Below are 144,179 nucleotides of genomic sequence, written 5' to 3'. Positions count from 1 at the left end.
TTTCTGGCCAAAACTGAATTAATGCTACTTATATTCACTCAGAGACAATCAGGGCCAAAACAAATATCAAGTGGAGTTCTCCTGGAACCTATTGTTAGTTAACCAATAGAGATGGGAGCCACAGTGTTCAAGAGGAGAGTAATGTCCAATGAGCCTGGAAAGATTGGATGCAGTCAACTTTTAAAATTAAATAAGGAGTTTATATTTGATCCTAAAGACAACAGGAGAACACTGGGATTGGTTGAGTTATTAATGAGTCCCATAGTTAGAGTTGCATTTAAGGACAATTATTTTGACAACAGTGTGGAGGCTGTACTGGAAAGGTGAGAGGCTTGAATTAGGGAGACCAGTTTGACTGTTGCAGTGATCTAGGCAAGAGTGATTAATTAGGGTATAGAATGGGACGACAGCCAAAGAACGAAGAGGAATCAGATAAAAGAGATATTTTAAATTTAAGATTTGACAACTGATTGAATATGTTAGTTGAGATGGAGGAGTGAAGGATAATGCTGATTTTGTAAACCTGGGTGATCCTCAACAGAAATAGGGAGTTTAGGAAGAGGGAAGAATTTATAGGGAAAGATTTATAATTAGTTTTGGATATACTAATTTTCATGTGCCTAGAATGTCCAATTTGAAATTCCTGAAGGGCACCTGATGAAGTGGTCTGAAGATTAGGATGGAAAATAGGATTGATATCATCCTGTCAAAGTCTGGCCTTTTTCTGCCCCATCTGATTTCTCCCTTCTCAAATAAAGCAAAGACTATTGGAGGAGCCAGAAGGATCTGAAATTAGAAAGTGACAGAGAATCCTAGGCATTGAGATACACCTAGGACACTGCTATAAAGAATATTTGCTCATTTTGCAGATGAAAAAACTGAGGCCATGAGAATGAAAGTGTTTTTGCCATAAGCCACAAAACCAGTTAAACATCAAAACCTGGGATTTGCACCCAGTTCTACTCAAGCCAAACATGTATCAGGCATTGGCTAATAATGTCCTCTACAAGTTTACATTATGTTCCTGGAAGTGCTGTTTTTAATATTACATAGAATTCTTTGGAATGAGAACTGGAAAGAACCTGAGAAATCCTTCAGTTTAATCTACTAAATTAATGTGATAGAGTACCAGCCCTGTGATCAAGACATGAGTTCAAATCTGACATCAGATACTGAATATCTGTGTTACTTTAGTTGTCACTTCACCCTATTTGCCTCAGTTTCCTCATCTGTAAAAATGATCTGGGAAAGGAAATGTCAAACCATTGCTAAGAATATCCCAAATGAGATCAGGAAGAGTCAGACATGATTAATCTACAAAAAACAAAAATTTAAAAATATTTGTATCACAGATGAGAAAACAGGTCCTACCTAAGAAAGACAACCTGCCCGAGATATTATGGTTAGTAAGTGGCAAAAACAGAATTTAAATGCAGATCTTCTAATAACAATGTAATCAGTGCTCTCTCTACTATGCCACACTATTTCAAGATGCAGTATGGGGAAATGAAAAGAAGACGTGTCTCCATGATGTCCTCATGATGAACTCAAGCAGCCACATCAGATGTATGTTGCAACTTCACACAGTGTGAAGTCCTTCTCTTTTCTTTCTTACATAGGGCAGTAGAATGGAGAGATAGGAGAGACTCGGAGGCCATCCAGTACCCAGTACAGCAATTGCCATAGAGTAAGCGCTTAAAAAATGCTTGTTGATGGGAGTGGATGCTTGAGGATATGGTACAATCCACTCAATTCTGTGTCAAGAGAAACCAAAATGGCCCAAGAAAGCTGATTCCAAACCCTGGCTCTTATGCAAGTCATCAGGTGCAACATGTACGTCACCAGGAATCTTCTACATTTCTTACAAATATCCATCCAAGCTCTTCTTGAAGACTTCCAGAGTGGAGAAGCAAATGACATATGGATGATTCTAATTGTCAGAACAATTTCCCTTGTATCAAAGTGAAATCTCTCTCTCTCTCTCTCTCTCTCTCTCTCTCTCTCTCTCTCTCTCTCTCTCTCTTTCTGTCTTTGTCTGTGTGTGTGTCTTTTTCAATGTATCTCTTTGTCTCTCTCTCTCTGTCACTGCCTCTCTGTCTCTGTTTCTGTCTCTCTCTGTTTCTGTCCCTGTCTGTCTCTGTGTCTTTGTCTCTCTATCTCTTTCTGTCTTTCTCTCTCTCTCTCTGACTTTGTCTCCCTCTCTTTTCTCATTTTCTTTCTTTCTCTCTCTCTCTCTCTCTCTCTCTCTCTCTCTCTCTCTCTCTGTCTTTCTCTCTCCCTTCCCCTCCCCTCTTTAATTTTGAATTTTTATTCTGATCTTAACAACCCCACCCTCCAAAGAAAGAACATTTCCACATACACAACAAAACACAGAGAAGATTGTATATGGAATCATGAATCTTCATTCCATATTAATTGCTTTTGAAGGTTTTTTGTACATAATGAATTCAGAATTATTATGAAATTATCCTCCTTTTCTGTGCTTCTTTCTAAACTAACTTCTATTCATGTGTGTTAGAGATATCCTCTTGACACTGAAAATCAGATTATCAAGGAAAATTTATTAAAGAAGAATCTTAAGGAATTGTCTTAAGGATTCTGGCCAGAAGAGAGGCTCCACTCCTTTTCAGGAAGAGAGAGCGCTGAGCACAGAAATGGGAAAAGCTTTATAGTTGTTGTTTGCTATAGCTCCTCCCTTCAGAGAACAGATTAATCTGTTCCTTTCTGGTTACAATCTTTCTGATACACCCACTACATGTTTTCCGTCTAAATATGTATAAACATGCCTCCCCTCCCTCATTATACATCCCATGTTCAAAAATGGCAGAAAAGTCCTCCTATGGGGTGTGCTGTTTAATATTCAATTAGCCTATTAAGCAGGCACAATAGTAATTTGGTCAAGTCAGGTCACTGACCCCAACTACTTTGGGCTGGATCAATTATTATCTTAAGTTTGTGGTTTTCTCAAAACCACAAGACTCCTGATTGGCTGATGGACCTGTGTCTTCCTAGCTCCCCAATTCCTTGTTTGCTTCAAGACTTCTATTGATCACTTAGTTGTTGTGTGAAATCTTAACCTTCCTTAACTTCACACATTCTGAAAACTTCTTGGTCAGTGGTACCCACTATCCCACATTATCTCAAAACTTGCAGCACTTCAGAAACCCAACTTTTCAGTATTTCTCATAATGTATTAAATACTTCAATGGCCTTTTTTCTTTTCTTCTTTTTATATCATTACTATTACACATTCTTCATCATTTAAATGCCCCTCTCAATTAAAATCAGAAGAAAAAAAATTTAATAAATAAGAATAGTTAAGCAAAATTAATCTGACCATTGACCATGTCCAAAAATATAGTTCTCTTTCTGCACCTTGAGTTCATCATTTTTCTGTGACAAAGAATACAAGATTATCTATGGTTCCTCATAAGAGAGAAAATAGCAGATCTAGAAATATAAATGATAGGTCCTCTAGAGATAGGTCATTGCTTTGATCACAATTCTTACTTTTTTTCATAGTGTTGTCATTTTATAAACTGTTATCCAAATTCCACTCACTTCACTTTATATGTTTATAATATCCTAGATTTCCTCAAATAATTTCTTACATCATTTATGGTTATATATTTCAATATTTCACTATAGTTAAATAACAATTATATTAGACTAAGTGAAAGGGATTCTTTGCCTCAATTACTACCTAGCCTTAATCACTGAATGAGTGTGGTCTCAGTCAAATTCCTTAGCTTAAAAAGGCCAAGGTCTCCCATTTCATCCAGCGCCGCCTCCAGTCATCTTGATCTATATCTTGCCACTAGACCCTGGATAGCTCTGGAGGGGAAAGTGAGGCAGGTGATGTTTGCACAGCCATCCCTCACTTAAATACAATTTACATGCCTATTATGACATCACCTCCCTGACATCTTCATCCTCTTCTAGAAAAAAGGAAAAAAACAACATTTATATATACTCAATTTATTTTTTAATTGATGGTCCCCCTTTTAATTTCAAGTTTTTTGTTTTATTTTTTCCACCTTCATTATTAAGAAGTTTGTTTTGCATGTATAAGACTGCTTGCCATCTAAGGGAGGGGGTGGAGAGAGGGAAGGAAAAAGTCGGAACAGAAGTGAGTGCAGGGGATAATGTTGTAAAAAAATTACCCAGGCATATGTTCTGTCAATAAAAAGTTATAATAAAAAAAAAAGAAGTTTGTTTTGCTTCTCTTCTCCCAATCTCCATTTAGTTTCCTGTTAATTTTGATACAATTATACCAAATTCTATAAAAAGGTGTATAAGTACCTCTGCAAGTGCAAACACCTCCCTTCTCTTTATTTGGATCAAATAATATTGAAGTTCATCTGATGCTTTTTATCTTAATGTCTTCTTCCTCTATGTTTGTATACTCTTAAAACTGGACTTGGACAGCTGGAAGACTCCTTTCTTTTTTCCTTACTTCCTACTTTCACTCACAAATTATGAAAAAGAATAGCTTCTATTCCCTTCTTGGAAATACCAGGCTTGGTCAGGATGACTCCTCTTCATGGGTTCAAATCCAGTCTCAGCTGGATCTGAACTAGCCATGTGACTCTGGACAGCTCAATTAAACCTGTTTGTCTCAGTTTCCTTCTCTATAAAATGAGCTAGAAAAGGAAATGACAAGCTGTTCCAGTATCTTTGCCAAGAATACACTAAATGCGGTCACTAAGAGTTAGATATAACTGAAAATTACTAAACAATAATTCCCTTTTTCCTCTTTTCTATACTAGTATATTTCTCTCTTCCCTCTTCAAACCTTCAGAACAGAACCAATATACTTCTCAGGTCTTCTGTGTCTCTTAATTCCTTAAATACTCTTTGAAAACATTAAGATTCTGAAAGAACCCTTATGGATTTTTTCCCCTCTTTTAGAATATTAGCATTTCATCACTATACAGCTCCTTCCAGATCAAATAAATTTACCTTTCTAGGTTTGTCTTGATGCTTGTGTTTGTATTTCAAAGTTCCTCTTGAGTTCTGGTCTTTTCATAAGAAATACTTGAAAGTACCCTCTCCCAATGGTATCAAATTCAAACAGAAGTAGAGACCATATCCATACATAAGGAGCTGCATATTGACTTAGTTTTTATAATGTGATGTTATCTGAGTCATTTTCTTATTTTGTTAAATATTTCCAGTTATATTTTAATCTGGTTCAGCTTGCACTCAAGTGTGTTGTGGGTTGCATGTGGCTCACAGGCTGCACATTTGACAGCTTTTTTCAATACCATTTTTCTCCTATAGGATTACACTAAGTTTTGAAAAGTAAGCTATTTTTGGATGTAAGCCAATATCTTTTGCCTTTGGGAATATTATACTACAAATCTCCCATATAAAAGCTTGTGTAGTTAATTGTAGTTCCTTTGAACTTTAACATTTCTTTCTGATTACTTCCACCATTTTTTCTTTGACATGAAAGGTCTAAGTTCTGGCTATGACATTTCTGAATCTATTCATTTGAGGTTTGGCTTGGTTTGGTTTTCAGGAGGTGATTAATGCATTTATTCTATTTTCACTTTGTTCTCTGACTTTAATAGATCTGGATAGTTATCATTTTTTAATTTTAAAAACATAGTTTCCAGGCCTTTTTTAAAAAAATCATGTTTTTTAAGAAGGCCAATGATTCTTAAATTCTCTCTCCTTAACTGTTCTCTGGGTCCTTTGGGCTTAAAAGCAGATGGCTTTAACATTTACTTTTTTTTTTAATCTTTTTATTTTGTTTTAATATTTCTGTCTCATGAAGTCATTGGTTTATCTTTAGTCTCTTTTTGTTTTGAAGGAGTTGTTTTCTTTGATAAGGTTTACCAAGTGGGCTTTCTGTTCTAAACTACATATTCTAATTTTTCCTCCATAATTTTTATTTTATGTTTCATTTATTGCTTCATATTTTCTAAGTATTTCTGTAGTGTTTGTGGAAAATCTTTTTTTTCTTTGATCACAGATGTAAAGTAATTACTTATTCTTTTTTTTAGGGGGAGAGGAATCTCTAGATTTACAATGATTTTTTATATTAGTTGCTGTCTTTTGTCTTTTTTTAATCATTTATCTCTCCAGCTCTAGTTACTGATTTTGTGTTTTATGCCACCACCAGGTTCTGCCTGTTGCTGTGCTTTTGGGTGGTATCCTTGGCTCTGTTTTCACTTTGATCTGTTGGGCTCCCTCACTGGCCTTTACTTCTCAATGTCAGGTTCCTATGAATTTTTAAGATTCAGGACATTGCACAGGTCTTTATATTATCTCATTGTAAAATGTTGGGACTGCAAACCTCTTGGGCAAATAGGCTGCTGCTCTCATTACTACCTTTCCCTAAGGCTTTCAAGGATCCCACCCTGGAACTTTCTAATCACTTTAGGACTTTCTAATCTTCCTCCAGAGTCCTTCAGATCTTTTCTGCCTCTAGACAACAAGCCTTGCCTACTATATAAGTCTCTGGTCTATTGCTGGTCACTAGGAGATGGAAGTTGTTTACCAATTCTGGCACTGACTTTGCTGGTGGCTCCCTTTCCTATTGTATGTAAGCTTCTGGTTGATTTTTCTTGCACTTCTGGGGTGGTATAAATCACTTACTAAGGTTTTTCATTGGATTTATTGATTATTTTAGGTTTTTGCTGAAATATGTATGTGGGAGCTAAACCGTTTGCACAGTAGAGTTTTAAGATGAGTGCATCTTAGCTAGACATCTCCATTTCTAATTTTTTCCCATAGACTTTTACATTGTCCTCATTTCTGTTTACCTGTCTTTCTAAAGTACCTTGAGTCTGTTTAAATTATTAGTTTATCTATCCATCCATTTATATATGTATATATATATATATATACTTTTTATTCCCACTTCTTTTGACATTTTGCTCTCCTTATTCATGTCAGTGTGGTTCAAAATCTCTTTTCCCCTTTTCCCAACTCCCAACTCAATCTTTTAATTTAAGTAACATTAAGTTGTGGTATCCTTTCACAAGAAATACTCATTTGCTTTTCTTCCTCTTATTTTTTTTTGTCCCATTCAGTAGCTATGTTATAAGCTCCCTTTTCTCTATTCTCTCTTGGTTTTTATGAAAGAAAAGGCTTATAAAAGTCAAAAGTTGAGTTTCCTTCTCTATAGTATTTCTATGTTCTCACATTTCTAGATTTTATTTCTTTTCCATTATTTTTCTTTATTTCTAAGTGTCACTGTGAGTAAGAGAACCAGAAACACCTTAAGTCCCAAAGTTAAATCCTTCCTCAATCATAAATTGCTTCATTTCACAGCCTCATTTGCCTTAACTTTAAAATGAGGATAATAATAATAATATCTACTTCCCAGAATTTTTGTGAGGATCCAATGAAATCCTGTGGATTCAGCTCTTTACAAACTTTATAATTCATTTAAATGCTGGCTATATTCTGTGCCTCATTGCTACAAATCAGATGAAGGACTCTCAAATCAAATGAATCCCATGTGTCAAATGAAATCCCATCTTCCCAATTCAAACCTGGCTTCAGATACTTGCTAGTTTGTGATCCTACACAAGTCACTTGACCTTATTTGCCTGTTTTCTCCTCTATAAAATGAACTGGAGAAGAAAATGGTAACCACTCCAGTATCTTTACCAAGAAAACCCCAAATGGGGTCATGAAAAGTTGGATGTGATTAAAAACAACACCACCACTACTTAAAAAAGAAAATAATAGAGATAATTATGTGATACATTAAGTTCTTTCCCTTTCAAAGGTCAAGAAATCCTTGAATGGCTCATATACATCACTGTCAACTATCCTAAATACAAAACTGGGAATGGCCCTTTTTATCCTTATAAAGGGTTCTCTCCTTTCAGGCAAATGTAAAGAATATTTTAACACTTTACTCCTATAGGAGGTAAGAAGAAATTCCTCAAATAATTTGAAGGAATTACATAATTACAAAGCATTTGCATAAATCACAAGATCCTCATCTCAGTCATGTAGAAAGTGCAACATTCTTTTGGGTGCAAGATTGTTATTTTAAAAAGCATTCTGGTAGAATCTCTATCAAGCAAGAAAAACTAACCCCTTATATGATTTCCTAAAGGAAAGTGAAGGTGAAGGTCTACCCCTACAGATTTTCAAGCTAGGAAAATTTGGTTTGATTTTTGTTTTTTAGTTTTAGACTACACAATGTAACTTTTGTTACAAGTAACATTGTATAGTCTAAAACTTAAAAAAAAAGGGGGTAGAACTACAAACCAAAAGAGATATTTGATGTTGATGAAACTGTCCTATATTGAGAAAAAACGTTTCAGAGGAAGTGCATCAACCAGGAAGAGAAGTGAACCCCAGATTTTAAAGCAAAAAGGAATAATCTTGTCCTTTTGAGGTAGTGTTGTAATGCTCTTAATAAAAATACTCCTGATCTATAAAGCCACTAAATTTCTAGCTTTGAAAGGACAAGTATCAGCTACCTATTTCCTGTATGTTCAATAGAAACATGGATGACCAAAGTGTTTTTACTTGACTGTTTCCATCAGTGTTTTGTGTAAAAGATTAGTAAATACCTTGTCAGTAAGGAATTACTCCTTAAGGTGTTATCATTTCTAGAGAATGCTCTCAGCCACCAAGAACCCCATGAATTCCACAGTGAAGACACTGAAGTCATATATTATTTTCCTCAAATTTGTTCCATTTCTTAAAAAATTTTTCGTATCTATTTTGCATTTTTGTTTCTTTTTCACATAGTACTTTTATTTAACATTAATCTACAAGTAACCTATGACCAAATACTTAACCCAAATTTTACAATAAGTAAGAAAAAGAAAAAAATTCAGATTTCTTCTCTGGCATAAAGAGAAGGCCAAAAGATTTTATATGGATTTTCAAGATGACCTGGGTGCCACACCACTAATCCCTGAGATATGGAAGAGAGAACTACACATGGTAACTAGCAATTTTCTGAGTTTGAAAAAAAAAGGAGGAAGAGATGACTGACATTCAAAAAAAGAACTTGCTATAGAAGTAAAACTGAGCCCTTGAAAGGGACTCTCTCATAAATTTTTCTTTTGCTTCTTCTAGTCTGTGGCAAGAAAGGGTGCAGGGAAGTAGAGGAGGGAATGCCACACACACAGTAGTTAGTAGGCCCGGTGGGTGCATTTAGAGTAGAGTTGAACTGAAGAGGAAATCCCAAAGTAATAGCCTGCCCAGCAAAGATACTGTGCTGCTTTAGTAGCAAGCAATATGAGAATACCAGAAGGAGAGAAAAGACATTGAGGCTGAAGATACAAGTTGTCTTGGCCATTTGTGTAACTCTCTACAAGTATACTCTGTGTAACTCTCTACAAGTATACTCTGTGTGTACCCACTCTTTACACTGTTGCTATGTGTATTTATGAGACAATATGCCCCAGATTTAAGGAGAAATATTTTGTAGCCATTATTGTTTCTATTCCATTTCAGTAAATGCCTTAGCTGTGAGCTAATTATGTCCCCTGACACCTAAAGGCAAATTCATCTGTGGGGACTAATGAAATATTGTTTTAGTAGTGGAAATCCACAGAGCTTGGTATGGTCTTATAAGTATGAAGAAGGTAACCCAGATAGGAAGAGTTACACATCGTGCAGGATAGAAGGAAAGTGAGAAGGAAATAAGTACTTATATAGCCAAAATGCTATACCAGACACTTTTCACAAATATTACCTCATTTAATCTTCACAAAAAACTCTGCCAAGATAGGTGCTATTATCATCTTCATAGATGAGGAAATTGAAACTAAAAAGAAAAGAAAAGAAAAGAAAAAGAAAAAGCTAAAGGATTAGCCCAAGGCCACATGACTAATAAGTGTCTGAGACTCCATTTGAATTCAGGTCTCCCTGACTCCAGGTCCAGTGATCTGGTCACTGTACTACCTAAATAACTGCCTAGTCTTTTCATTCCATAAAATACAAGAGAATTATTTTCCCTACTTAGTAATTTCCTGATAATTATTTTAATTTCTTGTATTTCTCTTAAGTTTTAAAATATTTTTCCAATTACATGTAAAAACAATCAATCTTCAACATTTTTAAAAATTTTGAATACCAAATTGTCTCCTTCCTTCCCTCTCCATCCTCCTCCATGAAAAAGCAAGCAATTTAATATAGGTTATACATGTGCAGTCTTGCAAAACATTTCCATATTAGTCATGTTGTGAAAGAAAATACAGGCCAAAAAAATCCCCCCCAAAAAATGAAGTTTAAAAAAGTATGCTTCAATCTACATTCAAACTCTATCAGTTCTTTCTCTGGAGGTGGATGGCATTTTCATCATAAATCTTTTGGAATTGTCTTAGATCATTGTATTGCTGAGAATAACTAAGTCATTCACTGTAATATTCTTCTCTAAAATATAATGTTCTCTGGAAGCAGGTTTCTTGGGGGGCTTCTGAGAGCAGCCTTCGTTTCAATTCAGTGTAATCAATCACTCCAAATGCAGCCAGGAGTTAAAGTCCAAATCCTTTATTTTTTCTTTCCAAGTCTTGTCTTCTTCCTTGGGCCTAGGTAGCTTTCTTAGGGGCCTATCTCTCTCCTTTGTTCCGAGAGCTTAAGCTGCCTTCTCTGGCTTGTGAATCTCCTTGATTGAATCCTGGCTGAGGCTCAGAGCTTCTAGTGGGCTTCTGTGTCTGAGCCTGAGAGCTTCTTGCTTATATGCTGTACACTGAGTATACATCGATCATTATATCACTAGGAAACCATTATTTATTGTAGGATTAAATCAATGCTAAACTAGATTTAACTACTGTCTCCTTAATTCCACTTACTTAGCACCTTCTAAGAATCCTAACAATTCACAGTTGATCATTATATAATATTGCTGTTACCATGTATATTGTTCTCCTGGTCTTGCTCATTTCACTTTGTTTCACTTCATGTAAGAATTTCCAGGTTTTACTTACATGAACTGACGCCGAATGGAGTGAGCAGAACTAAGAGAACATTGTGCATAATAACATCAAAATTATGTGATAATCACCTCTGATGGACTTGGCTCTTTTTAAATATGAGGTAATTAAAGACAATTCCTTGATGGGATGGAAAGTCCATCCACATCCAGAGAGAGAACTATTGAGACTGAATGTGGATTAAAGCATGGTATTTTCACCTTTTTTGGTTGTTGTTTGCTTGCATTTTTTTTTCTGAGGTTTCTTCCCTTTTGATCTGATTCTTCTTGCCTAACATAATGAATTGTTTAGAAGAATTGCATATGTTTAACATATGTCAAATTGCTTTCTATGCTGGGAAAATGGGGGATAAGGAAGAAACGGAGAAAAATTTGGAACACAAGGTTCTGCAAAGGTGAATATTGAAAACTACCCTTGCATGTATTTGGTAAAATAAAATACTATTGGGAGGGGAAAACTTTACAGGTTTTTCTGCAATCTTTCTGCTGGCCATTCTTATACTGCATAGTATATTCCATCACAATCACATACCACAACTTGTTCCTTGATGGCCATCTCCTCATTTTCCAATTCTTTGCCACCACAAAAAAAGTTGCTATAAATTTTTTTGCATAAATAAGTCCTTTTCTTTTTATATTTTTAAAATCTCTTTGGGATACAGACCTAATAATAGCAGCATGCTGGGTCAAAAGATATACATGGTTTTATAGCTCTTTGAGCATAATTTTAAATTATTCTCCAGAATGCTAAGACCAGTTCTCAACTCCACCAACAGAGCATTAGGACTTCAATTTTTCCACTTTCCCTCCAACATTTTTCATTTTATTTTTCTATCATATTGGTCAATCTGACAGGTGTGAGATGGTTTCTCAGAGTTGCTTTAATTTGCATTTTCTAATCAATAATTTGAAGCATTTTTTTCATGTAACTATAGATAGCTTTGATTTCTTCATCTGAAAACTGCCTGTTCATATTTGACATTTATCCAATTAAGGAATGATTTGTATTCTTATAAATTTGAATCAGCTCTTTATATTTTTGAAAAATAAGGCCTTTATCAGAGAAACCTGCTGTAAAATAATTGTACTTATGATTACTAATCACATTTCCCTTCAGCCTATTTCTCCCTATTTATCCTTCTCTGTGTCTCTCTCTGACTCTGTCTCTCTGTATCTCTGTTTTTCTGTCTATCTGTCTATCTCTCTCCCCTTTCACCTTCTCCTTCCTTAAAAGTGTTTTGCTTCAGGCCCTTCCACCCTCAATCTGCCCTCCTTTTTCTCAGTCCCCTCTCCCTCCTACTTTTCTGTTGAGTAAGATAAATTTCTATACTCAACTAAGTGTATTTGTTATTCCTTCTTTGAACCAATTCCAATGAGAATAAGGTTCAAATATTGTCTGCTATCAATACTCCTTATGACACCTTTCACTGTAAAAAACTGTTTCATATCTTTTTATATAAGTTAATTTACTCCATTCTACTCTTCTTTTCACCTTCTCCAAATGCATCTCTCTTTCTCACCCCTTAATTTTATTTTTTAGCTCATAATAGTCAACTCATACCCATGTCTTTCATCTATCCAAATGCCCTCCAACTGCCATAATAATGAGAAAGTTCTTATGAGTTACAAGTATAATCTTCCCATGTAGGAATGTAAACAGTTTAACCTTATTGAATCTCTCATGATTTCCCTTTTCTATTTACTTTTTTATGCTTCTCATGAGTCATATTTGAAAGTCAGATTTTCTATTCAGCTCTGATTTTTTCATCAGGAATGCTTAAAAGCCCTTTATATCATTAAATATTCATTTTTTCCTGAAGAATTATACTGTTTTGTTGGGTAGGTAATTATTTACCTCCTTTGTCCTCCAGAATATAATATTCCAAACCCTCCACTTTTTTAGGGTGACAGCTGCCAAGTCTTGTGTTATCTTGACTGTGGCTCCACAATATTTGAATTATTTCTTTTTGGCTGCTTGCAGTATTTTCTCCTTGCCTGGAAGATCTGGAATTTGGATATAATATTCCTGGGTGTTTTCATTTGGGGATCTCTTTTAGAAGGGAATTAGGGTATTTTTTTCAATTTTTATTTTACCCTCTGGTTTTAGGATATCAGGCAGTCTTTCTTGATAATTTCTTGAAATGTCATGCCTAGACTTTTTTAATCATGGTTTTCAGGCAGTCCAATAAATTTTAAATTATCTCTCCTGGTTCTATTTTCCAGATCAGTTGTTTTCCTATTTTTTCCATATTAGTCATGTTGTGAAAGAAAATATAGGCCAAAAAAAATCCCCCAAGAAAATTGAAGTTTAAAAAAGTATGCTTCAATCTACATTCAAACTCTATCAGTTCACATTTTCCCTATTTTTTTTTATTCTTTTTATTTTGTTTTGTTTCATGGAGTCATTAGTTTCCACTTGAGCAATTTTAATTTTTAAGGAGTTATTTCTTTAGTGAGTTTTTATGCCTCCTTTTCCATTTGACCAATTCTTCTTTTTAAGAAGTTCTCTTCAGTGGAATTTTATGTCTCTTTTACCATTTGGCCTATTCTGGTTCTTAAGGTATCATTTTCTTCAATATTTTTTGTACCTCCTTTACCAACTGTTGACTATTTTTTTCATGACTTTCTTGCAACATTCTCATGTTTTCCTCTGCCTCTCATTTCATTTTTAAAATCATTTTTGAGCTCTTTCAGGAATTCTTTTTTGGAACTGAGGCCAATTCACATTTTTTTGGAAGCTCTGAATGTAGCAACTTTAACTTTTCTGTCTTCTTCTGAATTTGCATTTTCATCTTCCTTGTCACTATAGTAACTTTCTAAGGTTCATATTTTTGTTGTTGTTGTTTGCTAATTTTCCCAACATATTCTTAACTTTTAGCTTTATGTTAAAGTTGGACACTGCTCTTGGCAGAGAGAGGGCATTGTCCCAAGCTTCAAATTTTTCCTGCTGCCATTTGCAGAGATTGCTCTGGAGATCTGCAAGTTTTCAGTTTTCTAAGTCAATATTATCTAAAAAGAAAAGTGGTCACTGTTCTTCTGGCCTGTACTCTGGTCTATGAACCATAAGTACTTGTTTCCATCCTGGAACTGTAACCATGGTCCCTGCTTCCCTGCAGCTGTAGGCTCTAGTGCTCTTCCTTGCTCTAAGACTGCAACCTGGAACTTCATATATATAATGGAGCAGAATCCTGCACCCAATGCCAACAAAAGGTTCCTTATAATCTCCTTCTGACTAGTTGTCTAATTCCCTTATCATCTGTGGACTGAGAGTCATTGTTACCAATTCAATTTCTCCCAGGGCTGCTTTCAGAGACATAACCTATTCTGGATTGCATTCTACTCTCACTCTAGTGTGACAAACCTTTCCTGCCAAACTTCTAATTTGTTTTGTAATGGAAAATTATATCATCCCATTATTTTGTTCATTCTGCTGCTCCAAAATTCATTTTTAGATGTTACTTTAAAGTTGTTCAGAGGAGAATTTGAAAGAGCTCAAGTGAGTCCTTGTCTTTACTGCACTATCCTGGTTGTTTGAAATATTTGGAAGTCATATGTTCACCCCTGATTTCTTTTAGAGAAATAAGTCAAGTAAAAATATATCTCTTCAGTTCATCTTTATAGGCTATGTTTTTTTTGTCATTTTTTTAAATAGGATATTTTAATGTCCTAAAAAGTTTACCACATCCCAATCTCTTCTATAATTTTTCAAGGATGCAGATTTCCCATATTATTTAAGTTGACTGTTGTAGCTAAAATCCTTTCTACAAGCCCTTTGCAAGATTTGTGTCTGCAATTGAAATTCTGAAATTTCACTACTACATGATTTGGAGTTTGAAGCAGTTTTTCTTTGGCAGGAATATGCCATCTATTGATCAATACTTTTCCATTTTTTTAAAAAACTTTTGGACAATTTGTGTTATTTACAGCAATATGGTATTTGGGTTTTTAATTTGTAATCTTTTTCTAGGGGATTTGAAATCCTCAAATTATATCTATACATCCTATATTCAAGGAAAGTTCCTTTGTCTTGCATAAAAGCTGTGTCCTATCAAAATTGTTATTTATTTCTTTTCTGCCAAATTTTCTTCCAGTTCAGTTTTTAGATTCTTCATCTCTCTCTCTCTCTCTCTCTCTCTCTCTCTCTCTCTCTCTCTCTCTCTCTCTCTCTCTTTCTCTCTCTCTCTCTCTCTCTCTCTCTCTTTCTCTCTCTCTCTTTCCCCCTCTTTCCCTCTCTCTCATATTATCTTAGATTATAAAATATCATTTTGTATCTTTTTTTCATTTCAGAGCCCTGCTTAAAGAGTTTTTCCCCTCTATTTAGCCTTTCTGGAATTTCCTACTGTTGCTTTATTATTTCAGAGGAGTTCAAAAGAATACAGATTTCTCATTCTCTTTTTCATTGGGAGCCGATTCATTTTTCTTTCAAACGTAATACATATCACTATATTGGGTAGTGTTTGCTCATTTTTCTTTCATTAGGAATCTTCTTTTCATTTTATCTACTTGGAAACTAGACTTTCCCTTTTGACCTTTTGGGTTTTAACCTTTTTCTTCTATTTGCAGAATTTTTATCAGAGTTCTACCACTCTTCACTGCTTGGCTCTTCCAGTGTTGTGACTCATTATCTCCTATGCTAACGCTTAAATTTGGAAAGTCTCAACCTCCTTGAATTTGGGATGATGAGGATTCGGTTGGGTCACTGACATGTTTAAACTCTACCAGAAGAGGACTAACTGCTATTAGATATATAGGCCTATATCTCAGGGACACTGCAGTTCCTTCACTTTTAACAGGTATATACTATCAGATATTTGCCTCCTCACAGTTGTACCCACTTGCCTTTGCATGATTTAATGGCATCATGCTATGGGATATAAGGGGTTCAAATTGATTCATTACCATAAGACAAGTTGGGAGCAACTTCAATTTCAAAGCTAGCTACACATGGGTATTGAGGACCAAGGTTAAAAAGCGAGAGGGAACATAAAATAGTAAATTATATCACAGTTCTTTCAGAAGGTTTTATCTTATGTGGTGGTACTTCTGGCTTCTCTTATTTATGCAACTTTAATTGTTATTAATTTGGCTCATTTCTAATTGTTTTAAAATTGTTGGGGTAAAGAAATTTACTGAAAACAACTACTCCATCATCTTGCCAGTAATGTTCTTTTCATTCATTTTAATTCCATCTTTTATTATTATTATAGTTTTTCATTGACAAAACAGATGCATGGGTAATTTTTCAACATTGACCCTTGCAAAAACTTCTGTTCCAACTTTTCTCCTCCTTCCCCCCACCCCCTCCCCAAGATGGCAGGTAGTCCCAAACATGTTAAATATGTTAAAGTATATGTTAAATACAATATATGTATACATATTTCTATAGTTATCTTGCTGCATAAGAAAAATCGTATTTAGAAAGAAAATAAAAACAACCTGAGAAGAAAAAGAAAAATTCAGACAAACAATAACAGAAAGAATGGAAATGCTATATTATGGTCCACACTCATCTCCAGTATTCTTTCACTGGGTGTGGCTGGTTCTGTTCATTATTGATCAATTGGAACTGATTTGGATCCTCTCGTTGTTGAAGAGAGCCACTTCCATCAGAATTGATCCTCATATAGTATTGTTGTTGAAGTGTATAATGATCTCCTGGTTCTGCTCATTTCACTTAACACCAGTTCATGTAAGTCTCTGCAAGCCTCTCTCATTTCATCTGTTGGTCATTTCTTACAGAACAATAATATTCCATGACATTCATATATCACAATTTATTCAGCCATTCTCTAGTTGATGAGCATCCATTCAATTTCCTTTTTCTAGCCACTACGAAAAGGGCTGCCACAAACATTTTTGCACATATGGGTCGTTTTCCATTCTTTAATATATCTTTGGGATATAAGCCCTAGTAACACTGCTGGATCAAAGGGTATTTTGAGTATAGTGTGAAATTGCTCTCCAGAATGGTTGGATCCATTCACAGTTTTACCAACAATGCATCAGTGTCCCAGTTTTCCCACATCCCCTCCAACATTCAACCTTTTTTTTTCCTGTCATCTTAGCCAATCTGACAGGTGTGTAGCAGTATCTCAGAGTTGTATTAATTTGCATTTCTCTGATCAATAGTGATTTGGAACATTCTTTCATATGAGTGGAAATAATTTCAATTTCATCATCTGAAAATTGTCTCTTCATATCCTTTCACCATTTATCAATTGGAGAATGGCTTGATTTCTTATAGATTAGAGTCAATTCTCTATATATTTTGGAAATGAGGCCTTTATCAGAACGTTTAATTTTTTCCCCAGTTTATTGCTTCCCTTCTAATCTTGTCTGCATTAGTTTTCTTTGTACAAAAGCTTTTTAACTTGATATAATCAATATTTTCTATTTTGTGATCAATAATGATCTCTAGTTCTTCTTTGGTCACAAATTCTTTCCTCCTCCACAGGTCTGAGAGGTAAACTATCCTATGTTCTTCTAATTTATTTATAATCTCATTCTTTATGCCTAGATCATGAACCCATTTTGATCTTATTTTGGTATATGGTATTAAGTGTGGGTCGATGCCTAGTTTCTGCCATCCTAATTTGCCATTTTCCCAGCAGTTTTTTGTCAACTAGTGAATTCTCATCCCAAAAGTTGGGGTCTTTGGGTTTGTCAAACAGTAAATTGCTATACTTATTGACTATTTTGTCCTGTGAACTTAACCTATTCCACTGATCACCTAGTCTATTTATTAGCCAATTCCAAATGGTTTTGGTGACCGCTACTTTATAATATAGTTTTAGATCTGGTACAACTAGGCCACCTTCATTTAATTTTTTTTTTCATTAGTTTCCTTGAAATTCTTGACCTTTTGTTCTTCCAGATGAATTTTGTTATTATTTTTTCTAGGTCATTAAAACAGTTTCTTGGGAGTCTGATTGGTATAGTACTAAATAAATAGATTAGGTAGTATTGTAATCTTTATTATATTCACTCAGCCTATACAAGAGCACTTAATATTTTTCCAATTGATTAGATCTGACTTTATTTGTGTGGAAAGTGTTTTGTAGTTTTGTTCATGTAGTTTCTGACTTTCCTTTGGCAGATAGATTCCCAAATATTTTATACTATGACAATTATTTTAAATGGAATTTCTCTTTGTATTTCTTGTTGGATTTTGTTAGTGATGTATAAAAATGCTGATGATTTCTGTGGATTTATTTTGTATCCTGCAACTTCACTAAAGTTGTGGATTATTTCTAATAGCTTTTTAGTGGAATCTCTGGGATTCTCTAAGTATACCATCATATCATCTGCAAAAAGTGACAATTTCGTTTCCTCATTACCTACTCTAATTCCTTTAATTTCTTTTTCATCTCTTATTGTCGAAGCTAGCATTTCTAATACAATATTGAATAGTAATGGTGATAGTGGGCAACCTTGTTTCACTCCTGATTTTATTGGGAATGGTTCCAGTTTATCACCATTATATTTGATGCTTACTGATGGTTTTAAATAGATGCTACTGACTATTTTAAGGAAAAGTCCATTTATTTCTATACTCTCTAGTGTTTTTAATAGGAATGGATGTTGGATTTTATCAAATGCTTTTCCTGCATCTATTAAGATGATCATGTAGTTTTTGTTAATTTGGTTATTGATATAGTCAATTATGTTAATAGTTTTCCTAATATTGAACTAGCCCTGTATTCCGGGTATAAATGCTACTTGGTCATAGTGTATTATTCTGGGGATGATTTTCTGTAATCTTTTTGCTAATATTTTATTTAAGATTTTTGCATCAATGTTCAATAGGGAGATTGGTCTATAATTTTCTTCCTCTGCTTTTGTCCTACCTGATTTAGGTATTAGTACCATGTCTGTGTCATAAAAGGAATTTGGGAGGACTCCTTCATTCCCTATCTTTTCAAATAGTTTACTATTTGAAACTATATAGTTTCAAATTATTGTATTGTATATTGTACTATATAGTTACAAACTCAAATGTACCATTGGAGTTAATTGTTCTTTAAATGTTTGGTAGAATTTACATGTAAGTCCATCTGGTTCTGGGGATTTTTTTCTTAGGGAGTTGATCAATACCTTGTTGTATTTCTTTTTCTACAATGGAACTATTTAAGTAATTTATTTCCTCTTCTGTTAATCTGGGCAATCTATATTTTTGAAGGTATTCATCTATTTTATTTAAGTTATCAAATTTATTTGCATAAAGTTGGGCAAAGTAATTCCTAATTATTGCTCTAATTTCCTCTTCATTTGTGGCAAGTTCTCCCTTTTCATTTTTATGACTAACAATTTGATTTTCCTCTTTCCTTTTCTAATCAAATTTACCAAGAGTTTATCTATTTTGTTGTTTTTTCATAAAACCAACTCTTAGTTTTATTTATTAATTCAATAGTTGTTTTACTTTCAATTTTATTAATCTCTCCTTTTATTTTTAGAGTTTCAAGTTTAGTGTTTGATTGGGGTTTTTTAATTTGTTCTTTTTCTAACTTTTTTAGTTGCAAGCCTAATTCATTGATTTTCTCTTTCTCTATTTTATGCAAGTAAGCCTCTAGAGATATAAAATTTCCCCTTATTATTGCTTTGGCTGTATCCCACACATTTTGGTATGTCATCTCATTATTGTTATTCTCTTGGGTGAAATTATTAATTGTATCTATGGTTTGCTGTTTCACCCATTCATTCTTTAGGATGAGAGTAGTTTCCAATTACTTTTTGGTTTATTTTCCCCTGGCTTTTTATTGAATATAATTTTTATTGCATTGTGATCTGAAAAGGATGCATTTCCTCGTTCTGTCTTTTTGCATTTGAATTTGAGGTCTTTATGTCCTAATATATGGTCAATTTTTGTATAGGTTCCATAAACTGCCAAGAAGAAAGTGTACTCCTTTCTGTATCTATTTAGTTTTCTCCAAAGATCTATCATACCTAACTTTGCTAGTGTTCTATTTACCTCTTTCACTTCTTATTTTGGTTTGATTTATCTAGTTCTGAGAGTGCAAGGTTGAGATCTGCCACTATTATAGTTTTGCTTCAATTTCTTCTTGCATCTCTCTTAACTTCTCCTTTAGGGATTTAGATGTTATACCACTTGGTACATATATGTTTAGTATTGATATTGCTTCATTATCTATGCTGCCCTTTAGCAAGATATAGTGCCCTTCCTTCTCTCTTTTAATTAGATCAATTTTTGCTTTTGCTTGATCTGAGATCAGGATGTCTACCCCTGCATTTTTTACTTCACTTGAAGCATTGTAGATTCTGCTCCAGCCTTTAGCCTTTACCCTGCTTCAAGTATGTTTCCTATAAACAATGTGTTGTAGGATTCTGGCTTTTAATGCAGTCTGCTATCTGCCTATGCTTTATGGAGGAGTTTACTGCATTCACATTTATGGTTAAAATTGCTAATTCTGTATTTCCTGCCATCTTGTTATTTTTAGATTATGTTTTTCTCTTTCCTTTCCCTCTTACCCCCTCTCCAGTATTAAACTTATGAGCACCCCTTGCTTCACACAGCCCTCCCTCTTTAGAATCCCTACCTCCCCCTTAGAATCCTTCCCCTTTTCTTAAACCTTTCCCTTACTATTTCTGTATTCCCTTCTATTTATCCTACCCATTCCCTTTTCGCTTTTTCCCTCCCACTTTTCAATGAGGTGGGAGAAGTTTCTCTGTAAACCAAATATGTCTAATATTTTCTCTTTAAGCCAATTCTACTGAGAGTAAGATTCACACTATGTTTATCCCCCTCCAATTTTCCCCTCACATATAATAATAGGTTTCCTTTACCTCTTTGTGAGATGTAGTACCTCCATTTTTCCCTTTTTCTAGTACAATTTTTTCCCAACTCTAGTTTTTTTTTAATATTATAACAGTAAAACCAAATTATCCGTGTACTTTTTATATATGCCCATAACCGAAATACGGTTCTCAAGAGTTCTTTTTTCCTTTTTATGCTTTTCTTGAGTCCCATATTTAGAGGTCAAACTTTTTGTTTAGCTCTGGTTTTTTCATCAGAAATAAATGGAATTCACCTATTTCACTGAATGTCCATCTTCTTCCCTGGAAAAAAATGCTCACTTTGGCTGGGTAAGTTATTCTTAGCTGCATACCAAGTTCCTTTGCCTTTAGGAATATCAGATTCCAGGCCCTTCAATCCTTTAATGTGAACCCTGCTAGATCCTGCATAATCTTTATTGTGGCTCCTTGGTATTTGAATTTTTTTTTGTTGTTTTGTTTTTTTTCTGGCTGCTTGTAGTATTTTTTTCCTTGCCCTGATAGTTCCGGAATTAATCCACAATATTTCTTGAAGTTTTAATTTTGGGATCTCTTTCAGTAAGTGACCAATGAATTCTTTCAATGGCTATTTTACCTTCTGATTCTATGACCTCTGGGCAGTTCTTTTTGATGATTTCCTGAAAAATAATGCTTTGGCTCTTTTTTCATCATGATTTTCAGAGAGTCCAACAATCCCTACATTATCTCTCCTAGATATATTTTCCAAATCTGTTGTTTCCCCAAGTAAGTATTTAACATTTTTTCTATTTTTTTCTTTTTTTATTTTATTTATTTATTTATTTATTTATTTATTTATTTATTTATTTTTATTTTGCTTGATTGATTTCTTGGTGTCTCCTCAAGTCATTCATTTCTATTTGTTCAATTCTGATTTTTAATAAATTGTTTTCTTCATTTACTTTTTTATTTGTTTTTGTATTTGTCCAATTGAGTTTTTAAATGAGTTGTTCTATGGAATTTTTTGCCATTTTGTCCATTTTATTTTTTAAGGAGTTATTTTCTTTTTCCAATTCACAAATTCTGTTTTTCAGGGACTTGTTTTGTTTTTCCACTCTATCTTTTAATGAGTTATATGCCTTATCCAGACCCTTTTGTAAAGCTTTCCTTTCCTTTTCCCATTTTTCTTCTAGCTCACTTTTAAGATTCTTTTTAATTTCTTCTATGAGAGTCTTATATGGTAGGGAGCAGATCATATCCACTTCTGGGTTTTCATCTAGAGACAAACTGTTTACAGAGTTTGAAATTTGCTCTCTTTCAATATAGAAGCTATCTATAGTTAGAGCCCACTTTGCCTTTTTAAGTCATTTAAAACAAACAAACAAACAAACAAACATTGCAATATGCTTATGGAGCAATGAGGTATTTCCAAGCTGCCTCTACAGACAACAGGAAGTAACAGTGAAGCGACAGTGGGACAGCAGTGGCTGCACTGGGATTAGTGGTTGTGCACTTAGATTGTGCTGCGTCCCTCCCAGTGCTGGGTGGGTGTGGCCAGGTCTAGAGAGACTCAAGCATCTTGGGGGTTATAGTCTTTACCCCTTGTGTTTATAGCTTCTCTGCTGATCTACTGGCTTGCTGCCAGGGCAGAGTAGCCAACACTGTGGTAGAGTTCTCCCTGCAGATTTTCTGCCTGAGGAGACCACCCCCTAATCCCCCTCAGGTCTGCTCAGCGTGAGGTGTTTTCCATGCTCTCACTACCTATCTGCCTGAGTCTATGCCTCGCCTAGCCCTGTTTGGTCCTCATGCAGTAGCAAAAACAGATCTTTTCTGGTGAATTTCAAGTTTGTCTTCTGTTGGCAATGTGTTATACTCCCAATATTCGTGGGTTCTGACAGCCATGCACTAATTCAGAGGCTGAGTTTCATAAAATAGTTTGAGGGTAGAGGAGAGCTCAGAAAGATGAGTGTGTCCTCTCTGCCATCTTGGCTCTGCCCCCTTTAATTCCATCTTTACAGATGCCAGATCCTTAATTTCTCATATTGAGTTTATGAGCCATTTTGAATAGTCCTGATTTCAATATACTTTTCCTTAGGGGTCTTTAAAAAAATTCAGTTATCCCATCTTCAGTTTTGGGGGGGGGGCGTCCATTGTATTTGAACCTTTTGCTTTTGCTTAATTATTTCTTCATTTGATTTTTCTCCCTTCCTTGTGTTGCAATTTCCTTTGTGAAACTTTTTTGCTTTTCTTATTTTTGTCCTTTATTTGAAGGAGAACTGGGCTCAAACATGGCTGGTCATTCTACCCTCTTTCCCATTCAAACACATTTTAAGCCATGATCCAGAAATCCAAATGCTATTATCTTCTTAGTCAGGTCTTCACTTTACCCAAATTGCCTTTTTGTTCTGAATGCTTAGATCATAAGTAATAACAAAAAGACCACTAAGACCTTTAATTTTTTGGCCAGGATTTTTGGTCAATTTATTCTAGGTTACTTGTAGTATATCATTTGCTTGCATATGCATCAACATAAATAGGTAGTTGTAAAATTTATCAAGTTTCAGGAGGTTCTCTATCATATGACAGATAGATGCCTTGGAAAGACACACTATGCCTTTGTTTTTATGTCAATACAAATAATAGTTGTCACAGTAACTCCTCAGCAGGGAATGACCAACATCCAATGCTTGTCTCTTTCCTCATTTACCCATCACTGAATGACCTTTCACTTGACAGCATCTATGGAAATCTGCCATCATTCTTTGGAACACAAGTTGCTACCTCCAGAGATGATCCTAGTCTCCATTCTATAACAAAAGTCTCATAACCATTTCTTAGCTCCAAATGTTCAATGGCCCTTCTTTCTTCTGTTCCCATATCACCTTCATCCAATACTGGTTATTACCTTCAGCTTCCTCACTTTTTCTGTTTTGTTTCCACCTTAAGGTGTTTATTCCATTACACCAAGGAATATTTCACTTTCCTTGATTTCTTCAAGTGCAGAGATATGTTTTTCCAAATGGAAAAGCTGTTCCACTTTTTGTAGGATGGAAACTAATTTGCATCAAAGAAATACAAACATAATACACTCTTTCTACAAAATTCTCTTGTTCTTTCCAACATACATGAAAGCAAAATCTACAATCCTTTGTCTCCTTTCATTTGTCTTTATCCTTTTTAATTATTTATTTAATATGTTATTTTCCCCCAATTACATGCAAAAACAATTTTCAACATTCATTCTTAAAATTTTAAGTTCCTCTTTTGTCTTCTTTCCCATTAAAACCCAACCCTCCTTCACTCTTTCTTCTTACTCATCACCAATATCTAATTACTTGCCAAGTGTCAGATGTAACTCCACACCATCTCTTGAATCTTTCTCCACATTTACACAGACTCCATCCTAGTTCAGGTGTTTAAATTTGACATCATTGCACTACACAATACTGTTCTTCCCATATCTTGTGCATACTTAATAAATGCTTATTGAGTTCAGTTGAATTTAACATCTTAATGTATACAAATGATTTTCCTCTGGTCAATTATAGCTGGAAACCAAGAGAGGATATGTGTAAAACTTCCCACTTGGTCACAAGGAAGCACAATTGAGCATATGCCAGAAAAGGAAAGAATTGGGGGACAGAAGAAAATGGAATCTGGCAGAAATATAGAGGACTCCCAGAAAGAATTGTCTATTTTTTGTCTTAGGAAGCCTCAGTTTATGGCTTCTCTATTTTTTTCCTTCCTGGAAAAAGTTAAAACAATAGCTCCATTCCTGTCTTCCCTGCATCAAACAGAAACAGAAACTATCTTTTTGTGTCCACCTTTTTTGTTCCCTGATTATAGGTTACTTTTCTTCTAGTTAGTCATATCTTTTGCACTATGGTCATATGGGAATAAACAGATCTAATTCCATAATAGATAGCATGCTTCTCAAGGGCAGGGATACTGCTTCTTTTTTTTTTTATTTTTGCCAGCACTTAAGACAGTGCCTTTGTTCACAATATGGCATAATTAGAAGGGATTATAGAAGTTCTTTAATCCAACCCCTTCATTTTACAATAATGAAACCAGGGCCAAGGTCACAGATGGGGTACATAACTAATATAAGTTGAATTAACATGAATTAAATAATTTCCTGTAATTAATTTATTCATTCAACAAACATTAACTATCTACTTGACTCAGGACTCCAATACAAAAAGGACAGAGTCTCTGCCCTCAGGGAATTTATAGTCCAAATGAGAAATTGAAAGTGCACTTAGGGTAAATATTACATAATTATAATGCTAAAATAAAGAATAAATGGTGGACCCAGGGCTCAAACCTATGTATCCAGCCCCCAAAAATAAAATATAGTGTAGAATAAAAATACTACAAGCAGCCAGAACTCTCCCATCTCTAAGTCGCGTTTCTCCCTTCATTGTGTTCATGGTCTAAAAGAAGAAATAAGGCAGAAATCAGATACTATAATACAATACAAATAAGAAAGTATTATATGCATTCTAACTCATAATCTCACTCGTATGAATGCACATGTTTCATTAGAGTATGCAATCCAAAAAAAATTAATTTTAAAAGCAATCATTTATTAAAGAATCATAAAGGACATTACTTGCATTTATCAAAGTAAAGTATTGAATTTATTAAGCTTAAAAATAGTAGTCAGTCATAATATAGCATTCTATATTTTCAAATTAAAAGAACTAAAGATGAGCTAAAAATTAAAATGCAAAGCTATCTTTGTTTGGAAACACTAGAGTATGTCATGGCATATCCTTACACTTTGTACACATGAAGAGGTTGCTGAGCATATGGAAAGGTACTCAGTTCCCAAACAACTCTTCCCTAACTGCTTCTCTGTAGGCTGAAATTCCAATAACTCAGAGACAAATCTTTCACTCCACAGAGAGTAGGGTACTCTGTAATTGACCTTTGGGAAAGGAATGAGGGTGGAGATATAGTAGAATGAATCCAGGACTGAAAACCAGGAAAGTTGGGTCTAGTGACTTCTTCAGGGGTTTGTGTTTCCTTCTCCATAAAATGAAGTGAGTCCTGCTTCCCTTGAGGGGTTGATATCAGGAATAAAGGGTATAATGGATGGGAAAGTACTTTGGAAGCTATTAAAACCTATATGCCTCTAAGGTAGTGTTGTTAGCTGGCAGACAGTATTGATCTAATGCAAGTCCCCTTGAAGTATTTGGATTCTTTTCTTTCTATAAAATCCAAAGACAAAAGACACATCCAAATGCAGATTCTATATGAAGAATGAAGTTTTGTCACCAAAGGTTTCAGAATTCTGCCCCATGTGAGTTGCCTATGAGATTTCTTCCATTCACTCCCCATGGATGTTGTGAGGAGAATGGAGTGTGGTACACACTGAATATTGCACCAACAATCAAGTGACTTGGATTCAAATCTTAGCTCCTGCAGTTACCTAGAACAAAACCTTCTCCCTTAGAGGGAATGAGGGCTGTTACCCTTTTGGAAATACTGACAAACTACCCATTGAGATTTAGGATAAAGAGCATTCCAAGTCAATCATTTGGCTGAGGATTTGATTACTTGACATATATAAAGGACCAGATCTATGATTTCATCTGTGTGGATAACTACCACATCTATGATTTCATCTGTGTGAATAACTATCAGCCATTCACCAGTAACTTGTAATCTTATAGTATTAACTGAGACATTGAAAGTTTAATGTTTCCAGGTCATAAGCTAAGATAAGATTTAAACTTATGTCTTCCTGACTCCCAAGTAGAGTTTTGTTTATCTTTGATATATGTTTGTTTATCTATGATATATGTTTTGATGATAGAACAGCAACATATCATTCTGCAGTTATAATTTACTAAATATTTTGTAGGCATTACCTTATTTGATCCTAGGAATAAATGCTTGCTTTTTGCAAGCAAGCCTGTGAAAACAGATAGTGCAGCTATTATTAGGCGTGTTTTACAAATGAGGAAACTAAGATTCTCTCCTAGTTTTCTTCTGACTTGTGTAGCCATTCCTCAGGCTTCTTTGCTATATGTTGCTCCAGGTACAACTGTGAGTATCCCATTGATTTCTTTTTACTTTATTTCAATTAGTGATTGTATCAGTTCCCATGCATCTAATTATTATCTCTCTGCAAATTATTTTCAGATCTACTTCTCCAGCCCTAACCTCTTTTCGAGGTTCCCCAATTTGCCGATTAGACAACTTAAATAATATATCTCATAGAAATATTAAATTAGAAATGTCCAAAACTGAACTCACTGCCTTTCTACCCCAAATCCTCTTCTCTTTCAAATTTTCCTTTTACTATTATGGGTATCACCATCTTCCCAGTAAATCATCAAAATCTAGGTATCATCCTTGACTACTCACACTTTATCACCCCTATATCCAAACCCATTGAATCTTTCTTTGTAATGTCTCTCATTTCTGCCTCCCTGTCTCCTAGAGCACTGTGACTACTCTAATGCATGCTGGGACTATTGCAATAACCTGAAGAATCATCTCCTGCCTCAAATCTCCCCTACTCCACTCCGTCTCAATTAGCTGCCTAAATGACTTCCTTATAGCACAAATCTGACCATGTCACCTCTCTATTCAATAAATCCTGGTTCTATGTCATCTCCAGGATCAAATATAAAGTGTTTTTTTTTTAGTCTTCATAATATGGTCCCTCTATGCTTTTCAGTCTTCTTGCACTTTCTTCCTCCTTACATGATTTAAGATCCAATAACACTAACCTTCTTGCTGTTATGCAGCTTCTCCATCTCTTTTTCAGGTATTTTCACTAACTGGTTCCCATGCCTAAAATTATGATATTCAGGTTCTCCCTCCTTATTTCCACCTTCCAATTTCCCTGATTTCCTTTTAAAATTCAAGCTAAATTCCTGCAAGAATTCTTTTCCAATCCTCCTTAATCTTCCCTCTTAGATTATCAGCAATTTATACTGTTTTTATATAATGTTTATATGTTGTCTTCATTAGACTTTGAGCTCCTTGAGAGCAGGAACTGTTTTTTTGTCTTTCTTTAGATCTCCAGCAGTTACATAGTGCCTGGCATAGTGGACACTTAATTAATGCTTTTTGGCTTGACTTGATTTGACCAAATCAGAAAGGTAGAATTTGAATCCAATTCCTCTGGTTAAAGAACTAGTGTTCTTTCCATTGTGCAATATTGCTTCCTTATCTGAGATCATATTAAAGGATTGAATCCTAGACTTTGAACATAAATTACTAGTAAATAGAAAAGCAGAGACCAGAACCTAGATTTCCAGACTTAGAATCACAGAATTTTAGAGTTGGAAGAGAGCAATTACCCAGTTCAGCCCCCTTATTTTATAGAAGAAAAAAATGCAACTCAGAGAGTGATTTGACAAGTTCAACAAGGTAAAAATGGTGGATCCAGGGCTCAAACGCATCTATCCAGACCCCAAATCCATTTCTTGAATTTATTTCTCTTCTTTCTTATGGACACTGCTTTTTGAGCATAAACATTTGCCTTGGTAAATGTTGCATCAGTGGGTTTCAAATGTGTCTCACTTACAGAAATGCCTTCTTCCAATTTACATACCAGCACGGAAAGGAGGAAATTGTCTCTGTCCCTTTGGGGAGGGTGACTTCTGCAGAAACATTCATTAGTGGTGGAAATGTTTATACTCCATGGTTCTCCAAAATAGTCCAAGTATCCGCCCAGCACACAAAGAACCCTGAAGTTTAATTTACACCTCGGTGAGTCACTGGAAGCAAACACGGGCTCCTTGGCATCTAATCACTGCCTTTTGAACCTGAACAATACTAGCCTATTATTTCATACACCATATTTAATAACAGGGGGATGGAACTTTGTGCCTGAAGAAATGCATTCTTGTCTGAGACTTCGCTCTAAGCCATGTGAATAGACAGCATAGTGCTCTAAAAGGGACTATAGGGTCATAGATTTAGAGCAGGAAAGGATATTTGAGGTCATCTAGATCAACTGCCTCATTTTACAGATGAGAAAACTGATACACAGAACAGCAAACTGACTTGCTCAATGTTACCCATGTAATAAGTGGCAGAACTAAGATCCAAATCCTGGATTGTCTGATACAAAATACAGTGATCTTTTCACTCTGCTACACCAAGTGGTACAATAAATAGAGAATTGGTATAAGGAAGACCTGAGTTCAAGTCTAGCCTCAGATATTTTACCATTTGACTTTCAGCAAGTCACTTAACCTCTATTTGCCTCAGTTTCCTCAACTGTAAAATGAGAATAATAATAGAACCAACTTCCCAGGGTTGTTATGAGGATCAAATGAGATAATAATTGTAAAGCATTTAGCATTGTTCCTGGCACATAGCAAGTACTATATAAAAATTATAGTTTTACTATACATACAACACACTCTTAAGTTTAATCTGAATTATTAATATTTATTCATTTTTCTCCATCAATTTTTAAAGTCTAAACAAGCAACAAAACAATAAATTGTACCCTGATTTACAGCATTTACTGCTTTATGAGGTGTAAGTGTTGATCCTGAGTATTTAACAATTGGCTCTTGCAAACTGGTTTGAGTTCATCCCATCATACACTTCTTCCTTCAAGCCTTCTTCCTCAAACAGACTCATAATTTCTTCTTCACTCAAACCTTTTGTCTCATATTTGAAGACTTCAATAGATATAGATATAGATATAGATATAGATATAGATATAGATATAGATATAGATGATGTTCCCTCAAGTAGTCCTCCGAGTCCAGCAACCTCCTCAGCTCCATTGATCTGTCCCCCGTTCTATATTTGTATTCTTGATCTTATAATCACCTTTAACTTTTTGTCTGTGATCCAAAACTCTGAAATACCTCTCTAAAATCATAACCTCTTATTCTTCTATCTTTTCTTCTACTTTGTGTGTCTTAAAGCAATTTCTTTTCTTCTTCATTATCTCCAGTCACCCTTCTTTAAACCTGAATCCTTTATCCCTTATCCAATCTTCAGTCATACTTTTCTAAATCTCAGCACTGAGTTATCCCCATCATCCACCTTTCTCTACTTCTGCTTATATGCAATTGAATACCTCTAGAAGAAATCACATAATCATGATAAGTGGGATTTATTTAGCTTTATATTTACCTGTATTTATTGAGCTTTTTATTTATGTCATTTTAAGGTTTGCAAAATACTTCACAAATATTTCTTTTTATCTAATTTTTATCATTACAAGAACATTTTAAAATAGGTGTTCTCCCCATCTTATAGTCAAGGAAAATACAGAGGTCAAATAAGTGATTTATCCAGATTATAGAGCTAAGAAGTGTCTGACTTAGGATTTGAACCTAGGACTTTCTGACCCCAGCCTTAGTAGTCAAATTCTTCTTACAGATTAGAATCTTATCCAGAAGAGCAAATCTTCTTGTTGGTTCTTCCACTTTTTGAAAGATTAAGTTACCATTAAAGTATATCATCAACCTACCTTGTGCCCCTGCTTTGAACAGAGACAGATAGAGAGATAGACATGGTTCTAGCACATTATCTGGCTAATTGAAGTCCTCCCACTTGCTATTATACTATGTTACATGCCAATCATGAGTATACTTTGAGGATGGTCCAGATGTATTTGAAAGTACTTGATTTCAATGAGTATCTATGATACTATGTTTGGGATCTTTTATTTTTGCCTCCTTCCTTGAATTTTGATCTCCTTTGCATTTCTGAGCATCTCTATTAATCTCAACCACTTTGGGGGATACTTAATGTCAATATCATAAATTCATTTAATAGATAAGTAAACTAAGACTTAGGGTTATAAAGTGCCTTTCCTAAGATCAAAAACTTTAGTTTATCATTTATTAAACTATATTTCCCGCTGCGCCTATACAGAATCCAACATATACTAGATCGTATGAAACATTTTTTGTTTGAATGAATGAATGAATTTGAATGAATGAAATAAACATGTCTTTCTACTAAGTTTTAGCCATGAAATCTGTGCTTCTTTCTGAGATAATAAATTTCTTGAAGGCAGAGATTGTTTCTTTTTTATCTTTATATTTGTAGCACCTAGAACCACTGAATATCACATAGTAAACACTTAAGAAATGTTGAATTGAACTGAAATTGAATTCTCTGACATTTTCATTCCATGTCCACCCTACCCTACTCTCTAAAGGGCCTCACAACCCAATGCATTCTGTCCATATCTCTGCCTATGTTGTCCCTCTTTTAAGTTCTTGCTCAGGTACTGCCTCCTTCACTAAAACTTCTCTAATCTCCATCCCATTCCTCCCAGAAAGGGGGGGGTGGGAAATTTGATGTCTTTATCCTCAAATTTCTTTATTTTAAAAATGTTTTATTGATGCTTTTTTGAGGCAATTAGAGTTAAGTCAATCTTAAACCATATTTAAACTCAGGTCCTCCTAACTTTAGGTCCAATGCTTTATCCACTATGCCATGTAACTACCTTTTAATTATATGTTTAAAAGCATTATCACTTCCCAATAACCCTCCCAGCATCATAATCAGAAGAGTCCTTCCTTGTAACAAAGAACAATTAAAACAAATAAGCACATTGGTTATAAATACACAATACCACACTGTACCAGCACTATACCAAGAATCAGAAAGCATGTTCATATCAATCCATAGAAGTCACTCCTCTACTGAATTCTTTTTGTCTTGTTTAAATCAATAGTTTGTAAACTTTTTGATCCCAAGACCCCTTTGTTACATTAAAAAATTATTGAAAACTTCCTCCACAAAGGCTTTTGTTTACATAGGTTATATCTATAAATGATTAGTGTATTAAAAATGAAAACATTTTACTATTATGAAAATAGTTTTTACCTTGAAGACCATCTGAAAAGATTTGAAAGATCTTTAGAAGTTCTTAGACATACTTTGAAAAAGAAGTGTTTTAAATTATTTTGGTCACCATGTAAGTTTTTCTCCTAGTGCTTTTGACTTTACTTCACATCTATTCATATTGGGCTTCCCAACTTTCTTGGAATGCTTTATATAGATCTTTATCATACAGTAATATTTCATTACACTCCTATAACATTATTTGTTCAATCTACTAGGTCCTCAGGTTTATTAATACAATTTGTCTTGACTTCTCCTTTGTCCCATCATATTCTATATTATATTCATTATACTCGTTTCCTCCTTCATTGGACTGCAAACTTCATGGAAATATAAAATGTCATTTCTCATCTTTGTATAATGAGTATTAAGCACAGAATCTGATACTTAATAGGTTCCTAATGAATTCTTAACTTAAATTATATTTTATTGAATTATATAAAACATCTTCTTCAAATCTTTCCCCAGCCAAAGAAACCCCTAGGATTATCAGCCACAATTATTGTCAAACCTCCATGAAGACAGTTTGGTTTTTCCAAATATGAGATTGAAAGAGAGAAAATAAGGCAAAGATTCAGAGGGTGTCAGAGTTGGACTCATCTCTTCCATAAACTCAGCTCATAGATTTAGAGAGCTGGAAGTGGAGGAGAAGAGACATGGAACAGAATTAAGATCATAAAATATGGAAATTAAAAGACTTTTAGAGATCATCTAGTCCCTCTCCATTCATGGGAACTAAGGCTTAAGGAAACTAATTTGCTTAAGATCATACAAGTAAAAAGTAGCAAGGTGAGAATTTGAACTGAGTGTGGTTCTTAGAATTAAAAGCTCCTATTCTCTCCACTGTACAATTCTACATGACATTACATGTCACTTAAATTCTCCAAACCTCCCCATCCTACATCTATAAAATTTCATGACTAATGGGTACCTCCTTGCCTGTGACTTCAGGGATAGGAAACTAATCCTCCTACCTAAAAAGGCCACTCCTTACTCCATAAATCTTCAGGGGTAGGAAACCAATCCAACTTACCTAAAAAGGTCCCTCCAATCCCTATAAGACATCTGCGTTGCCCTGAGCTTGGAGTTCCATAAAGTGAAAACTCCCAAGAGTCCCAAAGAGAGAGTTTGCTCCCAAATCCTGAGAGCATCTTTTCACAAGATTATCATAAATTCTTTCTTCCTGCCATGACCTCAAGACTCCTTCACAAAGCTTTCTGGTAACATCTCAGTTCTTTTTTTTTCCTTATTTGGAAATGCTAACTCCTGTCCTAGTTTTAGAGGTGCCAAATGTTGCCCTAGTCTAGGAAGTAGATGATGTCCTGGTTCTTGTCCATTGTTGCTCCTGCCTAAGCCTCCATGTTTGTCTTGATATTTCCACTTAAACCACATAGCCTCACCCTGAAACAAACCTAATAAAAGGGCATATTGCTTTCTTCAGTGACAAGGTCAGTCTGATTTTTCTGAGAATACCTCAAAGTGCCAATATAACTTAGAAGTTCTAAAGTATAATGGCAGTTATTATCATCACTGATCCATCTGAAAATACAATTGCAAACCAACACAGCATTCCTGTTTACCATTTTCCTCTCCACCCCCATCAGTTGGCCTTCTTTTTGTAAGAGATGATGAGGCATTTAGTAGGATGTGGTTATTCCTCAAATCTCAAGTGGGACGAGAAATAAGGAGAAGAAATGAGTGATCATTCTCCATCCTCAAGAAGGATAAGAGAGACCCAGGAAAAAATCAGGAAAGAGAGGCAAGAACAGTTATAAATGAAGCCACATGGTGATGTTCTCCCAGCTCAAGCCACCCATCTTCTTTTGTGGGTGCACTACTGCTGCCAACACTCAAGTAGTTATACATGCAACTAATTTTGCTGGCACTAGGCCCCTTGCCCTCTCTTTCATGGGTACACAGGGACAGTTGTGCACATCAAATAGCCCCCAGTGGGGTGGGTTTTTGGAGTCAGATTCAGATTGCCTCAGGGGAGGGTAAGTCCTGAGTGTAAAATGGACTCCTGGACACACAGGATGGGACAGTACAGTATGTTTCTATTATTTCAAATTTCCTGTTCCACATAGTGATGATTTTATATCCTTGTTTATGAAAAGGGTTAGAACAGGAGGTGGGGCTGGTAAAAAACAAAAAACCCAACAACAAAAAACCAACTGTATGTCCTCCCTCTTCCCTGGTATTATCTGGAAAACATCCTGACAGAAACATTGCTTACATGGACCAGTGCCTCCATATTCCCCTCCCTCCTTTCTTGTTAGTATCAAAGATGCAACACTGGATATCTAGGTGAATCATAAAGCCATACAAGGTCAAATCTATAAGAGCCTTTAGAATCTTAGAACATAGAAGGAGCTTGAGCAATCCTTGCCAGTTCAACTCTGTCATTTTTCAGAGAAAGAAACCAAAGCCAAAAATGAGGAAGATCTTTACCTTATCGCGCATCATTCTGAGAATCAAGGAGAAAACCAGGAATCAACTTAAATTCTACAAACTTCTCTTCTTTCTACTATGCCATGAATCCATCAGTCTTGCCATGAACATATAAGAACTGGATTTAGATGGAAGATATGAAGTAGGAAACTACTGAGAGGGAGATGAACAATCAGAGGTATGAGTATTTGTACAATGTATCTCAAAAACTGATTATAAAAAAGTACTTTATATGACCTGACATTCATAGAAATGAGAATTATTGATATTATAATGTGAGAGTCAAAATGTTTTAGGTATGAAAAGAGCACTGGGTTTGGAGTCAGAGGACTTGTGCAAGGCTGGGAAAGTCATTACTCATCTCTGGGCTCTTCTTGTATGAATTCAAATTATATTCCTAATTGATTCCCTATCACATTCATCTCAGCAGCCATTCCAAACTTTCTCCTCTCCTCACTCTTCTTCCCTTTCCCCATCCATCAAGCTTTTCTGCTAAGAAGCTCACCCTATACTTCCCCAAAATAACTGATAACAATAATTGATAGTAAGAGCTCCCTTTTTTCTTTTCCTCATCTCACATGCCTGTGTCATTACCATACACACCTTGTCTCTAAAGATGAGATCCCTCTTCTACATTTTTTTATATTCATCTTTGGTCCTATTCCTTCTCATCTTCTTCACTAATTACTCTATCATTCTTCTCTCTCTTCTCTCTTTCATCTTCAATCTTTGCTATATACTCATTCCTTTCCTGACACCTAAAAATACCTTCAGGTTTTCCCCATCTTAAAAAAAATTCCCTTACTATGACCATCATCTATTATCCTACATATTTCCTCCTCTTCTTAGATAAACTTTGAAAAAGCCATCTTCAGTTGGTGTCACTATTATCCCCCCTTTCATTCTCTTCTAAGCTCTCTGTAGTCAGTCTTCTAATCTCATCATTCAGATGAAAATGCTCTCTCCAACATTACCAATAATGTCTTAATCGCCAGATCTAATGGCTTTTCCATCCTCATTCTCCTTGTCCTCTATACTATTTGATACCTCATCCTAGATCCTGCTCTCCATTCTCCTTTTACCTGTATGACTTTTTGAGTCTTGCTGTGAACATTTTCAATCTCTCTTGCTAGCTCTTCATCCATATCACTCCTGTTAATCATTGGTTCTTTCAACACTGGTCCCTCTTCTATTTTCTCTTTATAGTCTTTCACTAATTGATCTCATCAGTTAACATGGTTTCAATTATTATCTCTATAGAAATGACTCCTTAGTCTATATAATCTTCCCCAGAACCAACTTTCTTTTGGACATCTCAAACTAGATGTCCTGTAAGATCCTCAAATTCAATACCTACAAAATAGAACTCATTATCTTTCCTCAAAACTCCTCTTCTGAATTTTTCTATTACTGTTTAGGGAATCTTTCTAGTCAACCAGGTTTGTAACTTCAGTGTTATCCTCAATTCCTCTGCCTTGTAATTCCTTTTTCTATAACACTCCCCCCTTTCTTTCATTCATCCAGTTGCACCACCCTAATTCATCCCAGTACTGTTTCACTGGCATTCCCCATGGTTAAAAAACTCCCCACTCTCCTAAATCTCCCACTTTTATAATCTCTGGCTTCCTTTTAAGACTTTGCTCAAGTATTACTTCTTTTCTTAGTTCTCTTTCCTACTCCCTGCCAGCTGCTAATTCCACCATCTTCTCTAAGATTACCTTCCAACCACTCTGTATTTTTATTATATGTTCTGATTTATATATGTTGCCCACCACATTATAACATAATTTCCATGAAGGCAAGGTTCATTTTTTGCTTTTTCTTTGCATCCCCAACACTGAACCTAGTATCTGACGGAGAGTGAGTATTTTATAAATGCTTTTTTTAAAAATTTGGTTGGCTAGATTGTTTGAACTTTACAATTAAATTCCTTTGGATCTTAGTTTCTTCATCTGGAGAATGAAGGGATTAGACAAGATGATGTCTGAGGCCCCTTTCATTTTCAAATTCTATACATAAGTTTTACTTGAATCTTTTAATAGCTACCCCTCCCCAATTGCCATTAAATGTACCTTAGTCTTATCCTATAAGATCTGCTCATGGAAAGGGGAAACTACCTACAAAAAACAATATGGGGGAGATTGGGTACTCCAGGAATTCAGTTTAACAAATATTCATCCAGAATATCTGCCATGTACTGGGCTTTGTGTTAAGTGCTGGACATAAATCCAAAAATGAAAAACAGCATTGTCTCTATCTTCAAAGGCAGAAAAGAGAGATAAGAACTCTCTTTTAGTTCTCCTCAAGATTACAGTCCAAGAAGATAACTATGAAACAAGTTAGAAGATGCTTAGGAAAGATCCAATAGAGTGGCCACAGAACTGAGCAAAGAAGGATTGTTTCTATCTAAAGCCACATGGAGGGATTCACAAGCTGGACTTTGAAGGATGAGAAAGATTTCAATAGGAAGAAGCATAAGAAGCATTATTCCTGTCTGGGAGTCAATATATACAAAGACATGGAGCTGGAAGAAGTTGAACATGAAGGAGAGTTTTGAAAGATAAGGCTAATATAAGAGGACCTCCATCATTTACCCTACCTTAAAAGTAATTGCCTTTTAGGTAAGAATACTTTTTGATTGAGCCAGTGAATCTGAACCAAGTGAAAACTGGGGCTGTATAACTCCTTAAATCAATCAAAACTTTTCTGTGAAAGAGTGAATTTGTGTAAATAAGAAAACACTGAGAAAACTATCTCAGAAGGAAATTAGTTGGGGGAAGATTCTAATGATTGAGTCTATAAGTAGAGGTTAGAACAAATCTGGCATTTCGGGTTTACCTCTGAGGAGCAAAGGGAAGACTGAGTTGTGGCAGATAAGGGAAATAGCGAAGAGAGCAACTGATTCTATAGGAATCTCCAAGCAGAAAGCCCATACTCAGGAAAATCTCAAGTAAAACTTAGCCTTTTCCCTAAATTCCCTTTCCATAGGTCTCTATCCACAGATACTAAGCCATAATCTGTTGGAGTGTTTTGTTTGTTTGTTTTTTACCTAAATGCATCCGATAAACTGAATTTTGTTTCAACAACAAGGAAGCTAGGAATTAACTAAAGATAAATATAAATATCAAGTGAGGGAGAAAACCTGATCTTTACTGTGGTATTTTTTTTCCTAACTGGGGTCTCAAAGTGATGGTGCCTAAACTCATAAATTGTCATCTAAAATAAACTCCTTAAATATGAAAAGGAAGGAAAACCAAAACATCATATTGCACCTTAGAGTTGTTATTCAGTTGTTTTTCAGTCATGTCCAATTCTTCATGATCCTATTTGGGATTTTCTGGAAAGATACTCAAATGGTTTGCCATTTCCTTCTCCAGCTCATTTTAAAAAAGAGGACACTGAAGCAAATTAGGTTAAGTGACTTGCCCAGGATCACACAATTATTAAATGTCTGAGGCCAGATTTGAATTCAAACTTCAGGTCTAGTTCTCTGTCCACTTTGCTACCTAGCTGTTCTGACTCTAGACTTAAAACAAGCTAGTTATTGTAGTTGTTTTTTACCTAGAAGGGTAGGGTAGAGTAATACCAGATTCTTGAATGACAAAATAAATTTAGGCTTTATTTAATAGGGAGAAAGGAAACTTCTATTGTTTTTGGTTTTGTTTTTAGTATTGCAATCAATTCCCAAGAAGGTTGGTCTTACAACTGCAATTATGTGAAGAATTGGTAGGGGGATGCGGGGGGGAGGGGGGGCGGGGGGAGGGAAATATTTTGGGCAGAGGACCATTCAGGAAGATACATTAAAAGTTTAAGTGAAATGACCTAGAAAAAATAACAACAAAATTCATATGGAAAAGCAAAAGGTCAAGAATTTCAAGGGAATTAATGAAAAAAAAATCAAATGAAGGTGGCTTAGCTGTACCAGATCTAAAATTATATTATAGAGCAGCAGTTACCAAAACTATTTGGTATTGGCTAAGGAATAGATTAGTTGATCAGTGGAATAGATTAGGTTCAAGGGACAAAACAGTCAACAAATATAGCAACCTAGTCTTTGACAAACCCAAAGACCCCAGATTTTGGGATAAGAACTTACTGTTTGATAAAAATTGTTGGGAAAATTGGAAACTAATATGGTAGAAACTAGGCATTGATCCATACTTAACGCCGTACACCAAGATAAGGTCAAAATGGGTTCATGACCTAGGCATAAAGAATGAAATTATTAATAAATTAGAGGAACACAGGATAGTTTACCTCTCAGACCTGTGGAAGGGGAAGGTCTTTATGACCAAAGCAGAACTAGAGATCATTACTGATCACAAAATAGAAAATTTCGATTATACCAAACTGAAAAGTTTTTGTACAAACAAAACTAATGCAGACAAGATTAGAAGGGAAGCAATAAACTGGGAAAATATTTTTACAGTCAAAGGTTCTGATAAAGGCCTCATTTCCAAAATATATAGAGAATTAACTCTAATTTATAAAAAATCAAGCCATTCTCCAATTGAAAAATGGTCAAAGGATATGAACAGACAATTCTCAGATGAAGAAATTGAAACTATTTCTAGTCATATGAAAAGATGCTCCAAGTCATTATTAATCAGAGAAATGCAAATTAAGACAACTCTAAGATACCACTACACACCTGTCAGATTGGCTAAGATGACAGGAAAAAATAATGATGATTGTTGGAGGGGATGTGGGAAAACTGGGACATTGATTCATTGTTGGTGGAGTTGTGAACGAATCCAACCATTTTGGAGAGTAGTTTGGAACTATGCTCAAAAAGTTATCAAACTGTGCATACCCTTTGATCCAGCAGTGTTACTACTGGGATTATATCCCAAAGAGATTATAAAGAAGGGAAAGGGACCTGTATGTGCACGAATGTTTGTGGCAGCCCTTTTTGTAGTGGCTAGAAACTGGAAACTGAATGGATGTCCATCAGTTGGAGAATGGCTGAATAAATTGTGGTATATGAAAATTATGGAATATTACTGTTCTGTAAGAAATGACCAACAGGATGATTTCAGAAAGGCCTGGAGAGACTTACACGAACTGATGCTGAGTGAAATGAGCAGGACCAGGAGATCATTATATACTTCAACAACAATACTATATGATGACCAGTTCTGATGGACCTGGCCATCCTCAGCAACGAGATCAACCAAATCATTTCTAATGGAGCAGTAATGAACTGAACTAGCTATACCCAGAAAAAGAACTCTGGGAGATGACTAAAAACCATTACATTGAATTCCCAATCCCTATATTTATGCACACCTGCATTTTTGATTTCCTTCACAAGCTAATTGTACAATATTTCAGAGTCTGATTCTTTTTGTACAGCAAAATAACGTTTTGGTCATGTATACTTAGTGTGTATCTAATTTATATTTTAATATATTTAACATCTACTGGTCATCCTGCCATCTGGGGGAGGGGGTGGGGGGTAAGAGGTGAAAAATTGGAACAAGAGGTTTGACAATTGTTAATGCTGTAAAGTTACCCATGCATATAACCTGTAAATAAAAGGCTATTAAATTTAAAAAAAAAAAAGTTTAAGTGAAAAGAGAAAAGTGCCTGAGAAAAGATGGTGTGGGTAGAAACAGAAGGGATAGAATAATTGTGAGAAAGGTTGTAGAGGCAGAATCAATAGATTTGGCAACTGATTGTGGAAGGAGAGGACATGACAAGTTGCTTATAGCTGCATCTCCACCTCAATACAAAGAAGTTAGTAAAATGGTAATGAGGAACTAGAAAGACTAGTCCTAAGGATGTGTACATTCCATTGAATACCTGGATCTTTTTTTTTTTTTTTGTCTGTTGGGGGCTGGAGAAAGATCAAATAAGGAACGACAGCTGCATTCTAGGGAATTCTAGGGAAAGGGAGAACTCCTCAACTTTTGTCTTGCTTCTGTTCCTCTTAGATTGGGAAAGCTTAGAAAACAAAAGTAGTTAAGAAAATTGAAACTTTAAATATTAGTTATTTTTTTGCCACTTTTATATTTTTACATACTAATTATTCATCTATTCATATTACTTTCTCAGGTTTGTTGATATAATTTTATGTAATATTCCCTAATAATTTTTTTATCTCTTTACTACTCATTATGATTTCTTTCCCTTTTTGATTTTGGGGATTTGTTTCTCAGGTTTGTTGATATAATTTTATGTAATATTCCCTAATAATTTTTTTATCTCTTTACTACTCATTATGATTTCTTTCCCTTTTTGATTTTGGGGATTTGGTTTTCCAAATTTTGTACTTTATTTTGAAATTTGGTCTCATCTCAATGTTTAAAAATATTTTTCAAAAAATAACAGTCTACTCAGTTATTTCAATGAGACAAATTTAGTCCATACTCTAAATCAAGGAATGATAAGCAGAGATAGACCAATGCTATTAATAAGTATATTAAGGATTTATCATTTCTTCAGTATGTGGAAACTCTATACCATTTACAAGTAGTAGATAAGACTTGCTTATTGCTTAAGGTGACAAGAAGTTAAATGATTTAGCCAAGATCATAACGTTAATAAGGTGATATTCTAACCCATTTCCTTGACTCTTACTCCAATTTTTCATCTTCTCAGATATGTTTTTCATTCTTAATTGAATATCAGTGCAAAAGTACAGCAACATATAAGTATTTTGATCAAAAAAGTATGATCAAATAGATTTACACAAGGAAGGCAAATAAAGTTTAATATTCATAATATAATTAACATAACATAATAAAAAATATTTATCAATAGATGCTTTGGACGCCTTGTTAAAAACAATACTGATTTGTATTAAAAAAAAAACTTAAGATAGTGTAGAAAAGTATTTTTTCTCTGCATATCATTTATTTAGACTACAACAGTAAAGTGACATCTATTTTAATAAGTGATCATCTTCACATAGTTGTAAGGATCATATGAGATGAAATAAAGTGTGTAACACAATGCCTAGCACACAGTTGATACTTAATAAATGCCTATTTCCTCTCTTCCTTCTCATCCACTCTCTACTTAAAGATTTCCAGTGAGGGAGAAACCACTAACTAATGAGGTAAACACATACACGCACAAATCTTTCTGATTTCACCCCTAATTCCTAGGACTACTTTTCTGTAGGCTAAAGCATTATTACTTTCTTCAACCCTGTGCATTTCTTCAAGTGGTTCTTCACCGTCCTGGTCTCCTTTTTTGTAGTCCTTCAGTTTATCCCTGTCTTACTAAATGGTGGTGTCCAGAACTAAAGGTAGTACTCTAGATCACAGCTTCTTAAATTTTTTTACTCATGATCCCTTTTCATCTAAGAAATATTTATATGACTCCCAAGGATAAAGGTATATAAAATAGGTATACAAATCAAACATTTACTGATAATAAATCACAAAGAAATTGTTTTAAAAACAATTCTTGGGTGTATATATATATATATTATATATATATAATTTTACCATTTACTAAAAATGAAAGCAAATCTGCATACTAATGAGATAGATTCTTTATTTTTACAAAAAGAATTTAAATCTTGGTAGAATATTTGATACCTTTTACTGTTAACAAATTTTTCACGCTCCTACATTCAGCTATGTGACCCCATACCAGGTCACAAACCAGTTTAAAAAACTTTGTTCCAGATGCAACCTAGACCTGATGCCTCTCTCTACACAGTCTGAGACTGCTTTTGGTTTTTTCCTTGAGTCACCCTATGCTGTAGATATAGGCAGCCTAATCAACTTGATTAGGATCATAAGAAGATAGATTTAGGATTTGAAGGGACAGCTACTTTATTTTGCATTACAAAGAGTGCTGAGGTCTAGAGAGGTTAAGGAACAAGTCACAAAGGTAGTTAAGTAGTAATTATATAAAAAGATTATATAGAGTGACTGGGACACTCTGTATAAAATTACCACAAGTTTTGGGTTCACTGTCCCCATCTGCATTGGATTGGTACTCCCCGCTCCCCGCCAGAGGAGAGCTGACTCCTACTCCTCTCAGGGTTCTAGGAGTAGCTCTGAGGGCATAGGGGTTTCCTAAAATAAGCTCCCACTGAGTGAGCCCCTATGAGTATTCAGTGAATATCAATTAGCCAATCACACTTAATTAGTATTTAGAAATGACTCTTTCCTAAGGAAAAATAGTAAGAACAATGAGTACAAAGCTTTTCCCTTGTCCTATTAAATTTCCAGTTTTGCTATAATGGATCGCCCCGAGATTTAGGGAACAGATAAACAATCCCTTTAATGAAAACATCCAATAACCCTCAGGGAAAAGGCAATTCACAAGATGGCTAAAAGCAGGTCAGGGAAGTAAAAACAGTCAGCAAGGAGATTCCCTGGGGCCTCTGGAGCTTTCCCATCAAAGTCTTAAGACTATTTTTATATTCTCCTTATCCAAGAGTTTAAAGCTAAATCCCAAATCAATCTCCATTACAGCAAAATTATTTCAAATTGCTCTAGGTCTGCTATACTGATTCTTCGATCCCAACAACCTTAGGGAATATGGGGGAGGAATCCTAGAGAGGAGGTTGTAGCTCAACCTTCCCTATCCTACCAATATCCTAGCCCATAACACATTCCAATAAGAGGTACTCTAGACCATAAGTCCAAAAAGAGTCCAAGGGAAAATGGGCTTAAACCAAAGGGGAAACTGGGGATTTATGCCTTGGGTTTTTGGTCATCTAGCACTGAGAAAGTGATGGAAAAAATGTTGATAATGAAGATTACACTTAAACTGTATTCTGCATATATATGTGTGTGTGTATGTATGTACACATGTGGCAAAGAAATCATTCATAATGGCTAAGACTTCTTTCCTCCTCTACATGGGGTTCTCATGAGTTACTCTTAAGCAGGTAAAGTTTTTTTTGCCCAAAGTACCTAATTTAACCACTGCTATTCTGGGGACACAGCCAGGACACACATGGGAAGTCCAAAATCTTCCAACCTTTGGAAATCCACAAGGTCATCCTATGGTCAAGTGACAGGGAAGAGAAACAAAGGTTCTTTTCTTCACCCCCACTGCACCCACCAAGCAATTCCTTCTCAAGGATTTAGCTTGGACTAATTCAACTATTATGTTGATGTCCAGTTCTGAACTGGCTTGCTAGTTTATTCAAGCACTGGAGGAATAAGTGAGTCTTTTTAACCAGTCCCAATATACTTCCTGTGTAGCATCATTTCACTTTATTCAAGGGTTTTCACTTCTTCAAAATCAGTTTAGAACTTGCTGTGCCCAATTTAATGCTTTTGATTGGTTGGTTGACTCAGTAGAGTTGTTCTCTCTTAAAGGAGTCAGTATGGAAGTATCTTCTTGATTATTTTTAGTGTGGGGTGATTGATTGAGTCATTTCACTGACTCTACCCATATATAAAAATGAAAAAAATTTTTGTTTGGTGAAAAGAAATCCAATAAATCCAATAAAAATGAGGCAAAACAAAAATTGAAAACAGATTTGCATCAAATATTTCTGCTATATCCTTGATATCAAAAATATATAAGAAATTGACTCATTTTGGTAAGAATAGAAGCATTCTGTAATAAATAAATATTCATAGGTTAGAACAGTCAGTTTTTGAAAGAAGGAGCAAAAATTATTAATAACCAACTGCAAAAAAATTCAAACTTCCTGATGATCTAAGAAATTAAATTAAGTTTAAAATAATATAAAATTAAAATGCCCAGAATATCTATCATATTGGCAATAAAAGACAACAAAATTCACTGTTTGCACAGCTGTGCATAAGACAAGCATGCTGTTATAGTACTGGTAGAGTTGCAAATTAGTCCAGTCTACAGGGAAAATAATAAGAGAGACATAATGTCAAGCTAGCATAGTGAAGAGGTAACTCAAATTGAAGTCAGTCAGAATGGCCTGAGTTTATAATCCTCTGCTTTTTCTGTATCTCTTTTTTTTCCCTTGCTCAATGCTCTAACCACTTGATTGAATGCTTCTGATTTCAAAAATGAATCGTCACAATCTTATACCTCACCATTTGTCCTTTTACTTTTCACCTCTAGGAGTCTCCTTTGGAGGCTTGGGTTTGATTTAGAAAAATATGAATATTATTGCCCCTGGCCATCACAGTTATGCTGCTGCTCCTTGTAATAGGGGAAGGCATCACCTAACCATTCTTCATTCTTTTATTCTCTGCTATTCCCTTTTTACTTTATTTTTTTTTCTCTTTCCTCCTCCCATCTCCCACAAGTAGACTACAATTAAGCATGGGTATATTTATATGTACATATACTCACATAAACATATATACATACATATATATACTTATACATACATGCACACTTATGCCTACATTTTTATATATTTGCCTTTGCACATACTTACATACCTCTAAAATAATATTAATATAGCTGATATGTAATATAGATGTTGCTCTTTTGATTGAATCATTTTTAGCCTTGACTTTGTCTGAGATCAATGATTTCTACTATTTTTTCTAATAAATTCTACTCCTGATCATTGTTATTGTGTTTGCATATACTTCTTATTTCCTACCACTGCTAACTCTTCTATTTTATTTCTTACTGCTAGCTTGTCTTACTATTACTTAGACACATATCTCAAAAGGATCTCTCTCTTATCCTTACTCTTCATCCTTTCCCTCTTTCTTTATCCCATTCTCATTAATCTAGACATTTTATTCCATCCTTTTGTATCTCTCCTTGTCCTATTCCATCCCCCCTTATATAAATTTTGGAGAGTTTTATACCCTTCTGGGATGTATATGTATCATTCTCTCTTTAACCATTCCTAATGTCAATAGAATTTCAGAACTACCAGTCCTCCTCACCTGTCTAATTCTTCTGTGTCAATTCTCGCTCTTACATCTCAATGGCATGATATAATTACTGTTTCTATCTTTTCCTACATGGTTTTACTTTTTAGAATCACATCATATTCAGCTCTACCACAATCTTTCCTTTGAACTACCCAATTGCTAATGACAATCTTAGACATGTGTTTTATATTTCCACATATAAAGCATAAACAGTTTGTCCTTTTTGAGTCCCTTGAAATTAGTCTTTAACATTGACTCTTATTTGTCATATTTTCTATGAAATTCAGAAATATTTGCGACAAAATCCTAAAAATCTGGCAATTTGTTGGATGTCCATTTTTTCAATTTAGTGTTATGCTTAATTTTGCTGGATATGATATTTTTGCCCACAATCCTAGTTCTTTTTAAATCTTCAATATATAGTATTCTAAGACCTAAGGTCATTTATTATAGCCTTGTGTGATCTTATGTGATTTTGATGGTAGCTCCAACATATTTGAATTGTCTTGTCGTTGTTGTTGCTTATAAAATTTTCTCTTTGATCTGGGGATTTCAGAATTTAGAAATAATGTTCCTGTAGATTGTCCTTGTAGGATTTCTTTCAAGTAATGGTCAGTGGATTTTTTCTATTTCTACTTTCCCCTCTTGTACTAATACTTAGAGACAATTTTCTTTGGATTATTGTATCCAGATTCTTTTTCATCATAGCTTTCAAGTAGTCCAATTATTCTTATGTTTTCTCTTCTTTATTTGTTTTCCAGACATGTTATTTTTCTTATGTCTTACATTCTCTTCTATTTTTTTCATCCTTTATATTTTGTTGTATTATTTCTTGGTCTCTTATAACTTCACTGGCTTCCCTTTACCCAGTTCTAATTTTCAAAGAGTCATTTTCTTAAGTCTCTGGAAATCCTTTTCTAGTTGGTGGACTTATTTTTATTATCTTGTTTTTCTTTGTTGTTTTTTTTCCTCGATCTCTCTCATTTAATTTGTCAAGTCCTTTTTTAGTTCTTCTATGAATTCTTTTTTGGGCAGGTAATCATTTAACATAAAGATATTTCTAAGAGCACTATATGTAATAGAAAAAAGTTATCAAATGATATTCAATGATTGGATATTGATTAAATAAATCATTATATATTAATATAAAGATAGGAGAACTATCTATATCAAAGTTTATGTGCACATCTTTGGTACTGGCATTAGCAATCACTAAATAATAGCAATTTGTAGGATCATTTATAATCCCTTGGTTTTCATTTCATCTTGTGAACTTGCTTTTCTCACTGGCTTTCCTTTCAAACTTGTTTGTCATTCACTATAATGACTTCAGAATGGTGATGTGTTCTACCATAGCAACTCTCAAAGAACATTTACTAGATCTGGATAGTACACAGGAAAAGTGTTAGTGACTTTGAAATCAGAGGAGTTGACTTCAAATTCTGTGCAATTTGGAGCAAGTCACTTAATCTCACTTAGATCTCAGTTTCCTCAATTAATTAAGTGAAGAGGTTGAATTAGATGGCTTCTAAGGTCCCTTCCATTACTCAATCTATGATCTTTGAAACAGGTAGTTGTTTAAGAGAGATGTGAAACACAATAGAAAGAAAACTAGCTTTAGATTCAGGGAACCTGGGGAAAGTGAGTAGCCCTCTGACAAATATTAATTTTCTGACCTTGGGCAAGACACTTTATCTTGATTTCTTCAGTTCTAAAATGAAAAAGTTATTCCTTCCAGCACAGATCCAGGTTCCTCCTCCAGAAACTCCTTATTTTCATGAAATCAGTGATTCAGAAGAAAAAGCCATAAAGAACTTGTGATCTATATTACTATGAATTTGTTTATGTATTTGAATACCTATACTTGTCAATGAAAGTTAAAGTTTATATATATATATATATATATAATATATATATGTGTGTGTAAATGTGTAAGTTTATAAATATATGTACATACATGTATGTGTGTATATATGTATGTGAATATATGCCTATGTGACTATATATGTATGCCTACCTATACATATACATCCATATAAATGTTTATACATGTTCTTGGAGCTTATAAGGGTCCAAGGCAAGATCAAAAATCAAGTTTTTTTTCACTCTTAAATCCACTGCTCTATCCACTGCGTCATGGAGTTTCCTACTAACTACGTGACCATTGTAAATAGGTCATTTCATCTCACTGAGGTTCACTTGCCCATATGGAGATGACTACCTTGTATGCTTGTTCCCTCTTAAGGTTATTGTAAGGAAAATGCTTTTCTAGACCTTGAACTTATGTGTAGGTGTGAGATATGATTCTGAAAGTATTAGATAGTTCAACTGTCAAATTTACAGATGACATGAAGTTGGGAGGGATTCATAAATCCACAAAATAACAACAGAGTAAGAATCCAAAAATATTTCAACTAGATGAAACAAAGAGTCAAGAAAATGGCCTCTAATAAATTAAAATTGAATTGAAATTAAGATAAACCTCAAGTGCAGGAAGGAGAAGGAGTAGATAGACAACAGTTCACATGGTTGGGGGGGGGGGGGAATAACATGGAGATTTTAAGATAACAGGAATTCAAATCTGACATGGAAGTTAAATTTTTTTTAAACTAATTTGGTCTTATTTTTCAGTACTTCATTGAATTCATGACAGAAAGTGTGGTAGAAAGAGTTCTGAACCTGGAGTCTAGGGAGACAAAAGGAACTTGTTTTTTGAATCCTTTCTTGAATACTTATTAACTATATGATCCTAGATAAGTCATTTTAAAAAATAATTCAACAAATATTAAGGAACTCTTAAGACAAAATTGAAAAACAGACCCTGCCCTCTAGGAGTTTCTATTCTCCTGGAGTATAAAGCAGGTAAGATAGAAAAACAAATGTAAGACCATTTGAGGAAAGAGAGAGAATACTAACAGCTAGAGCTCCACTGAAAAGGGAACACCTAATCTGAATTTTAAAAGAAGAAAAGGATTCTCAAAGGGAGAAATAAAGAGGGAATGTATTCCAGAAATGAAGGACAAAACCCATTCAAAGACAGGGAGACCAAGATGAAATGCTGAGTCCAGAACACAAAAAAGAATTCTTTTGGCTGGGACAGTGGTGTGTGAAATGGAATAAAGTGAAATAATTCTGAATTACTTGAAGGCTGAAGCAAGATTGTGAAGGACTTTAAATGCCAGATTTAGGAGTTTATCTTTTATCTTAGATACAGGTAAGAGGAAGATATTTTTGTAAAGGGTCATAGGATCACAGATCTACAATTGGAAAGGACCTTATCCAACCTCCTTCATTTTGCTGATGATGAAACTGAAGTTCAGAAAGGTTTAGTAATTTGCCGAATATCACTCAGCAAGTATCTGAAGTGAGATTTAATGTAGCTGTTCTTTTTCTCTCTACTACACCATATTGCTTCTGACCAGAGACCCACCAGTCAAATATGCCAGTGCTTTAGGAAAACTATTTGGTGGCTATATATAGGTAGAGTTGGAGGGAGAAAGCACTAGAAACAAGGCAATTAATTAAGAGACTAGTATAATAGTACAGGACAAGTTGGTGAGGGCCTGAAGTAGGGCAATGCTGTGTAAATCAAAAAAAAAAAAAAAGAAAATAGCTATGAGAAATGTTACAGAGTCAGAGTCAATAAGTTTTGGCAATCAATTTATAAACATATTTTAACCCCTTTCTATGATCTGTTAAACATGAAGATACAAAAGGCAAAAACCAAGATTCCAATCTCATGGAACTTGCAGTCTAATAGAGGAGAAAAAATGCAAACAAATATACACAAAACAGGATAAATAGGAAATAATTGATGGGGGAAGGAACTAGAAATGAGAAGAATTGGGGAACTCTTCCAATAAAAGATGGATTTTTTGTTGAAACATAAAGGAAACTAGAGAGATTTATAGATGGATAAAAGAAACAAAGCATTTCAGGCATAGAATACAGCCAGAGAATGCCCAGAGCAGAGACATGGAGTGTCTTCTTTGAAGAAGAAACAGGTGACAGTAGATTGATAGTAATTGATGAGGGAGAAAAAAGAATCAAGAAATACTCCAAGATTATGACTCCGGGTCACATTAAACATTAATATGAAACATCAGTATGACCAGACTTGCTTAACTATTATTTATATTTATATAAATGAATTGCAATGTTTAAAATGTAATACATTTTCAGTCTTTCTCAGTTGCCAAAAGGTTTCTTTGTCAAATCATTCTAATTTATTGTTATTTTTCTTTTTTTTTTTTATTTATTTAATAGCCTTTTATTTACAGGATATATACATGGGTAACTTTACAGCATTAACAATTGCCAAATCTCTTGTTCCAATTTTTCACCTCTTACCCCCCCACCCCCTCCCCTAGATGGCAGGATGACCAGTAGATGTTAAATATGTTAAAATATAACTTAGATACACAATAAGTATACATGACCAAAACATTATTTTGCTGTACAAAAAGAATCAGGCTCTGAATTATTGTACAATTAGCTTGTGAAGGAGATCAAAAATGCATGTGTGCATAAATATAGGGATTGGGAATTTAATGTAATGGTTTTTAGTCATCTCCCAGAGTTATTTTTCTGGGCATAGCTAGTTCAGTTCATTACTGCTCCATTAGAAATGATTTGGTTGATCTCGTTGCTGAGGATGGCCTGATCCATCAGAACTGGTCATCATCTAGTATTGTTGTTGAAGTATATAATGATCTCCGGGTCCTGCTCATTTCACTCAGCATCAGTTCGTGTAAGTCTCTCCAGGCCTTTCTGAAATCATCCTGTTGGTCATTTCTTACAGAACAGTAATATTCCATAATTTTCATATACCACAATTTATTCAGCCATTCTCCAACTGATGGACATCCATTCAGTTTCCAGTTTCTAGCCACTACAAAAAGGGCTGCCACAAACATTCGTGCACATACAGGTCCCTTTCCCTTCTTTATAATCTCTTTGGGATATAATCCCAGTAGTAACACTGCTGGATCAAAGGGTATGCACAGTTTGATAACTTTTTGAGCATAGATCCAAACTACTCTCCAAAATGGTTGGATTCGTTCACAACTCCACCAACAATGCATCAATGTCCCATTTTTCCCGCATCCCCTCCAACAATCGTCATTATTTTTTCCTGTCATCTTAGCCATTTATTGTTATTTTTCAAGTGATCATAGTATATATTGTCTCCTTCTGGTCTTTTAATTTGGTATTATTTCATAAAGTACTTCTTAAATTTTTTATGCCCTTCATATTTGCATATCTTAATTGCCTTAAAGTATTCTATAGTATTTCATGCACCATAATTTATTTAACTATTCTGCTATTTAATCTATATCCAATTTTTTTGCATTAACAAGCAATATTGATACAAATACATATTTATGTATATATAACACATAGTTCTTTTTTTGAGAATCTGCACAGAATTTTTCAGTCCCCCTTATTAATAAGTATACCTGTTTCTTCATAATATCAACTATCTGGCATTCCACTATATTTAATTATTTTGATAATTTTTGACTGTGAGGTAGTGCTTAGAGTTGTTTCAGTTTTCATATATTCTATTCTAATGAGGTTAGATATTTTTTAAAATAATTATTTGAATTATTTTTGTGTTTCCTCTTTTGTATACTATGCATGATTCCATAATCATTAATTATTTATATCTTAGAGTCTGGGAGTTGCCTTTAAAAAAATTTTAATGATAGTTTATATATTTTAGGTTTTAGTTTTGATCTGTTGCATATTTGATCATGGTATTCCATAAACTTAATGTAGAAGATCCATTCAATTACCTGGAGAAGTAGCTCCAGTTTATTTAATATTTCATGGATGCCTATGCAACATTAGTCTGATCTCTTATCCCTTTTATCTGATCAGTTCACTTCCTTTCCCAGTTATACATCTCCCTAATGATGACCTTGTGATTCTTTTTGTGAATAACATATTACTGGCCGCATGCTGCAACCTGCTTACAGTCATTCCTGGAGTGCCCTTTACTTATCTGCGATTCTGATCTTTTGAAATCATGATGTCTTGTGATTTATAGTGAAATAGCATCAATAGGATGATATTAGTCTTTTTTTTTCCCCGTGAGGCAACCCCAATTGCCCAGTGATTTGCCCAGGGTCACACAGCTAGGAAGTGTTAAGTGTCTGAGAACAGATTTGAACTCAGATCCTCCTGACTTCAGGGCTGGTGCTCTATCCCCTGCACCACCTAGCTGCCGCTTCAGTCTTTTTTAATAGAAGTTTTTGTAACACTTAGTATTTTGATCTCATTGAAAGAAATGTGTGCTTCTCCAAACATGTCCCACTCAAATACCATTTGCTGTTCAAATCTGAGCCTAGCCCATTGGTCCAATATTATGCTACATCAACGGCAACATGAAATCCAGATTAAAGTAGGTGACAGTCTTACTGACCTTTCTCCCCTAGTAGACCGTGAGCTCCTCAAGAACAGTCATTATTTGTTTATTCTTGATTTGATGTATTTGGGGAGTTTGTTTTTTGTTTTGCCTTTCTTTATATCCCTCAGTATTTATTTAGCATAGTACCTGGCACATAGCAGGTGCTTAATGAATGCTTGATAACTTGACGATTTGGCACATTGTATTCATTTTCTGGGTGCCACATTTTAGAAAAGAGAAGGGATTTATTTCTCTGTTATAGTTGTGCTAGGTGACATCTGACATCAACAAATAAGCATTTATTAAGTCCTTACTATGTGCTAAGCACTGAGTGTATATATACAAAGAATGAAAATATAGCATGTCTAGAGGACATGGGGAAAAGAGATGACAGTTGAAAGAACTGGAGGTGTTCAATTCACTTCAAGAAAGGAAAGACAGGAAGGACACACCCTCTCTTTTTAAATATTTGCAAAGCCATAAAATAATGTAGAAACATTTTCTCTGCATGACTGCAAGGGACAGACTTAGAACAATGGATAGAAGTTGTATAAATTAGTATATTTTAGTTGAATAAATGGAAAAACTTCCTAACAATTAGTTCCTAACAATTTCAGTTGAATAAATGGAAAAACTTCCTAAAAATTAGTCCAAAAGTGTGGAGGAGGAGTTGTAGGGGGCAAAGGGGAATGAGTTGCCTGTTACTGGAAGTATTCAGACTGGAGCGTTTTTTTGGCGATATGGGGGAGAAGATTCCTGCCTCATTACAGATTGGACTAAGTATTCTTTGAGGTTCCTCAATTCTCTTTTGGGGTTCCCTGATTCTTTTATGCCATATTCTAAGACTTTTAAGATGTTTTGTAACTTGGTAGCTTTTTTCTAGTTTATTTTACTCTCTGTTGTAACAAGCAGCAAAAAGTCTAAGAAAACCTCAGAAAGGGTTTATACTGTCTATAAGAGACCAGAGACACTGGTAGGTGAACTGTTTTTTCAGGAGGCCTGGGAAGGGAGAACCCCAGGAAATGATCAGTTGGTGATAGTGACCTGGGTTGAAGGGGACCCTCTCCCAAATGAAAACTTTGGCCCAGCAGAAGAAAAGCCCTGCTCCCAAGCAGAGCCCAGGAGGACCTAAAATCAATAATAACATATGCTACTACTTGGGCTTGTACTGACTTCACTTAGAACCAAAGAACATGGAATTCCCTGAAGAGACTTTAGAATAATGGAGAGGAAAGTATTAAAGTCAGGAGGGCTTAGAGATTGTATCGGATCTTCGAGATATACGATTATCTCATTACATAGATAAAGAAATTGACAAGATCCAGAAAAGAATAAATTTGCTGAAAGTCACCAGGCAAATGCTGGCAGATTCCAAGCTAGAACCCAGTGCCCCTGACACCTAACTAGACTCTTCCCACAGCATTATTTATGGGGGTAATCCTCAAGCTTAGAGGCATGAATTATATGATGCCTCAAGAACCCTCTCAACTTTGGGACTCTATGAAATAAACCCAAGTTCCTGGGCTCGGAAATTTTCCATTGGAGATGTCCTTTTTTGAGCTCTTTGATTTTGCAATCATTCTTGGCCACTAACCTTCATTTTTCTGGCAATCACAAGCTTTGCTCTTACATTGTTTAGTCAATAATATCCCCCACTTCTTAACAATTGGTCTGGAAGGACTTCTAATTTCTCAGTGGCTTCAATTGTTCTTATTTATTTTCCCACCCCCATGCCCAAAGTCAAATACTTCTAAACCAGACAGCCAGAGGATATTTCAGGCCCAAAAGAGAGAGAAACTTGCCATCCAGGAGAATGGGCTCCAGGTGATATATCTGCTAGTCTTCTCCATACTTTCAAGCTAATTCCCTCCAAATGATCAAATTTCTAGGACTAATCATTTTTTGGCTAGTTCTGAATGATCAGGGTTTACATGAGGACAGAGACAAATGAACCCCAGATAAGATACAGTGTTCAGAAAATTGGACTTAGGGTCAGGACACCTGGCTTCTGTCTAGTCCAGTACCTGTCAAGAACGCAAGGTATTACTTTCAGTTTCTTTCTACAATGATATAGATGGGATAAATGGCTTCTAAAGTTCCTCTGAACTCTAACATTCCCTTTTCTGTGGTTCTAAGACCCCTTCCATCTCTAGCATTTCATGTTCTACAGTTTTAAGTTCCCTTCTTACTTTGACATACTAATGGAAGATCTAAATTGCTCAAGATGGATGACTCTGTTTTCATGGTCCTCCAAAGACAGAGCCTCCATACCTTCTAAAGAGTAGTTGTATTCTGAGTCAGAATTAAGATGCCCTGATTGCCAAAAAGTTGTCATATGTCTTACATGTTACTTCTGTAGTGATGATACAGAAATGTTATTGAATATCATTTCAATAAACATGAAAAACTGGACATCAGAGAGATCACTTCCAGCCTCTGGGAAAGGGAGGCAAAGCAAGGGAGTAGAGACCCAAGAAGAGTTCATGAGGAAAAACAACAACTGAGCTCAGCCTTAAAGGAAGGAGAACATTTTAACAGGTGGAACTGGAGGCTCTGGGTTGCCATCTATTCTGGGCATACAAGACAACGTGAGAGCAAAGGAGCAGTGATGGAAATGGGCAGGATGAGAATGGAAGATGGAATAAAGTCTAGTTTGGGGGTTTTTTTGGTCAGTCAGTCAGTAATCACCTATCAAGTGCCTACTACTACAGGCTGAGCACTGAGAATACAAAAATAAACAGAGGAAGAGTCCCTACTCATGAGTAGTTCATAGGCTAATGGAAAAGATAATATGCAAGCAATTATGTTCAAACAAGATAATTACAAGATTGGACATGATCACATAGGGAAAGCAAAATCTTGAAGGAAATCTAGGAAGCTGAACTGATCAATAAGAACAATCCAGGCAGGAGGCACAGCCTGTAAAGATAGAAAAGTAGTGGAAAAGACAGGAAAAAGACCTTCAGAATGCTCCAGAACTTAGTAGGTACTTAATGAATATTTATTGACTAACTTATTCATCAATCTTACAGAAGCCCAGATAAGAGAACACAGAACATAATGGAAAACTGTTAAATCCAAAATTAGAAAACTGGAATATTAGCTATGTCTGCTAAGTGACAATGAGCAAGTAACATGTCTTCTCCAGGCTGTATCTCTGTCTCTCTGTCTTTCTTTCTCTGTCATTGTCTCTGTTATTTTGTATCTCTATGTCTCTGTTTCTGTCTTTCTATTTTTCTCTCTGTCTCTCTGTTTGTCATCTCTCTTTCTGTCTATCTCTCCCTGTTTCTGTCTCTATCTGTCTCTGTCTATCTCTCTCTGTTTCTCTGCCTCTCATCTCTTCCTCCCTGTCTCTGTCTCTCCCTGTTTCTGTCTCTTTCTTTCTATCTCTGTCTGTCTTTTTCTATCTTTGTGTCTATCCCTCTTTCTCTGTCTCTCTGTTTGTTTCTTTGTATCTCATCTCTTCCTCCCTGTCTCTGTCTTTCTCTCCTTCTGTCTCTGTCTCTCCCTGTTTCTGACTCTTTTTCTCTGTCTTTCTGTCTCTGTGTGTCTCTTTTCCTATCTTTGTGTCTGTCCCTCTTTCTCTGTCTCTGTCTCTGTGTTTGTCTCTCTGTGTGTCTCTATCTCTGTGTCTCTGCCTCTGCCTCTGTCTCTGTCTCTCATCTCTACCTTTCTCTATGTATCTCTGTCTCTGTCTCTTTGTCTCTGTCTCTGTGTCTCTCTGATTCTGTCTCTCTGTCTCTGTGTGTGTCTCACTGTTTTTCTGTCTTTGTGTGTGTCTTTTTCTTTCTCTCTCTGTCTCTGTCTCTGTATGCATCTCTGTGTCTCTGTCTCTGTCTCTCTCTCTCTCTCTCTCTCTCTCTCTCTTTCTCTCTCTCTCTATCTCTGTTTCTGCCTCTGTCTCTGTCTCCCTTTCTCTCTGTTTCTCTCACTTGTTCCCTCTCTCCATCTCTCCCTCTTGTCTTCCCAAACTAACTTAACTAGACAGTCTCAATTCCACTAAAGACCACTTCATACGACCTATTTCCCACAGCTTTCCTCAATCTGCCTGCACTTCTCTGGCCCCACTCCAGCTTTTCCACGTTTTTTTTAAAGCCTGGACCTTAGATGGACACAGGCCCCCAGTAGTACCCTGATCCAGCTAAGCTTGGCCAGAAGGCCTCCTTCTGGATCCTACCTGTTTCATTGCTGCTAAGCATGCCCCAAGCATCACGTCTCCTTTTTGTAATAAGAGTAGAGAGGGCCCTAACTCACTGGCAGCTGGTGACTCAGCATGACTCGTGGATTCCTCAGCAATGGCTTTTTCCAAGCCTGCATCCCTCAGGTTCCCCATTGGTCACCGGGGAGATAGGTAAGTCTTGGGGCTGCAGAAAAGGAACTGAGTAAGAAATATTGAGACTGGGATTGTAACACCAGCTAAGCCACTCATAGGATATGTGGCTTAGAGGGAATGGGCATGGTATAATGGGATCATGGATTTTGAAAAAAAAAAAAACTCTGAAGTTTTAATTTATTCTATTATGAAATGAGATGATTGGGGAGAAACAAAAAAAATCAAACTGTTACTAGGTAATTATAATGAACAAACTCTATTCTAGAGAAAAACTGAGAAAACATACCTTTCCTTCTTTCTTTGCATATAAGGAGATGCATGGGTGTTTAACAATATATACTCATTCAGATTTAGTTAGTGTTTTCTGGTTTTGCTGAATTCTTTTTTTTTAATTCTTTGTTACAATAAATGGTCATTGGAATAAGAGAGGTAAGAGAAACAATATTCAGAAGTGAAATTATAAGAAAAAATAAAAGATTTTTTAAATGTCTAAAAATAGCATGATTGAACTAAATGATTTATAAGGTCTCTTTCAGCTCTACAGCTGTCATTATTATTATTGTTATCTATGAATTTATATACAAGTCACTGTCTTTTGGTAAACATGAGGAGATAGGATTGGATCAGATGACTTAGTTCTGTTACTAAGGTAAAATGTGATGTGTCTGGGAGTGCACAGTGCCCTTGGGGTCAGAAGACATGAGACTTCAAATCTTTGCTCCAACCTAAAGTAGCTTCACCTGACTGTACCTTGGTTTCTTCATAATAGAAATTCAACTTCCAGCCTAAAGATTTTTTTTCATTAAATGGGTTCATTAAATGTCAGACACTTACACAGGTATATGGAAGGTAAAAAAAAATAATAATAATAATCTCTACGCTCAAGGAGCTTAAGTACAACATACTAGCAGGTAGAATTGAGAAAAGGTTCCTGTAGAAAAAAAGGAAGAAAACAAGCATATATTAAGCACTTACTCTGTACTAGGCACTTTGCTAAGTCCCTTACAAATATTATTTCATTGATCATCAAAAATGACCCTAGGAAGTAAGTGCTATTTTTGTTCTTACATCCTTGGGAAACTGAGGCAGACAGAGATTTAAGCAACTTGCTTAGAGTCACACAGATAGTAAGTGTTTGAGGCTGAATTTGAACTTGGGTCTTTCTGAATTCAAGTCTTTTGCTTTATTCTTTCCCTATTACCTCTGTGGAGCATGAAGCAGCCTCCACATAGAACATGACAATGGGGTTGAGCTTTGAAAGAACTTGTAACATTCTATGATCTATAATTACTATGATAATAAAAACTAAATTTCTATGAGACCTCCCATGTGCTAGGCATGTTATAGATCCTATCTGATACTCACTACTCTGGTCAATCAGTCAGTAATCACCTATCAAGTGCCTACTACAGGCTGAGCATTGAGAATATATCTGTGGAAACTGAGACAAGGAGAGAGTAAGTGATTTGTCTATGATCAAACAGCTAATATCTGAGGTCAAATTTAAACTCAAATCTTCCTGACTTTGGACGAATCACTCTATCTACTACACCATCAGCTGCCTCCAGGAGCCCATTCCAGGTCAATCTTTGGTTTATGATTTCATTTTACTTCATTTACTTCATTCACTCTTACTGAATACATGGGACCTAACTATGTTAGGTTGTGTTTTGCTTCTGTTGATAATCAATTTGTCATAATAATTTGTCCTGTTTATACCTTGTTTTAACAAAGCTGCTTGCATTTTGTCTTCCCTATTAGACTGGGAGCTTCTTGAGATCAAGCTCTTTTGCCTTTCTTTGTATCCCCAGCACTTAGTTCAATATCAGGTACATAGCAGATGTTTAATAAATGTCTATTGATTGATCGACTAGTTAGCAACTCATCTAATCAATCTGACCACATCAAATATTTTCCCCAATTTACAGAAAAGCAAAAAGAAACCTAGGAGAGGGTAGGGAAAACTGACAATGATTCCATAGCCAGTAAAAGGCAATTGGGAGGGAGAGGTGTGTGGGGACCCAGGAGAGAAATACAAACAGCAATCTTCTCAGACCAAGCTGGAGACCTTTGCATGGGCCCGCCCTCCCAGGGGCCTATACTACATTTGAGGAGATAAGCCTGCATTGGCAAAGCAACCACTCCATGTACCCGAAAAGACTTGTTCTTAGAGAATCAGAAACTGTACAATTTTACAGCTGGAGGAGAACATAGAATCCACTATAGAATGTCTGGACTGGAGATGGGGGAGGGTCTTAGAGAATCAGAAACCGTACAATTTTATAGCTGGAGGAGAACATAGACTCCACTATAGAATGTCAGGACTGGGATGGGATCTTAGAGAATCAGAAAAGAATATCTGAGTGGGGAGAAAGCAGAGAATCATGGAATATGGAATATTAGAGCAGGTAGAGGTTTTTGAATCCCAGACAGAATACAGGATTTCAGAGTTTTGGAATATAGATGATCATAGATCTCAGAAACCATCTAGTCCAATGGCCTCATTTTATAGATGCTCAGTGTCATAGGAGTTAGTGGACAATTGGTCCCTTGGATCCAGATTTCCAAGCTTTGTCACATCCCCTTCCTAGCTCATGAACCAAACGCTGTCTCCTTACATCAGTTTCCTCCTCCTCCCCTCTTAGGACAGGTTCTATCTCACTCCCACACCACACCCCTAACACACACACACACACACACACACACACACACACACACCAGGATTTAGACAGTTTATCTTTGTGAAAACCAAATAGCCCCAGTGACCCTCCCTCCCCGTTCAGCGTAGGCAGCAGGGACATGAAAGTGGAATTTTAAAATACCATCAGGGAGGGAGGGGGAGAACTGCTAAGCATTCCCTCAATTCGCCTCTGAACGAAAGAGCTATTGGGAGGGGGGGGGAGAATGTTTCTTTCCTCAAGCTAAAAAGCATGTTTTTTGGACTTCGAATTAGCAGGTGACTTACATGGGGGAGCATTGGGGTGGGAGTCTGGGCCTCCCCCTTTGTTTTGTTCCAGGTTATGCTTTCATAGTCAGTCAAACCCTCATCCGGGCCCACTGGATTCAAGTCATTGCAGGGAGCCCGGAGCTCAGAGCCCGAAGCAGACGCTGTCAGGAATTTTGCCTCAGATAACCCGACCCACCATAGTTCTGTTTGGGAATGAAAAGGAATCCGAGTTTTCTTGGCTTCAGAACTTGTCTTGTTTGTCATGTTCTCCAATGTGAATCGTGGCCACCGTTTAGCATTATAATTAAGTACAATTTAGAAAAGGGGGGTGGGGTGGGGGGGAAAGCTGTCAGATCTGTTCAAGGCTCTTGCCAGAAACAGCTAAATGAACTTCAGCAGCACAGACAGGGAAAACAGGGATTTGTTTGAAACTTTCCAGCCGAATGTTCTTGTACTGGTGGGAGGGAGGCTGGAGGTTCCTAGTTCTAGAGGGAGGGACTTGGCAGGGGAGTGAAGGAGTTTAAATGGCAACTCTTTAGTGACCTTAGACAAGTCATTTCTCCTAATTTCAACCTCAGTTTTCTGTTTTTAGTTGAATTAAAATAATTTCTATGGTTCTTCCCCTCTGTAGGAATAGTGTCACTTGTCTGATAAACAGGCCAGACGTCCAAGCATAAATCTCTGCCCCATTCCCTGTCAGCTGGAATACCCTCCAAATATAACCTGTGATTCAAAGCCTTTTTCTTTTTTTTTTTTTCTTTTTTCTTTTTTTTTTTTATTTTAATAGCCTTTTATTTACAGGTTATATGTATGGGTAACTTTACAGCATTGACAATTGCCAAACCTCTTGTTCCAATTTTTCCTCTCCTTCCCCCCACCCCCTCCTCCAGATGGCAGGATGACCAGTAGATGTTAAATATATTAAAATATAAATTAGATACACAATAAGTATACATGACCAAACCGTTATTTTGCTGTACAAAAAGAATCAGACTCTGAAATATTGTACAATTAGCCTGTGAAGGAAATCCAAAATGCAGGTGGGCAAAAATATAGGGATTCAAAGCCTTTTTCTAAGAAACATTCTTTAACCACCTTAGAACCAAAGTGATCCCTCCTCCCAAGGATCTCCAACAGTATTTATTAGGAGTCAGCAGGATAGGTTAGAAAGAGCCTCTACTAGTCTGAAAGGGACCTGATTTATGGTCTCCAATCACGAGTTAAGAGTTGTATGATCACAGGCAAGTCATTTCTCTCTAATTCTGGATCTTAGTTTATCCATCTGTAAAATAAACAGACCAGAAAGTTCAAGCATAAAAAATGCCATCCTACTACCACCCTTTCCACCTGGAATACTGAAAGAGAGAAACTTTAGGAGGGAGGTGACAATTATATCTTAATGTCATCAATTATCTTGCTAGCTGGTCCTTTCCCTTCTGTAGGGTAAAGTATTTCCTGTCTGATAAACAGGACACAAATACCAAGCATAAAAAATACTCACTCCCACCTGAAATGCTGAAGAAAGGAAAATTTAGGGGGAGGGGATGACAATGGTTTTTAAGAATTTGAAGGGCTAACAGATAGCAAAAGAGAGATTTTATTCTTCTCAGCCCCAGAGAGTAGAAATAAGAGCAACTAGTAAAAGTTTCAGAAAAATAGATTTTCATTTCATATAAAGAAAATTGTTTTGGTGATTCCAATTATTCAGAAGCAAAATGTGATATCTTAGGCAGTAGTCGATTCCCTTTGATAGAGGTCACTTGTTTGTCAGTTAGGGGATTCTTGTTCTATAGGAATAAGTCTAGGTGACTTGTGAGCTCCCTTCCAAATCTGAAATTCTATGTTTTTGTGATTTTAATTCTCATTTGGTTTGTGACAGTTGGGCTGGTACTTGGGCACTGGGGATAGTTCAGAGGATTGAGGGATTGATGTTTTCTCAGATGGTAACACAGTGAGGACGACTCCAAACCTGGCCCCAAAAAGGAGATATGGCTAAGTGGAACAATGATGGATGATGGCAAAGGGTAGGGGTAGGTTCAAGACCAAAGAGCCTTGATGTTGACTGCAGGCATACCTATCTGTGCCCTTGATAATAAGGAGAGCAAAGGTGGTATTATGTCCTCAGGAAGTCAGCAGCAATTGGTGAACCATAACAGAGGAGCTTCCTCTTCTACATGGAACAGCCTAATGCTACCTTCCTGGACCCCATTCACCTGGGTTCTCTGTAGTAAAAGAAGGCAGAGATATTATTTTCTCAGATCAGAGAGATCCTGCTTTGACCCAAAGCAATAGAAGACTCCAATCCCATTATCTCAAATGAGACAATATTTGTAAAACACTTAGCACAGTTCCTGGCACAAATAGGTACAAATATATGCTTGTTCCTTCACCATCACCATCACAATTCCTTTAAAAGCCAACTTGACCACCTGAGTGGATCAAGGAAACTAAAGGGGTCAAAAAGACTTTCAAGGCTTTTGCTGAGCAAGTGAATATTCCCGCAGTCCTGCTCAATGCCACAGCCAGAACAAAAGCACGAAAAACGAAAACATGGCTGCTTTATTTTTTCAGATCCTTCATGGTTAGTCCATTTACAAACGGTTTTCTTTCCTATTTTTACAGGCTCAAGATCACAGCCTATGAACAGACATACTGAGCAGGAGTTTAACTAGAAGAGGAAGGGTCAGGTAAGAGGGGTCCGTCAAAACAGACCCCACTGTGCAACATTTCCCTACCTGCCCTCTGACAAAAGACAGCCAATGGGAAGCCAGACCCATGAGGGCAGTATTGTCCAAAGGCTGTGGCTGGGGTCTTGGGGATGGGAAAAGGGAGATTGAGGCAGTTCTAAAAATAGGTACAGGGCTTGTTAACCCAGAGCAATTTCAAACATTCCCAGACAAGGGGGAGATCTATAATGTAGCAATCACAAAGCAGCCAGTGTAAAGCTGGAGGTGGCCCAGGAAACCATTTAATCCAACCTTTTCCTGTTGCCTATGAGGAAATTGGTGCAGCTCAAAGGGGAAGGCATTTGGCCAAGGTCACAAGGCAAGTTAGTGTCAGAGAGGCTTCTAAAGCCCAGTCTCCTGACTCCCAGAGAAAGATCAAAGTTCTTTTCACAGTAGAATTTAAATACTTTTCCTCAGGTGCCCGAGTCAGTCTGAGTTCAGTTTCAGATCTTAGAATTTCTCAAGTCCTCATCTACTACCTGGAATGAATTCACTTCTCATCTCTACCCCTCCAGATCTTTCTTCCTTCAAAGTTTAACTCAAGTGCCACCTCTTCCAAGATATCTCCCTGATTACCCCCCACTCCAGTAATCAGTATTCTCTCTCTCTAAGAATGCTGGATTTGGACTCAGAGGATCTGTCCTGCTACTCACCACCCATGAGATCTTGGACAAATCCCTTAACCTCATCAAGATTTAGTTTTCTCATTGGTAAAATGAAACAATTGAACGCAGTAGCTCCTAAAGTTCTTCCTAGTTATAGATCTATGATCTCTCCACAAATTATTCTGTTTTTACTTCTCTGTATCCACGAGAGCCAGAGCAGAATCCAAGGACCTGAATTCAAATCCTGTCTCCTCTCACTTTACTTTTGTGACCTTAAACAAGTCACTTCTGTAAACCTCAGTTTAGAGAGATTATTGGCTCCAACCCCCTCATTTTGTGTATTAGAGGAGAAGAGGGAAACAGAAATCTTTACAGATTTTCCTAATCTGTAAAATGAGTTTGAAACTCTATAATCTCTGGGTTTCCTCTCAGTGCTAAATTTATGATCCCATGTTATATTCTTCCCTTTGATGGGGATACTACTTCATTTCTGTCATTGTGTCATTTTGTCATATAAAATTCTATGGTTTTTTAAGTCTAGGACTATAAGATTCTAATTCTAAAGTTTCAAAATTCTTATTCTGTGGGAACAATTATGGAGTTTCTGCTTCGATTCTCAAGCACTCATAAAAGTTACACAAGAAGTTTGTAAACGACTTTTGAATTGCATCATTTTCACTAACTCTGAGATCAGAATATGGCATCCTTCACTGAATGGAAATTTCTTAAGCAGGCTCCATTCCTCTCCCCCACTTTCCCCTCCTCCCCCCTCAGTGCTATCATCACCTAGGTGTGGTATTTTTAAAAGATTGAAAGCTCAGCCTGTTTCTGTTTAAAGCGGTGATCATTTCTGGTTGAGACCTTACAGGAGAGAGTAGAGAGTATCTTTTTTAATGGGGGAAAACTGAAAGGTGGGGCACAAACACATGGTTAATCCCTTGCCTTGATTTGATTGTAATAAGTGAATTTTCTGTCATAAATGGGGTATAATCACATTCAGTCCTATAACCTCATTTCCAGTCATCTTTATTCATTGTCGTTTTTATTCCAAGAATTCCTTGGCATGTTTGAGAAGCTACTGAAGTGTTTAATAGCTGTTCAAAGTAACAACATGCGCTGTTTAGAGCTAAACTGAGGGGAAAATAGACTTAACCAATTGGGTCATTATCTCTGTAAAAAATGTGTTTTCTTGGGACAGGGCATGAAACAAATGTGTCATATGGAAACAACCAATATTCAGTACATTTATGTCCAAAAGGCATCATAGAGAAAGAAACTTAAATTGAGGAATCAGGGAGCCAGACTTTTTACCCCTAATTCAGCTATTCATTTGATGGATAACCGTCAGAAAGCTCCTTTAGTTTTCAATTTCCTCATCTGCCAAAAAGAGACAGTAAACACTGCCCTGGCTCCCACAAGGAGCTGATTTGAGAATCTAATGATTATGATTTGAAAGTGCTTTTATGAACCATAAAATATTCTGTAAACTGTAAAATCCAATTCAATTTAGCAAACACTTAATAGATACCTATTGTATGCAAAGCTAGAGAAGAAGTTTACCCTAGCACAATGGATAGAGTGCCAGCAGTCATGAAAACTCAGGATCAAAATTCACCTCTGATACTTATTAGCTACAGGAATAAGACTATGGACTGGATTATAGATGTGATGAGAGCTACTCCTGCCTCCCTATCTGCCTGATACAGTGTTCATCACTGGGGTTACAAAGACAGAAATGAAATAGTTCTGCATTCTGGAAGTCTCATAGGTAAATAAAATACAAAATCATTTGTAAAAGAAGAGTAGGGATCCTTAAAAACTGCAATGGTCAGGGGATACTTCACTGATGAGAAAATGAAACCTGATGTGATATTAGAGGAGGGAAGGGGAAAATAAATTTTTACAAATTTTCCTAATATAAGATAAGGCTTCTAAATGGCAGAAATAAGGAAGAAGTATATTCTAAGCATAAGACATTGTTTGGGCAAATGCTCACAGACAAGAGATGTGATACTTTTGGGTCCTGAGTCTAGCCAGAACTTAAGGATGCCAAAAGACGAATATTATGAAATGAGTTAAAAAAGACAAGGTAGAGACAAATTTTGGAAGGCATCAGGTTGATAAATTTATATTTTACTCTAGTGGTAATAAGGCACCAGTAGAGACTTTGGGGCAGGAAAGGGATCTAATCAAACCTGTGCATTAGGAAGATTATTTTGTCAATTTGGGAAGAGTGGATTAGAAAGGAGAAACTGGAATTAGGAAGAATATTTTGCATACTATTAAAATATTGTGGGCCATAGGTGATAAGGGTCTGAACTAGAGCAGACCATGTGAGTTGAGAGAAAGGGTCAAAATCTGAAATCTTGTGCAGAAAATATCAACAGGACTTGGCAGTTGACTGAAATATTAGGAATGAAGGTGAGGAAGGGTATTTGCTCTAAGGTTATAATTTTCTGGGTTCTCAGCTATAACATTATCCTTAATTCCTTACTATCCATCAATACTGAGGAAAGAATGCTGGGTCTGACATTGAAGGACATTGGTTTAAGACCTAGTTCCGCTCTACACTTCCTGTGTAACTATGAGCCTTGATTTCCCATGTATAAAATGAGAGTGTTAAACCATGTGGCCTGTAAGGTCCTTCCATAAGGACCTAGGATCCATTCAGTTCCCACATCTTCTTGTTCCACTTCCATAATAATTTTGCATCTGATTCTTATCTACTCATATGGATCCTAGATTAGATCCTCATAACCTTATCTGGATTATTGCAGTTAGTTTCTTGTTGGTCTCCCCATCTCAAGTATATCCATTCTCCCATCTCATCCTCCAGAGATTTTCTGAGAGCATCCATTTGACCATGTCACTCCCTTACTCAATAAACTCTGCTTCCTTATTGCCTCTAAGATGAAAAATAAACCCTTCTGTCATGTAAAACCCTTCACAACCTGCTCCTAACTAATCAGCTTTACAATCTATTAACCTTTTGTATACTCCATAATCCAGCTAAACTACTTTTTCTCTTTTTCACACAGGGTGCTCCATCTTTCATTTCTATATCTTTTTGCTTGGAATGCACTTCCTCCTCTTAAAATTCCTTATTTCCTTCTCAGCTCTTCCTTCTGGTCTCAGCTTAAACACTACCTTCTTCATGAAGATTTTCCTCATCTCCTCAACTTTTATTGCCTTCCCTTCCCAAATTACTTTGCATTTATTTTGTATCTGTATCATATATTATTATTTATGCATATGCTGTCTCCCATGATATATTGTACGTTGTCTGAGGGCAAGTACTATTTCATTTTTGTCATACCAAAATGCATCTAGCATATTGACTGCTATATCACAGGTAACTTAGTAAATGTTTATTGATTGATTGATTAATAATCTAAATTTTCTCAGTAAAGTGGGAAGTGGAATGGTTCATCTGCTGAAAGAAAAGAAGAAACATATATTTATTAAACACCTGGTATCATACAGGTACTGTGCTAAGCACTTTACAAATATCATCTCATTTGATCTTCAGATCAACCCTGGGAAGGTAGTGATATCATTATTCCCTTTTATAACTAAAAAACAGACTGTTATTATGCATTGCTGTCAGTGAGGAGAGTTCAGTGACCCTGAAACAAATCATTTTTATTATTCTTTAATATTTATTTAATCATTTAATAAAACATATTTACTATTTAATAAATATTCTAATTTAATATTTCATGTTCTGTTGACTATTTCACAAGTGGATAAAATAACTGCTTTTATAACTGAATAAAAAATATCGAGATCTAAATTGATCTTGGGTAGGTTCACTGAAAGCATCCTCAGAACTATTCCACTAGCAGATAGAATAATGTATCTCATCTTGCTCTCAATGGACTTTGACTTCATCTGCTAATATTCTATATTTGGAAATCATTTTTGTTCCACATACGTTTGAGATTATGAGTATTTAGTAGAGCTGTGTCTAAAAATATTGTCTTTAAAGTTTTATGGATCAATGGTATGACCAGGTGATTGTGGGTAACAGCTCTGTCTATGATAATGGTGTAGGTCTAGTGTAGTTTATTAGTTGAATCCTCAAGGATATTTCGAGACCCATACTTGTAGTATGGGGATTTGTTATGTTAGTTGATGAAAGATAGTGAGCTTCTGATCTGTAATTTTAGCTATCACATGGTATCTTACTAGGTATTTGGTAGGTGAGTGCTAAATTTTTGTGATCTGCATGAAATGCTGTATAGTTTCTATTATCTCCTTCCATAATTCTACTTTGATCAATAAATCAAGACTCTTTAAGGATAACTCTTCTGTAGTTTATAGTGACAATGCTCCTCAATTGCCCTCAAAAATCCCACCATTTCTATAAATAAGTCCATGTGACTCAGGCATTTGTTTGACTTTTCTTTGTTGACATACTGTTGGATTAATTCATGTGGATGTTGCCCACAGGGGGCCTTTTGATTCCACTCTTGGATCTTAGCCATTTCATAAGTTTTATCCAGAGATAAACCATTTTCAATTATGATCAACAAATCCAAAAGCATGAACTTAAGAGCTTACTGATGAATAAGAAGTGAGTTCTGCTTGCTTTAAAAATATTTCTGTTTTTAACCTACTACTCTTTAGCTGATTTGGGTAATAATGGACCCTGTGTTTCATAACATTGAGTGGGCTTTTGTTAGGATATCTCCCATCTCTTACGAACAAGCTTGTATTTCCAAAAGTATATGTTAATACTGGTATCACATTGGTGATATTACATAGGTGTTAATTGCTTAAAACATGTTGATTTTTGTTTCTTTTTTTTTTTAACCATTGAGCTTTGACTTCAGGATGTTGGTAAGTTTTTTGATATACACAGACACAGATTTCTCATTGATGGGTTTATGTTCTATTTGTCTTGTCTGAAGGCATTCAAGGTATTTATAAGTATTGCCTACATCTATTGGCTCAAAATGGCACTTGGATTCAAGCTCATATTCTTCGACCTTTATAGTTTCTATATATACATCAAAAATTTTATAAGTAATGAGCCCACATGACATTTTGATGGCACTGCAAAAGATTCCACAAGATGGAGTTTTAAAGTCTGTTTTTCAGTGGACCCATACAATTTAATATCATCCATGTATGTCAACTGATTCATCAAATGTTATGTTATGACTCCCTCTTTAATTTGGAAAGCAAACTCAGTTCCATTTAGAAAAGATGGCAGTGTTGGTTTAAGGCTAGGTAGAACCATAACATGAAATATGCATGAAATATATCACATTTTATATTAGTTGTTCTTGGCATTATTGTTTTGATGGCATGTTGTAAGTAGAGAATGGTTTTCTACATAGACACCAAATGCTCTAGTATTCTCACAGGACTTGGATATATTTGATATATAATTTGCAGTACATGAGTAAGCCACGGGTGTGGAACCAATCTAAAAACTCTGATTAATAAGACAATAAAAGAGCATGATATTTGCCTTTTGTACCTCTGGGACTTTGGGGCACTTGTTCTTCAAGCAATTATATTGTTTTATTATGTTCATAGATTTTTAAACATTTTAAGTTATGAATGCTTTCTATTTGTGAATACATACAAAACATATAAATACATAAATTGCCTGTATTTGGAGATGCCGTTGGTGTTTTCATATTGTAGTAATAGATTATGATGCTTTTTTTTAAGAAAGGGGGAATCTACTCTGTATTTGAGAGGAGGCTTCTAAAGTATTTTCTAATTGCAGCAGTTAAGGGGTGTAAGTAGATAGAGCAGCAGCTCTGGAGTCAGGTAGACCTGAGTTCAAATTCAACCTCAGACATTTACTAGCTATTTGTGACCCTATTCAAGTCACTTCACTCCTATTGCCTTCCAAAATATTAATTAATTAAAAATTATGTTGCCAGTAGTTAATGTACCACTGTGAAGCATTTGAACTAATAATTGTGGATTTTGACCAATCCCTCCACTTTCCAGTTTTACAGAAAGGCTAGAGTTCCAGTGACAGTCACTTCCTTTGATATAATTCTCCTGTTATTCATTATGTAGACTGTGCTCAAACTTTGTGTTTCACAATTGAACTAACTTGTGTTATTGTTGTGTTAGACTTCTTGTGACCCTGTAGATAGCCTGAGGTTTTCCACATCCTTTTTCTTTAATAGAAGCAAAGGAAGAATCTGAATGTAGTGGGTATTCTTTAAGAGAGGGGGTAATTCTTTTCTCTTCTATGATTTATTTGCATCTCTAGTCACCATAGTAAAGTTATTTTTAAAAATTAACATTGAATTGCATATTTTTGTTTCTATTTCTTGACTATATGTTCCCTTTAAATTTTGACTTTTACTTTCAGTTGCTGATTAAAGGAATCTAAAAATTTTAATATACCTTTGTTTTCTTTTTATCTTTCCACATGTCCTTTTTTATTACCTTTAATGGGTGACAATGTAGTTGTCGTACATATTGGCCAAGTATTGAGAATATATTATTGCTTTTATTTCATTCTTCTCATTCTTTTCTATGATATTAAGCCAGAAATAGTCCTGGGATAAGATGCTGCCCTACTATTATTCTTTTTTTAATTAAAAAAAATTTTTGGCTACATTTTAAGTTCTGAACTATATTCTCCCTCCCCAACCCACACTAGAGGAGGCCAACATTTGTTGCAGATGTGGATTTATGGTTATATAAATGTAAAGCCATACCATGTATACTTTTATTTATCAGTTTTTATCCTGGAAGGGGATAACATCTTATTTTGTAGTTGATTTGAATATTTATAATATTCAGAATAGCTTAGTTGTTCACAGTTATTCTTCAAACAATATTAGTGTTACTGTGTACAGCACTGTCTTAGTTCTACTCATTTAACTCTTCATTATTTCATGCAAATCTTTCCTGTTTTTCTAAAATCAAACTGCTTATCATTTCTTATAGCACAGTAATATTTCATCATAATCATCTGTTGTCGTTTGTTCAACTATTCCTCAGTTAATAGGTAGCCCCTCAATTTCCAGCATTTTACTACCACAAAAAGAGCTGCTATAAATATTTTAGAACATATAGGTTCTTTTCCTTTTTCCCTAATCACCTTGGGAAACAAAGGTATGGTTATTCCAGCTTGTTCTCCAAAAACGTTGGATCAGTTCACCGTTCCAGTATATTAGCATTCCAGTTTTTCCACATCATCCCCCACAGTTTTTCATTTTCCCTTTCTATCATTTAGTCAATCTGATAGGTATGAAATGATATCTCAAAATTGTTTTAGTATTCTCTAATCAATAATAATTTGAGCATTCTTACATGACTATATATATCTTTGATTTCTTCATCTAAAAATTGCATTGCATACCATTTGATCACTTATGAATTGAGGAATGACTCATATGCTTATAAATTTGACAAAGTTCTCTATATATTTGAGATAAGAGATCTTTCTTTATCCAAGGAGTGGTCTATAAAATTTTTCCCATTTTTTTGCCATCCTTACAATCTTGGCTATATTAGTTTTATCTATACAAAAGCTTTTTAATTTAATGTCATCAAAATTATCTATTCTACATATCATGATGCTCTCTATTTCTTGTTTATTCAGAAATTCCTCTCCTAATCTGCACTCACATGGACCACACCAGACCCAGAGGACTGCATCAAATGTTTCTAGAGGAAGGGAGACATCTCCTTTTTTCCTTTGCATTTTTATCCAGAAAGTGTCTGCTTATCAAAAGAAACTGCCCTTTTTGATTTTGTCAATGTTATCAAAAGGATTTTTGCCCATTGATTTTTCCATTTTTCCTTTTACATTGTCTCCTCTCATAAGTCCCAAGAAACCCGGAATGCTGTGTTTGTCTTTGGACTAATTACCTTTGGTCTAAAAAAGATGGCCAAATGACCATCCTTTTTAATTTAATAACCCATTGGTCTTGTTAATAAAACGATTAAATTGCTTCCCCAAAAAACAATTAAATAAATTCTTCTCCTATCTAGAAGTCTGTAAAATAGTATGTTCCATGTTCTTCTAATTTATTCATGGTATCTCCTTTTATATCTAAGTCATATATCCTGCTGTTATTCTTTCATATTTAATAGTCTAAAACTATTACACTGCTGGATTTTGTAGTTGAATATAAATGTCAGGATAGAAGGTCTTTCTCACAGAATCAACCTCAGCATCACTTCATCAGCAGGCAGGAGAAGGGAGTTGACAATGCATGTCATCCTGTACCTGCATCCTTCTGATCTTCTCTACTCAGTATATTTTGACAGCTTTTCACTCCATATAACTTAGAGATTATGAGTATTTGAGAATATATGGAAATAGCTATCCAAAATGTTGCTCTTATTATTTTTATTAATTGGTGTTACATCTTGGTGATTGTTAGCAATAGTTCAATCTGTGATGGTAGTTTCAGTACAGTTTATTGGTTGAGTTCTGTGAGGTAATTTGAAGGTTGTAGTTGTAATGTGGAGATTTGTTGCCATATGTCCATAAAAGACAGTGACTTTCTGATGTATAATTTGAGCCACCAGATTACATCTTTTCTGGGTATTTAATATGTTCTCAGTTTCTACAGCTTGTAACAATGTGTTGCACAGTTTCTACTATTTCTTCTTATTATCTCTATTGATTCTATTATTATGAATGTTATTAGGAAAAAGAAAAGGAAGGGAAGACTGACATTAATCAAAAAGTAGAAGCAGATGTTAATAGAGGTTTGGTCTACCATGATCTGACCTTCAATCTCTCTGTTGCCTATTGGTTTGAAAGGTTGGGAAATGGTGCCCTCTATGTGTTATATTATATCATGGATAGATAGATTAATAGATAAATGGGATGGATGGAATGCATGGATAGGTTGGATGGATAGACTGATAGAGGGATGGATGGATGAATGATGGACAGTGCTTCTATGATATGAGGATTCTATGAAGAATATCCTATGATTCTAACTTCCCTTCCAGTTCTGGCATTCTATGTTCTAACATTTAGCATTTCTTTCAGCCCTGAAATATTGTGTTTTATCATCCTAAAATTCATTGTATCTTGGACATTCTATATTTTATGTTCTGAGATCCCTTGTGTGTTCTATGTGTCTTATAATTTGAATGTTCTTTTAAATTGAAAAAAAAATAAATTATAAACTAAATTGATTCTTAAATAGGGATTTCAAATCCCAAGGAAGATAGTTGAGGTGTTAGTGGAAGGTCCCTGTCTCCATTTATCTCACATTGCTCCACATAAATAATCATCACTGTCTCTCCATGTTGACCTAGTTCTGGGTTAAAATGAGAGCCAAATATAGGAGACATACTACAGTAGTAAAAAGAGGCACAGAATAAGGGAGTAATGCTAGAGGAGATATTTGAAGTCAACTGTAGAAAATAAGAGAATTCAGAATTGGAAGAGACTTTAGAAATGTAGAAGATGAAATGTTAGGGGTGAAAAGAACCTGAAAGATAGTAACAGAGATCAGAGTCTTTAAAAATGGATTGGATTTGGAGGGGCAAGAACTGTGGGAAGCAAGGCATTTGAGGGAGAAAAGCATATGTCAGAAGGTTTTTTTTAAAATATTAATCAAGTTAGAATCGCATTTATGAAGGGGAATAATAAGAGATAAGATTAAAAAGACAGGTGGAATTAGATTTTAGCCACAATGCCAGGATTAGGAGTTTGGATTTTATCCTAAGGACCGAGGGGACCTCTGAAGGTTTTTGAGCAGTGAGTAGCTTTAAGAAGATTATTTTGGCAACTCTATGAAGGATAACTAGGTCAGAGGAAAGACCAAAGTCAGGGAGACATATTAGAAGCCTTAGTAGTGTTGAGGGCTTCAACTAGGGTCCTAGACAAGTGAGTAGAGAAAAGGGAATGAATAAGAAAGAAATTATGGATGGTTTAACAAAAGGCTATATCCACTTAGAATAATGGAGAAGGAAGAATCAAGGGCAATATTTTTTAAAGGTAGGTAATTTGGAGGATGCTAATGCTCTCAATAGAAATAAGAAAGTTGAGAAAATGACTGAATTTCATTTTATTTTGGACATAATGAATTCAAGATGCCAGTAGTGTATCCAAGTCAAGATGTCCAGCAGGTCAGTGGAACTGAGAATCCAGAGATTAGAGAAATGATTACAAATGCAGATAAAGACCCGAGTGTTCTTTCATGGAAGTCTAAATTGCTAAAAATCAAAAGGAGCCTTAGAGATCAGATCTAGATCTGATTTTCTAGAAACAAAACTGAGGCCCTGAAAAGTAAAAAAGTGACTTGACCCCATATCCTAAGTGATTATTGTGGGACTCAAACCATAGCAGCATTAAGTGGTGAAAAGTAGATTAATTTGGGAGTCAAATGAACTAGGTTCAAAACCTAGCTTTGTCATGATTTATCTTTGTGCTCATGGGTAAATGAATCAACTTCTCTGGGCCTCTGTTTCCTCCTCTTTTTCTAAATAAAGAAGTAGAAATAGATAACCTCTTAGACCATTTCTAGCTCTCAGCCTCTGATCCTATTCTTCTAATTCCGTATCCATTTTCAGGACACCAGGGTGTTTATTCATGGATGGATGCATGGATGGAATCTTTAGCTTATACAAACCACTCATCTGTCAAACAATTTAGGCTAAAAGAGACCTAACCTGGTCATTGTTAGGGGAGGGAAAGGGGTCTGATTTGCATACAATTTTTGGTTCATTTGTATTCACATAATTCCTAATCCTATTGTCCAGAACCTTTTTTCTTTAATTTTTAAGCCCATGTGTATTTTAAAGGAAATTTAATCTGTATGTTTCTGATTCATGTACACTTTAATCATTACACTGCTATTTTGTAAGAGCCATTTGAAGTTCCGGAAGTCTTTTGATGCTGTTTAAAAGGCTTTTAATAAGCATTTTAATCCTTTTTCTCTTTAAAAACAGGAAGTAATAGTTTGCCAGCAGTTAAGAGAAAAAAAAAAAAAACCTTTAGCACCAGAAGGTCCAAGTTTGGTTCTAAACTTCAAGCCTAAGAGTTCTCAGTGACTCCTAATCTCACACAGATGGGAAGTTCTATGCCCAGTTCCAGCTCCAAAATCCCTACTCTTCAGAGAGTAGTGCTGCCTCCTCATGCCCAGGCCCCATGAACACATATGTATTTGCTGTTTTACTGGACTAGCTTCACAAGGGAGTGCAAGTAGCCTGAAACATGTACTCGTGTTTTGAGGAGGCTAGGATTCCATTTCCCCCAAAATCTCCCCACTATATATCACAGTCTCTGAAAATTTACCATTAAATATTATGAATCTGTTCTCTGGGTTTTCCATGTTTTGGGAGGCTTGATTTTGGTTTGGGTTTTTGGTTTTTGGTTTTTTTAATCTCCAGAGAACATCTTCTATTCCTTGTCATCCTACAAATAAAGAAATTGACTCCCAGAGAGATCAAGTGACCTTCCTTTCCCCACTTTGTTGTTTTTCCTCCTTTCAGGGAGAGGATGCCATGCAAGTGAATTGTATTTAAGAGAGGGAGGGCTATGCAAGGTCACCAGCCTCACATTCCCCTGCAGAACCATCTGGGTTCAATGGCCAGATACAGATCAGGACAACTGGAAATGGCCGTGGATGCAATGGGAAAACTTGTTCTTTTTAAGATAAAGTCTTCAATAAGTCACAGTTTAAGTAGCACTTCCTCCTTCCCACTTTGTAATAAGTAGCAGAGACAAATCTTCTAAGGGCCCAAGATTCACAGAACCATATGGTCACAGGATTTTAGATCTAAAAAGGACTTCTGTTTCCCTTTTTCTTCCATCCATCTTTCATTCTTCCCTTACTTTGTTCCTTTTTTTCCTTCCTTCCTTTCTTTTTTCTTTCTTTCTTCTTTTTCTCTCTTTTGATTTCACTGCATTACAAGATTTCTGTGAGAAATTTTTTCTCACACAGATCACCACTTTTTCTTCAATTACTAGTCTTTTCATAATGCCTGGGGGCACTAAAAGGTTAAATGACTCCCCCAGGATCACACAGCCTGTCTGGTTTCAGAGGTTACACTTGAACCTAGATCTTTCTGACTCTGAGGTTCGATCTCTATCTCCTAATCCTTGAAGCCTTTTAGCACAATCCTCTTATTTTACAGGGTAGGAAAAGGAAGACCAGAGGAGAATGAGTTGCCTAATGAAGATCACATATCAAGTCAGTGGCAAAGTAAAGGCCAGTGAGAGAGATTTCAGGTTTTGGGGAATCACCACTCCTCTTTCTCCCTAATTTAGAAAGCGTTATCTTCCTCCCTGTTCCACCTTTCCATCCCCAATTTCCCACCACTATTGGGTCTCTAGAAATTACTCTCTGACAAAATCTTACTCTGGAAGATAGCGTGGAGATGTGGGAAATTCACCACACATGTACTTAATCTTAAAAGACAGACTTGGAGAGAAGAGGATTTATTAGGTGATAAATTATAATAATATGATTATATATGACATGAATATAATAACAATTTACATTTAGATAGTACTTTCAGATTTACGCAGTACTTTGTTTTCAATATTCCTGTGAGGTCACCAATACAAGTAATTTATTATCCTCATTTACCATTGACAAACAAGAGACTTAGAAACATTGAGTGATTTATTTATTCCTGGCCCATACTTTTAAATGTTTTATCAATAATTTGAATGAAGGTATAGATGCCATGCTTATCCAATCCACAGATCATGTGACTCCGAAAGGAATAACTAACATTTTGGATGTAGCAAAAAATGTTATTGCCATTTACAAAACACTTTACAATTTAAAAAGGCATTTACAGTTACAGAGTTTTCATATCTATCTATACTAGCTCCAAGAGAGAAGCAATGAATTGTTATTCCCATTTAATTGATGGGGGAAATGAGGCCCAAGAAAAAAGAAGATGCTAATATAGACTAAGTCCAGGTAAAGTCAGGACTGGAGTACCGGAAGAATACTTGACTCTGTGGGCATTCCTCGTTCCCTGATACCAGATAAACTTTCCCCCTGTGTTTTCTCTCCAACCTGGAATCAATCTCTTTTCTGTAGAAAAGAGATGTGTCAACCTGTGTTTTCTTTTTCTTTTCATCAGTGACCTTTCTGTTTGCCTGGCAGGGATAAGGATTCCATTCTAAACGGAGGGGGAAGGGTCACATTTCCCAATGGCAGCTATGGGGCGGGAGAGGACTTTGGCCCTGGCCTTGGTTCCTGTACCCTCACCTTCTTTCATTCAAAATTATGATCTTCTGATTGTGTCAACATCTGGCTGAATTGACTTTAGCATATTTTTTTTAATATAATGAGTTTAAATTTTTAGTAGCAAAGGATGAAAAACCATGTTTAATTTACTCAAACCTTTGCTTCATCAATATTATTGATGAAGCAATTCAGTTTTAGTCTTTGTCCTGAGCACTCCCTTGGAGTGCATGCATTCCTGCCCTGCCCACAATGTGGGAAAAGGGGAGGAGAAACCTAGAAAGAAAAGGTACAGGCCCTACAATCCCTCTGTAGGGGAAGGTCAAGCATGGAAATAAATAAGCAAGAGACACCAAACCAAAACAGAAGTTAAAACAAGGAAAAATTTAGCAAAAGGGGCAACTAGGTGACTCCATGGATTGAGCACCAGGTCTAGAATCAGGAAGACTTATCTTCCTGAGCTCAAACCCAGTCACAGATACTTACTGGCTATGTGACCCTAAGCAAGTCGCTTAACTGATGAAACCTCAATTTCATCCAATCTAAAATGAGCTGGAAAAGGAAATGGAAGACCACTCCAATATTTTTGCCAAGAAAATTCCCAATCAGGTAACAAAGAGTCAGACATCATTGGAACAACTGAATCGAAAATTTAGGATGACCACATCACAAGCCTCCCCTACTACACCAATGAAATCACCAGTTCTATAAAAACAAAACAAAACAAAACAAAATCCTCAATAATTATCAATAAGGAGGTAGAAGAGAACTTAGGCAATGTAGAAATAAAAAACATCAATAAAAATGATACCCTCCCACTAAGTATTTTTCAATGCCTTTGTAGATTTTTCTCATTAAAAATTGTATAGCTGTGTAAGTTAGCCATGTGAGTTTATACTTATTACTGTTCTTTTCATAGCTGATTTTGTTTTTGGATTTGGTTTGGTTTGTAATGATAAGGTTGAAGTTTTTCCCTCATGTCTTTGGTATTCTCCTCTCTGTCATTAATCAGAAGAATCATTCCCTCAATACCATCAAAATTATGTCATCTCTAACACAGTCTTCCTCTACATATACTCATTCTATCCCTACTTCTTTTCCATCTTTGTTTTCCTTGGTATCATGTTCACTTCCTCAGGCAACCAACATTATTATATAGTTTATCCTTTCTTCTGCCAATCACTGTATCCTTAGGCAAAGCTCATACTGGCAAAGGTCCTCAGCCCAATCTTGATGAAACATTCTATTCATAAAGATTTGTAAAGCTCTGGCTATGATCATGATAGTATGCAAAGTACTAAGGTCACAAACACAAAAATTTTCTAGCTCTGGAGGAGATTAAGTTTAGCTGGTGAAGAAAATTTTGCTTCAGAGATTTACCTAGCTCATATAAACTGAGACTTCTCTTTTCTACAGAGACATTTCCAGTCCATTGGTTTCATTACTTTGTCAAAGATTTCTAATCTATTTGACCAATGTCCTTCTCCAAGTTTACCATCAATTACTAATACTTCCCTAAGGACCACAGGGCAAAGCACTTAGACGTCCAACAATAAGCTCTTTCTGTTTTCTTTTGTTATATTTTGTTTTAGGAACAAGTAAACAAATCTTTCCCAAAGACTCAGTTTCAGATATCAGTCTCAGAGCTGGAAAAAACCTAAGTGAGGATCTAATCTAATGACCTACCCTAGAGAGAAATTCTCTTTTTTTCATTCTTGATTAGTATTCTACTTCTGCTTGAATTTCTTCTGTGATGGAAAGTTCATTACCTCTATTTAAGAATGGTATAACATCTAAAGCATTGGATTTAGGACCTAGGTTCAGATACTATTTTGCTACTTGTGACATCTATGACCACAATTGTGCCCAAGTCATTTAAATTATCTTAGCATCAGTTTTCTCAAATCTACTATGAAGGAGCTGGATTACATGAACTCTAATGCTCCTTCCTGAACTAAATCTCCAGTGCCATAATCCTAAAGCAGCTCATCCCAACTGTTGAACAGCTATAATTGTTAATTCTTTAACTGACCTAAAATCTGCCCCCTTCTTTTCTAGTTTCCCCTTCTGAAGACACAAAGAATTAGTCTATATACAATAATCCTATGTTAGCACAGGAAGGGACCTCAGAGAAGATCTAGTCCAGCCCCATCATCTTACATAGATGAAGAAGCAAAAGCTCGGAAAGGGAAAAGGGACAGGACTTTCCTGAAGTGATCTAGATAGAAAGTATAAAAGTTAAGTTTTAAAACTGTCTCCTGACTTCATATTTGGTTATTTTCCATTAGACCATGAGCTCCTTAAGAGCCAACCATCTTTTACCTTTCTTTGCATCCCCAGCACTTGGCATAGTACCTTGCACATAATAGGAATTTAATAAATGTTTATTGACTGACTGACTTTCTCTTACATCACACTGGCCCTGACTTAACAATTTAGTCTTAACAGAATATTAAGTCTGAGTCCAGATCTGAATTCAGGTCTTTCTGACTCAGGCCTAGCACTCTATCCAACCAGAGACACAACTAGTATTTAATAATACTTTAAGGTTTACAAAGTGCTTTTTAAATATCTCATTGTATTCTTCCAACAACTCTGGGAGGCAGGTACTATCATTACCCTCATTTTACAGATGAAGAAGCCTTGGCAAAGAGACATTAAGTAACTTAACCTAAATTTATACAGCTAATAAGTGTCTGAGGACAAGTTTCAACTCAGGGCCTCCTGACTATAGGTCCAAGGCTCCATCCACTGTACCACCTAGCTGCCTCCACTATTTGAGAAGGCATCAGAGAATCAAAGATTCTTAACTGGAAGGAACCTTAACAGTCATCCAGTTCAACTCCCTTATTCCACAGATTAGGAAATAGAGGCCCAGCACAACTAAAATCTGAACACAAATCTTGTAATGGCAAAATCTGTGCCCTTTCCATGGTACTATGTTGCCTGAAATTTTCTGCTACAAATAGTTTGTGGAGTAGGACATGAATTATTACTGACATTCTACTATAGAACAAGTGATTCCCATCCAGAGTCACATAGAATTTCCTTTTCATCATCAGGGTCTCCACCTGCTTCATCCCTCTGATTCTTGTATTTCTTCATATGAGCTTATTTTCTTAATATGTGATATCATTCTGCCCCACCCCTCTTAACCTAGTACCAGGAAGTAGAATTCAGTGTTCTTTCTAATAACTCCATGCTGCCTATTAACATTTGATGTATAAAATGAGATCTAACATTGCAAATGGGAAACATAGAACCATTGGAGATGGAAAAAAAAAAAAAAAAAAATCAGGTCTTCCAGGACCATCTTCAACAATGATGGAACTGGCTCTATTATAGGCAAAAAAGCTGGGGGGTGGGAAATTCTCTTGGCAGCTCAGCTGAAGAGGAAGTGGGGTGTGGTAGAAAGGCGGTGACCTTAAAGACAGAAGACTTTAGTTCTAGACAAGCCCTCTTCCAACTTTCACATTGCCTCATGCTCAGCTTTACCTTCCCTCCCTGCACTCCCATGTTGCTCAACTTCCCTCTTCTGACAATAGACATTCTCCAGTCTTTCTAATGAGTTAATAAATCTTTACATTTCCCCAACAACTCATTGTGTTTGTCTGAAAGAGGCCTGGTCCACAGTCTTCCTAGAAGGGTTATGGTATGAATGACTCTGAGAATTAAGCTCTTGTGACAGTCCCATGAGGCTTAGCTTCAGTTTCAGCTCCTGCCCCAGGCCCATGGGCTAAGGGTTGACTGATCACTAAGAGGTTGTGGAAAAACTGGTGAAAGCCCATTTCCAGGAATATTTCAAAGTAATTTTTTCACTCCCAAGTGAACTTGCTTGAATCCTCCTCCATTGACTTAAATATGGGCATAAAGACAGGGATGAGATCTGGGGCAAAAGGCCCCATGAGCTCTTCTTTCCACCCTCATAAGTATTCCTTTCCCTCCCCTCCCTCCTCCTGAATTCAGCAACTCAGTGGTCCTAGGAAACCACAAAAAAGAGCCAGATGTAGATTCAAAAGGGCTCATGCCCATCCCTACCCTCCTTGAAGGAAAGTGCACATAATTAGGACAGCAGCAGCAACAACAGCACAGTGATAATTCACATTTTATAGGACTGTCTATTTATTTATTTGTTTGTTTTGCAAAAGTCTTTTATTTTTCCAAATACATGCAAAGCTAGTTTTCAACATTCACCTTTGCAAAACCTTCTGTTAATAATTTTTCTTTCTCTCCCCTCTTCCCCTGATATAGCAATCTGATATAGGTTAAACATATGCAATTCTTCTATGCATATACATATCCATATTCAAAGCTATTCTGCACTTATAAAGAACTTTCTTCACAATACTCCTGTAAGAAAAATAATGAAAGAATCATTTTCCAATTGAGGAAACTAATGGTCCAATTGGTAAAGTAACTTGTCCAAAGTCACTTAGCTTTTAAATTTCAGGGTACAAATTTGACTTGTCTCCTGACCTATTCAGCCCCATTGTCTCTCCACTCCATTGGAAGCTGCATCCCAGTTTGTCATCCTAGAACCAGCCCACTCCTCTCACCTTAACCCACAACAATCAGATCTCCTGACACTGAATAAGATCTGAGTCCAAAAAATAATTCACATTTGTATAGTATATCAGACATTACAATTGTGTTTTCCTCACAACAACCTATGAGAAAGACTATACATTTGTATAGTCTATTTGTATAGTATAATTGAAGCAGCTATTTTACAGATGACGAAATTGAGGGAGGAAAAAAGAAGTATTAACACAGTTAATAAATATCCAGGCTGTGACTTGAACCCTCTTTTTTCAGATTCCTGTCTGATCTAGGACAAAAGTCTAGCATATTTGTAATGTAAAAACTGGCAGATAGAATTCTGAGTGACATCCCCATAGTGAACTGTGGCCCTGGGACCTCCCTTCCAGCCTGAGGATAATAATCTATTGCCTCATTCAGACTGAAGGAAGGGAAAAGACCCCTCAGCTGAGTAAGCCTCCAGACCATCATCTCAATGAACAAATAAATAGGAGGTACTGATAATTCCAGCTGAATCATGATTTTTTTATCCATATCCCAGGAAATGTGACTCACTGAATTAACATGGCTCCACATGAGTCACTGTGATGCATTGACAGTGGATTTGGGGTCAGAAAGATCTCTCTCAAACACTTACAAGCTATGCGCCTCTGGGAAAAGTTTCCTCATCTTCCACATGAATGAGCTGGACTTAGTGGCCTTTAAGGTCCTAATTAGCTCTAAAAGTTAAAAGTTTCAATCCTATGACTGTGTGGAAAGGCAAAAAAAAAAAAAAAAGCCCAAGATTAAGAGTCAAACAACTGTTTCTGATCCCCAATATTAAACTTTCCCTCTGATCATAGTCAATTCACTCCCACCATTTAAAACTCAGTTTCCTCTCCTGTAAAATAAGGAGATTAGACTAAATGGTTTCTATAGTCTCTTCTACTTCCAATAGTTTATGTTCTAAAATAATGCCCCCTGAAAGGTTTGGAAAATGTATGTTTTTCTTCTTTATAATTTCTTTCTCCCTACTTCTGTTAAGGTCACCACCATCCTCCTAGTTACTCAAGCTTGCCATCCTAAAGTCATCTTTGATCTTTTGTTCTCCATTGCTCTCCATACCTAATCACCTTGTTGTTCAGTCATGTCAGTTCTATTCAATTCTTCATGATTCCTATGGGGTTTTCTTGGTAAAATTACTAGAGAAGTTTGCCACTTCCTTCTCCAGTTCATTTTATAAAAGAGGAAATTCAGGCGAACAGGGTTAAGTGGTTTGCCCAGGGTCACACAGCTAGTAAGTATCCAAGATGAGATTTCAACTCAGAAAGACGAGTCTTTCTGACTCCAGGCCATACACTCTCTCCACTGAACTACCTAACTGCCCCTTGCCTAATCACCTATCAGGCCCTGGAGACAATACCTTTCATAACCTTATACTTTCCTCAATTTTCACTACCATCATCTTGCAAACTTTCCATCATCTTTCATTTGAACTCATACCCCTCCCAGCTAGTCTTCTGGCCTCCAGGCTCTCTCTTCTCCAATCTATCTTGCATAGCTTATTGGTGGATTGTTCTTCCAAATCCATGGCTCTGACCATTGTCACTACCAGATCAAAACTTCTCATTCCCATGGGAGACTTCCCATTGCCAAGATGATAAAATACAAACTCTTATGCCTAATATTCAGGGACCTCCTAAAACTGACTTCCACCTTTTCAACCTTATCTTATTTTTCCATTCCACATCAAGCATCAGTCATACTGATGTACTTGTTCCTGGAACAAGAGCTATGCTCTCCCTTTCCTTAACATTCCTGCTCAGACTGTTTCCTATGACTCTTCCCTTTCTTTGACTCTTAAATCAGAGAATCTTTGAGTTGGAAGATACTTTAGAAAATAATTAATCCAACAAATTCTAAAACAGGGAATCCTTCTACAGCCTGCCCAAAATTGGCCACCCAGCCTTTACCTGAGTGCCTCAAGTGAAATGGAGCCCACTACTTCCAGAAGTGACTCATTAGATTAGTGTTCATTGAATGATAGATTTAAAATTGCAAGAGATTTCAGAAGTCATCTAGTTCTTCCCATTTGTGTGGCACATGATGAAACTGAAATCCATCAGTAGATTAACTGACTTGAACAAGGCATTATAAGAAGTGGGATTTGTTCAAATGGAAAGAACTAGATGACTTCTGAAGTCTCTTGGTAGAAGGATTTGGAAAAACAATCCATATTGTGTGTGTTTTTCCTGATTGTGCTTTACTTGATTTTCTATCAGTTAATATAATTTTCCTGTGATTCTCTGAATTCTTCAAATCTATTGTTTATTATTCTGTTACATTCAAATACTACACTTTCTTTAGCTATTTCGCAATCAATGAGAAACTACTTGTTTCCAATTTATTGTTATCCAGTCAGCCATATACTGATCCACAGGATACAAAGAAAGGCAAAAGCCAATCCTTTCTCTCAAGGAATTTACAGTCTAAAGGGGAAAATAACATAAAAACAATCATGTACAAACAAGATATATAGAGGATAAATTAAGATAGAATTAATGAAGGGAAGACACTAGCATTAAGGGGAATCAGGAATTTCTGCTCATAGCTTTCCCTTAGAAAGTGGAATTTTAGTAGGATTTAAAGGAGGAGGCCAGGGAAGCCAGGAGACAGTGATTGTGAAGAAGAGCATTCCAGACTTGGGGAAAAACCACTGAAAATGCACAATCTGCCATGAATATTTTGTTATCTATTAGATCTTTCTTTTTGTCTACCCTTTCAATTCATCTTGACCTGGATTCCAATCCAGTAGACACCTTAAACATATCCAACAGAGAATTTATTCTCTTTTCTCCCAAACTTTAACCTCCTCTGACCTTCTATATCATCATAGAGGACAACACCATCCTCCCCAATTCCTACCTAGAAGATATCTTCATCTTATTATCTCTGAATTCCCATTTGTGGTCAAGGTCTTTTGATTTCCCCTCTACATCATCTCTATTATATTCCCTTCTATCTTCTGATACTGACTTTATTCTAGTGAAGACCCTCATTCCAATCCATCCTCCACTCAGCCATCTTAGTATTTTTCCCCAAAGCATGGGTCGGACCATGTCACTCCCCTACTCAATAAATTCCAGTGGTTTCCTATTGCCCTTAGGAATATATACAAAATCCTGTTTGGTATTCAAAGCTTTCCATTACCTAGCTTACTCCTACCTGACCCATCTATTTATACTTTACTCCAAGACACATATTCTTTGAACCCGAGATACAGACCTCCTTTCGGTTTCACAAATAAGACACTCCATCTTTTGACTCCAAGCATTTTCTTTGTCCTGTATTCTTGAAATGCTTTTCTTCCTCAACTCAACCTAATTTCCTTTAAGTCCCAATTAAAATTTCACCTTTCCAATGACTCCCCTCCACTAATTATTTCCTAGTTATCTTGTATATCACTTTGCTTTGTCTGTATTTGTTTGCATGTTGTCTCCCTCATTAAAATGCAAGTTCTTTGTGGGCAGGAACTGTCTTTTCCCTCCTTCTATATTACCTGTACTTAGCATGTGCCTGGCACATAGAAGGTACTTAATAAATGTTTGTTTGGTTGATCCTAACAGAGGATCTTGGAATCAGAGTGTATAAATATATAAGTAACTTTTGTTTTTAAGCACAATTCCAAATTGCTTTCTGGAATGGTTAAACCCTGTCACAGACACACCAACAGTTTATTAGTCTGCCTATCTATCTATGGTATTTCTAATAAAGACCATTTCCATCTCTTCTCAATATGTTAGGCATAAGCTAAAATCTCAAAGTTGCTTTCATTTGCATTTCTCTTATCATTAGTGAACAGCCTTTCATGTGGTTGCTAATGGTCTGCAATTCATGTTTTGAGAACCAGTTGTTCATGTGCTTTGTCACTTGTCATTGAGAAATCACTAGTCATATGTATTTGTGTAATTCTCAGCATATCTTGGTATCAGAGTCTTTTGACAGTTATTTGATGGGGAAAAAAATTTTCTCCATCAGCATTTTCCCTTCTTATCCACTTGCACAGATTATATTCATACAAAAGCTTTTTACCTTCATGTCATGTCATCAAAATGTTCTATCTTATCTATTGTCATCTCACAGTATAAGAACTCTGCCCCATCCATAGTTGCAGAAGGTATTTGATTTCATTATATTTGATTTTGCATAGCTACAATTGTTAGGAAATTTCTTATTACATCAAGAAATTCTCCATTCTGAAATTTCTGCTCATAGCTTCTACTTTTGCTCTTTGTGTCCAAGCAGCATAAATCAAATCCTTTACCATTTGAAAGACCTTCAGGTGTTTGAAGAGAACTGTTTTTCCCCTCACCAAGTCTTCTCTTATATAATCTAAATAGCTCTACTTCCTTCAAATAGTTCTCATATAACATAATTTCAAGACTTATCACCATATTGGTGTTCTCTATCTTATTAATATTCTTCCCAAAATGTAGAATTTCCAATGAGAACAGCAAGAGTTCTTAACTTCTTTGTATCATGGCTCTCTTGGCAGTCTGGTGAAGCCCTTGGATTTTTTCTCAGAGTAATATTTTTTAAATGCATAAATAAAATATACGATTACAAAGGAAACTAATTATATTCAACTATATTTATTAAAAAGAAACAGACTCGATTAAGAACCCTTGTTATATAGATATATAGAATACACATAGAAGAATGATAATCAAGGAAGAGTATTTTCATTTGAAAAGTTACAAATCTAAAGAATGGAGGCAGAGGGAAGTATACTGACATGCCTTCTTCAGTAGTGGTAGTAGCGTTGATTGATGTGATTAAAGTTCCATGATGGAGAAAGGGGAGAGAGTGAGCAGAGGGTTAACCCTAACCCATGTAATCAAGTAAAGAATAGTTAGGGTCAGTCTATATGTAGTGAACCAAGTGAGATTATCACCCACTGGGATAGCAAGGGAGTAGAGGATGAAAGGGGAAGGACTATCAGGGTGGGAATTCCAGAGCTAAAAAGGCCAAGTTCTTCAGGACCCTGGTATGTAATCCATGATATAAAATGGATGATGAGAAGATGGCTGGAGAGAACAAAGTAGTTCTTAATTTCACTTCCGCCACTCTCAAGCTGTGTTGGTTAGCTAGGTAGACCTGTGGATAGAGCATAAAACCAGAAACACTTGACTTCAAATCCAGCCTCAGACACTTAACAACTGTATGACCCTAGGCAAGTCCCTTTACCCCAACAGCCCCAGCAAAAATAAATAAATAAATAAAGATAATGATGATAGTAGTGCTTACCTCCAAGCTGTATTATAAGGAGTAAATGAAATAAATATTGTAAAGTACTTAGCACAGTTCATGGCATATAATAAGCACTAAATAAATGTTATCATAGTTCTTGTCTTCTTTAGCAAGCCCCTAAATTCTGAGTCTCACTTTGTTCATCTATAAAATAAAATTATTAGATGTAATTTCCAAGTTTCCTCCTGACTTCTGAATTCTATGAAGCCAATGCTCTAATTGAGATGGAACAAGAAAAAAGGCTTACCCTGTTAGAGGTGACTATTATATTGATTTGCTCTGCTTAACTGTTCAACTCTGCTACAAGAAAGGGTTCTCTATAATTGGTGAGGGAATGGGGAAATCATTAAGAAGTAGCAGGAATTTTTTTAAGAGCTTCAACAAAGCATTTTTTTTAATTAAAGCTTTTTTTTTCCCTCCAAAACATATGTATGGATAATTTTTCAACATTAACCCTTGCAAAACCTTGTGTTCCAATTTTCCCTGCCCCCTCCCCTAGATAGTAAGTAATTATGTTAAACATGGTAAATATATATATATATATTAAATCCAATATATGCATACATATTTTTACAATTTTTTTGCTGCACAAGAAAAATCAAATCAAAAAGGAAAAAAACTAGAAAGAAAATAAAATACAAGCAAACAACAAAAAGAATGAGAATGTTATGTTGTGATTCACTCTCAGTTCACACAGTCCTCTAACTGGGTGTAGATGGCTTTCTTCATCACAAGATTATTGGAACTAACCTGAATCATCTCATTGTTAAAAAGAGTCATTTCCATTAGAATTGATCATCTCCTCATTTCTACTCGTTTCACTCAGCATCAGTTCATGTCTCTCCAGGCCTCTTTGAAATCACCCTCCTGGTCGTTTCTTAAAGAACAATAATAATCCATAACATTCATATACCATAGTTTATTTAGCCATTCTTCAACTGATGGGCATCCACTCAGTTTCCAGCTCCTTGCCACTACAAAAAGGGCTGCCACAAACAAAAATATATATTTTGCTCTTGTGGGTCCTATTCCTCCTTTAAGATCTCTTTGGGATATAAGCCCAGTAGGAAAACTGCTGGATCAAAGGGTATGCACATAAGAGCTTCAACAAAGCATTTTTCAAGTCCACATCATAAGAAAGCAGTATAGAGAAAGCTGAAAGGGGTTGGATATGTATCAGAGAGTAAAATAAAGCATTTATCTTTTGCTCAGTAGGCAGGGTGAAGAGATATGGTTCTCAAGTGGAAGAGTAATATGAATCAAAGCAATCATTGACCTTTAAGATCATGGGATCATAGATTTAAAGCTGAAAGATACCTAAGAGATTTTCAAGGCCAAAGCTTCTTAAACTGTGGCTCATTCACCTTTTATGAGTTCACATAACTGAATGTGAGGTCACGAAACTATGATTTATTGTTAGTAAATTTTGTATACTTATTTGTGTATTTATCTTATATACCTATATATTCAGAGTTCTGTAAAAATTTTGGCAAAAAGGCAAAAAGAAGTTTTGAGTGAAAAAAAATTTAAGAAACCCTGCTAGTCCAATCCACGAAGTTCACAAGTCTACTATGATTCAGTCATAAAAACTATAGTATATCTAATTATCTTTGGTATAGAATATATAGCAGGGCTTCTTAAACTTTTTCTACTCACAATTCTTTTTCACCTAAGAAATGTTTATACAACCACACATACATAGTATATAAAATAGATGTATTAATCTCACATTTACTGTAATAAATAATAATTTCACAAACCTCGGATTCAGTTATACAATCCCATATGGGTTCACAGTTTAAGAAGCCTTGAGTTATTGTCATAAAGTAAATTCTATAGAAGTCTAGAGGGAGAAGTAATTTCCAGTTGGAAGGTAGAAAAAGAAAATCAGGGAAGATTTCTTGGATGAAACACCACCAGAGCTGGACCTTGACAAGTGGGTAGGATATCAGTAGGCAGAGTGGAATATCACAAGTGTGGATAAAGTCTTCAGCAAGTTAGTGTGGGGATCTGTTTGGGAGGTGCTGAGATTTCTAGTTTGGTTGTATCTTAGGCTTACCAATATGCAAGACATGTAGCTGAAATTTGCAAAAATTTTACAAGTGTAATTAAGACACAATCCTACCCTTCCCCACCCACCCAATCTCATACATTTCAAACCTTCAGAGAATGCTGATAAGCAAGATACACAAGAGAATTGGTTTGATTTGGAAACAATCTCAGAGGGCATCAAATCCAATTTACCTCTGGACACCATCCCCCTTTATAGTGCCTCCAAATCCATGACCGCCTATTCCTCACTGGATGAAGAAACATTTAATACCTCAAAGATAGCCCCTACTACTTTGGGACAGCTGCCAATAATGGGAATTTTTCAATGTATGGGACTGCCTCTCTCTGCACCTTCTGCCAATGGCTCCTTGGAGTTTCTACTTTCCCCCCCCCCCCCCCCCAACCAATCATTTTATTAAGTGAATAAGTGCCATGAACCAGTGGGTGAGGTGTAGATTTAAGAGAATATTCAGTCCAAGCATAAAAGCACTTGAAGCATTAGGTTTCAGCAGCTGGTCTGTGAGCAAATATTTCAATGGACATTGCTGTGAATACTAGGCCATAGAGCAGGAGCCATGATCTGTTATCTGTAGCCTGTTACATAAATGCAGGTATTATTGCGAAAGGCAGGGTCAGGAACTCAGAGCAGGCTGCTGGAGGCCCCTTCTCTTGCAAGAGGTGGCTGTGCTATCCTGGAAAGAGCCTTGGACAGGCAGTCAGGAGAGCAGGGCACTGAGATATAAGGCAAAGAGCTCCAGAGGCAGAATCAGAGGTCCTAAGTTGGAAGGACAGTTCAAGTTTCTGCTCCCCCATGTGACTCTGGGTTTCAAAATCTCCTCCAGTTCTAACGTCTAATTTTATGGGTTTTAATTCCTACTCTGCCATTGACTTGATGTGTAACATTAGGCAAGTCATTTCCCTTTTGGGGATCTCAATTTCCCTATCTGTAAAATGAAAGGGTTGGATTTAATACTCATTAGCAAAGTGATTCTTAATATTTTTGTGTCATAGACCTTTTTGGCTATCTAGTTAGGCTTTCGGGCCCCTTTGGAGAATAATGTTTTTAAGCATATATATTTAGGATTAATAAAAAAATAATGTGTTGAAATACAGTTAACAAAACAATTTTATATAAATAACAAATTAATGGAGTAAGAACTTTTACTCCAAATTCTCTGCTAGTTCTCCTGTTTGTGGGCTTTAAAAAGTGCATCTTCACAGAATTGCAAGGAAGTATACACTGCCTGGATTCAGGGAGAATTTAATTACAGTCCAGTCCCATTATAATGCAACTCATTGTTACAAAGAATCAGATAAAACACAGATGACATCCTGTCCTCTAAAATGGACATGGGTGTGGGGCTCATAGAAAATCACACAGTGTCCCCTCCTTCTCCACAGGCAAGAGCCACAGTCCTAGAGCATAAAATGTCAGAGCTGGCAGAGATCTTTGAATCATAGAATCCAGACTGTCAGAAGGGGAAAGGACCTTAAAATCCCAGGACATAAAATATTGGATCCGGAAAGAATCTGAGAATCATAAATCATAGAATGTCTGGACTCAACTGAAAAGCCACCCACTTTAGAAAGTCTATCTTCAGTCTCTGCCTCACCCCTTCCCACGTTCTCCCCTAGTGGCTGGTTGCCCTTCTCCCTGAAAATTATTTTGTGTATGCTTTGCATATACTTTATATTTACTTTTCTGTGTGCACGTTGCTTCCTCTCAGTAAAATACAAGTTTCAGGAATTGCTTCATTTTTGTCCTTGAATTCTCTCATACATAGTTGATTATGATGGATGGAAGAACGGATGGATGGATGGATGATGCCATAGATATAGTGTGGCCCTGGAATTAGGAAGACTCCCAAGTTCAAATCTGGCCTCGGGCACTGAGCTGTGTGACTCTAGGCAAATCACTTAATCCAGTTTTCCCCAGTTTCCTCATCTGTAAAATGAGCTGAAGAAAAAAATGGCAAACTATCCCAGTATCTATGCCAAGAGAACCCCAAATGGGGCCATAAAGAATCGAATACAACTGAATCATAATAACCTCATGTTATAGACTGGGAAGTTGATATTCCCCAACCAGAAGTGACCAACAGCAGAATGAGGAGAACTAGGTCCCTTGATACTAGCATGATACTAAGAATAAACAAGGATGAATACTTAAAACATTTATATTAGTCCTAGTGCTCAACTATATCCTTGGGGCTATTTAAGAGGCCTTTCAAGAGAAGAATTCTCAGGATCACAAAAAAACAGAGGAAACTTGTTAGAATGGGAAGATTATCAATAGCATAGAGTCTATACAATTAAAGACTCCCACTGACTCCCCCTGTACTGTTCAAGGCATCAAGATGTGACATCAAGTCTTGAGCCCCAGTGAGTTCAATTTAGGGCAAATTGTAAATCCTAGGTAATTATTGTCCTTCTATCTTAGTTCCTCCTTCTTGGTCAATAAAGTGCTTTCCTGGAACTGGAAGATTGTGGACCTTTATCACAATTATCCTTGGCCCCACCTAAGTCCCTTCCTTCTGCAAGAAAAGTTAATATCTGTTCTAACCAGAACTGAATTGACTTTTCTAATACACTGTTCTCACTACATCAATCCTCTGTTCAGACTCTCTATATAGTTACTTTCTATGAATTTTTCAAAATCAGACTTGGCATTCAAGGCCCCCCAAGTCCAAGAAGAACTGGATTTGTAGTCAGCAGAGAGACTTTGGCCAAGTCATTTGCACATTCATGATGCCCCCCCCCCCTTCCTCCAACCCCTGTCTTCTCATCTGTAAAATATGGGGATTAGTCTAGATGATTCAGGTCTAAATCCTATGATACCTTCCCTGTCTTACCTCACATTACTCACCATAACCACCCGCCCCCCCCCCAGACTCTATGCTTCTGCCAACAGGCCTACTCATTTCGTCCTGTATTTTTCAGCTTTGTACATGCTGTTCCTCATACATAAAATGTCCTCTCCACCCTACCCCCAACCTCTTTTGAATTTCTGCCCATCCAAAAGCCCAACTCAAATGCCATCTACTTTATAAAGCCTTCCTTGAAGTGTTCTCTTAGTAATGGGCCTTACTCTTCACATTTCACATTGCACTTTTGTTTGATAATTCTGGCATCCAAACCATATAATTTTATGCATTGTACTAGCCATATTGGTGTTTTAAACTATCGTAAGTGCCATGAAGGCAGGGAAGATCTTAGCTAAACTCTGTTTTTCTTTCAGCCACCTAATCACAGAGTTCTACTTACTCTAGGTACCCAGGAATATCCAAGCCCCACCCATCGGTATGCTGGTTAAAGTTTAACAATCAGCTTTGGAGGGGAGGGGAATATATGACCCATTCTTTTTAAACTTGTTAGTTTAGTCTGAATTATTAACATTTTTTGTCACTTTCTAAAGTGACTAGACAATAAACACAATAATAAATCAAGCTTTGATTTGTGGCATTTGCTGATCTTCCTGTTAAGTACTCACACTGAAAATGTATCAATCAGTTCTTGAGTCATACAAGTTGATTCCATCACACCCTACCCCACCCCCACTCAGATGGGATGAGGGATAATTATTTGAAGGGTCCACAAACAAAATTTTGTTGAATTTGTTGAAGAGAATAGCATGGGCTTGCAAGCAACAGATCTTTCTAGGGCACCAAGAATATGCAGAACATGTTAGAAACCTGCAGCCTTCAGTAAGAGTCAGTTCTTGACACTGAGCTCAGATATTTGCAAGTGAACTGGAAGCAGAGAGGGGGGAGGTCATTCAATTATCCAAACAATTAATTTTAATGGAGGGGATTACATGCAGCAGGAGATTAAAAAATCTCTCTGCAGGAGGAACTGAAGAAAATGGGACTTTCTTCATTCTATTCTTTATCCCCCCCTCCCACACCCTACGTTCCCAACAGGCTCCTCCTCCACATTTCTCTTTTGTTTGCTATGACATCACCTTCCTCCTGGTCACTAAGGTTCAAAATCTTAGATTCATCTATGAAACTCTTCTTTATATCTTACCCCCTCCCCAGCAAACAGTCCTCTCACAAGCATCTCTCACATCCTTCCCCCTTTAATAATCACCCAGCTGCCATTCTATTTCAAATCCTCATCACGTCCTGCTTAGATTATATAAAGGGTTTGGTCTGCTTGTGGTATATAAAGGGGGTATCCTCCACCCCCACCTCACCCCACCCCCACACACCAATTTATCCTTGATGCAACTGCCAAAGTAATCTTCCTAGTGCATAATTCTGATCACATCACTCTCCTGCTCAAAAGTCTTCTTTGGCTCCCCATGGCTTATCTGATAAAATGCAGTCTGACTGTCAAGGATCCCTCATAATTTGTTTCCACCCTACTCTTTTTGCTTTATCTCACATTCTTCCCCTTTACACTTTCTATTCAGACAAAATGGACTGACTTCTGCCTCAAAAAGATCCTTGGATCTTCTGGTCACTCTTTCTCCCCCACTGAGGCACTTGGGGTTAAGTGACTTGCCCAGGGTCACACAGCTCGGCAGTGTTTAGTGTCTAAGGTCACATTTGAACTTAGGTCCTCCTGACTTCAGGGCTGGGGCTCTCTCCACTGCACCCCTAGCTGCCCCCACCCCAGTCCCTCTTGATTATATCATTCCTTTTGCCTAGAATGCCTTCTTCCCTTCGGGATTCCACCATTCATCAAGATCCTGATCCAGAAAATTTCCCAACACTATTGAGAGAAATCATCCCTAGGATTTCACAGGTCACAATGGGTCACAGAATCCCAAAATATTCAGCGTTGACAAGAACCTTCGAGATGATCCAGTCCAATGTCTCATTCTGAAGATGGATTAGGGGAAGGGAACCGGCTAATAATGGCCAGTCTGAGATTTGACCCCAGGCCTTGGGACTCCCGGTTCCTGTGCCCTCCTCTCCCCTTCTTCTTGCCCTTAGAGGCTGGTGAAGGCTCTGAGTGGGTCTCTGGATCTGGCCGCTCCCAGATGGGCATGCCTCTCTCTAAAGTGAAAGTTTCTGCATATGGGGGCTTATAGCTCCATATGCTATGTTTTATACAATATGCTTGTGTGCCCTGAAATGCCAGGATCTGGTTTTTCAATGTTTCCTGCTCTTATTTTAGGAACGCTTTAGCAATGTTCCTTTGAGCACTTGGGGACATGTTCCCCTGAAGGTGTGCAGGACTTGCTAGCATCCTGGTTCGGCGCAGACCCCAACCCCACCCCCTTTACCCCCAGTCACAAGCACGACCTCATCTTCCTCCTGCCTTCTTTTTATTCTCTTTTCCTTCTTCCCAACCCCCCACTTTTACCGACTCCAGTTCTGAGAAGAGAACATACTCTTTGGGTCTGTGTTTCCCTGGGAGAAATCCATTTTCAGAATCTGGAGGTGTTAAAATGTGTTTGTTTGTTTTTTTCCACTCCAAGGAACCCATGGTGAGGACACGGAGCCCTGAGGATCCCTCTGCATGTCTGTGTCCTTACTATCTCCCCAGGGGACCTCGAACAGGAGCCTCACATTCCTCCGATTGAGGAGTAAAGCCGAGGTTCCCTGGGGGGCAGAAGGGGAAAACCTGGTTTCCTGCCCGTCAGGCTGGTGGCGATCAGCTGGGACCAGAGAAGGCAGTTCCTCCTTTCTGTATAGCCATGCTACCACTGATGGCCCTGTCCTTAAAGGACCCCAGATTTCCACTGGGTGGGTCTCTGACTCTTTCCCCTGGCTGGAGCTTCTGCTTATTGTGTGGAAGAACAAAAGGATTTCTCAGTTTCCAGAGCAAGGCAGGCCACTCAAATGCTCCTCATGGGGTGTCTTGCTTAGTTTCAATCTAATAGAATCTAATAGAATGTCAGAGCTGAAAAGGACCTTCAGAATCCTCTGGTCCAAGAGTTCTTAACCTGAGGTTCCACAGATAAATTTCAGGGGAGCTGTGAACTTGAATGGGAAAAGAGGGAGTTATACCTTTATTTTTAACTCTAATTTGGCATTTCCTTCTATTATGAATTTTTCTAAAAACACATTTTTTTTTCTGAGAAGGGATCCATAAACTTTCACCAAGGAGCTCCATGAGGAAAAAAAAAAAAAAAAGATTGAGAACATCTGATTTAATGTAATTCCCCCCTTCCACAGATGGGGAAACTGAGGCTCATAAAGACAAAGAGAATCTTGCCCAAGGCCACATGAGGAATTGTAGCAGACCTCTAAAAATCTGCTTTTCCTGTTGTTTTGTGAGTGCCCTTTCTTTATTACACCTCTCTGCCTCCCAACCCCCTCACATTAAATTGTGTCCAAATAATAGGCTGAACACAACATTTTTTTTTTGTTATTGCTATGTAAGCTTCTTTTAAAAATAAATGCCATTGATATTCTTTTTTTATCATAAATAAGGGACAGTCATAGACAAAGATAAGGGTGTATTTTTTTTTCTTTTATCAAGCCAAAAGATTTATTAAAACCACAAAGCTGTCCATCCATAATGGGATGAGACTCTCCTAACACCACAAAGGTAAAGTGAGGGAAGCACTGTCAGTTAGTGGGAGCATTGAGCGGTCAGAGGACCTGAATAAAGATCCTTATGTGATCTTAGGCAAACCACTTCCCTGAACCTGAACCTGAACCTGAAATGACTATACACTGGCCATCAGGCGTCCTCCAGAAGCAGAATGATGTTAAGTGGAAAGAGCGTTCATTGCACAGGGAGTCAGAAGACTCACAGACCCTTGCCAGCTGGATAACCTCGGTTGCTGCCCATTTCTGGGTCCTGGCTTCCTTCTCTGTAAAATGGACCAAGGACAGCCCAACTACGGAGACTAAAGTGTATAAATGCAAAATAAGGTCAAAGGAGTTTAATTAGTCACAATTAGTTCAATAAAAACAGGTCCTGCTATGTGCCTAGTCCCCAACCTTGGGGATGAAGGACAATGTGAAAATGAGACAATATACTATCCCTTTGCCCTGATCGACCTTGAAGTTTAGGGAAGAAGATAAGACATGTGCAAATAATGATCCCTGGGCTTGTCAAAACCACTAGGTCTTTTTCAAGGGAACTGTTGTCAAGCTAAGTTTCCCCACACCATCCTTGGAATCTCTGATATCTTACATTTTAGAAGGCTTGAAAAAGGACACATGACTTAGAGAAATTCATTTTGTTTCTCAGTTTCCTCATCAGCCAATTAATTGCCAAATTTTGTCATTTCTCTTTTTACAACATCTCTCCTTATAAAAAAAAAGTCCCCTTCTCTTTACTCATACAGCCACAACCTTAATTCAAGACCTCTTTATTTTTCCCTAGGATACTTGCAATATCTTTCTAATTTACCTCCATGCCTCAAGTCTTTTCCCACTCCAATTCAGTCTCTACTTAGCTAAGGTGATTTTTCTAAAGCCCAGGTATAACTATATTATCCACAAAACCCTCCTCACCCTGAGCTCAAGGAGCTCCAATGGCTACCAGTCACTTCCAGGATCAAATATAAATCCCTACTTTGCATTTAAAACTTAGCCCCTTCTTAATATTCTTACACTTTACTCCCCACCACTACATGTTCCTCACAAATAAAATTCCTTTTCCATTCTCTAGGTCTTGGTCCTCTCCCATGCCCAGAATACTCTGTCCCCTCACCTCCCCCTGTCCCTCCCCTGTCAGTTTCTCTGGCTTCCTTGAAAACCCAGCTCAAGTTCCACTAAATACCTTTTCCAATTCCCCTGCCTGCAAATATCCTTCCTTCACAGAGTATCTTCCATATCTCCTTTCTCTCTGTTTCTCTCTTTCTCTTTCTCTCCTTTCCCCTCTCTCTTTTCTCTCTCTGCCTCCGTCTTTCTCTCTATGTCATAAATGAAACTAGTTATTGACATATAGATTAGATTAGAATGTATTCTACCTGACAACAGGAACTATTTTTGCCTTGCTTTGTATATATAGTTCTTAGTACACTTCCAGGTAGCAGTAAGTGCTTAATAAATGCTTGTTCACTAACTGATAAATGGTCTAAGATTCCTTCCAGTTTTAAATACTGTGCTGCTTCCTCATTTAGTAGAAGTGAAACTGAGGCATTGTGAGGCAAAATACCTTGCCTAAAATTACAAGATGAGTAAGTGTCACAATTAGTACCCAAACTCAGGAATGTGGCGTCTGTAGTTCTGGGGTTGGTCCTTCCCTCATCCTCCAGGGTGGGGTAGAGCTCAGAACCCCCTTAGAAGTCATTTAACAAAAATTAATAATTCAGGGCTGATATAACAAGCTGAAATAAAGAGGCCTGGGCTTCTTTATTCCCCAAGCTCACTCTCAGGAAAAGAGACTGACTTCAAAGCAGAAGATCTGATTCTAGGCTTTGTGACCACTCTTCTAAAAACTTACTTTCTTCAGAGACCAGTAGCTAGGTGATATAGCAGGTAGAGTGCCAGGCCTAGAGTCAAGAAGACTCGTGTTTCTGAGTTCAAATCCAGTGTCAGACACTTATTAACTATATGACCCTGGGTACGTCACTGAACCCTGTTTGTCTGAGTTTCAACATATGTAAAATGAGCTGGAAAAGAAATTAGCAAACTCCAGTAATTTTGGCAAGAAAACCTCAAATGGGGAATCACAAAGAGTCAGACTGGACTAAAAAGAAACTGAACAACAAATTCTGTATGTACAGATTCTCATTCTTATGAGCCAGTACAGAACAAGGACTTGGTGTTAAAACACCTGGATTTGAGTACAGAAAACTAGATTCAAAAAAACTACTGGACTTGAGAAAACTATTTTCTCTGAACCTTCATTTCCCTGTTTATAAAACAGAAATGAGAATACATGCAATACCTAAATGACAGGACTACTATGAGGAAAATACTTGATAAAATATAATGTGATATAGAAATGTGAGCTGTTACATTTAGTCGGCAATCTCCAAATTAATTGGTTTTCCCATAGATCATTGGTAATCACAAGATTCACACTTTAAAAAAAAGAAAAGAAACCACCTGCGTTGTATTTCACATTGCTCCTTTGCCATCTTTGTCCTGGGATATTGGAAATTCATGAGATCATATATTAAGAACCATAAGGGACTTGAGGAGCTAATCTAGTCTCTTCAATTGACAGATAAGGAAACTGATTCTTAGAAAGGTTTAATAACTTGTTTGAGGCAGGATTCAACTAGTTTTCCTGACTCCAAGATCAATGTTCACTCAATGCCTCTTTTATCATCTTGGGGAACATCATCATAATCCCAGCTCATCCTTCTCCAATATTTTTAGACCTACCAAGCATTTTCCTCACAACAATCCTGTGACAGGTCTGAGGATCAAAGACTCAGAGCTGATCAGGATCTCAGATCATCATATCCAACCCATTTATTTTATAGATGAAGAAACTGTGGAATGGAAGACTTAGAATCAAACATTGAGAAAGGTAGAATTTGACTCAGGGCCTGAGATCCTCAAATCTAGTCTTTTTTCCACTATACCACTTTGAGAAAGAGTAAAGTTGCAAGTATTATTCCCATTTTATAAATGAAGGAGCCACTATGTGGATAAAGTGCTGGACTAAGATTCAAGAAGATCTGAATCTTCTTCAAATCCAGCCTCATAAATCAGTTGTATGACTCTGGGCAAGTCACCTAAACAAATTTGTCTCAATTTTCACATCTGTAAAAAGAAGCTGGAGAAGGAAATGGAAAACCACAGTATTTTTGCCAAAACAAAACAAAACAAAAATAAATGTAATCATAAAGAGTTGGACATGACTAAAATAAACAACACTGAAATAGATAAAGGAGCAAGATTAATAGCTACCTGCCTTGTGATAAAAATAAAGAACACTTTATAAACTGTAAAGCATTGTAGAACTATGAGGTATTAATAAGTGCCCAAAATCAGACAAGTAATGAGGAAAAGAATCTAACTCAGTCTCAGGCCTCTGATTGTCAAGAAAGCAAATGGACCCCTTTTCAGGGCTAATCCTCAACTTCAAAGACTTCCCAAGTTATGGGATGAATACCGGGCTAGTTAGAGGTCAAGAGATCTGGGTTGTGGTTGACTTGGGTTCAAGCACTGACTCAGTGGATAAGGTTGGTCAAGTCATTTCTTGAATGTCAGAAAAAAAAATTTGAAATCAGAGCTGTCCAAGGTGGAATAGTCTGCCTGCACAGGTGATGAATTCCTCCTTGGAGGTCTCCATCCAGAGCCTGAACATCCAGATATGTCATAGTGAGGATTCTTTTCAGGTATGGGTGGAGCCAGATGGCTATTGAGATTCCAAAACTATAATTCTTTTCTGAGTCTCAGTTTCCTCAGTTGTAAAATTGGAATAATAAACACTGTCTTCCCTCCCTACAAGTTCTATTATGAGAAAATGAATTATTGTGAAAAAATTTATTACAAGCAGCATAACTAGTTCATTTTTCCTTCAAGACAAGAATGTAAAATTGGACACCACCCCTCCCAGAATAGCATGGAAAGCCTAGAATTATTAGGTGTATTATTTAAGCTATGTCAAATTGCTTGCTGTCTTGGGGAGGATTAGAAGGGAAGAGAAGAAAGGAGAAAAATTTGGTTATAAAAAAATGAATGTTGAAAGCTATCTTTACATGTATTTGGAAAAATAAAATATTATCAAGAAAATGGAAGGAAAAAAAAAGAAGAATAGATGTTTACTTTAAATACTTGTCCATAGCCCTAAGCTTTCAAAGGCCAATGGAAGAGCTTTATTACCCTCACCCTTGTTGTGTCTCTTTTTGTAATCACTAATCTCAGTTTCTCCTTGTTAACTGCAACAATGACAAAAATAACTATTATAATTATAATATAACTAGCATTTATACAGTGCTTTAAAGTTCATGACAACTCTGGAAGATAGGTGCTATTGCGACTATCTTTATTTTATAGATGAGGAAATTGAATCTTTGAGAGGTTACATGGCTTTTCTAGTCAAACAAGAAAGGCAACATGTTTTAGAGGAGGAAAAACTAGATGTAGAATCCAGAGACATGAGTCAAATCTAGCTCCAATAGTTAATAAGTATGGGAATTTATGGAAATTGTTTCATTTCTCTTGACCTCAGTTTCCACTTTTGTGAAGAGGGATTGAAAGTCTTCTCAGGAAATCATTTTAGAAACCAGAAAACACTAAAGAAATGGAAGTTGTTATTATCATAAGCTTTCAGGCCCCTAATAGCTTCTCAGTTATTCAGAACCTTTGTCATGACCCTGCCCATGAAAGTAAATGATGATGGATTTTCCATAATTATGCCGGGTAATTGTATAATACAAGCATGCTGAACTACTTAACTATGATACTTAACTGTAATAACAAAAGATTCTGGATTCACTAAATACAGATTTAGTCTAACTATTCTCCATGCTTTGGGAAAAATCTCTCCCTGCTCCTTCCCCTCCATAAGGAGACACCCAGGGCTGCTACCAGATATAAGAGAGAACATCCAGTGCCTGAAAAAATAAGACAGATAAACAAGGCTCCAAAGAACATCCATATGACAAGTGGGATCCAAGGGAGAGGGTACCTCGATACCATGGTTACATTTGAGGGTCACTTTCAAGATCATTTATCTTTTTTCCCCTTTTGTGGACTTATTTTCTTCACTAAGATTTGGGTTAAATGAGACAACCCCCTACAAGCATACAACTCTACCTATGAACTTATATTTATCCCACACTCCTAATCATGGTTAGAAAGCAGAGAGACAAAGTAGTTTGATAGAACTATTTATTGGTATATGGTTTCCCTACCAACCTTTATTTAAACAAAGATAAGAGATAATCAATTAAATCCTTAAAGAATTTTGAGTTATTCTATAAAATAACAATAACTCACATTCCCATAATACTTTAAGGTTTGCACATCTCTTTTCTCCAACTTCTGAGAATATTATTATCTACATCGTAGATAAGCTGAGATACAGAATGGTGAAATAATTTTTCCAGAGCCACAAAATTATAAGGTATCAGAGAATACATTCGAACCCAGATCTCCTGCCTAAAGAGGCAGATAGGTGGCACAATGGATAGAGTGCCTGGCTTGGAATTCGAAAGATTCACCTTTGTGTTCAAATCTGTCTTCAGACACTTACTAGCTGTGTGACCCTAGGCAACTTACTTTAGCCTGTTTGCCTCAGTTTCCTCATTTGTAAAATAAACTGGAAAAGAAAATGGCAAGCCACTCTAATATCTTTGACAAGAAAACCCCAAATGGGATCATAAAGAGCCAGAACTGAAATCAAATAAACAACTAGAGTCTTTGATGACGCCAAACATTTCCCAAGAAATGAAACAGCAAAGGCTTGTTCTTAAAATATTAGCATTCTACCCATGGCACTGTCCAAGTTATAGATTGTCACAGTTTCTGAAGAATTAAAGGTATAGGGCCTCCAAATAGCACTAGGAAAGTACATGGTATAAGGGAATAAATGACAACTTATTGCTGACTAAGAATTATGCAGAAGAAATTTTGGGATATCATGGCACCTGGTTGTGCAGTGGATAGAATACTAGGCTTAGAGATAGGAAGACATGAGGTCAAACCCAGGCACTTACTATATGGCCCTGGACAAGTCACTCAAACTGCCATCTGTCTCAGTTGTCTCAACTGTAAAATAGGGTTAATTTCTCAGGGTTGTTGTGAAAATCAAATGAGATAATCTTTATGATGGACTTAGCACAATACCTAACAGGGGTCCTCAAACTTCTTAAATAGGGGGCCAGTTAACTGTCCCTCAGACTGTTGGAGGGCCAGACTATAGTAAAAACAAAAACTTTGTTTTGTGGGCCTTTAAATAAAGAAACTTAATAGCCCTGGGTGAGAGGGATAATCATCCTCAGCTGCCGCATCTGGCCCGGGAGCCATAGTTTGAGGACCCCTGAGTCCTAGCACATAGTAGGAGCTCTATAAATACTAGCTTTTGAGAGAAATAAGCAGAACCAAGAGAACATCGTACACAGTAACAAGATTGTGGGATGGTCAACTGTGATAGACTCGACTTTTCAACAATGAGGTGATTCAGGTCAATTCCAATAGCCTTGTGATGGAGAGAGCCATCTGCTTAAGAGAGAGGACTATGGGCACTGAATGTGAATCAAAGCATAGTATTTTCACTTTTGTTGTTTTTGTTATTGTTTGCTTGCTTGCTTGATTCTTTTCCCCTTTCTTGTGTTTTTTCCCTTTTGATCTGATTTGTGTGTGTGTGTGTGTGTGTGTGTGTGTGCAACCTGGCAAATATGGAAACATGCTCAGAAGAATTGCATGTGTTCAACCTATATTGGATTACTTGCTGTTTTGGAGAGTGGGAAGAGGGACAAGGGAGAGAAAAATCTGGAACACAAAGTTTTGCAAAGGTGAATTTTGAGAACTATCTTGGCACATATTTGGAAAAATAAAATACTATATAAATAAATACTAGGTATTATTATCATCATCAGAGAAATGTAAAACTGGAAAAAAAAAGAGATGGACTAATGGTACAGCCAGAGAAGGAAACTATATAGCATTTTAGATGGAGAGTTGGAAGGGACTTCAGAAGCCATCAAGTCCAACTCCTCATTTCACAGGTGATGAGGAGGTTAGGTTATTCACATGCACTATTAGGTGATCTAGAGCCCAACTTCTAAAACTGTGGTTCTCCACCTCATATGGGGTCTTGTAATTGAATGTGGAGAGGGGGGATCACAAAATTATGATTTAATATCAGTAAATGTTTGATTTGTATGCCTATTTTATTTTCCTATATACCCAGGGTCATTTAAAAATTTCTTCGGTGAAAAGGGGTTGCAAGTGGAAAAAAATTAAGAAGCCCTGATCTAGAGGGAAGAATTGGAAATAGATGGAAGTGGGGATAGTCAAGGAAAGAAGAAAGGGGAGGAAGAAGGAACAAGCATTTATTAAGGACTGATTATGTATCAAGCACTTAATAAAATACTTGTAAATGCTTTACAAATAATATTTCATTCAATCCTTATAAAAGTTCCAAAAGAGAAGTGCTACTGTTAATCATCTTCCTCTGATACTTGAGGAAACTGAAGCAGAGGTTAATTAATTTGCAGAGGGTCTAATAACTAGCAAGTATCTGATTCAGGATTTGAACTCAGGCCTTCCTTCCTGACTTTAGACCCATCACTCTATCACCTGCATCACTGAGCTGCCTCTAAAGAAAGGGAAGAGCTGCTTCTTCCTAACAAATCTGGGTAACTGAAAGGATGCTGGGGCTTGAAACAAGAACAGGGATATTTGGAGGAGGGACAGGTTGGGGGAGGGGGAGAGATGATGAGTTCACTTGGGGACATGTTAAGTTTGAGGTGCCAGCAGAACAGCCAAGTGATAAACTGAGGAACAGATTGGACAAGATGGCCTCTGAAGTCCCTTCCAACTGTGAGATTCTGTGGTGATTCTCTCCCCTTTCTCTTTCTGTACTGCTTAGCTCTCCCTTCTCCCATCCTTTTCCTCTCTCTTCTCCCCTCCCTCTCCTTTCCCTATCACTCCCTTTTCTTTCCTCCTCCTGTCCTCCAGTCCCCTCATCTTCCCTCTCTAAATGCTATGATTTTGTAGCTTTATTTTTATTTCCTTTTATTACTCCTTCTCTGCATCTGACTCCTTTCCCGTTTATCTTTGTCACACTGGGGGTCTCTCTGCACATCTCTCTGAGTATACCACTTTCTCTCTATCTGTCTTTCTGCATCCTCCCCTTCCTCTGTTTATTCTATCTCCATGCTCTATCTCCCTCAATCCTTTCATTTCTCCCTCTGTCTCTCTACCTCTGTCTTTGCTGTACCTCCCTGTCTCTGTCTCTCTGTGTGTCACTAGGCATTTCTGACTGTCTGTCTCTTTCTTTTCCCCTTCTTTGCTATCTCTAACTCTCCTTCTACCTCTCTGTCCTTCAGTATCTGTCTCCATTTCTCTCTCCCTTCCCCTTCTTTCCTTTCTCTCCTACCCTCCTCCTTCTCTCTCTCTCCGCCCTATCTCCCCCTTTCCCTCAGTCTCAGTCTTTCTACCTGTATCTCTCTGTCTCTCTGTTTCTTCCCCCTCCCCCACTCTCCATTTGAAAACAGAGTCCTTAATTATAATCAGCCGGTGCCTGCTGCTTACAGTTATCGCTCTGCTGAGAAGCGACAGCTGTTTCTATTGGCAGCCCAGCAACTGCGACCGTCAAAGTCCTTCCCATGATGCTTCACCTCGCAAAGATGGCCTGGGTGAATGCAGGGCACAGTCTGCCCCTCTACCCCCCTCAAAGCCCCCCCAAACCCCCCAATGGCCAGCACCTGGGTGGACACAGGGCTGTGGCTTCTCTGAGGGCTGAGCGAGGCCAAATCCAGGCAGCCCTCCTTCTGTTGGTCAAGTCACATCTTTGTTTTTGAACACAAGCTTTGTTTTTGTTTTTTCCATTCGTTTTTTGGCTCAACTGGAGCGTAACACCAATTAAAATTAGATTAGGAAGAAAATGTCCATTTCTGCAGAATACACCAGAATTCTGAATATGTTCCCTTAGTACAGGCTGGAGAAAAGAGGAGATTCGCCTACAGTGGGCAGCTTCTGGCACTGGCAGAACTTTGCTGGGCTTTTATTCTTCTCATTCTCCCTATCATGTATTTGTCACTGAGACCACAAGACAGACAAAATGAATCCCTAGAAAGATTAGCTAGCTGTAGATCGGTGACAGGTGGCCAATTATTGATCAGAATATCAATTTGCAGAAGGTCATCCAAAGTAGAAGGCACCCTACCTACCCCGAATTGGTACCTAAAGAAATTAAGGCACAGAAAAGGAGAGGGACGTAGGGCCAGTCAGCAAGTTGTCTGACTCCCCAGACCAGGCAAGAGAGTTTTAATCCTTACCTCATGATGATTGCCACTCTTATTTCATAAAAACTAGAATGTCAGAGCTATAGGAAGACCTTTAAAAATTAGGACACAGGTGGATCTTCGAGATTAGCTCCAATCTTCTGAAGGGATAAACTGAGGACCAGGTAGAAAACATGACATAGTGATATAGCAGATCTCAAATTAAAACTCAGCTCTCACTTCCCATTCCTTTTTCTAACCCCATCAACATCTAAACATTTCCCTAATGAGTCCTCTCCCCAAGAAAAGGGACACCTGGCTATCTACGGCTTCGCAGATGACAGATTGTTCACATGTTCAAGATGTAGGACTTGACTTTCTGAGTCCCTCCTTTGCTTCTCATAGACAACTAATCATCAGACTAAGGGTGTTGGGATGAGGTAATGTGGTAAGGTGAGCAGAAGAATCAATGAACTTAAGGACAGGAAAACACCTGCTTAATACCTGCTAGGGCACTGACTGACAGGATGATATGTTATATTCCTTCTCAGGATCTCAGTTTTCTCATCTGTCAAATGGGGATAATAATCTCTACCAGCTGTAATAAGTGGCACGATAACCAAAAGAGATAATAATAGCATTTATATAGCACTTTAAAAGTTGGAAAACATTGGAGAGACAGAGAAGGATAAAAGAGTCTTATGTGTTGTAATCCATAAAATCACAAGGAGTCAGGCATGACTATGACTGAATAACAATTTAAAAAACATAGAAATATGGGGTATGTTATTATGTTTTCCTGCCTTTTCTGTGTTACCTCATTTGATCTTGACAAAACCCTGAGATATAGATCCTATTTTTGCCTTCATTTTATAGATGAGGAAACTGAGGTGGAAGTAACTTGCTTTCTGTCATACAACTAGTGAATGTTTGAGGCAAGATTTGAACTCAGATCTAAAAAGTACCAAATATATAGTGATAGTAGTATTATTTATGTTTTCATTCAACCACAGAATCTTAGATTAGGTAAAAGCCTCAAAGATTATCTAGTCCAATTGCTAGCTAACATAGGTAGGATACAAGGGCAGAAGATATCTTTTAGGCAATGATATATGAATCTCCTCTCCACGTCTCTGACAAATGGTCATCCACTTGAAGACTTTCAGTAATGGGAAACTACCTAAAAATGCCATCCATTCTATCTTTAAATAGCTATAATGAGGGTGGCTTGGTGGTATAGTAGATAGAGTACTGGCTCTGAAGTCAGGAGGATCTGAGTTTAAATCTAGCCTCAGACACTTGACATACTACCTACTAGCTATGTGACTGTGGGCAAGTTACTTAACTCCAATTCCCATGTAAGGATAAATAACTAGCTATAGTTTTTAAGAAACGTCACATTTGGTTTAGAAGTAACAGATTTGATATCCAAGGCCAAGCAGAATAAATCTAATCCTTCCATCCAGCTATCCTCTGAATATCATAATCATCTTGCTCTCATTCCCATATCTCACACACATATCTTTTACAGAGACTTTTTCTCCATAGTTTTTGCCCATCTCCTTTCCTAAAAAGCCCTAGTTTCTTTGAGCAATCCTCCCATGACAAAGGGAGGCAACTTCTCTGAAGATGATAGAAGCCCAGAATGCAGAACTGGAAGAGATTAATATCTAAATATACTCTTTCTAGCATCTCCCAACATAGAGTTACCTAACATCTCCTTAAATTAGGGAATCTGGTAGTTCAAAAGGAATTCATTGTTCATTTAGTCTGACTATACATGAAAGGAATCCCCATCATAATACATTGAACACATGATGGTCCAGGCTCTGTCTAAAGACATCTTCAAGAGGAATCTACTACTGCCTCTTGAGAGAGTCACTTCTACTATTGGACACCTTGAATCGCTTGGAAAATTTTCCTGACATGAAGTTAAAATTAGTTCTTTATATTTTGCTCCCCATCTATTCCTTTAGCCAAATTGCTGATTAAAATATAAAATAACAGAAAATCAAGCATAGATCCCTGGGATACTCCACTGGAAACCTACCATGTTGACACTGAACCATTAACAATGATTCCTTTGGTCCAGTCCTCTATCAAGCTCTGAATCCATCTGATTGTGTTACTGAAGACTCTGATAAGATGGAACTCAGTACATCCTGAGGCATCTATGGCTAGTTGTAATTATTAGGAAGTTTTTCTTTATAATAAATCAGTTAAAAAGAAAATATTTTCTAAGTGCCTATTACAGTATTGTGCTGAATGACTAGGGAAAAAGAAAGAAAAAATGGAAAGAAGGAAGAAGAAAAAGAAAGAAAAAAGAGAGGGAGGGACAGAAGGAAGGAAGGAAGGAAGGAAGGAAGGAAGGAAGGAAGGAAGGAAGGAAGGAAGGAAGGAAGGAAGGAAGGAAGGAAGGAAGGAAGGAAGGAAGGAAGGAAGGAAGGAAGAAAGGAAGGAAGAAAGGAAGGAAAGAAAGGAGGGAGGGAAGGAGGGAGGGAGGGAGGGAGGAAAAGAGTATGTTTTGATGTGGATTCAGATTTCACTACTTCTTTTTGTGGGGGTGAATAGCATTTATCATCATGACTTCTTTGGGATTGTCTTGGTATAGGCAGCCTTTCCTGGTCTCCCCCAGCAGCTAAATGCCTTCTACTATCTTCCATCTATTTTGTATGCATCTTTTATGTATTTAGATAAATGTGTGTGTGTGTGTGTGTGTGTGTGTGTGTGTGTGTGTATAATCTCATTAGACTATGAATTACTTGAGAGCAGGGACAAGGAAAGGCTATCTGCAGAAGACATATTTGAGCTGACACATTTGTAGCCTCAGACAGTCTAAGTTACCTCAACTCTAAAATGGGGGTAATAACAGCACCTATATCCCAGGGTTATTATGAGGATCAGATGAGATAATATCTACAAACTAGTTCATAGGTACTTAATGACTGTTTCTCCCTTCCTAATTCTTCTTTCTTATATAGCTCATCAAATAATTATATCATATTCTTTTTTAGTGTGCAATTCTTTAGACTAAACATCACCTGTTCTTTCATTAATGGCATGCTCTCAAGGACTTTCTCTATCCTAATTGCACTCCCACTCATCACCCACCTCTGCCAATTTATCAATGTCCTTCTGAAAATGTGGTGCCTAAAATGAAATTCAATATTCCAGATATGATCTGACCAAAGCAGAGTATACCAATACTGTTATTACCTCCCACACTCTGGGCACAAGGCTCCTAGTAATGCTCCTAAAGTGACATTTCTATAACTATTTTTCCCATTAATGCATCTAAAGTAATGCATAGGGCTAATAATAATAGCTTGCATTTATATCATTTTTTTTTTAAAGTTTGCTAGGTGATGCAGTGAATAGAGTGCCCAATCTAGAATCATCAAGACCTAAGTTCAAATCCAACTTCATGTACTTATTAGTTGTGTGACTAGTTGTGTGTGGGTAAGTCACTTAGCCCTGTTTACCTCAGTTTCTTCATCTGTAAAATGATCTGGAGAAAGAAGTGACATCAATTCAAATCAAATCAGTTCTTTGCCAAGAAAATTTCAAAAAAGGGATTACAAAGAGTTAAACATGATTGAAAACAATAACAAAATGTTTATTGACTGTGTGACCTTGGGCAAATATGCTTGCCTCTGTTTCCTCACCTGTAAAATGAGGGTAATAATAGTATCCATAATCCAGGGCTGTTGTAAGAATTAAATGGAATTCAAAGTGCTTTGCAAATCTCTGTGTAAATCTCTGTATAAATGCTAGCTCTGTTTGTTAGCTTTTATTCCTTTAAGTCTTCATAAAAAAAAAAAAAAAAAAAAAAAAAAAAAAAACCCTGTGAGGTACATGCTATTTTTATAACTATTTTACCAAAGAAACTGAAACTTAGAGAAATGATTTCCCCAATATCACAGTCTGAGTAAATGTCTGAGGTCAAATTTGAACTTAGTTCTTGATTTGGGATAAGTAAAGCATAGAATGTTTTCTATATGAAAAAAATGTATTCAGAACTCCAACCTAAGAGAGGTATGGAATTCATTTCTCCCTATGCAAGTGGGATTGCCTCCAGTTCTAGGATGCTGCCTCTGGCAGAGGTGGAGACTCCATCAAAGGAGAGTGGAAGAAAATAACAAGTAACATATGAATTGATGGACAGGAAGAATTGGGAAGACTGGAGTTGGCTTTAAGTAAAGGACCTCAAGGATAATTATTTTTAGTTCTTACTTCCCTATTACCCCTTTTATTTTTTCCCTTAAGTCTTAGCTTACCTGCTTTTCCACTTCCACCACCTAGGTTTTTTGACCAGTTTTCTTTCCTTTCCTAACGGAATTTGGTCTCACGCCTTCTCATGTCCTTGAAGTAAGCACAGAACTAATATTTCAATGAGCTTTAAGAGTCATGAGTTGTTTAACAGAGATTCCTCATTTGATCCTTGAGAGGCTCCTGTGAAGTAGGTATAACAGGTTTATTTTTCCCATTTTACAGATAGGGACACTGAGGCTCAGAAATGTAAAGTGACTTATCCATTATCCCACAACCAGTAAATTGCAAAGACAGGATTGGAAGGTAAATTTCCATTAACTCCAAATCCAATATGCTTTCTGCTTTACCATGCTATCAACCTGTTTCCAGAGTTTGGTATAAGAAAGACAAATAGGTTGTATCCTAACCCTAACCCTAAATTCGTTTCTAACCATAACATTAAATGCTATTTATTTCTAACCCTAACCTTAAATATAATGTCGGATTCCTCTTTTGTATCCTTCAGTCTCCAGCACAAGGCCTGGTACAGAGGAAAGATGTTAATAAACATTCAAACTTAAATTCATGTTTCCTACTCAAATACTTGCAATGGCTCCACATTTCCCCCAGGAGAAAATATTGTTTCCTTATTTAGAATTCCAAGGTTACAGTCCACAGTTTGTTTCTCCCCCTCCTATTTCCAGATGAGGAAACAGGCCCAGAAGGGACTAGGAAATAATGGATCCAAATTTTTAATCCCCAATCAGTTCTATAAACATTGATTAAACTGCTTCCATGCCCTAAACTCCAGGTGCTAAGAATATATCCATCCCTCAAAAGAACCTATAGATGATTGATTTAGGGCTCATTTGGATCAAAAACAATACCCAACAAGCATTTAGTATAGTGCCTGGCATATAGGAGGCATTTTTGTAAAATGTTTGTTCCTTTTCTCCTTTTTTTTAAATTGTTATACATGTTAAAAATATATGTTAAATTCAATATGTGGAAACATATTTATACAATTCTCTTGCCGCACAAGAAAAATCAGATCAAAAAGGAAAGTAAATGAATAAGAAAACAAAATGCAAGTGAACAACAACAAAAAGAGTGAGAATGTTATGTTGTGATCCACTCCTTTCCTCTTTACATTACACCATGTTTCTTTCTGAATTTGTTGATCTGAACTGAATGCAATTCGACGATAAACTCCCTTGTCTATAGCATGGTAAGATTTATAGAGTGCTGCCTTCACACCAACTCTACAGTGTAAAGTGTTATTCCCACTTAAAGATAAGAAAATCAATCTCAGAGAGAAGTGACTTGTCTAAGGTCTCATAGTAAGTGACAGATTTTGGATTCTAGTTCAGATTTTCTGCACCCAGGTTTCTTTCTACTTCACTACATTTAAAATCTTCAACAAGTAATTTGCTTCTGATTTGGGCCAACTGAAAAATTCTAACTATCTCAGGTCCCCAACTGTCAGCCTTTGTCAGGCTATTGAAATCTATTTAAAACATGCCCAGGAACCAGCTATAGCTTTCTCCATTTCTGATAAACAACAGCTTGTAGTTATATGAGACCAAGAGAAGAAAAGATGCAATTCTTCTGGTTTCCTATATGATTCATTATTACAATAATGTGTCCACACCAAACCCTTGCCACAGATATCATAAAAATAAATCTCTGGAGTTTAGAAAGAACAGCTCCTGAGGCCACAAAGGAAGGGAGACATTAAGGGAGTATCCTGGAAACGAAGACTTATAAGTCACCAAAATTTGAAAGAAACACATTTCAAATGTTGCATAATGTCATCTGATGGCTAAAAATAATGGAATGCCAATGTAAGTGCCAGGAAAGTATACTCTGGAAAATTGAACAAACATTTTTGTCTCCTGAGCTAGAAAGTGGAGGAACTGAGTTCTAATCTGGGACAGCCACTCACAAACTGTGTGACTTTGGGGAAGTTCTTATATCTTAAATTCCCCTTTTGAATAATGAAAGAATTGGACTAGTCAGAATCAAAGGCAGAGGCATTTAGAATTAGGATGCAGGTCAAAGGCATGAATTTCTATTAGGGTCTTTTCGGCTTCACTATTCTGCATTCTATCATTCTAAGGTCCTTTCCAGTTTTGACATTGGATGTTCTATGATTCCAAAGCTACTTCCAACTCTAACATTCTGTAATCATGTTCCAAAATCTGCTCTAGTACCTACCGATGGTCAGTGTTTTCTTGAGCTAAGTCTTCTTTAATTTCTAACATTCTATATTCTGAAATTCTAATGTCCCATTCTGATACATTTTATAGAAAGTGAAGATGATAGGCCATAAAAGGACTCAGCCTTGCAACACAATTCTACCTTTAGCCCCGGGAAATAAATATTTTCAATTCCATTCCACAAATAGTTTTGAAGCACCTACTATGTATAAGGCCCTGCTTTTTGAGTTTGGAAGGCATAAATATGAAAAATGACAAGTTCTCTGTCTTCAAGGAGTTGAGAAGTTAATAGGGAGGAATAGAAGAAATACATATGTAAAATGTGTGTTGTCCAGGCAAGTTTGTGTCCACATGGGTTATCTAAATGATGCTTTCAGGAAGACATGAATAGAATCCTATTCACTGCTTTCCAAGAGAGACTTTGATTTCTACTTGCTGGATAACCAGAGAAAAGATCATGAGATTAACCACACTGGCTTCTTCAAAGATACTATAAATTAAATTTGAATTATATCTGTTCATCTCCCCCTACTAGTCTAAGGATTTTTTTTTTAATTATTTGCTGAGGCAATTGGGGTTAAATGACTTGCCCAGGGTCACATAGGAAGTATGAAGTGTCTGAGGCCAGATTTGAACTCATATCCTCCTGATTTCAAGATTGGTGCTCTATTCACTGCACCACCTAGATGCCCCCCTAGGGGGAATTTCTTTTCCCTTTGGTTCAAGGTATTTTCTTGGTCACTACCCTTTAAATAGAAGGCGAATGGCTGATATCACAAGCCTTGATTCCTTCTAACCATATGCTAAACAAAAGATCGTTACAAATTATGAATCAATCCATTTATTAAAACAGATAACAAATAAAAATCTTTAAAAACTTTATAGATTATTACATACCAGACAATACACGAAGTGAATAAATACCATCATTGAAAGTAAGATATCTCAACTCAATGAAGAAAGAATCTTTGACATCCCCCAAGAGGAAATTCCTCAATATCTCTATGGGGGCAAGATTTGTTTTTCCTAAATGCCTGCTTTCTGTAGTCTATTTGTTTTTCTCTTCGGATTTTTCCCAAAAATGGATCTAGAACCACAAGGGCTTCTCTTGAAGAAGAAAGCAAGAAGAATGTCTTTGTTCCCAAATTTCCAAACTAATTCTACTCTTCACATAGGCCCACAACTTTTGTCACTATTTCCTTCACCAATGGGGCAAGTTTTATATAAATGATTCAGACTTGAAACCTGGGTTACACATAAAACAACAGAATACAAAGAAAATGTGATAAGAGCAGATTTTATTCCCTGCGCATCAAGTATAGTTCTTTAATATAGTAAAGTTGAAATAAATATGTATGGGAAAAGAGAGAAAGAAAAAAGAAAAAGAGAGAGAGAGAGAGAGAGAGAGAGAAAAGGAGAAAGGAGGAGGGAGGGAGGAAGGGAGAAAGAGAGGAAAAGAGGAAGAAAGGAAGGAAGGAAAGAAGAAAGGAAGGAAGGAAGGAAGGAAGGAAGGAGGGAGGGAGGGAAGGAAGGAAGGAAGGAAGGAGGGAGGAAAGGAAGGAAGGAAAGAAGGAAGGAAGGAAAGGGAAGAAGGAAAGTATGGAAGGAAGGGAGGATGGAAGGAGGGAAGGAAGAAAAAAGGGAGGGAAGAAGAGGGGGGAAGGAAGGAAGAGAGGGAGGGAGGGGGAAGGAAGGAGGGAAAGAGGGAAAGAAGGAAGGAGGGAAGGAAAAAAGGAAGAAAGAAAAAGAAAGAAGGAGGTAAGGAAGGAAAGAAGGAGGAAGGAAAGGAAGGAAAGGAAGAAGGGAGAAAGGAAAAAAGAAAAAAGGAAGAAAGGAGGAAAGAAAAATAAAAAAGAAAAGGGAGAGATCTAAACAAAGTGGCTCTGAGAAAATCTGAGAAGACATTTTTTTGCATCTAACAGTTGGGTTCTCCCACTCAGCATCAATGTTGGAACAAGATTTCAGAATTTACCAATCTTGGCTCCAGCTGACCCAGTTTCCCATTTATAAGTATTCCTGTCATGAACATAAGCCCCCTCCTTTCTTCCCTGTTCCATTGTATCCTGTTCCCAAATCCTGCTTTCATGATAAAGATCAGAAAAAAATTTATTCACACTAAGGTCCAAGGGATTGAAAACAGATCAGAATATTACCCTAGCTTATCAAGCTTATCAAATATGATGAGGAAGGATTCAGAAGTTTTTAAAAGTCTCCAAGTCACATATCCTAGAGCATAAATATTCCTTTCCTCCCTTAGTCAAAACTTTTTGCTCCTTGTCAAAAAAAAATTCAATCAAAACCATAGTTGACCTAATTTTTCAGATACTGAAAATATTTTATATCCCCCAAATTCAAAGGATGATAAACTTTAGAGCTAGAACTGATATTGGAAATCACCTAGTCAGTCTATACACTCTACAGAAGCAGAAATTGACTCCAAATCCCATGTTCCTTTAAGGTATACCTAGGTACTGATCCTCCACCCATCAAGTGTCTTCCTTTTTTCCTTCCTTCCTTCCTTCCTTCCTTCCTTCCTTCCTTCCTTCCTTCCTTTTCATTGCCTCTTTGAAGAAGGTTCTGGGGTTAAACAGTGTTGTTGTCAAACTAGGATGGTGAAAATTGATTATAGGTTCACATTCAACTCTGGATGAAGGATTGTTGGTTGTGATTATTGATTGCCAAGGTCCTATAGGCTCTAGTCCAAAAGAATGGAGAAGAGCTCAGAAGGTGTTGAAAGCAAGAAGTAGAAAAGTAGAAAGAGCCCTGCCTCTCAAGTTAAAAAACCTGAATTCAAATCCCACTTGTGATGCTTATGACCCATGTGCCTGAGTAAATCTCCTCCCCTCCTTGCAATTTAATAGTCTCATCTGCAAAATGATCATATTACATAGTCTTTGAATGTGAGAAGAACAAATTATTTCCCCATAGCATCTAGCACAGTATTTTAATATATTAGGGGTGAAATAAATATGTATGGGAAAAGAGGCAAAGGAATCCTTCCCTAGGTCTAAGATCTAATGTTTTCAAAGGGAACTATAGCCACAGTGGACAGAGTCTGGACCTGTAGTCAGGAAAATCTAAGATTAAATGTGGTCTGAGAAACTTACCAACTGCAAGTACTATAAACTCTTTCTTATGCAAGTCACTTGATCCCTGTTTGCCTCAATCTCTACATCTGTAAATTGGGGATAATAACAACCCTTGAAGGATTGTTGGGAAGACCAAATGAGATGGTATTTTTAAAGTGCTTGGTACATAGTAGGAATGCTTATTCCTTTCCATCTTCCCTTTTGCAGCTGTTGCTAACTTCATGACAGAAAGTCATCATTACCTTTGCTGTCCTCTGTTCTTAATATCTCAAAAATCTTACAGTACAGCCCAATAAGATTTCATCAGAGAAACGCTTGTTTTGGGGAAATAGGAATGTAGACACAACAGAGAGCCTCCCTAGAGCAGCCTTGCTGGATCACAGAATGGAAGAGTTGAAATAGACCTCAGAGACCATGTAATCCAACCCAGGTAAGAATCTTCTCTAGAAGAGTTATCTCCAGTTTTTGCTTGAAGACTTCTAGGGAAGGGAAAGCTATGACCTGACTAAATAGTTTCTTCCACTTCGGGATAAATCTAATTGTTAGAATATTTTTCCTTAGATATTATGTTTACTCTTTCTCTCTCCTTTTTTGTCCCCCACAAACAAATAGCTATACATTCAAAGTTAAGGACCAGTCTAGGAAACAGCTCAGAAGTAGAACTTTTTCATATAATGTCTGGTGTTATTTAGGAGAGCAATTTGTAGTTCTGTTTGGGGGTTAGCACCAAATGTTGAAATTAATGTAGGCACCAAATGTTGGGGTTAAGCCATGTGAAGTCACAATGGCTATTTTCTTTGGCAAAAGGTAGTTTTTTTTTTTTTTAGGAGATAGACAAAATGAAGAGATACAATAAATACCAGGAATGATAAATATGAGAGTTGGGAAAACACATAGAAAAAAAAAAAAGGTGGGGTCAAGGAGATACTAAAGAAGGGAAAGGGACCTGTATATGCCAAGATGTTTGTGGCAGCCCTGTTTGTAGTGGCTAGAAACTGGAAAATGAATGGATGCCTTTCAATTGGAAAATGGTTGGGTAAATTGTGGTATATGAATGTTATGGAATATTATTGTTCTGTAAGAAATGACCAGCAGGATGAATACAGAGAGGCTTGGAGAGACTTACATGAACTGATGCTAAGTGAAATGAGCAGAACCAGGAGATCATTATATACTTCAACAACAATACTGTATGAAGATGTATTCTGATGGAAGTGGATTTCTTTGACAAAGAGACCTAATTCAATTTCAGTTGATCAATGATGGACAGAAGCAACTACACCCAAAGAAAGAACACTGGGAAATGAATATAAACTGTTTGCATTTTTGTTTTTCTTCCCCGGTTATTTTTACCTTCTGAATCCAATTCTTCTTGTGCAACAAGAGAACTGTTTGGTTCTGCACACATATATTGTATCTAGGATATACTGCGACATATTCAACATATATAGGACTGCTTGCCATCTAGGGGAGGGGGTGGAGGGAGAGAGGGGAAAAATCGGAACAGAAGTGAGTACAAGAGATAATGTAGTAAAAAATTATCCTGGCATGGGTTCTGTCAATAAAAAGTTATTATAATAAAAAAATAAAATTTGAAAAAAAGAAAGAAAAAAAAAGGCGGGGGGTTAATAATTAATAATGGAAAAGACAAGTTTCCTAGTGGAACTTTAAGTTCTTAGCAGTACTTTAGTTTTTCTCTGCCAAACCCAGCTAGTTATTCAGAACCTCATCAATGCTCAAAGAGAAATAGGTGGAAATGTGTTAGAGCACCAGGCCAGGAATTAGGAAGATTCATCTTCCTGACTTCAAATCTGGCCTCTGAAATTTACTAGCTGTGTGACCCTAAGCAAAGTCACTTAGCCCTGCTTCATTTGTTCATCTGTAAAATGAGCTAGAGAAGGAAATGGCAAACCATTCCTGTATCATTTGCCTCCAAATGGGGACATGAAGAGTTGGAAATGATTGAAAAACAACTAAACAACAACAATATACTGTGTACAGACAACGCAGAGTAGAACAGAGACTGGTGTCCTTGTTTTGGCAGTAGATACTACCTTCCCAAGCAATCAGTCAATTAATAAAAATTTATTAAGCATCAACTAGGTGCCAGGCATTATGCTAAATTCAGGGTATACAAAAAGAGACAAAAAATGATTCCTGCCCTCAAGGAGATTATACTCTAATGAGGAGGACAACAAAACATACAAACTGTATACACAATAAATAGGAAATAATTAACAAAGGGAAGGCATTAGAATTAAGAGAGGATGGGGAAAATTTCCCAGAACCACAGCTCAGTTGCCCAGCCTGTTTGTGAAGGAAGAGACACAGTTCCACATAGAGATAGCCTGGAGAGAAGGGATCACTTTCTAAATTGACTAGGATGACAAGCAAAATTTTTAAAACTTACCAGTGATGAAAGACTTGATGAATAACAATATCACGTCAGCACAGCCTAGAGGGGACTACACTGCCACTTAATAGCAGTAATAGCTCATGTTTCTACAGTTTTTTGCAGTTTCCAAATCACCTTTCTCATAACAATCTTGAAACATAGAGAGGACAAGTATTATCCTTATTTTAAACATGAAGAAAATGACGCTCAAAGACAGCCTTGAGTTCACATAACATACAGCCTAAGTTAGAAACTGAACCCAGATTTGATGATTCTGAGTTCAGCAATTTTTCACCTTCCAGTGGGTATAATCCCACTGCAAGCAGGATATCTGACTTGACAACTGAGAGCAGCTGGAGACTGAACAAGCTCACCTCCTCTCCTGCCCCCAACATTCTGAATCATCAAACTGTGGTTTTTAGTGTCTTTGGACAGGAGAGAGAAATAAAGGGGTTCCCAAGAGACATAATATCTTAAGAGTTCTGGACTAACCCACTGATTTTAAGTAGTTTCTCTAAATGAGGGGCTCATTTAGCTCAAGGAAGAGAAAAGATATTTGTATCTGTGTTCTCTGTGGAGAATAGTATCCAAGAGCTAGTGCTGATTTTTGTGTGTACCCAAGAGAATTCACTTACATTATACAGAATGTAGTCCCAAGACTCTGCCCACAAGAAAGAGAAAGCCTCCAAAGCTGTGAAGGATTCAGGTATCCTTGACACCTTGTGGCATAGATTCATATTTTTCCTGTACTATAGATCTCAATAAACCATTTTTCTGGTTTTTCTCTTATTGTCTCCTTTACTAGTTTTTTAATCCACCTTTTTTTTTTTTTTTTTTTTTTTTTTTTTTTTTGTCCCTAAGAGTAGGTTGCTTCCCCAAGTTTCTGCCTAAGGTTTCAGAATACAGAACTTTCTTTTCTCTCTCTCTCCCTCCTTTCCTCCTTTTCTCATTCTCCATTGCGTTTTCTCTCTCTTTCTCTCTCTCTCTCTCTCTCTCTTTTTCATATTAACTTCATCAGCTCTAATGGTCCAATTATCTCTTATTACACATGACTCCATAAAATAGCTGTACAGAACTAATCTCTGTCCTAAATTCTAATCTTATATTTTCAGCTTCCTACTAGATGTTTAGACCTATGTCTTCCACCAGTAATGAAAAGTCAACAAAATGAACTCATCACCTTTGCTTTTACTTTGTTTCAAAATCCTTCCCCTTTTCCAAACTTTTTTCAGTTGAGGGCATCAATATTATCCCTGTCACCCAAGGTCACAAATTTTAGAGACAATCTTGACTTTTCTTACTCCCTCACCCCACCCATATCTAATCTCTTGCCAAATCCTGCCTATTCCACCACAATGGATTTCATTACTATCCCCTTTTTTCTTCTCTTAACCTGTGAAACAATCATAATATGGTGGCTGGACTCCTGGTCTTGGAGTTAGAAAGACTCTCTGATGTTCAGTTTCTTCATCTCTAAAAATGGAGATAACAGTAGTGACATCACAGGATTGTTGTGAAGATCAAATGGCATTATGCAAATAAATTGCTTTGCAATCCTCAAAGCATGCATTTCCTCACCCAGAAATTCCCTTTACCAGTGAAATCACATATTCTTTCCCTATCTTCATTACTCTTAATTGTTGCCTTGATCACCACTTACCTGGATTGTTGTAATAGCCTCCTAACAGGTTTCCTTACCTCTAGTCAAGAATGTCAGAACTAGAAGAAGCTTCCCTTGGCAAACCTTTCTTGTCTCTTCGCTTGCTGACTCCTTGTCTTTTCTGATTCCCCACTTTCTGCTTATCCTGTTGGTCAGTCCTGCCCTGATGTTTGACATGAACCAGAGTTCTCAAAGCCCAAGCTGGAAGTTCCTAACTACCCATGTCCCAACACTGACTAGTGATCCCTAGAGATACACAGTCCAGCTCTGACAACTTGTGACATTTCCATGTCCTTAAAGCCTGCCAGGGCTGACATTTAGAACAGTGGCTTTGCAGAGCCTGGCACTGTGTGAGATTCAGGTCTTTCCCAAGCTCTTAGCTTCAAATAATCCTGCCCATTTCTGAGTACTCAGTCAGTCAAGTCTCTAAACTATTCCAATTTCACTTCTGTTTAATACAGAAGACTTGGATTGGGGAAGTCAGCTTGCTAAGCAAATGTCCAGAAACAACTAAAATTCTACACTTCCCTCAAGATCTAGTTCACATGTATTCTCTTCTAGAAAACCTTCCCTGATTATCCTCTAGGAAATAATTTCTCTCTCCTTAGAGCTCTCATGGCACTTTTAAAAAAAATCTCATCTATCCTTTTATCCCTGCCCCCTACACACACACACACACAAACACACACACACACACACACACACACAGTTCTAGAAGTGAAAGGATTTCAGAATTCCAAACTCTAGGTCAGGGATTCTTAACCCAGAATCTGTGATTCCCCCCCCCACCTGTATTTTAATTATGATATATCTTATGTATATTTATGTAATTTTATTCATTTAAAAAAGTTCTGAGAAGGGATCTATCCTCTTCACTTGACTGTCAAATGGAATCCATTGTACAAGAAAGGTTAGAAAAAAATCCTATGATCTAGTCTAACCCTCTTATTTTACAACAGAGGAATCTGAGGTGTTAGGGTAGAGGGCAATGGCTTGCACAAGATCACACAGAGGAGACAGAATTCAAACCCAGGTCTTCTAACTCTAGAGTTTGTACTCTTTACACTGTATTATGTTGCCTCCCTATTGCATTCTACTATAATTATTTGTCCCTCCTATAAAAATGAGGATCCCTTGAGGAACAGTTTCATGTTTTATTTTTTTCATCTAATCTGCCAACATAAGACCCTTTCATTCAAGTACTTAGGAAATGTTTCTTGAATTGACTAAATAATATCAACATTTTAATAAGTGTTAATGTTTAAACTGCTGCTTTAGACCCTTTATCAGCATCACTTGAATTCAAGCAATGTTACTCGTTGTTACTCTTGCTGATGCTTTTAGATTGTCTTTTAAATTTAAACTACAGGTTCTGAAGAATTTGTAGTTGAGAACAACTTGTTACCCACTGGTTTGTGTTAATATGCTCTCAAAGTGATAAAATGATATTTTTTAAAAGAAACTACTCTATAAACAGAACTTCCTAATCATTCTGTCAAATCTTCCATTCCCTTAACTGACCCTAGTGTAAATGGACTACTCTGTTCCCTGAATATAACATATCCTGCCCGCTTCATCTCAATACCTTCGCTCACAATGTTCCCTAGACCTGGAATGTCCTCCCTTCCCCTCTTTATATATTGAATTTCTGCCCATTTTGAAAACCTAACTCAAAGATCATCCCCTCCAATAAGACTTCTCTAATCCCCACCCACAATGCCCATTAAGACCTCATTTATCATTTATTTCTATATATCCAAAATATATTTATTATGTACTAGAGTTATCTGTTCATGTGTTCTATTACCCATAATAATAGATCTTAGAATCATGGATCTTATGCTAGGAGAAACCTTAGAAGCAGTCTAGTCCAACCCCACTATTATACCAATGAGAAAACTTAGGCCCAGAGAGGTTAATTGATATGCCCAGGGTTTCTCAAGTGGCAAGTGGTAGAACTGGAATTCAAACAACAATGCTTAACTTCAGTATTAACCCTCTTTCCACTGCCCCATGATGTCTCCATGTAAACTTCATGATGTCAACGGTCTCTCAGTGACTTAGTGTTCTACACATAGTTGAATTAGGCATCTATACAATTCTAATTTAGTTAGGGTTTTGCCACAGTATACTTTTGTTTTGTTTGTAAAGTCTTAGTTCTGACTGGTTTTCTTGGGGACCTATCTGAGGCTTTCCCACAAATATGATTAACTCACAATGGTTCTGATGACTGATTTAGTTTTTGCTCAGCCATTTCAGTCATGATACTTTAGCACAAAGTCAGTATAATTTAATCAGAAAATCAAAAGGCTCTCTAACCTATCCCAGAGCATTCTATCTGCTAAAAGCCTCAGTGGGCTCATACCTACCACACTCTTACATATCCAGCCCCTTCCCTGATGGCTAGCAGAAGGTTCTGAGTAAGTGGTCGTCTAAGTTAACAAGGATTCAAAAAGGCTAATTCTCTCAACCTTTAAGGGAACCAACTCTTGGATGTTAAGATCATATTACTCAGTGCTAAATGATCCCTGAAGAAAAACCAAAAACCCAGGAAATTACCCTCCCCCAGGTCCTGTTTATAGAAATGAAGAGTTTCTATGTTTTCTAGAGCTGTTCAGAGGTGAATTCATTGATAGATTTCTGATTCCCCTCTTTTCCTTTCCTCTGCCCGCCCTCTGGTGGAGCTATGGGATGGCCCAAAATGGCAGGCTCAGAAAGGAAGAAGCAAAGGGGAGCAATGACGGTTCTGAATAATCCACAAGCTGAACACTTCATCTACAAATTGAAACCATGATGTTGATTACAAACTCACAGGAAGTTGACCTTGTCTTCTGGAAGAGAAAAAGAAAGCCAAACCCTACTATTATAATTAGGAGGGGATCACCTCCACTCTTTAGGATGGGGAAGGAGCAAGAGGCAAGTTTGCTTTAAGGAATCCTCCTCACCTTCACTTAAAGACTGCACATGTATTAGTGAAAGAGGAAGGACCAGAAGAACCTGGCATGGGGAGTAAGGAAAAACGAAAAACAAGAGAACAGTGCTGTTTGGTTTGGGAAAGGGGAGGTAAGGTCAAATATCTAGCAAAAGTGGGGTAGAAAGTACTAATTCTGATTCTGCCACAAAGTCTGTGTGACTCCTAGAAAATTACTTTCCCTTTCTGAACTTCAGTTTCTCCATCGCTAAATTGATTTCTAAGTTCCCACTTTTAATTTCCTTTGATTCCGAGATTCTAAGGTTCTTTCTAGCTCAGAGGTTTTACGTTCTAAGATTCCTTCCAATTGTGTCACTCTATCATGGGGGGTGGGGAGGGAAGGGAAGGGAAAGAGACAATTAATATATCCACCTCAACAGGTATCTCAAAGGGCATTTGACAACAAAATCTTAGAGGGGGAAAGTTGTCTCCCATGCTATTCCCATAATGAATTATTGAAACCTAGGGTTGGATAGTGTGTTAGTAGTTCATATTCTTAAACTGTGGCAGAGGGGAAAGTGGCTGGAGGTGGGGCTGGCTGTCTCTGCAGCGAAGTTGGATCTCAGACCCCCAGACGCCAACAAGAGAACTCTTTACTAACCCTCCCCCCAGAACGCCCTTCTTTCTACCCGAGGTTCTTTGAAACAATTCCTATATAAGGGGCTTTAAGGAATGGTCGGAAGAGAAAAGAGAGAAGTTGAACTCCCTGACTGGCCGGATTAATGCAGTGCATTCGGTTTGAAAAGAATTCTTAATCTCCAGCTGAGAGACAGTTGCCCTCCTCCAAGTAGAGGCAACTTCCGAGGATTTGGGCCCCTCTCGAATCCTCAGTCGCGCAAAGACTGTAAGTCCTCAGCTAAACCCGCTCAGTCCACCTACTTCCTCCCAGCTGCCCTGTCTCCGATATCTTGGTGGTCCCCGGAGAAGCAGTCCAGAGAGACCACTGCCCGTCCTGCACCCACGAAATCCGTGGCCGCTGCAGTCTTCTGAGGCAGCGGTGTGTCAGCACCCAGGGTCCGTTTGATCTCAGGGGATCCTGGGCGCTCGCTCTCTCCGTCTCGCTCAGCCACAGAATGCGGACAAGTACGCGGCTGCCCCAGAAGAATCCATATCTGTGCTTGTTCTAGTTCGGTGAGAGCCCCTAGGATCTCACAGGAATTAGAATTGGAAAGACATCATCCAGAACATGGCCCTTCTTTTTGCATACGGGGATACTGAGGCCAGGAAAAGAAATAGGACATGAAAAGGTTACAAAACTAGTGAGGAGGGCTCTGGGCTTGAACCGAGGTCTTAAGAATGCAAGTCCACGACTTTTCTATTATCTCACCACCACCAGCACCAGTACTACCAGATGCGAATGCTCCCCATGGTGACCGGAGCTGCTCATTTTGAGAAGCTGGTACCTGGAACACATAGTTGGGACAGATTGCTCGGGATGCCTTCAGGAGCAGCATGCAAGTTCTGGCTCGAACAGTTCTCACAATCTGCCTCTCTCACACTGCTCTCTCCGTTGCCTGGGGCGCACCACTTTATGCATTTGGCATACTTTCTCCCTTACTGGATTCCCTAGCTAGAAAAGGAATGTCACTGACCGGGAGTAGAGGGACTTCGAGAGGGGTCAGTATCCACATTTCAGAATCTCAGAACAAGGGAACTGGAAAGAACCGTAGAAATCACCTAGCGAATATCATTTTACAGTTGTGGAAACTGAGGCCCATATTACAAAGTCAATTAATAGCAAAGCAGAATTTGAACACCGCCTTTCTAACACTGAACCTCTCTTCCAGCAGTTCACCAGTCACAGGTGAAAGCTTCCCTAACCCCAAGTTATTTGAAGAGAGAGAGAGAGAGAGAGAAAGAGAGAGAGAGAGAGAGAGAGAGAGAGAGAGAGAGAGAGAGAGAGAGAGAGAAACCTTGTCATTACTTAGTGTTGGCTGTCCCCGAGCGCAGCCTCCCCGCCCCGACTGGAGTGTAACCGAGTGTAGGAAGACAAAGTTCAGACCCTAGGAGGCAGGTTGACGGGGCCCTCGACGTTGAGGAGGAGGGAGGGCACCCCGCAGATCCCCCAGAGCAGAAGCCAAAGCATAGGACGAGGGCAGGAGCGTCTTGGGGAGCTGGGGAGAAGAACCTGTTCGCCCCACAGACAGCTTAGGGAAAGCTGGCACTCCAGGCAAGGAGCGAGAGCATGCCCCCAGCACCTCGGGACCGGACCCACTGAAGCAGCGACCACCGGAGATCGGAGCCCAAATGCTAAACCTCAGCTCAGGGGATAAGCATCTGCCTAGGTCTCCAGCTCTCGGCCAACAGCTACCCCTAGCGGAAAATCGACCGTCCCGTTCCCCTCCGTGCCTCCCAGGGCGTTCCGAGGCTCAGTTAGAGAGCCTGGGTAAATGAGGCGTGTGCTCTCCCTACTCCCTGCCCTCTCCCAACCCCGAGCTCTGCCCCTACACTGTCCTGTTGGGAGGCCACCAGCAAACCCGGCCCCAGCTGTCCAGGATCCCCAAATTTGGCTATCCTTCAGACTCTATACCCTCTCCTGCCGGCCTCCCTACGCCCGGAGCCGAAACCGACTGGAACTGCTGCTCCTTGGACCGACAGGCGGCGGGAGCTCGGGCTGCCTTGGCGAAGGTGTAGGGCGGTGTCCGAACTCGGAGCTGGACAGTATCTGTGCTGTGGAACTGGATGAAGGAAGATACGTGCATCAATAGAGTGGAAAAGTAGGGTGCGGAATGGGAAGCAAAAAGGTGTAGGACCGGGGGGATTCGTTGTAGGGGATAGAGAGCAATGTAATGTATCCTTAGTTCTAGAGGTGTACAGTGCAGGATTGTGTGGGATAAGGGTGCATAGTAATGGATTTTGTGTTCCGGGAGTGAGATACACCGAATGGGTGTGGTAAGAGGTGATGGAGTTGAAGAAAAGAATGGTGATGGGGAAGGTGAAGGGAGCGTATTGTTTCCGCAGCAAGACCGGAGAAAAGTGAGTCTCAGAAGCCGATCTGTGAGTCGCTGTTCCTTGATTTACTGGGGATACCCGTCGGGCTGGGAAACACGTTGAGATGTCTGGGAACTAGGTGCTTCTAGGAGCAGCAGGCGTGGGTTGGACGTGAAAAGTTAGCAAAGCTTTCTTCCACTCCCATTCAATCCCATAGTAAGTCCCGCAGCAGAGGCAGAGTGTGCACGGAGAGCCAGCCTAGACGGAGAAAACCCTAACACTTCCACTGACAGCTAAAGGTGCCTAGGGTTTCACTTGGGACGCACCCGGCAGGTCCGGCCCCGATGTTCAGGTGGGAGACACTCCAACTGTGGATTCCACTCACTCACCCACCCACCCAGAGTAACCCAGAACTTTAGAAAGGCCGGGCGTTAGAAGAGGATGAGGGCTTAAGTACTTCTGTCCCGTAACCATAGGAAGACCATCTGAAGAGCGCAGCAGAAAGAAGTCTCTATGGTGCAGAGCAAAGATCTCTCCTAGAAACCAAGGGCCGAATGGTTGAAGACCTGGGTTCAAGTCTCGATTTACCAATTTCTCTCTCTTTAATTTTGAGAAAATGCTTTCTCTTTTCCTTGCCTCAGTTTCCCCCCTCTTCTAAATAAAATCGGTCTAGAAGGCATCTAAGGTCCATTCCAACTATGATGTTAGGTAAGTTCTGTATACCTCCTCCTTTCACCCTCCCCCGGCTTTCCCTGCTCCACTGCACGTCTCTAGCCCCTCGTTGGGTCTCTCTCTTTCCCCTCCTTGCCTGTTTATTTTTAGGTCATTGGCGAGCTCTAGGTAATCCCCAGGCTGAAGTTCCAAGGGGGCGGGGCCCTACTGGGGGCGGAGTCGCCTTTTCTTTTAAACCCGCGACTATAAATCCAGTTTAAGGGGAAGCGGGATCTCAGATGAGCAGCCCGGACCCAAGTCGGCTAGGGGAGCGAGGGGGTGGGGCCCAGGGCGGCCGCGGCCGCAGCTGCCCAGCTGCGCCGCGGCTAGCCGGCAGGCTCCACTCCCTCCTGGTTCACACCTTGGGCTTTCTTACCCAGGTGGCCGCCTGCTGTTTCCTGGGCCCGCGCTTCCTGGCCACAGCGCTGACGCTGTGGCTACTGGACTTCCTGTGCATCCGCAAGAAGGTGCTGCTGAGACGCCGGCACGAAGGCGAAGCTGAGGAGCCCTGGAAGGCGGGCGGGGGCGGGAGCAGGGGTGGAGGAGAGGAGGAGGATGGGGCAGCTGTTATCCTGTTCCCGGGGCTACCCCCTGATGACCCGCCAATCTGGGTCTCTGACTCCAATCGGCTCTGCACTATAGAGTCGCTGAAGGCTGTCTGGCACGGGCAAAAGATGGACTTCTTCAAGACTGCCCACAAGGGCTCCCTAGCCCCCAATCCCGAGGTCATTCAACTGGACGGACTGAAAAGACTACGCATCTTAGACTTCGCGCGGGGCAGCCGGCCACTGGTTCTCAACTTCGGCAGCTGCACCTGACCCCCGTTCACGGCGCGACTGCGCGCCTTCCAGCGTCTCGCCTCCACCTTCCTAGACATCGCCGACTTCTTGCTTGTCTACATTGAAGAAGCCCACCCATCCGACGGCTGGGCCAGCTCAGATGCAGCCTACGACATCCCCAAGCACCAGTGCCTTCAGGACCGATTGCGGGCTGCCCGGCTTTTGCAGGAGGGCGCCCCAGGATGCTTACTTGCCGTGGACACCATGGACAACGCGTCCAGTGCAGCGTATGGTGCCTACTCGGAACGGCTCTATATCATCCAGGAGGCTCGAGTCATGTACCAGGGGGGACGAGGCCCCGAGGGCTACAAGATCTCAGAACTGAGGCACTGGCTCGACCAGTACAAAGATCGCCTGCAGAGTCCACAGGCCTCCGTGGTCTTACCTGTGTAATTGACCGTTTCCAAAACAAAGAACCCCAAACAAACGTACAATTGACGGTTCTTAATCACAGAAAGTGACAGTTACACAAAAGAAGGGGGAAGGGAGAATTAACCCATGTGGGGGAGGGGTCCGTGGGGGGAGGAACACCTCTCTTCCCTCCTCCCCAAATTCAATTTTTTCTCTCCTTGTTTATTTTTCTCCACTTTGTTGAATGCAGTGCGAACATTATATATGTTGCGCGTGTGCATGCGTGTGTAAACCTGTGTAACTCTGTGAGTGCCCGTTGTTTCCCGCAGAGAGAAGACACCCCCGCCACCTGGGACAACTATACCTCTACGGGGCCAATCCCTGCTTGCATAGAAAAAGAAGGAAGGAAGGAAGGAAGCAAGGAAGGAAGGAAGGAAGGAAGGAAGGAAAGGAGGAAGGAAGGAAGGGAGGAAGGAAAGAAGGAAGGAAGGAGGAAGGAAAGAAGGAAGGAAGGAAGGAAGGAAGGAAGGAAGGAAGGAAGGAAGGAAGGAAGGAAGGAAGGAAGGAAGGAAGGAAGGAAGGAAGGAAGGAAGGAAGGAAGGAAAGAAGGAAGGAAGGAAGGAAGGAAGGAAAGAAGGAAAAGAGGAAGGAAGAAAGGAAGGAAGGAAGGGAGGGAGGGAAGGAAGGAAGGAAGGAAGGAAGGAAGGAAGGAAGGAAGGAAGGAAGGAAGGAAGGAAGGAAGGAAGGAAGAAGGAAGGAAAAGAGGAAGGAAGAAAGGAAGGAAGGAAGGAAGGGAAGGAGGAAGGAAGAAAAGGAGGAAGGAAGGAAGAAAGGAAGGAAGGAAGGAAGGAAGGAAGGAAGGAAGGAAGGAAGGAAGGAAGGAAGGAAGGAAGGAAGGGAAAGAAAGAGAAAGAAAGAAAAAGAGAGAGAAAGAGGGGGAGAGAAAGAGAGAGAGAGAGAGAGAGAGAGAGAGAGAAAGGCGGGGGGGGGGAGAGATAGAATTAGAGTCCTAAATAAGTGTGAAGAATTGTACTGCCAAGTATCCCGATGTGTGACTCTGTAATCTCTGCTCGCTGGTTCGCTGGCCTGTGTGTGTGCGCGCGCGCGCGTGTGATCCGATATCTCTCGGTGTGTGACTTTTTAAAGAGGCGTCTGGGCTGACCCTGCTCCTCCCAGGCCATATCTCCTCTTTGTTTCTACCCATATCATATTGCCCGGATTCTTTCAGTCTCCTAATCTCCCGAGGTGTGTGTGTGTACGTATGTTTGTGAATGTGTGTATGAGGGTGGGGGGGGGGGCAGTCCGGAAGAAGAGGGGACTTGGTGGGGGAGAAGGGTTGGGCTGGGCGCGAAGGGTGTGTCTAGTTAGCTTTTTCTCGTCCCGGTTCTGGCACTTCTTTGGTCCCTCTGGTAGTGACGACCTGTTTCGAATTGGTCCCGGACCAGGAAACCGTGTCTGATATTCTTAGAGATCTAGAAGTGCCCTAACCGCGAGAGAAAAATAAGTGTTTAATGTATTTATAAAAGTGATTGGGACAGATAGGTTGGGATTGGGGGTGGGAGGGTTCTCGGGTGGGATTTGACGATCTTTGAATCTTGAACTGGGGCGGAGGGAGGGGGGGTTCCTGGGACAGGTTAGAGGGATATTGAGGACATTTAGGTAATCTTGAGTCTATTCGGTTTGGAGAACCTAGCTTGACGATCTAACGATTTTGGATCTTGAGCGTGGGGTTAGTTATCCTTGATTTGAAGGGAATATCCATTACTGATGTATTGTGGAAAGAAATCTTCACGAAATCTATCGGTCCCTTGTTTAGAAGGTGAAAAAGCAGGAATCTCCCTTCTGGTATAAATGAAGGGTCCCTGGTTTAAGCTCATTTGCATGGTGTAGACTTAGAAATATTTCAGATTTCATGATATCTGGAGGAAAGGGAAATCTTGTCTGAAGGAAAGGGAGACAGGAAATCCTTCTTTAGGTGTAATGGGAAATTCCTGGTTTGAAGTAATTTGCATGGTCTGAATTTGAGAGGGATCTCAGGTTTAGTGTGGTTAGGAAAGAACCTTTCCTTGTACATAACTTGAGGGATCCCTGGCTAATGTACTTTAAATGATGAGAATTGGAAGGGGATGATGTTTAGGGACTTGGTATTATTTCCATATTAAAGGTTGGAGGAATATCCAGGTGTATGCATGTACTCTGTAACTTTGAAGCATCTTCTGGACTGCGGTGTTTGGGCTTCAGTCTGACACAATTGAACATGGGGTGGGAAGCATCTATTATTTGATGTAATTTGGGATTTAATCCCTAGTCTGAAATAAATTGCATGATGTGGAGTTTTAGAGGTGGCTGAGTTTGTGATTGAGTAGACCTCTGATCTGATATGAGTTTGAGGGATATCTGTTCTGGTGTGGTGGGATGATAATCCATGGTTTTCCTGTGGAGACATCCATGATATAGAGTAGTTGGGGAGGTGAGGACTCCAGTTTGATTGGAAAAGTCCCAGGTTTGGGATGGAGGTGGAGGAGAGACCTGAGATTGGTGTCTTATTTGTTAAGTTGTTCACTATTTGAACTTCTCTTCTGTAAAATAATAATAATAAAGATTTTGAAGGAAATACATTCTGATACCCCTTGAGCTCTTTTTCCTTATGCTGCCAGAATTTTGTTAAGAAGTAAACACACATTTTCCTTCATTGTCCCTGGAGAGATCAAGAGAAGGAAGCAGAAATGGGAAGGTGATAATGGCAAGATCAGTCTTCTCTCCCTACCCTGAGAAGGAATCATATTTTACAGGATAGAGACAGAGCTAGGTAGACTTCTACTGAGATATTTGGAGAAGAAATTTCCATATTTCATTTCTACCTAACTCAGTGCTCATCCCTGTCCCTCATGCCAGGAATTCACACTTCCAATTTTCCCAGGAGTCTTCCAAAGATCCTGTCTGGTGCCTGAAAGTAAGGGAAGGGACAGAAAGAAACCCAACCCTCTACCCACAGCCCCCAAAGTGCTCAGGAGTTGGTCCAGAGCTATCTTCTAATTATTTTAGGATACTCAACTGTTGGACAGTTACCAAGCTCTCAGTTTTTGTCTTCAAGTTTTCTGCTTTTAACATCATTGGAGTTCAGTGCTACAGCATCTGCATCGATGTTCTGGAGATCACTGGGCTCAGCAGGGAAATAGGAGAGAGCCAAGAACCAGCAGGAATGTCATCACATCTAAAGCCTCTCATTTGGAGAGATGGGAGGGAGTGGTGAGAAAGGGAGAGAAATGAGATAAAGGAAAATGAGAACAATAAAGAAGGGGGGGAGGAAGAAATAAAGAGAAGAGGGATGGAAAAGTTATATAATTGTGGAATAGGAGATATAATAGCGGACATCCATACTGTGCTTTAAGATAGGTGATCTTATTCCCACTTTACAGAGCAGGAGAAATTAAGTGATGCTCTTATGATTACCCATGGGTAAGTGATGCTCTTATGGTCATACATAGCTAGAGCTGGACTTCCAGTCTAGGTCTTTCCTGATTTCAGTTGTAATGATCTTTCCACTACACCAATGGAGGGGCAAGGAGAAGGGAGAGATGGGGAAAGCAAATAAAGAGGTGGAGGTGGAGAAGGGAGAGAAAGAGTTGAGGAGTAGGAAATTGAGAAGATGTGAGCAATGTAGCAAAAGGGATGAGGAGTGGGAGATAGAGTTATTGGGTTTTAAAGGGAGTAGAGAAGAGGGAAAGAGAAAGGGAAATTGGAATTAAAAGATAGTTTGTGTTTGTTGGAACAGAAAAAATGATTATGGAGAACAACAGAACAGGGATTGGGAAGGCAAGAATGAGGGGGGATTGGATTTAAGAGGATAAGAGGCATAAATAAGAGAGGGTTACAAGAAGGATGGAGGAGAGGAGGGTGGGAGAAGGCAGTTTTTAGTGAAAAAAAAGTATGGGGGGAGAAAATGGAAGTTAATAAAGGAACAAGAAGGAGACAGAATGATGCACGGGAAAGAGTATCAGGTTTCAAATCAAAGGATATAGATTTGAATTTCAGCTCTGCTACCTCTGGGTGAACTTAAGCAAGTCATTTTTCTGCACTCAGTGGAATAGATAACCACTAAGATCTCTTCCAGCTCTGAATCCTATGCATCTTTAGGATCCTTTGAGCCTAAGAAGGGAATAAGTGGGATGGAGGAATAGAGGATAGGGATGGCAATTGAAAGAGTGAGTGTATAAGATGGATAAAGAAACATGAATGAGAGACTACAGTTGAGAAAGTACATTACCTTAGGGAACCCAGGAAAGAAGTGCATCTAATATTGGGGTAGGATCCTTAGTGATAGACACTGACAAGACCACAATATCTCTGAAATGTAAACTTTGAGGACTTACCCCTTAGCTTTTTACTTTTTTTTTTTAAAAGAAAAAACTGGATTTCTGAATGTGTGGCATTTGGTCATTTCTTCTCCTCCTTTCCTTATTTCCAGAACCACTATCATTCCCTTCCTGACCACAATCTTCTCTCCCTTCCCTTCCCTCCTCAGACATACACAGAAAGAAGTACAGTCTATAAAAGATTCTTTGAGCCCTCAAACCTTAACTTCCAAGGAGATCAGTTCCTTCCATTTGCTAACCTCAGAGGACCTTTGCCCATGGCTGGGAATTGCTATCTGTGACTCAAAGCAGCTAACATAGAGAGTTGGATTGTTGTTCAGTGGTTTTTCAATTATGTCCAACTCTCTGTGACACCATTTGAAGTTGTGTTGTTGTTTGTTTGTTTAGCAAAGATACTAGAATGGTTTGCCATTTCTTTCTCCAGTTCATTTTACAGATAAAGAAACCAAGACAAAAAGGGTTAAGTGACTTGTTTAGGGTCACACAACTAGTGAGTATCTGAGGCCAAATTTGAGCTCAGAAAAATGAGTCTCCCTCACTCCAGGCCCTTCATTCTATCCATTGTACCACCTAGCTGTTCTGACAGCTCAATAGTTTTTCCTACTATATTGTGATCTTGACCCACATACCCACTGTATCTTAAGAATTTTCTCTTTTCTTCATCCCCTGCCACTCACCCCAACACCAGAGGTTCTTCTTAGGTCATTTATTGGTGAGAGGGAGGAATTACAGATATAACAATATTAAGGTTCAGGTGATCACAAGGGCAATTAATATAATGCAACCAGCAAAGACAAGATAATGCCATCCTTCTAGATAACTTCCATTTTCCCAGGGATTATGATTCTCACAGTCCCACAGCCTTCATCTCTTACATGATCAGGAAAAATAGTAACTCCCTAAAGAAGCCCCTACCTAACACTCACCCCACCTCCCAGTACCGATCTGGGAGAATCCTCCGACAAATTCTGGTTTTCAGTCCTGAGCTCATATAGCTACTAAGTCTTACTTCAAAAACAAAAACAAAAAAAGAGCATTTGATTCTAGGTTATAGTAGTGGGGAAGTATCCAAAACAAGCGAGGTGATCAATAAAATGAGAGTTGAAAAAGATTATCAGTAAAATCCCTATTAGTTCTAAATCCTATAATAATTACTTGCTCTGACCAAAGCAATCCACAATGTTGTACTAATTTCTGGACTCTCTATTTTCTTGTAAGCTGTAACCTAGGGTCCCTGAAGGATTCTGAGCTTACATGGACTGGGTCCAATCACAGAGGCTAGGTCATTTTTTTTCCCTTTGGCTCATTGCCTCCAACTCAAAATTTTACTCCAGGGAAATCTCAAAAATAAAAAGTGTAGTTTGTGTCTAGGTTTCTCCCATATGTGTGTAACAGAGTCATCACCTTCCACATTACAATATAGTTACTCAATATGGCACAGACTTCATTTTTATTCCTTAGGGAAAAGACACATAGTATATAAAAGATTTACAACAGCCCAATAGCAGTTTCGGAAATATAAAAGCAGTCAAAGAACCCATCAGTTCTTCCTGGATAGGAACTAAACTTAGAGTTACCATCAGGACAACCCTTTCATCACCCCAGTGAGTTCTTCTTTCCCATCAAGTCTTTCATCATTTCCTCTAATTTGGAGAACTTCTTGTGATTTAGAATATCATCAGAATCTTAAGGATGCTTTGGGGATTACTAAACAAGCAAATTTACTACTCATCAGACCCACGTTGTCTGATTAACTCATTGGTTTTGCTCTTTAAATAGGGTGATAGGATACTGTGGATGTTTTTTTTCCTTCTGTCCCCAACAAAGATGCTGCTTAAGGAATTCCCTAGAACTGTGGTTCACAAACATTGTCCATGAATTACACGTGTTTCTTTATAGTGGCCATGTACTTCCTTTAAAAGCCATAATTATTGTCCAGGGTTGTGGGGGGGGAAAGAAGGAGAAATCTCCCCTATCCTTAATGTATTTCAAAAGGTAATGCATGACACACATGTAAGCGCACACACACACACACACACACACACACACTACAATTAAAGTCTTAGAGAGACACAGAGACTGAAAAGGGAGGGAAGGACAAAGGGACAGGACCAAACTGGATTTTATGGCTCACTTTTAGTGACCATATAGGGACAGACATCTGAGAGTCAACAGTGAAGAAAAAACAGCATTAGTTTCTGAAACCAAATCAGTATGATACCAGTGATCACATCTACATTTTATGAAGCACTGCCCTTGGATTATCTTCAAACAGTAAAATAATTCTCCTATAGTCTCATCAAGGTGATTAAGGAACATCACATATTGATCAGTGATAACTTTGATTGCTTCTCACCTTCCATTAAGTAAGACATTGAATGAGATTCACTCAAAAGAGAGTAAGTGTCCAGGATGATGAGAGGACTAAATTCAATGCCATTTGAGGTTCTATAAACATTTAGCCTAGAGAAGGGCATGATTGTTTGAAAGAGCTGTAAGTCAATAATAGTCTCTCTCTCTCTCTCTCTCTCTTTCTATATATATATATATATATATATATATATATATATATATATATATATAAATACTAAGTTCCTACTATGTGTCAGTTACTGTGCTTAGGGTTAGGGATTCAAATATGAAGAAGAAAGACAGTTCCTACTCTCAAAGAGCTTACACTCTAATGAGGGAAGATAATTCAGGGAGAATGCTGAAAAATGGGAGGAGAAGGTATGCTGGAGTCCAGTCCAAAGGAAATGAAGAGATGGCTGTCCTAGGAATCCTTTTTACAAGGAGACTTTGGAAAGAGTTCTTTGTTCTGTCCTCTAGACTGCCAGTCAGAGAAATAAAAGGTACTAAAGATATTGAAGTACAAGTACCAAACTAATGCAATCTTGAAGGTTGTGTGTGGAAGAGGGATTAAAGTTATTTGATTTAGCCTCATGGAGCCCCAGTTGGTAGAGTGCATAGAGCACCAGGCCTTCCATCTGGAAGTTCAAATGTGATCTCAGACGCTAGCTGAGTGACCCCAGACAAGTCACTTTCACCAAATTTGCCTTGGTTTCCTCATTGGTAAAATGAATCAGAGGAGAAAATGGCAAATCACTTTGCCAAGAAAACTCCAATTGGGACCACAAAGAGTCAGACATGATTGGTTTCATGGGGCAGAACTACGAGCAAAGAGTGGAAGATTTATTTAATGTAAGAAAAAAAACTTTCTAGATGAGAGCACAACTTCCTAATTAGAGCTGTCCAAAGTACTATGACTTCCTAACATTTCCTGGAGGTTTTCAAAGAGTATGGAGAATCAATTTTTGGGAATGATGTAGGGTGGTTCCTATTCAAATACAGGCTAAACTAGATGGCTTCTAAAGTCCCTTATAGTTCAGATTTTGTCAGGCTAAATCAATCAGTTCTCTGTCCCCCAGAAGAGTGCATTACATAAACCTTTCATATCATACTGCTGAAAACCCCTTTCCCTTGAAATATAGCTTCAGGCAAAGGAACCTACTTTTTCTGGATTCTAGACACTTCCTTCCAGTGAAACTTGAAGGTTTGGGAAAAGAGCATTGTAGAAATAGTCAAAAGCTCTTGGTATTATTTGAACTGCAATATACATAGTCTAATAGTCTAAACATTTTGGTATTATTTGAGCTTCAGTTTGTTTCATTTCTGTGCAAAATCCATAAGCTCCCTGAGAAGGAGATCTGGAAAACTTGGCAAGAGCCCCTTCACCTTTCCTATCTTAGAAGTTCAGGGAAATCTCAGATAGTCACAGAATGCTAAAACTATAGGTAACTTTAAAATGGCAGAATATGTGAGATTAAACTTTACATGAACCTTAAAATCATTCAAGGTAGAATGTCAAATCTGGAAAGGACTTTAAAGTCATAGAACATAGAATTTCAGAGCCAGAAAGTTTTTGAATTCTAGAATTTATTTTTTGTTTTTATTTTCAGTTACAAATTCTTGGTCTCCTTCCAACTATCCCCCACCTATTAAAACAGAAAGAAATATGACACCCATTAGAATATGAAGTCATGCAAATCATATTTCCACATTACTTTGGAATTGCTGTGGATCATAGTCTTAACTGGAGTTACTAAATCTTTCATAGTTGTTCATCCTTAAAGTATTGCTATTGCTGTGTGTTCTCCTAGTTCTTCTCCCTTCATTTCATTGCATCAATTAATATTAATCTTCTCAGAGTTTTCTGACAATTCTTTTCATCATTTCTTATAGCACAATAGTAGAATTATAGAATTTCTTGTCAGAGCTACAAGAGGTTTGAGAACACATAACATTAAAGGTACAGGGACACTCAGAATCATCGAACATCAGAGCTAGAAAGAACCTGAGAGATCACTTAGTCCATTTTTTATTTTACTGTAGAGAAAATCAAGGATAGGAGAAGGAAAGTACTTGTCAAAGCTCAGAGAACAAGAGAGTAAATGGCAAATCCTGAATTAGCAGAACCCCAGGACTCCAGACTTCCAATACAAGGCACATCCCTACAGCAAACCTTTGTTCTATAATCAACAGTCACTTTTGATATCTGTTCTGCAAGGGGGAAGTAAAATCTCTCTTCATTTAAATTCAACTCAAATCACTATGTGAAAAGCATAGTCCTAAGTGCAAAAATCTCTGCTCTCAAAAAATTTGTATTCAAACATTGGGATACAACAGATAAATGTAAATATATAATATCACATAGTAATAGAAGGAGTAATGGAGAAATCTGGCACAATGTTCTAGAAATGTTTGAAAAGGGAGAGAATACTAATGGTTAGAGGAATCAGCAAATTCTTCATGAAGAAAATAAATAAGCTGAACCTTGAAGGAAGGTAAGAATTCTGAAAGAGATAATTCATTCTTATACATTACTTTCAAAAAACAGAAAATGATCCAGTCAGCTATGAAGGTGAATGGTATGAAATGAATGGAGAGAAATCCTAGAGCCATGTAGTTTAAGTGAGAGGTAATCAGGACTGAAACTAGAGCAAACTGATTAAATATTGAAGATAAGGGAAGGGGAAGAGTTTTGAACAACTTTGAGATTTCCATTATGGGTGACTGAGAGTATGATGATGACCTCCTCCCCACTCCCAAAAAAGGAAAGAAAATTGAAGAGACAATTACAAAAGAAGAAAGAAATTGGTAATTGTTATTGACAAAGGCAGCACAATGGATAGAGTATTGGGTCTGGACTCAGGAAGACCTGAGTCTTAACTAACTGTGTGACCTTGGGCAGATCACAACATCTCTCAGTCTCTCAGATTCCTCATCTGTAAAATGGGAATAATAACAATTTGCCTAACAGTTGTTATAAGGGTCAAATGAAGTATCATGTATAGTGCCCTGCAAACTTTAAAACACTATATAAATGCTATTATTATTAATAAAAAAAACTCAAAGTTGGCAGAATTACAGAGAATCAGTTGCTAAGATATACTTGTGATGAAATTACAAGCTAGATCTTTTTGGAAAGTCATTTGGAAGGAGGAAACAAAAATTACAAAAATAGTTATATCTTTTAACTCTTTAATGTAATTATAGGAAATAAACCCTGAGAGTGTTAGCATAAAGAAGAGAGTGAGAGCACAAGCTATATTTTTCAAATATTTTTGTAGCATCATTATTTGTAATTGCAGAAATCTAAAAGCGATCTAAATGTCCAATAATAAAGAAAGGGCTAAATAGATTATGATACATGAATGTAATAGAGCACTATGATTTAATTAAGACCAAGAAATATAAGGAATGCAAGGAACTTTGAAAGGACATTTATGATATAATACAAGAGTGTCAGAATCATAAGGACAGAGCACATATTAATTATAACTTTTTTCAAATAAATGAAGATGAATAAACAAAGAAACCTGAGCAAAACCCTTATTTATTGAAAAAGTGATGATATATTAAGTATTAAAATTCATTTTTACATGTAAACAGTTGTCAAGAAGTCTATTCAATTGTGTTGACTGATTTTAATATATCTTTTTATTTAATATAATAAATCTTTTTAAGGGAAGTTTGGAGAAGTGTTTGTGGGGGAAGATGATTTCACTTTTCAACATGATGGTGCCAAGGGGACATCCAAGTGGAGAAATCCAGTAATAGATGGAGATGTGGGGGAAAAAAACTTGGTAGAGAGACTAAGACTGTACAGAGAGATTTGGGAATCATATGCAAAGAGATGGTAATTGAACCCATGGGAACAGATGAGATCATCAAATGCCTACTTCTCAACTCCAACCTGGAACTGGCTCTTAAAAGGAGCCAGGTCAAACTTCCCAAAGGGCAGTCTTCAATTTTGAAGAGAATAAATAGCATGCAATTTATCAGCTGTAATTGGAGAACAGAATGAGGAAAGCCAAAGTTGAGAGCTGGTCCCCAGAAGATATGTTCTTCATTACAAGAGGATCTTGTTCCCACAGAAGCTCTAGCCTTCCCAGGAGCCTAAAAGAGTACATCTTTTAGTTTCAAAGAATCATAGATAGACTTTTTTTTTAGCTTGAAGGAATCTTTGAGATCATCAGTGTTCATTTTACTAGGAAAATTGAAGTACAGAGAAGGGGATACAATTAAGAAATAAATGATACAGTTAAGAGAACAAGAACACTAATGACTGAGGAAGAAATGATAAATTAATGAAGATGATGAAAAAATAAGTTATTTTAAAGTTTATTTTTTCATAGCAATAAATATAAAAAAGTAAAAACTTTTCACTAAAAAATACATATACACTTAAATAAGGTAATTTTGTATACTTATATTCTAATATACAGTGAGTGCATTTTCCCCCTTTCCAAGGAGTCTCCTTTTAGGGATACTAATAACTGGTATTTATACAACCCATTTTAAAGTTTGCAAAGTATTTTTCATTTATTCTTTCATTTCAGCCTCATCATAACCCTGAGGAAGAGTTATACAAAGTATTATTATTCTTATTTTACAGATGAGAAAACTGAGGATTAAAGATGATCATCTGGCTGGTATCAGAAGCATTATATCTGAACTCTGATTTTCAATTTTTATGAAATAAAATGCAGTGAAAAACAAAATTTCATTTAAAACACATATATGTGTACATATATATGAATATATATAAGCATACATGTATATAGTGTTATTATTATTGATGCTCATGTTTAGACCACAACAATCCATGCTCACATCATGTAAAAAGAGATAATTTTTATGGAAAAGAGATATTATTGATTATCCACAAGATCTATGACCATGGGAGCCCCTTAAATGAATGAATGAGAAAATGAATGAAAAGTACTTACTACATGCCAGGCTCTGTGCAAAGTCCTAGGGATACAAATACCAGAAAGCAAAGCTATCCCTGCCCTCAAGTAGCTTACATTCTAATGGAAGAAAGCCATATACAAAGGGAAGTTGGAAAGGGAAAGTGGAACAGCAATGTGTGGAAAGGACATCTGATCCAAAAGTTCACTTATCAGAGCCAAGGATACTTCTATGGGTAGAGTCCAAGATTCTGGTAGCATAAGGAAGAGGAGGAATGAGCTGGGCATGAGTATAGGAGACATGATTTGTAAATAACATTCTTCTATTCAACTACATAAATTTTAAGTTCTGATTGTTTCCCCATTAGTCAAAAGTACATCTAACCTTTCCCTCTATCCAAAGACTAATCAGTTTTAGAGTTGGAGAGAACTTTAGAGATTCTAATCCAACTTCCTCATTTTACATAGGTCCTGGAATGAGTGACCTATCCAAGTCTATATTGATAGTACCAGAGTTAGGATTCACACTCAGTTCTGTTCACTCCAAATTCAGTGCTCTTTCCAATGCAACATGCTGCCTCATTTCCAACTTAAAAGGCTAAACTCGGTTCTCACCTCCACTGAATCCCAATGATTAAGTCCCCATAGATTTTAGCTTTTCTCATCAATTTCCATCTCTCCAATACCACTCTGATCAAAACTGAACTATAATGACCTCCCCTCCACTAGAATCTTCTTTCAACCAGGTATTATTGACGACCAAGAAATTTAGTGCAAACAGATGACATTTGAAATATCCTAGAATCCAAATACAAGAAGTTCTTATTCCCATTGTCCTTTGCCCCATCAGACCACCTCTCGAGTATAGTGACTAGGTAGGACATTGACAAGCTAGAACATGTCTCAAGAAGTTTAACCTGGATGGCAAGAGGTCTACTATACTCCTATCTTTCAAGGTTCCATGATATATTGTGATATATTCTTCTTCCAACTCAAATCCTACATCCACTTTACGTTAGGCAACACATCAGGGAGAAATAGGTTCCTATGCTATAGAAGGATCATTTGAAGGGATTAGGAATGTTTGGTCTGGAAAAGAAAAAAGAGGAACTTAATAGCTGTCTTCAAATACAAATAATGAGGAAAGGGGCACACACCAATTTATTCTATGTGAGATCAAATTATAAAATTTTAGAGTTATATTTGGGCAGCTAGATGGCGCAATGGATAAAGCACCAGATACAAAGTAAGGAAAACTCATCTTTTTGAATTTAAATTTGGCTCCAGAAGTTTATTATTTATGTGAAAGTGGGCAAATCACTTAATCCTATTTGCCTTAGTCTTTTGAGGGCAACTAGGTGGTGAAGTGGATAGAATTTTGGCCCTGAGTTCAAATTCTCTCTTAGACTCTTACTAGTTGTCTGATCCAGGTCAAGTCATTTAGCCTTATTTACCTCCATTTCCTCATCTGGAAAAACGAGCTGAAGAGGAAATGGCAAAAACCACTTCAAAAAACCTTGCAAAGAAAACGCAAAATGGGGTCACTAAGAGTTAAACAACTACAAATATGAATATGGACTCTCAATATAAAGACAAAATTTTAACAAGAGCTTTTAATTCAATTAACATTTATTAACCCTACACAGAAATCTGTGCTGGATGACATTCTGAAATTAAGATATTGGCCTTGTCCAAAGGGAACTCATAGCCCAACATATATAATACATGATAAAAGCATGAGAAGTGTAAACAAATTGTTAAGCAAAGCTGTCTCTAAATGAGTGCCCAGAGATCTAACTTTAGTTCTTCTCTATTTCACATTTTCATCAATGACTGCAATAAATGCAAAAATGGCATAATTATCATATTTGCAAATGACAGTAATAACTACAATGTTGAATCAGCATCGGGATTTTAAAAAAATTATAGGTTAAAACATGAATCATCCCTAATATGATGAAAATTTAATAGAAGCAAATATAAAGTCCAATGCTTTAGTTTGGGGTGGGGGGAGGAAATTGTCTCAGAATAGGCAACAGTTCATGTGGGAAAAGATTTGAGGATTTTAGAGCACAGAAAGCTCAAAATGAATTGACAGTGTTACCAGGTGTCCCAAAAAACCTAAAGAATTTTAGACTGAATAAATAAAATAAAATAAATTTGAAGATGCTCAGAATGTTCCCTAGCTAAGGCAGTTCAATATCTCAGTGGATGACACATTGGACCTAGTTAGGAAAACCTGAATTCAAATCTATCATTAGATTCTTACTAGTTGTATGAACCCAGACAAATGATTTCACCTGTTTACCTTTGGATTCTTCAACTGTGAAATGGGAATAAAAATAATATCTACCTCCCAGAGTTGTTGTGAGGCTCAGTTGAGGAAATATTTTTAAAGCTCTTTGAAAAATGCCTAGAAAATAGTAGCTCTGAAGCACCACTTAATCATATTGGATGTTAGTTTTCTCACCTGTAAAATGAAAGGATTGAACTAGATGACCTTAGATATTCATCAATGAGCCTATGGATTATAAAAGAATAAATTTTAACTGGATGAAAGAAAAACTTCCCGAGAATTAAGTCTGTCCATAATTGAGATGGGTAGCTTTAATATTTAATGAATTCCCTGCAATTGGAAGTTTTCAAATTGTTGTACAATGAGGTATTTCAAGGCAATTCCAATAGACTTGTGATGGAAAGAGCTATTCACATCCAGAGAGAAGTGTGCATGGTATTTTCACCATGTTATTTTTGTTACTGTTGTTATTTGTTTGTTTCTTGATTTCTTTTCTTTCTTATGGTTGTTTCCCTCTTTTGATCTGATTTTTCTTGTGCAGCATGATGAATATGGAAATATGTTTAGAAGAATTACACATCTTTAGCCTACATCAGATTGCTTGCTATCTAGGAGAGGAGGGGAAAGGGTGAAGAGAGGGTGAAAAATTTGGAACACAAGATTTTGCAAAGATGAATGTTGAAAACTATCTTTGAATGTATCTGGAAAAATAAGACTATTAAAGAAAAAAAATTGTTGTAGTGGTGGTGGTAGCAGCAGCAGCTGGTTCTTCTTGCTTGAAGAGAATCAGAATGATATTGTGATTATGAGGTCAATATACAGTGTGTACAACTATGGCCAATTAGACTAGTATGAGCTCAGAAGGTTCTACTACAGGTTGGGCACAAAGAGTCCATATGACCATTTGGGAAATAGATGTTTCTAAAAATCTAAATGATTACTTTCTAGAAATGTTGCAAAAGGGATTCCTGTTCAGTTACAAATTAGATTAGCTATCCCCTGAAGCTCTCAGATTCTGTGGTTCTTTTGCATTAAAGTTGGGTTGGACCTGTTTGAGAAATTGGAGAAGATGGAGATAGTCTATAAACAGTTACAGTTTGGGTCTGGGTTTTGAAAAAGGGCTGAGAGGTGGAAACAATATTTTGGGTAATACTTTATGTTAAATAAGGAAAGAATGTATAAAGAGAGAAGACCAAAGAAAAAGTATTCAGAAACATCTACCTTGAGGCAACAAAAAAAATAGAAGGAAAAGTCAATAAAAGCACCAGAAAAAGTCAAGTTTTAAAGACAGGAGAATATCATGGTTCCAGAGCCAAATCTAGGTGCCTTGGGAAATTGGAAAAGACTGTGTAGAATCTTGCTGCCAGGCAACACACAAGAGAAGATGAATAAAAAAAAAAAATAGGACAACTAGGAAAATCCTCCCCAAACTGCTATCCTATTGGGCAATCTTGAATAATAATAATAATTACTCAAAACTATTGCAAACAAGATTAGAAGGGAAGCAATAAACTGGGAAAATATATTTATAGTTAAAGGTTCTGATAAAGAATATATACTGATACTTGAAATGTTCAAACATGAATCCTTTAGTAGGACTGATGAAGTAATATTTCTCTGTCACCTCTAACCTATGTTGCAACTCACAAGTTGGAGGATCTCTAGACTTGGACTTTGTCCAAATATATAGAGAACTGACTCTAATTTATAAGAAATCAAGCCATTCTCCAATTGATAAATGGTCAAAGGATATGAACAGACAATTTTCAGATGATGAAATTGAAACTATTTCTACTAATATGAAAGGATGTTCCAAATCACTATTGATCAGAGAAATGCAAGTTAAGATAACTCTGAGATACCATTACATACCTGTCATATTGGCTAGAATGACAGGGAAAGATGATGATAAACATTGGAGGGGATGTAGGAAAACCGGGACACTGATGCATTGTTGGTGGAATTGTGAATGAATCCAACTATTCTGGAGAACAATTTGGAACTATGCCCAAAAAGTTATCAAACTGTGCACACCCTTTGACCCAGCAGTGTTTCTACTGGGCTTATACCCCAAAGAGATCTTAAAGAAGGAAAAGGGACTTGTATTGCAAAAATGTTTGTGGCAGCCCTCTTTGTAGTGGCTAGAAACTGGAAACTGAATGGATGCCCCTCAATTGGAGAATGGTTGAATAAATTGTGATATATGAATGTTACGGAATATTACTGTTCTGTAAGAAATGACCAGCAGGATGAATACAGAGAGGATTGGGGAGACTTACATGAACTGATGCTGAGTGAAATGAGCAGGACCAGGAGATCATTATACACTTCAACAACAATACTATATGAGGATCCATTCTAATGGAAGTGGATATCTTTGGCAATAAGAAGATCCAATTCAGTTCCAACTGATCAATGATGAACAGAACCAGCTATACTCAGAGAAAGAACACTGGGAAATGAATGTGGATTCCTTGCATTTTTGTTTTTCTTCCTAGGTTATTTTTACCTTCTGAATCCAATTCTTCTTATGCAACAAGAGAACTATATAAATATGTACACATATATTGTATTTAAGATATACTTAGCATGTATGAGGCAGCCTGCCATCTAGGGGAGGGGGTGGAGGGAAGGAAGGGAAAAGTTGGAACAGAAGTGATTGCAAGGGACAATGTTGAAAAATTACCCATGCATAGGTTTGGTCAATAAAAAGCTACAATAAAAAAATAGTTAATATCATATTAATAACTAATTATTATTTAAAAACTAACATTTACTATGTGTTAGGTATTGTGCTAAAGGTTTCATAATTATTATTATTTCATTTGATCTTTATAACAACCCTGGGAGGTAGATGCTATTATTATCCCCATTTCACAGATGAGGACACTGAGGCAAATTGAGGTTGTGAATCATCCAGCTAATAAGTGTCTGAGGCTGGATTAAAATTTAGGTCTTCTGCTAGCACTTTATCCACTGTATCATCTAGCTGTCCCTTATGAATCAATTAGGTGATAAGAGGACAGACATAGTATACAGCAGAGGAGTGGAGGGGAAGGGGAACCATCAAGTCTCATTTATGCCAGGCAAACCCTAAAAGAGGCAGAGAAGAGTTGGCAGGGGAGAATGTGCTGCCAACTTTGATGGGGAGTGGACCTGAAGAAGTCAAACTGGGCAAGTGACTGTCTCTCAGGACAAATGAAAGGGAGAAGAAAGGTAATCCCACTGAACAACCACTAAGAGGAAGCCAGTGGCAGGTCTGTGTCTTCTTGGTTAATGATTAAATTCCTGAGAGAGGGCCAGCCCAGGAAAGAGGCAAAGGATGTCTACAGTGTATGGAAAACTCCCAAGAGAAGAAGACGATGACAGTGGAATAATAGGATGGCATCATGCTGTATGGTTGAAAGGGCCTGGTGCAGTGGAAAGGATGTTAGATCTGGTGTCAGAAGGTATTGCCACTTACTGCCCATATGCTTGAAAAAAGTCACATATCTTCTCTGGCTCTCAGTTTCCTCATATATGTCTAGTAGAGGGTTGGAACAGAGCCCATTCATGGAGCATAGTCTGCAAAGACCATTCCATGGAGCCTTATGGAGTTCAGCCTGCCCCTTAATTAGGGACCTAAGTTCTAGTCATGGCACACTCCCTTCCCTGGCAACTTGTGCTTATATGTGTTCTTTTACTGAAGGTCAAGTGTAACCAGAAGCTCCTGGCTAGCCTCCTGAGCTCCATGATGGGAGGCAAGGGGGATAAAACAGAAGTATTGGAAGAAAAGGATTGGTCCTCAAGCCAGGTGAAACTTTTAAGTCGATTTAAAAAGGAAAGATCCTGCTTCCACCCACATTGATTAAGGAAAAGAGAAGATATGCTTCCCCTCCACCCCTTGGCTTGCCTTGTACTTGGTAGCAAGGACAAGAGTTTGCCTAAGGTGAGCTTGAGACTGAATTTCAAAGGGGACAACTGCCTTTTCTGCTTTGTACTTCCTTCCCAGACCACAGGTGAACAAAGAGCATCCAGATAGATAGATATTTATATACCAGGCTTTGACAACAACCTCGTGAGTTCCAGAGGTCAGAAGTTCTGGATTCATTTCCTGGTTACTCAACAAGAAATGATCTCTACAACTTCCCAGAGAAGAGGATGATCATTGCCAGGAGGATGGGACAAAGTCCAAGTCTAGAGATCCTCCAACTTGTGAGTTGCAACATAGGTTAGAGGTGACAGAGAAATATTACTTCATCAGTCCTACTAAAGGATTCATGTTTGAACATTTCAAGTATCAGCCTCCAGGGAAAATATAATAGAAATGATGACTTACTGAATCATGTTTTAAATTCTTATTAATGCCTATTTATGGATCTTGCACTTTAAGCATTTCTTTGAGGTAGAAGGAAATTCTGTCATACCTGATTCTCATTGGATATTGAGTCTCTTCATAGAAAGAACTCTGTTAATTATCTGAAGGAGATTCTAAATATGACTCATTCCCAAATTTTGTTTAAGAGTCTTTCTCTATAATACTACTCTGGGCTGTGCTGGAGAAAATGAAAAGGGTTCTTCTCTTTTAAAGGACACATTCCCATGAATGTGAACCACTACATAGCATTTCCAATCCCTCTGCTTTTATCCACCTGGATTTTTGATTTCCTTCACAGGTTAATTGTACATTATTTCAAAATCCAATTCTTCTTGTGCAGCAAAATGACTGTATAGATATGTATACATATATTGTATGTTAAATTACCCATGCATATATTTTGTAAATAAAAAGCTAAAATTTAAAAAAAAAGGATACATTCCCTCAGCATTGAATTTAGGATTGTGTAAACAAAGAGCCACTTAGTGGAAGAGGCTGCCTAAAAAAATCTCTAAAGTCCCCTCCAGCTCTGAATCTGTGAAGTATGAACTAAAAACTGAGAGGCAGTAGAACAATAATCAAGCCAACCTCTCCAGGTTGTTGCCCTGGGGCAAAGCCTGGACACCCTATTTCAGTTATAGCTCTAAGAGTTTACAAATTCATAGGAAAAGCAAGTATCCAGGAAGAAGTGTGTCCTATGTGAAAAAACAGAGAAAGCAAAGAAGATGAAATCTCCAAAAAAAAAAACACAGTAGATTATTGTCAAAGGATGAATGATTCTATTTTACTGTACAATTTCAATAGAATGGCGGAAGCAGAAATAAATTGCAAAAGGTTACGAAAAAAGTAGAGGGTGAGGAAATTGAGGAATTACAAAGAAACTAATTTTTCCCAGATATTTTGATGGCAAAAGTATAGAAAAAATGGGTTGTTATTTGGATTAAGTAAAATATAAAGGGAAAATTCTTTTAGGATTGGGATAGAGGTTTACTGGTAAATATTTAACAGTCCCTTCTCAATAAAGTAATAAATCAAGCCTTGATTTGTGCATTTGCCTGTTTCTAAGATCTAAATGTTCACATTAAAAATTTAACAAGCAGTTCTGTTTTAATTGGCTCTTAGCATGTTTATAAGCAACAGGTTCATGTCTAGATGGATGGGCTAGATCAAACTCTACTATAAACCTGTACCTCTGAATATCCTATCTTCCCTACCACCATCAACCTGATGTGTCACCTCTCTTCTCCTGTCCCTCTTTTCAGGAACTGGATGTTGAGACAGGGGTTGGGAGTAACAGAATTTGATGTTGAAGGTATGGACTATACCATAAGAGACTTGGGGCTGCACTTTATAAGGAATATATTATTTCTGCTCATGGCATGTCTGCACCTTCTAGAGCAAACTATTCAATACTACCCCCAACTGAATTTACTTCACATTTCCTAGAAAGCAAAATTTCATGGAGAGAGAAAAGCTAAATGCATGAAAAGGGGAAGATGGCTATTGGAACTGGAGATAATAATGATAGCTAGCTCCTTGAGGAGAGAAATGATAATGTAATTAGCCTTAGTGAGGGACAAGGATACCTTTTTCTCTGTGACCAAAGAATAAGAGAAAAAAGCAAATGATGACCTGAAAAGTTTTTATACATCAGTGGGGGGAATATATGAGTGAATTTAGCTCAGACAACCTCAATCTTCTCTGGGAAGTAGGATGCTAAGTCATTTGATATAAAGGGAGAAGATGATGCAACTGGGACATCACAGCAGCAAACAAGATGGGGAATCAATAAAAGAAGGGTCAACAAGCATTAAGAAGTGTTCAGAGTGCCCTCCTGAGCATTTTCATGATGTTCTAGAGGAAGAAATAGAGGACTGACTTGTAG

The 144,179-nt window shown here is 37.4% G+C and overlaps 1 protein-coding gene and 1 long non-coding RNA gene across 2 annotated transcripts; both read left to right on the top strand.

Moving 5' to 3' along the window:
• The first annotated feature begins 33,816 nt into the window (after window positions 1-33,816).
• Window positions 33,817-113,013, top strand: LOC116421621. Its single transcript, XR_004232097.1, has 3 exons — window positions 33,817-34,145; window positions 61,081-61,145; window positions 112,362-113,013. It is a non-coding gene; the product is annotated as an uncharacterized LOC116421621 (long non-coding RNA).
• Window positions 113,014-122,829: 9,816 nt separating this feature from the next.
• On the top strand, window positions 122,830-124,476 carry DIO3 (iodothyronine deiodinase 3). Its single transcript, XM_031953244.1, has one exon. The coding sequence runs from the start codon at window positions 123,062-123,064 to the stop codon at window positions 124,052-124,054; it is 993 nt and encodes a 330-aa protein (XP_031809104.1). The 5' UTR covers window positions 122,830-123,061; the 3' UTR covers window positions 124,055-124,476.
• The last annotated feature ends 19,703 nt before the right edge of the window (window positions 124,477-144,179 follow it).

The sequence above is a fragment of the Sarcophilus harrisii genome, chromosome 2 (assembly GCF_902635505.1).
Source record: "Sarcophilus harrisii chromosome 2, mSarHar1.11, whole genome shotgun sequence".
In the NCBI taxonomy this organism is placed as follows: domain Eukaryota; kingdom Metazoa; phylum Chordata; class Mammalia; order Dasyuromorphia; family Dasyuridae; genus Sarcophilus; species Sarcophilus harrisii.
This window is presented reverse-complemented; position numbering and strand designations above follow the sequence as displayed.